This window comes from Tiliqua scincoides, chromosome 4 (genome assembly GCF_035046505.1).
Source record: "Tiliqua scincoides isolate rTilSci1 chromosome 4, rTilSci1.hap2, whole genome shotgun sequence".
Classification (NCBI taxonomy): domain Eukaryota; kingdom Metazoa; phylum Chordata; class Lepidosauria; order Squamata; family Scincidae; genus Tiliqua; species Tiliqua scincoides.
This window is the reverse complement of record NC_089824.1, coordinates 161,989,922-162,111,817: the sequence shown is the minus strand read 5'-3', so window position 1 is coordinate 162,111,817 and position 121,896 is coordinate 161,989,922. Positions and strand designations below refer to the sequence as shown.

The following is a 121,896-nucleotide window of genomic DNA, read 5'->3' as shown; positions in this document are numbered from 1 at the left end:
TCTAATGGAATAAATTTATAATTTCATTCCATAAGATTCCATTATTCCCCTATCTAGTGCTATAGCATCTGTACTAATGCATTCTGGGGCAACAATGGAGGAGCAAGAAACCTGAAAGTGGGTCTTTAAAGTTATTTTCACACTGATTTGGTATTCATTGATTTTTTTTTTTAACCTCAGCCGATAAAAAAGCACAACCTATATATTTCACTGGGCTAGATTTACTGGCAAGAAGTGGTTGATGAGTGCACTCTATTCCAAAGCCATTAAAAGAAGAAGGGCAAAAATTACTCTGAATGGAGACATGAAATGTAGCCAGTTCCACCACGTTTATTTTTGGAAAAACACAGCCAAGACAAACCCATACTTGGATTCCCACAGCAGCTAGCACTCCTACAAGCAGCCCCCTGCCCTCTTACTAGCTGCATGCAAGGAGAGTCTTCTGCTGAAGAGCCAAAAACATCCAACCTCCATTTAACTGCACCATTCTTTGCATAAGTTAGAAGAAGAATTCTAGGAAGGGGGAGAAAAAAAAAATTACAGAGAGGCAGATAAAACAGGAAATGAAAACCAAAAAGGCAGAAGAAACAATAAGTCAGTTCCAGACAGGAGCTTTCAAGAGGAAGGTTACAACAATTTGAATCTCCTGGCACTGCAGAGCCTTACAGATGTATGAAAATCCATGGCGAGACCATAGGGTAGGGCAGCTTTACATTCAGAAGTCAGGCATTGCAATGGATAGTTTGGTAACAGGGAAAGCATACACAGTAACCAGCTGGATAATATTATCCAAAGATGTTATAGTGTTCTAGGAATCCATGTGCCTGGAAAATGCTCCAAGACAGACCTTAGCAGGAACTAAATTATCTTCTTATTCCTTTAGGTTCAAAAGTACCTCCAGTTTGCTTTTAGCACTGCTTTGCCACAGGTTTAAACAATATCTGAAGTCAGCAGCTAGTCAAGGACTAAATTCTTCATGGGTTACCATTTCAGCCAGAAGGATTTCAGCTTAAATAAGGGGTTAATGAATTAAATATTCCACACTTAGAATGTCATTCTGCTTACTTTGCTGAGAAACAGAGCAGGGGAGTGTGATTCCTAGATTTGCGAAAAATACATAATAGGGTTTAATTTTTGTTTCTTACACACACACAGGAAATCATGGGTGTGAGGGAACAGCTATTTCATTTTGATCAGTTCACATTTGTTCCTATGCATGTTTACACAGAAGCCCCATTGAAGTCAATGGGGCTGAGAAGCATGACTGGGACTGCAGCTATTCAGGGTAATCCAGATAAATTTATGCCTGTGCCATTGAAATCCAGTCCCAATTATGTGCAGCAGGTCCAATGGTCTATTTCTGAAGTGTAGCTAAGAGTGCAATATACCCGCCATTAAAGTCAAAACTGCCATTTCTTTAAATTGAGTGGGTCTACGTATGTCCTGATTTAATTTTTCCAAAGTCTAATTTTTTTTATTTAGAAGCATCACAAGTTGCATATATGTTGTGAACCTTATGGAAGCCATACTTCTGATAAGAGAAAACTTATAAGGTTTCTAAAAATAGAAAGTGAGAAAAACTGAATTAGCCGTATTCAAAAATTCCTGTAGGATTCTGTTCTGTTCCCAAAAATGGCTTTTGTATTTTGGTGTTTGGCAAAGGAAAGTAGGTTTTTTCCCTAGAAAAACTTAGTCCCTGAACATCTGCTACATCTACCCTTTGACATATCAAGTCGAAGAAAGAAGGCAGGCAGTTGTAGGCTTGTACGTTCTCTGAAATCTGCATGGCAAAATGGATTTTCTTGACTGGGAAGCATTACACCAAACAATCTCCAACATTGTGGGTACTTGCCTCCCCACGAAGCAAAAAACAAAAGTCCAACCAAATCAAGTCAAAGTTTGCCTTCATACAGACATCCCTGGCAAAAATAAGCTGCTGTTTCCATAGTATCTTTGATGTCATAACCAAAGATGTTTTGCATTGGTCAAGCATGACAGATAACACAAGAGCAGACAGAACACACTATTTCCTTTCAGACAGTACTTCTATGTCTGCTCTTTGATCATTTTCTCAGCATAAATTGACCATGTAAAGTGACCGAATGTTTTGCAGGTTGACTTTCTAAATATGAAAAGCAACTATTCCACCCCCCCACCCCCGCAACTCTGTTTGGAAGGAGGAAGGGGCCTGTGATCTGGTTTTAAGAGACAAATGTTTTCAGTCTCAGGTGTGCTCTTGCTATACTCTCACTCTAGCTCCTGCTTGACTGCATCTGGAAACAACCCTTACACAGCATATTCACTACAAAGCTGGTAAGCAAGGCCAAAATAAGAATTGCATACCATTTGCATTTTCCTGAATTATCAGCTTGTTTTTTTATGGACTGTGAGCCACCTGACTTCCAACAGCAATTCATATTTGGAGATGGGATGTTAATCCCCTTTTCTTGTGGGCAGAAGCATTCACAAGACACCCCATTTCTTCCTTTAAGATACACCATTGAACAGACACAGGTCTGAGCTCATCTCTGTAAATATCAACTCATGTACAGGTGTGTAATAAATAATGCCACTGAAGGCACATCCAAAACTCTGCCATCTCTTCATTAGTCACAGAAACCCTGGAGCTCTAGTTTGGCAAACAGGAAGCCAGAGAGTTTAGGAGGTGTGCAGTCCCAATGATGTGAAGCAAGTTTCCTGATTCAAGAGGGATTCCCAGCATAGGTACAGAGAAAGCCAAGAATGAACAGCAGCTTTACAGACAGGTCAACATTGCTATCATTCAGGAATGCTGTGCTGCCCAGCCCTACCGCCTAACCTCCCGCTCCCATCCCACTTTGTCGTCTCATGTTCCCTCAAAGAGAGCATTAACTCTTCAATATATCCAGTTAGTTTGAGGTTTGGGGGGAGGATGGGGAAAAGAGAAGCAGAGAAGCCCCACTACCAACCCAAGGGAAGGTCAGATCTAAACTAGAATCTGCCCCTTACTGGGCAATTTTCCTCCCCTTTCAGTAAACAGCTAATCATTCTACTGAAACTTGCATTCTTGATCCTAGAACTCTCCTCACCCCATAAGGCACAGGAAGCAGAAAAGGAAGGACTTTTACCTCTATACCCTGAATTGATGCCCCTTTCCATCTCTTCCACTCAGTCAATCTGGAGTCCAGAAAAACCACCCATCCACTGCTTCTTTCTGAAGAATCCGCACTACCTCCCTGTTGGCTGATGAGTACCCCCAAATCTTCTCTCTGAACAACATGCTTCAGCAACCTGTACCTCAAATAACAAAACAAAAAACCCACCACCACCACAAGACTGACTAAGAAACAAGAAGAGACCCAAGTCCTATTAGCTCTACAGGGAGAACCTTCTCTCACAGGCACATGCCATTACTAATCCGGACAGCAGCCCATAGGCAGGTGGACTGCCGCTGCTCCAGCTCCTCTGCACATTAGGCCAATGAAGGGACAAATACGCCCCTTGGTTATGTTCCAGCCTATTAGAAGTCTTGTTAGATCCCTTCACTTTTACATTTAGGACACCAAGGCATTCTAGGCCAGCACTTGCTCGCTCAAGGCACTTTTGGAACCCACTGCCACTTGGTTCTTGTTCCAGACATAATACAATATTTGCTGCAGTGACACATAGCAACATCAGGCCCCCACATCTTCAGCCTCTGCATGCTGTAGCTAGTCTGACTCTTGATAAGGGTTTGAGCCAAGAGGAGTTGACTTAAGTTGAGTCAGCAGAATCCACTGGGTAGACAGAGGCCAGAACTTCAAAGTATACCTTCTTGCATGACCTGTTCTCTGCCCCCCCCCCCAACACACACACACAGGACAACAAAGGAATTCAGAGTCTGACAGTCCACAGCGCCGAGACATGCAGTTCCTTTGTGGTTTGCATCCTGAAGCTGCAGGTGGTGACCAAGCCTCCATCTCCAATGCCAAACCTGTGTGCAGGTGAACTGTCTGCTCTATAGCCACTGGGCTATGGTAGGGTGATCTCTGTTTGACAAATGATACCACCCACGTGCTTTCAAGGGGGTAGATTCTCAGTCATCCCCATCTTGTAAACCACTAGAAATACAAGCAGGACATCAGTCTAGAAAAGGATGCTGACCATCAAATGTACAGAGTTAATAAATAAAAAATACATATTCCAAAGCAGCAGTGTGGGAGGAGCTCCTAAAAAGGGAACCAATCCCTTTCAAACAGCTCCTTCTGGCCCAATCCCCAACCTGGGGGGAAAGGGTGGTTACAGTTAGTAAGCATCCATGTTAAAAATGAGGCAATCACATTGTTGCAGTGGCTTAGAAAAATACTAAAAGGGGCCTGCTACGACTTTCCCCCATGCAACTGAGCTGCACTCAGCAGCAGCCTCCGAGAAGGGGGAGCCTGCAGCCCATTTGTCTTGTCTTGCCCCAGTTCCCGAGTCCTTTGGAGAAAAGAGCACACAGATCCACAGAGCTCCATGGTTGCCTGTTCCCTCCTTGCCAGCAGACTGCAAAGATGATATGGACAAAGCTCCAAAGTCCTGCCTCACGTCTGCTCTGCACCTGCCCCCATGGCTCCTGCGACCTCATCCTTGGCTTGGGGTTCCATGTAGATTGGAATAACTGAAGCAGGCTTCTTAGATCTAGAGAGAAGTAAGGGATAGGTGTCAATAACCAGAGGCTTCAGATATTTGAAACCCACCCCCCCCCCGGGGTTTATGGATGAAGACACAATTTACGGTGACTGCCTGGGGAACAGGTCTGTTTTGTTGAAAGAGCTTCAAGCTACACAAAGCATATCTGCCCACCTATGCACTGCCAGGTCAGCCGTTTCCCTCACCATTACCTCATCTCAGCAGTTGTTTGCCATACTCTTAGATTTAGGTGCCACTACTCATCTCCTTTCTAGCTTAACTACCTCCACAATTCTAAGCCTCCATGCCCACAGACTCCTTCCAGCAGGGGGATTGCTTTCCAGTGGAACACTTTGAATTATGACTATTCAAATTCTTCATATGGTGTTCCATTGCATAGCACGACACATAACAATGGCATCTTGCCAAGTTCTCTGCAACCGTTGTTCTTTTAATGAGGAATGAAATGGGCACCAGGGGGCAGCAGAGAGTGGCTATGACAAGACCTTAGGCCAGGGGTCAGTTAGCACCTTGGGGACATTATTGTTCAGGTCAGACTGAGAGAGTTGGAGAGCCTCAAACTAAGCAGTCTGGCAGAGAATTGGTTGGAAAGAAACAAGATTTACATGGGGGGAGTTTTGCCCCATAGGGACACCAAATGCCCACTTACGAATATGGTGAGGCGGGGACTCCTACTACCAAGAAGTGGTTCTTCTTCCGGAAGAGCCGCCACAATCCTTTGTGGTTCCCACGAACATCCAGATCCCAGACATGGAGGCACTAAGGACAGTGGAAAGACACTCTGCAGGTAACAATTCTGGGGAATTAGGAACTACTCCTTACCTAGTGGCTTTTTGGCAAGGGCTCAAAACATACCTGTTTCGTCTGGTGTTTCACAGGTAGGTGGCTGTCTACTTCCCAACTGTGGTTTGACTACTTCCCCCAATGGTTCGACAATATGTATTGGGTTTTTGCTCTGTTTTAATGCTTTCTTTTTAATGTTTTAGTGTTTAACTGTTAAAATTAATGTTTAATGGCTTGTTATGATGTGTTTTTCCCCTCTCTTATTGTTATGATGCATTGTACATTTATTATGAGCTCTGTAAGCCTCCTTGGGTATTTGCTGCGGCATGGGAAAGGTGGAAAAACAACAAGTTGTTGTTTTCTAACAACAACAACTTGACTGAATCAACCATGAAATAGAATCTCCTGAATCTAAAAAGGCAGCATTTGCTTGGATTCAAGTACCATTCAGGATGAAAAACCACCAATGATACATCAACAAGGCTGGGTAAGAGGAAAGTTGGGAAGTTACCTTGGCAAGTTGAGTCCAGGTGGTGAAGTCTGCTTCCTGCTCCATTTTAATGTACATCACATAGATCTTTCCTTCAGTGTCTGGCACAAAGGAATCTTCACAGGGGTTCTTGCTGTGATCCAAAACTTCTGCCTCACTGAAGAAGAAAAAAAAAAGAAAAAGAAAGGACATGAGCAAGAGGAAAGTCAAACTCTCACAGGCACACACACATTAAAAGGAAATTTGCAATTCAAGAAATCCCAAATGGCTTCATGTGCATTTCAATTTATTAAAGTGCGGCAAAAATCTCATTTTACAAAAATTAAAAATGAGACATGAGCCATAACAGAATGCCTAGGGGAAAGGGGCTGATGTTCAAGGACATCAGGTGAAAATAATTTTTTTTTCATTTCAACAGTTTGCTCTGCCCTTCCCCCACACAAGGGATGAAATACTGCATAGCCTACCCACCAGGAGCTCAGCTTCCTAGTACAGGTTACCTGAGCAGTCGATGAATTTCCATCTCATATGCATCTTTTTTTAAACTGCATGGTGTAAAAAAAGAAAAGGTATGTCAGATAAAGGAGAAAGACTGCCATTTTACATCTTCTGGGTGCAACAGGGCTCTGCTAAAAGGCAGTCCACTCAAGGTCCAGAATCCAACTCCACTAATAAAATGTATTTAATAAATATGGTTAAGACACCGGCCTTTTAGCTCCACTGTAAGAGTGCCTAATCAGGTCATTGGTCCCTTCTCCTCCACTGTCTCTTCCTTCCTATTGACCAGCCTCACAAAATGCACATAAACAGGACCTTCCTTTCACCTCTACACCACCCCCCTCCAAATGCAAAAGGGATACAGAAGATGCAATAGTCCAGAGAATTCAACTTGCAAGTCAGAAAGAGGAATGGTTGGCAACCTTCAGTCTTGAAAGACTATGGTATAAGCCTACAGCACCCGGTATTCCTAGGCGGTCTCCCATCCAAGTACTAACCAGGCTTGAACCTGCTTAGCTTCTGAGATCAGATGAGATCAGGCATGTGCAGAAAGAGGAACGTGCCCCTTCTATTTCTATGCTGCCTTTTTTGCCCATAACCCTTTTTTGGGGAGGGAAGGTTCTGAAAATCATGGAAACACTAATATATTATGGTCACATTTAGGGGGCTGTGGTCAGCATACGTGGACAATTCATCGTTGCTACACTGGAGAGGTGCATCAACAAGAAGGTTATATCCCTGGATTAGAACAAGTCTGGCTCTTGGAATGAAATGCTGATTCTACGAAGTCTGCAAACACTCACCTCTCCACGTTTTTAAGTTGCACGTTGGGGACAGTGTTGAACTTGTGCTTTTTGAAATAAGCTTCCTGGGGGTGGGAAATAGAAAGAAGAACATATTTAGGACTCACTTACCTCTGCCAATATTAAACCTATGATCCCATGTACCCCTAAGGCACGGGGTTGGGAGGGCCCATGCACACACGAAAATTACAACAGCAGTAGAGAAGAGCCCAGTCCCCCCCCCAATGAGCAACATCACCTGAATGACTTACTGCATGAGCCTCCATATGGCTGCCATCATGTAGACCAGAAAAACTCTATTGAACACCAACAGTTTTTGTTCAGCAATCAAAGCACGAGTTGCCTGGTTGGACAAACCCAAAGCCCATCCAGCTTTGCTCTCTATTTCGAAAAGTGACCACTCAGATTATATCACAAGCTGTGCTTGAAGATGTACATGTGCATATGATTGTGAGGGGGCCATGGGATCAAGTCCTCAGAATCTGGTATTCATAGAGCAGTAACTCTGTGCGAGAAGGTTTCATTTAGTTCTCATGGCGCATGAATTCTTCTCTTGTTATAATAAATGGTCGATGAGGACCATGAACCACTTCTCTGAAAAATTGTGGTAGGTAAGCCATAGTTCTTCTGCTGAACAAGGAGCTGAAATGCTGGACCACGCTCTGCATCCAGTTAAAGTTTCAATAGTGTGTGCTAGAACCTCTGTGAAAAACTGAAATGGGGAAGGCAACAGAGGCCACAGCTAATGGATCCAGGAGCAGAAGACAGAAAGGCTCCTAGGTCAGCGCCTGCTTCACCTTTGTAGAAGTTAAACACAGGTACTCACATGGAAGTAGCCATTCATGTTGAGACCCACAATGCCAAAATGGTATGAACGCGATACATCAGGGATGATACATTCTCGGCCTTTGCGCTGCTCCGGCATTCGCATCCACATGTCCCAATCCCAAAGCTGAAGGGGGAAAGGACCAAACATGCAGGGCTGCATTGTACTCCACCAGAAAGATCAACAGACCCGAGAATACCCAACTTCCTCTAACCCACAGGGAGCACTCGTACTACTTGTATCCCTAGCAGAGTCTGAAGCCAAATGATCCAAGTTCAGATACAGAATTCCTTGGTATTTTCAAGAGTAAAAAAAAGGCCTCCAAAGCAGGTGCAGAACACAAATATATCACAAAGTAGTACGAAATATTATTGAAAAGCCAGTGGGGGCAGGAACATACCATTGCTGCTCAGACACTTCATCTCAATGTGTGAAGCAACAGATGTGTGGGTCAAGTCTAAAAATCTGTTACAAGAATCTCTTTCCTGCTACTTTGTCATTCACCACCAAACTGCTACACTGACAGCCCAATCCTCATCAAATTTCCAGTGCTGATGAAGCCTGAGGTAAGGGAACAAATGTTCTCTTACTTTGAGGAGACCTCCATGAACCCTTCCCCCAACTGCAGGATACAGCGCATGCCCAGTTGGCATGGCTGCATCAGTGCTGGAAATCTGGATAGGACTGGGCTGTGAGTTCATCTGTCGTGTGCTCCATCACACATATTTGATGACTAGGTGCTACTGTGCTTATTGGGGCTGGTAACAGTTTGCCTGAAGAATGATACAGGTATAACCTAATTATCCACTGATTTTTCACCCACAGTTTTATCTCAAGGCAATGAGAAGGACCCTTTTAAATTAAAGGAAAGAAGTCGTTTAACATTAGCATAACATAACATTAGCATAACAATCACTTTGCATTCTTTCCCAGCACTGCACTCTGGGTGAAGGGAGGGGTCACTGGCTTGGAGTGAAGCCTTTCTAAGCGCTTGGACAGAGACTGATAGATGGATTGTTTGTCTAATGACTCTGTCTTATTTAACTAATTAATTAGTTAAATTATATCACAAAGGTCAGCAAGGCTGTTATTAAAATCACCAGGGCAGAGAGACTTTGTTTTTTAAAATTGATTTACTATAGTGCATTTTTTGCCATCCATGTGAGTTCTGGGAATGGAACCCGTGTGAATAAGGAGACTCAACCTGTACAGTCAGCCATTGGCATCTGTGGGGGTTCTGTTCCTGGAACTCCAGCAGATGCTGAAACCCACAGATAACTGAAGCCATGGGTCAGGGCCCTCACCTGACCTCCAGCTATGACTGGAAGCACCTGGGGGTATTCTAAGGCCTGGAGAGATTGCATGCAATCTCCCTGGGCCTGAGAAAGCCCCTGTGGAGGTGTAAGAAAGGTACTTTCAGTTGCGTCCGGGAGGTTAGGTGGGGCCCTCTAGCATGGGTTCAGAACCTGCAATGAGCCAAACCCATGGCTTCCAAACCTGAGGATAAAAATGCCCCAGGCGTACTTTGAAGAAAAAGTTAGGCTATGATGCAGGTCAGATGTTATCTCAAAATAACTCACACCTTAAAATAAAATGCTTGTAAATTCAAAACTGAAAATTTCTAAGTGGTGTACTAAAGGTTACCCATAGCCCTAATGCTGCAAAAAGAATTGTAGTGCAGCATTCACAGTCACTGCATATGGTCTCCTACTCAATATTTGGCAATAGAAAAATAAATAAATCAGGCCTTGTTCCTTAAGTAGAGATAAAGAAACACTGACTTTTTCTGGCGTTGGCCATTTGGGCTCCAACTCATCCTTGTAGAGGGTCTTCCGCAGTACCCAACCCAGGCCTGGCATGGTCTCCACACGATAAAGGAGAGAAGGGTCTTCAGCTGTGTGCTCATAACCCTAAAGGCCCCAAAGAGAAACATTTAAGAAACCCTCCCCAACGGGGATACTTAAAAAAACATTGTCATCCCACCTGAAGTGTGTGTGGTGGTGGTGGGGGCAGGAAGGCTTCTACTGAGCATAGGAAAGGAGGGTGGGAAAGGAGAATAAGAAGAGGCAACCCAAAGGCAGAGAGGGGAATCAAGAGCCAAACTCTATGTACCTGGTCGTTCCAGGCAGAGATGCAGTACAAGCTGTCATCTTCTTCTAGCAGATAGATGGACTGGCTTAGGAAGCTGAATTTAAAAAAGAAACAGGTTTTTTTCCCCCCAGCAGCATGTAAGTCAACCTCAGTTACACCAATAAGAGTAAGTTCACAGTCAGCAATGGTCCTAAAATTGGTAACCTCATTTGAACAAAATCACATGGAACAAAGTCAACCCTGGCAAGTCCGTCAAGCAAGCGTGGACATTCAATGAAATCAATGCATCCAAAATTAAGTTGCGTACAAGTTAAAGTGGGTAGCCCAGACAACTTGAGTAATGATCAATTTGGCTATAAGGCTTGGTCCAGTTGATTTTTCTTCCCTTTTAGAACTCTAATGGGCTGCTTTGAGCAGGTCTTATGCACCATTCTCTTTATCTGAGCAATGCACAGCCAGTTCCATCTCACACTGTTTCCACTGACTTTGTTCTCACAGCTGAAAGTAGCAACCAAAAATCAGTTTGATCAGACTGAGCTAACACACACATCATGGTCCTGCTAATGCTCTTTGTTGACAAAATGGAATCAAGGAAAGGTAGAGCTTAAGTTACAGGCTCAGTCAATACCTGAAAAAGTCAATAGAAATGTCTAGGTCTTCTTCCAGCACCACAGCAAATTTGGCATCCTAGAAAGAGGGGGAAAGGGGAGAAAGAATGAGAACATGGCCAATGGGAGCCAGTATTCTCAGGGAGGGGGGAATATTATCATCCAATTGATGAGGACATTCAGCAAGTCCCAAAAACCTCATTATTGCCAGTACCCCATTGGCAAGAACCCAATGTGGCATTTTAAATAACCAAATGAACCTAACAAAACTGTATTTCAGTTCAAATACACATTACTTCATACAGGATGAACATGACTTTTTCCAGGCCATAAAAAAACCATACGTTTCCAAAAAACAGTTTGAGAGCCAGTGTCACTACCCATATCTATTTCTACTTGATGTACTTCAACAATGGCTCCTCAAAAGACGATTATGCTCTTGGCTACCAGAATATATTCCCCAGACTGCACAAGCAACCATTATCAGAAAGAGGATTCTCCAGACCCGAGTGAACAAGCCCACCACGACTGAGAAAAGACAAGTGACACATACTGGATGCAAGCTGAATGTTGCAGTCAAACTGGCTTTGTAGTGCTATGAAGAAAAAAGACATGGTCACATGTTACAAAGAATCTGAGCATCTCTTAGAACTTGTTCCATTCTCACTCAGTGAGCAACGATAAATTGCTATCAGTGTACTACTACAGTGAGCAAGTCATACATCTCTAACCTGACCACATGATTCTGGCCTATCTAGAATAATACACTGCAGGCAGAGTGCCATCAAGAATATTGACATAACATTTTTTAACCAAGAGTCATTCACAAAGCAACTTACATATTGAACAAACATTCATTCTCAAAGGGTTCATAATGAATAGCAAAATGTTCACTAGTTTTGGGTCTAGCGCTATAGTGTGTTGATGGTTCAAGCTGAGAGTCCTAGAAGTTTGTACATGATTAGCAAGCAAAGTCTTATATGCTTGAGGCAGGGTCTGCAGAGACCAGTGGCTTCAAAGCAAGGTCTTTCAGGGGAATTGGAACAGACTGTGGTTTTTGACAAGGTGCATAGTTCAACACAACAGGCAGCCAGTCAAGAAAGCTGTCACTACAAAGACAATTCCTGAGAACAAAGATGAAAGAAAACTTGCCTGAGAAACTCTGGCATTTTTAATACTGATTGGGGTGTGCTGAATTCCCTTCAGTCCAAATAATTCCACCACATCCATGGGCTCCTGTTAAGGAAAGGCGATATGAGAGGTTTACATATAACATTTTGATCCTCAGCAAACCATTAGTAGTCTCCAAAGAAGTCTCCATGACGACAATAAGCTTCTGATACTTAAAATGCCACCAACAAAGGTAATAGCTAACTATTCTTCACAGTTACTGAAGTTACAGAAAAGTTTGCAGAGTTTTAGTCATGGGGAACATGACTGTGTTTTAAAGGGACATTTCCTCGTTCTTTGGAAGAAAACTCTGACCGTTCTGCTGCACCCATCGCTGAAGCCACGTATCTAAACCAGGGGTGTCCAAACATTTTGGCAGGAGGGCCACATCATCTTTCTGATACTGCATCGGGGGTTGACAGTGTCGGCCTTAATCTTAAACTTAATCTTAATCAGGCAGTCAATTAATCAATCAATGCCAGACACACACAGCAGAACAACACTCACTTAGTTCTTCCAAAGTCTTTCCCTGCCTGGGGCCTTCAGTTTAGTTTCAAGATGAATCCTCACCAACACCAACACTGATGGCTGGGTTCCCTTGGAGAATAACAGCCCCTGGCTTGACTCTTCTTCTCCGAAACCATACACCATCTGTAGGATCGAATCTCTCCTGATCACAGATCCTCCTCAGACCCATGGTTTTTTGGGAGGAAATAGCATGCTTTCCCAAGAGCTTTCAAGAGCTCAGAAAAACACAGCCATTCAGTTGTCTCTGGCTCTGCCCCCCTCCCAAAGATCTTAAAGTGGGGGGAAGGGAAGGAAAATCTGTACACAAGACAGATTACACTGGCCTACAAAACTGAGGGTCAGAAAAGTTTTTTCCAAATTTTACATTGGTTTGATAAGAATTTGGGTTGCTGATTCAAAAAATGGCATCCTATCATGTCTAGTTTTGGAGATATAGTATAGCCTCATTAGTGAATGCTTTAAGCAGCTTCCTCATGAGGAAGCCATGGTGTAGGCTTCCTCATGAGGAAACTGCTTGAACCATTCACTAAAGAGGCTATGCTGTGTCTCCAAAACTAGACGTGATAGGGCAAAATGGATGCCATTTTTTGAATCATCACCCCAAATATACTCAGGAATTGGTGTAACGTTTAAGGAAGTAAAATGTGTGTTGGCCTGTGTTATTTAAAGCTCTAAAGACAACAACAACAAAAGATGGTCCAAACCCAGCACATGGCTCAGGACTAACTCGTAACCAGTATGGCTTGTACCAGATCTTGTGAAATACAGCTGCCACATTCTGTACCAGTCAAGGTTCTTGAACAAATTTCAGAGTAAGCACTGTCACCAATGGCAATTTCATGACATTTTGCTTTTATCAAGAAGGAATCCCTGCTCTTATGAAACAAAACAGGAAGGGAAGAAGGATGCATCATCATTACCCCAACAGAAGTGGATTTAACAGAAGCCAGGCACAAATGGTCCTTCAAGCACATATTCTGTGACCAGAAAGGTTGAGATTCATGAGCCAATGGGAAGAGTAGGCATGTAAGGAGAGGGAGTAATCAGCAAGCCACCTACTGCTACTCTCTTGCAAGAGTTCTTCTTGCAAAAATAGCCCTTGGAGCATATATAACATTGTAGTCTTAATGCATATGCCTTATCTAGTCCCTTACCTCATAATATCCATCAATGAAGACCATAATCATCTGTGGATTGACTCCTTGTGCCGATAGTAGGGACCGTAGCATCCTGCAGGAGGAAAGTTCAACAATGAACAATGAACTAATCCAATTTCAAGAATATGAATATTACCAAAAGTTATTGTCATTTAAAGTATCAAGCGTAGCATACATTTTGGGTGCTGCCATGTTTCCCTGAAAATAAGACACTGTCTTGTGTTTTTTTGAGCCAAAAGACACACTAGGTCTCATTTTCGGGGTAGGTCTTTTTTTTTTTTTTTAAATGTACAACAATCTACAGTCATTAATGTACAAAAATATACCGTACAAAAATATCCCCTCAGCACCCAGGAGGATCCCTGCCTGCCGGTCTACTCAGAAGTGAGTCCCTTTATAGTTAATGGGACTTACTCCCTGGAAAGTGTGGAGAGCCTCAGAGCCTGGTAGGCAGGGTTGCCTCACTTGCAGCTTCCCACCTCAGCTCCTCCTCAGCGTCCTCTGTCCAAGGCAGCACAGCAAGTGCTTTCTAGGTGGCACGCGCAGGAGTGCAGCGTTCCTGGTCACATTGTCCTCCTGTCCGAGGACCCCTTCCGCCCCCCCCCGTCCTGGCCCTGATCACAACTAGGTCTTATATTCGGGGCAGGTCTTATTTTTTGGGAAACATGGTATTAATGATCTTTGCCACACAGCTTCTCTAACTAGTGATTCTTAATGACAGTTTATCCAAGACAGCAGAATCAATAAAGTGACTTATATCACTTCAAGCTGCAGATGGGAAAAACCAAATATTAGAATGCATCCCATGAAAAGGTCTCTCTCTTCACACAGAAATTTGGCATGTCATGGAGAACTACAGCTTGAATTCTTCTTCCTGATCTAATAGCTTTCTACATGTAGGGCAGTATGCATGTGGGGAAGATTCAAATCCTTCAGTCTTAGAGTGGTAAAGCTCAGGAAACACTTTATCTCTGTATTCTGGACTGCATGAAATGGCCAGCATGCCCTTTAGAGAAGACATGATGGGGTTTCCTTAAAAAATAAAAGATAGGGTTCTACCTGTTCCATCAAAAGGCAACTTGCTGCAAACTGCTCCCTCCCCACCTGTGGTTGCATAGACATGTGCCCCAGGAAGCTAACCAAGCTGTGAAAGGCTTTCCTTGATGTATGCCAAAGAGAGTCCCAAAAGAAATTGTCATCGCATTTGGGAATCTAAACAGAATGCCTTCAAAAGCTCTTCTGCTTTGAACTTTGTTCCACCTAGCAATTTTGTAGGAGTTGAAGGGGGGTTTTCCATGTCTGACTGTTGTTATGCTTTTAGCATAAGCAAACCCAACACAGCATTGTGTCAATACAAACAAGCACAGCTGAACACCCACCTGTACAGGTAGTTGGGTCTGTTCCCTGCAATGACAGCAACTGGCACATCAAAAACCTTGTTGTCTTTGAGCTAAGACAGAGGAGAACATAAACCAGAATTTTAGGAGAAAAAAAAACAAAAACCCCTTTCTACTTGTCAATATTGCTTCTCCTTGCCGCAGAACTTCTATAAGGGACAGAACAGTAGCATTCACAGTGCAGAGATGCTCCTGAGCATGCCTATGCTAGGTAAACAAAGAAGCACTTCATCAGCCAACCACTATTCATCTATTTTAGGAACAAGGATCTTCCCAATGAATTAAGTGATTCATTTCGAAAGCTAGTGGACTAGAACTGATAAGAAACCTCTCTTTGGTCAATTATGAAAGGTAAGCAGTGTGGAGGCAGGAGGTGGAAGTCTCTCTCTTTGAGGACTGCAGCTAAGGCACAGGGAGGGAAAACAGATGAAAGAAGACCAAGTGAACTGGGGAAAGAAGAGTACTGCAAAGAGCTATGTCATCCAGACAGGCACAAAGGCATGTGCAAGAAGTTACCTCCCCAAAACGGAGCTCCCATGATGTATTTTGGAAACCGTCAGAGGTTACGTCTAGTGCTCACCAAAGGTTGCTTAGCTAGCTGGGGAATATCAGAGTAAAACTCTTGTGCAGTCTCATCAACAGCACTCCTGAAAGGAGAGAAGAAGGGCACTCTTGTTCAGATGTACTTACAGGGTCAGGATTGAACTCAATGGGCGTGGGGTCCTTGCAGCTGCAGACGCTACCGTAACCTTCCACCTTGCTACAGAAGCGCTTTCTCCGTCGGTTCAGCTCTGTGTCAGGCCAGTGGCATTCAGCATCTGTGAGCACAAGGGAATTCATGCAAAGTGTGGGGAAGTGTGAAACCAGTGAAGCCTCCCAACTGGCCATTGCTCCAGTAAGCCAGACTCTCACTACAGATGGTTTAGAACAGCCATTTTCAACCACTGTGCTGTGGCACACTGGTGTGCCTTGAATGGTCCGCAGGTGTGCCACGGGAATTTGGGAGAGGGTCATTTATCAATAGGACCATTAGGGGATGTGAGCCCCCATTGACAGCACAGTGTGCTTTGTCAATTGTCAAAACACTGATGGTGTGCCTTGCCAGTGTGCTGTGAGGTGAAAAAGGTTGAAAATCACTGGTTTAGAATGTCAAAGCATAGGTGGAGTAGAGAACCCATCCCCAAGAAGCCCTTTCAGTTTGTTGGATTTGGCTCAAGACAAGATGGAAGCAATAAGGAGAATGCTGAATGATGGAACTTCCGAACGTCCCAGCTCTGGATCTAGCAATCCCATGCCCAATGAGGAAATCAAGACAAATGACTTGGCCCAGAGTGTGCATCATAATAGATACAATGCATCCTGCTTTAAAATCCATGAAGTGGAGCAAAAGCAGTCTCTGGGTAGCAAACTCAGGGATCAGAGATGACCACCAATGTTGGGCAGAGACAAAAAAAGATAGGCCAGGTGTTTTGACTGGCTTTCAGGAACATACTCCAAATGCTGAGAGACTATGTTGATTTACAGTACTTTGAATATGGTACAAAAAGGGAGACTTTTGCCCCCCTTATTCCAGTCCTACTCTTGTTCTCCATTAAGCGAGTCCTTTCTTGGGATGAATCAGCATTCCATACCTTCCACAGAGGTCAGCTGGACTTCGGTTTTCAGCAAGACTGGCTCACCCCATGTGGAAAGTGCTGGTGACTTGGCATGTTTTTCACCGTAGACCTCACCTGTAGAGAAGATGTCCCATCAAGGACAAAAGGCACAAGTCACAAATGCCAAACTATTAGCAGAAGCTGCTCTATGAACTCTGCTAGATCTACCTAACTCAGCAAGGAATTCAAACCACATCTGACCTCTTGAACCCTTTCCTCATGTAACACCAGAAGGATTAACAAAGCACCCCTCTAGGCTGATCAGGCATCACAGCTGCCTATACTTTCAATTGTTTTGTAGATCAGAGACTGTTGGCAGGCAGAGCTTTTCCCTTCCTTGAAACAGGGATACAAAGGACTGTACTCATCAACTGTCCCTCTCCTACACAAGAGCCTGTCCCAGCTAGAGAGAACACATATCAAATTAGCCTTGGATCTTCCTTTCAACACATAATAGCCTCTACCACACTACCTATTCCCTCCATCTCTGCAGATTAATGCCAATGCCAGATTCTGACCTCCTTTCTTCCCCACAAATGTCCACATGTCCCTCCAGCTGAGGGAAGCTGCAATCTGGCTTCCCAAGCTCTTCAGAAGACTTTTTGCTGTATCCTTAAGGTGGAAGGAGCCCTCATCCTGAAAAAGGAAAAAGCATGCTAAAAGACAGCATTTTCTGGTTACCATCAACTTTTAGTAGCAGAGTTCACCTGCTGTCTTCTTTCTGAGTTAGCCACAAAAGGCACTACTGATAGTTTCATAGTATTTTTTTTTTTACTTGCAACTTCAGAAAAAGCTGGATTTGATCAATTACAGAGTTTTAGACTCTAGTCTGGGCATTGTTTTAACCAATTTTTTAAACATGGGAAATAAAAATTAAACAATTATCAAAAGGAAAAAAGTAAAGACTTCCAAACCAGGGAATTCTGACTGGCAAGTGCTAGCTTGGCTTACACTGTAAACACCGGAGAAAAAGGCCAAGGCCAATGCAGCTAGCCTTCAAGGATTCTGCCCTAGCTTCCAACTATTCATAGATAAAAAACTTGGACTACATCAGACACAGGAAGTGTAACTCACTAGCTTATTCCGATATTCTACTTAGAGTTTAGCAGATTTGGAAATGTGCTCCTGATCCAGGAGAAGTGCCACACATTCTTGGCTAAATAGGTGCTGAAGGTATTCAAAATGACTGGTGTAACAGCAGTAGTCAACTCCCTCCAGAGTGCTTAAATGCTTGTAAGTGTCACTAGGGAAGGTTATGCAGCAGAGATTATTTGGTTCAGCCAGCCAGGATAGAAGTGGGGGACTAGAACAATTCTTTTATCATCTCTTTTCCTCAGATGTTTCCTGCTTTTGAAGCAGGACAGGTGTGTAGCTATAAGGTGGAACCAGCTGCAGTAGTCATTTGGCACTGACTGACCATGGCTGCATCATTTTTGTGGTTCTGAGAACAGCTTGTTGGGAAACTTGGCATTACTTTTTATTAAAAAGTTGTTGGGCCACAGACATTTAGGTTTCACTGTCCTGTATTTGTCACAACTCCCCATCCACTATATCTTTAGGATAGCCATCAAAACATATCTGGTTACAAGCTGAGGAACATTCAGCATCATTAGTTTAGATTTTCCTAATAAGAAGTGTGTGTGTGGGGGGCAGGGGGAGAGTCGCAACTCCAAGCTACTTACCTTAATAGTGAAGATAAGGATGCGACCTCTGGCCACCATGTTGAGGAAGAGGACCATAGCTTCATCCTCGTGGGGAGAGTAGGTGTCAAAAACCCGCTTTGCCATCACATGGCCCTATTGGAAATTTTGAAGGCTGCATTACAACGCAGGCACATGGAATATAAACGCTGAAAATGGATGAGCCCTATTCAAGACAAGGGCACACTGGCAACATAGGCAGAGTTAAAACTGCATCTCCCCAGGGAAATAGTTGGCCGATTTGGCAACACCCTAAAGTAAGTGTAGACAATGTGCAAATTCCCTGAGAAACACTGTCCATCTTAGCAAGACTCACATCAACACACCTGTATCTTAGCAAGTAGTCTTATTTTTAAAAATAAAGGAATATGAAAGCAACTTTGAAATATCTAAAAATCTGCGGGGAAGACATGGGAGAACAAAACAGAACTAAACCCCAGTTTCCATTGCTGCAACCGTATCAGAATGCAAACAAAATGCTGGCCAACAGAATCAATGCCTCCCTGAAGGGGCATAAGCATCACCATTTCATATTTGTCAAGAACAGACTGGATAAGCATTTAAGTGTGTTATCAAAAGAATTTTGCCCCATGACTGCACTATATTGCCCCATTTTTCCATTAGGTTCTACAGTTAAGGACTGATAAATTCCCTAATTACTGGTCCAGAAACAATATGTGAACCCAATGCTTCCTATACCCTGGAAATTTCATGATAATTTCCAGACAAGGCTCCCTTCTTGGGTCTGGATACTATTTAGGCACATACTGGGCCAGCTCACAGTTCAAGTCTCACAAAGCCCCATGCAGCTATAAAGGCCTGGGAAACCCTTTTGGGAGTTCTCCAGTATTATGGTCACAAATTCAAAAGGATGGACTCCAAAGTACCCTACTGAAATCTGGTTATTTATATCTGGTTTAATCCCCCTTTTATGCAAAGACCCTCTGCACTATAAGCAAGTGGCTTCACATTTAGCTTCTGAAAAAGGAACACAGATGACCTCTTAAAAATACAGGAGTCATTTTCTGCCAAGTCACTTACAGTAGCCTGATTTAATACGATCACATGGATGCCTCTTCCTTGCTCCCGGGCTTCATCTTCCAAAACCTGTACTATGATAAAGGCAATTTCAAAAACATTCCCTTCTTTTAGTACTTACCACCACTCCCTGAAAACATTCTATCCAGTTCCCTTACTAGTTGCTAAAAGTTTCTGTAAACTGGGAATTGTCTTAGAAGCTGCTCTTTACTATTGCCTTTCCTGCCAAGGAAAACTTGTAGCTAAAACTTGTAGCTAAAAGGCACAATTCAATTCTACTCCAAAGAACTTGGAAAATAAAATACAACTCTACCAGACTGGTAGAGCTTAGCTATAACAATACTAGTTTAAATTTGGAAGACTCTCTCATTTGAATAAGGCATTTTGCTTTAGGGCAAACAGACAGGGAATTTCTAGTGCCAGGAGGACACCCAAATTGTTTATTCCATCTTCATTTATAGCTCTGGTTGAGGCCCTTACCGTTGTTCCATCCACTGCCACGTAGACCTTGGAGCGACTGGAGTACACCTCAATATCCAGAACTTTCCTACTACTGATGGGTCGTCGTGGGATCTCCAGATTCTGCAAGCCATCGTCTAGAGGAAGGTGCAGAAAAATCAGAAGGTCTTTCATCTCCAAATACAGAGGATCTAGACCAGGGGTGTCAAACATAAGGCCGGTGGACTGAACACAAGCCTTGGAAGCAATTTATCCACACACACACACACCCATTATAACAGGGCTCTCCCAGCTTGATAATTGGGCTCTCTCATATTTTGAAAATATGAACAAGATTTGCACATTTTCTCTTCTGTCATTCGCAGCTAATGAGTTTCTATGCAAGAAAAAAGTGCTTATTTCTGGCCATCATCTGCTTAATAATGTCACTTCTGATTATTGAAGTCACTTCTGACCCTCAGCCGGGACCATGAATGCTAACTTCAGCCCTCTGTATGAAATGAGTTTGACATCTCTGATCTAGACCTTTAATTAGTGACAATTCAATGCACCTTGAAGCCTCTTCCCTTCCATTTTGGAATTTTCATAACATTTAAGAAGACACTGTTCCTTCCTTTATCAAAGATTTAGGATTCCTGGATGGGTTCAAAGACCTGAAAGGTACCACTGTGCTCTTTCACCCACCTACCCACACTTTCCCTATGGAAGGTATTTTTCTCCTTCCAAGCCACCTGAAGATCATACCTAGAACCCTGCATTCTACAGACATATACAACGTAACTGTGGCTAAGAAGGTGTTGTGCGGCCCATTAGTCCAAAGATCTGAACATGATAGAAAATGTTTCTTGTCAGAAACACTGACAAGATCTCTGCTAGGAAACCTTCTACTGCTCTGTCCAGTCCCAATGTTTCATACTCACCATACTCCTGAGCAGACTCCTCCTCTTCACTGGCTGCTCTTCTGGTGTCTAAAATCAGCTTTATGTTCACTATGACTGTCACCAGCAAGAAAAGAACAGCCCCTGTCTGCAATGCAAAAGTTTCTACATTAGACCTTAAGAGGGAAAGTATCGGAAATCTGATGCGTAAGTTTGGAAAGACGTTGCAAGCAAAAACTCAAATCAGAGCAAGTTAGCCCCAGTGTAGAAGTTAGGCAAGGCACAGAGGCCAAGATGTAGGACTGGCTTTGGAAGAGCAAGGCACTTAAGAAAAAGGTGCAGCAAAGGAGAAAACCGTTCTCTGCCACTCCCATTCACACTCAGAGGTCATATCCTCCACTGCAATACTTGCGTGCTGAAGACACAACTGCAATCTTCCCTTGCCTTTGCAGAAGGTGCAGCAGAATGAACTAACTATTTCAGATGCCTCCAGTTTTCCCTGGCAAGTAGCCAGCCATTATTTAAATGCCTTAGAACTGAATGGCTGGCATTTGGAGATGGAAATCAGTTTGGGGTCAGTGGCATGTGACACAGGCACTACATGCCTTCCACCACTGGATAATGGGAATATTACCATGGCACACCATTCTTTAAATGAACTGCATTCAGAAGAGTCCAGTGGCACACAACTGGGTCCTAAGAGGATCTGAAGTGTTAGTTTTCCACGTATGCAGCATAAGAAGCCTGTTTTGACATTTGGATTTGGATGACATTTAGCAAAACATCTGCCATCTAGGCTTGATTTTATGAACAGGAGCCACCTTAGCAATCCCCAGTCTCTGTAACAGGATCCACCAGGAAAAACAACTATTCTGGTCAAGGATCTTAACCCAATTTAGTCCACAGCATTACAGGGACAAGCAACAAAACCCCAGGTAACAGTGAAGACTGGCTAATATTAATGCAGACTCTCTGTAAATACAGACAGCATTAGAGGTAACTGCCTTCTCCTGCCTCACCAATTCTGCACCTATTTGGCACTGCTGAAAATTATCTATATAGCTGTGACTACGGCAGCCAGCTTACAAAACAGCAATTTAGCATAGGATGCGAGGGCATTGTTGAATATGCATTAGTGTTCTATTGGAAAATGGCAGACTGATATTCAAGCTGACCTGTTGCTAACAGGATTAGACCGGCAAACCAAAGCTGATTCCAGTTCACTGAAAATTAGCTGCTTCACTCGAATCAATCAGCCTTTGGTCTGGTTCAGATGGTTTAAAAATACAATTGTTGGATCACAAACAAGCCCACACGTACCCTTCTTTCATTCCCTGTCATGTGCCTGACTGAAATGAAAACTTCCCAATTTTTTAAACCAGTTTCCCATGCAGTCCAGTCCAAGGAACTGTGGTTGAAGTTATCCAAACAAACCAGGATATCTCTGATTGGTTTGGCTATTGAGGGAAACTATAGTTTAAGAAACTGACAAGCACTCAATTTTGTAGGGTGTGCACAGAAAGAGGGCGACATGTGGTTATTCATTATTCAAAAAACTGTATTTTTGGGATTGTTTCAGCCAGGTCATTGTGTCTTCACAAACAGCTGAAGATAGCCAAAGGCTCAGGTAAAGGTAGGCAGAATAGAATAACCCTGCTGTCCCACAACTTTCAGCCCTTTTCTCCTACTTATGAGCTCCACCACTGGTATTCTTAAAAAAAATTGTCTACAATTGACTGGGTTGGAAGTACTGATTGCCAAGAAGTATAGGCAGGAAGAGTTGTAAAAGGGAACAGCCTTGGTTTAGACAAGGTTTCAGAACTACACTTTGTAATTTTCTTTGTCTCAGTAACCCGACAAAACCTTCCCCTCTCCTACAGCGCCTTGTCCCTCTAAAACATTTCAGTGCCGCAGCAGGAAAAGATGTAGGTTGAAATAAGCATCCTGCATGTGACCTCCCTTGCAAGACAAATTCCCACTCATTGAATCCGAGTCTTTTGGTGGTAGCAGTTGTAAGCCCCAGCACCTTCTAGAATCACGTCTTTTGTTATATCCTTGGTCATAGGCAAACCACTCCCAACTATCCCTAGTCATGTGACCTATAACACCAGCACTTAATAGGTTCTACTTTGTATAAAACATAAGATGCTTCTCAGAACAGAGCAACACAACCTTTTCCGCATGACCACTCAGATTGGCTTTTGACCAAGACATCCCACCTGTATGAACATGAGTTCCTGGTTCACCTTGGAAGGAGTGGCAGTCCTTCGTTTACATGCTGATAGCACTGTAGCTTGCAGGGAATGTCACATTGCCACAATAAGTACAATAGTGCTATAATGAACAATTCTACTGTGATGCAGGAATACAGGGCAATGTGGGTTTCTATGGGAACCTGAACTCGAAGAGCTCTGCCTGTGTGCAATTAAGGTGTCAGCTTTCTCCACAACAGTGACAGCTTTGTATTAAACTTGCTATTTTGAGACATGGGATCCAGACAAGATATTGAAATACATTTGTCATGCCTTTCTGCCTACTGCAATGTCAGGTTCTTGAAGGTAGCTGTATGGTTTCTGTCCTTGGTGGCATTGTGAAAAACAACACTTGAGAAATTCAGTATTAACAAGTACCTTCAGAGGTCAATGTGTATTTTTAAAAAGCTGAGGGTTGGCAGGTTTTGGGAACCAATTTTACCTTCCGTGCTGTACTGTAGTATTTTTGTGCCCTAGCCTTCGGCAAGTCATGTAGGGGCACCTTCAAATGGATGTGCCAAAAAATTATCTTAAAACTCTGTCTTGAAATCTCAAAACTACATTTGGTAATGAAGAAGCCAGTGATGGAGATGACAACTCTACTTTGCTCACAAATCAGTTCAGATTGTTTTCTGTTCCTCAGATGATTTCCTATAGGAGCAGATGTAAAGCCACCAATATGCTTACAGAGTCTACCCTTCATTGTAGGTACACTTTGCTACTAGGGCTACTGTGATCACAACAGTTATTGCAATCATACCACTCACAGAACCTGAATATACACCTCCAAGTGGACGCTACTCCACGCAATTCTGGGTGGGCTGCAAAATGGCCTCTGAGAGCACATGGAACCTCTGGCAAACAAATGGGGTCCAGAAACATTTGAACTGGGTTAAGTCATTTTCTTCATCAGGGGTTATAACCTTCATTTCTCTCCCAGCACTAGGTAGAGGTCTACAGACCAGGGCTGCAAGCTGTAAATAGGCAAATCAATCAACTAAAGCTGTAGTTAAATTGGTGGAAGCAAAGTTTAATCAGTAAGCTAATGTTTACTTTTAGCCACTTTGATGTCAGTGCAACAAGTAATGGAATGACAATGACATTAGCAATGACATTCACTGTTAATAATACATAGTAATGTTTACCTATTTAGTTACACATTCTTTTTTCAAATGTGAAAATGTACACTAACGGTTTGCCAAGACACACATCTAATTATTGAAATATATGATTTTGCTAAAAGGGGGATGATTAATCCACTAAAATTCTGACTCCCAAAATACGTTTTTGAAATGGTCATTCCAAAATGCTAGCTAATTTAAGCAAAACCAGCACATGCAGTTGTCCTACCAGTGCATTCTTGTAAGAACTGGATTTGTTTTTTGCAGAGATAACAATTGGTCCCCATCCCCATTGAACGCAGGATCACCATTATTACTCAGAATATCTCTTTAATAAATCTGAAGAGCCAACTAACTTAACACAATGTATGGGTATTAGAGAGAGGCCTCCCTGCCAAATTGCTGCCAGAGCATAGAAGCCAGAGGCAATAAAAAGGATTTTCTTTTGCAAAATTCTATTCACTGCTGCTCCACGCCGGGGGGGGGGGGGGGGGGGGGAGGACAACACAACACAGAAAACATACTTTTTCTGACTAGTGTCAAAGACAGGGGAAAAGAGAACTAAACTCTGGAAAAGGGATACTATTGTCTTAATGCTGCTTTCATGTTTCTGTACATTGCCTGGACTGGCAACACTAAAAGAGACAAGAACATGGGCTTCTTCCACCAAGAGCAAGACAGGATCAAGGAATTCAGGCAGCAGATATGGTGCTAGGCTCAAGCTGTAGTCCTTCAGGCAGCGTTTCAAGATCGATCTACACAGAGAGCTCATTGTGTGAGAAAACTTGTCTTGTACTGGTATCACTTCAGATTGCAAGTGGAAAATTTCATGACTCAGTGTTTCCCTATGAGGAGAAAACCCTACACAGAGAATTCCATATCAGAAAAGATTCTAGTATAGGCTTTCCCCAATACACTAATCTTCTAGTGAAACTCCCCCCCCCCATCTCAGAGGATCATTTACTAATTGTGCAATCTCCCAATCTACATTCTTAATTGTGCTCTTTGTCAACATTAGGCCTAAAATTTGTTTCTGGAGTGGACTCATTTGCTCCTCCACATTGGTTTGATTCAGATGTAGCTCCAGACCTCTGCTTATCTGCTCAGATTCCATCCCTTATTTCTGATGCAACAGCAAACCAGGGTGTGATGCTAGTGTTTCTGTTTCGGGCACGATGAAACCAAGAAGTGTTTCTTGGCACGACGTCAAGGAGTGGTGTGCCATTTTATGGATGCAAGAATATGCAAGGGGAGGAGAGAGCAGACAAGCCTAAGCCTTAGTCAGGTAGTGCCAATCCATGGCATCACACCCAAATCAGTTCATTGTGTGTTCCACAAACAAGAAGTAGGAGGGGTTGCCAGATGGAAGTAGAAAGGTTGCAACAAAGAGCATATGGCTGGGAATGGAGAGGTGGGACTTTCTGGGCTACAGCTCCGAAAAGGCCACTATTTTCATATTAGTCCTTAACAATATATTAACCCATTTCTGCCCAGCCCACAGGCGTGCACATTTGATCCCTGTTGTATATATGCAACATTGGGCAGAAATGGCTTAAGGACCAAAGATGGAGTCAAGTGTAACTAGCTTCCATCCTTTTTCATATCCAGGAAATATGCCTTGTTCCTACCTCCAGAAGCTCTGCATAGCCTTCACCTTATCCTTAAGGCTTGGATGCTTGCTTTATTCCCATGACTTCATGGGAATACACCCATGACTTCAATGTCTCCCAAGTCTAGTCAGCTACCTGAGGGTCACTTACTTGCCATTATTTGTCTATGAATCTCTAATACAGCATAGACACATGACACTGTACCATAAGCAATAAGTCTTTGGGCATAACAGGGCACATTTCCCTGACCTCTCAACCACAGCCCACCAGGGATTCATTGAGGCGTCCACCTGGGGCCTCAACACCTTTCTGGAAATCCTGTCCATTTCATCTTCCCCTGGCTGTACTTACACCACCTTTTGCTTCTGCACTCCCAACACACAGAACTATGAGAAGATGAATTACGCTTCCTTCTTGTGCACTTCCATGGGCTTCCACTCGTTTGCATTTTAAGAGCAAGCTCTGTTACATAAACAGATCTGTTCTACAAGCCATGCTGCAGGGAACATAGAGTCAATTAGAGCATCTAAAAATATATGGAACAAAGAAATAAACAGAAGAGGCATCACAGAGAAGCATGATCCAGCCTCTGGAGGCCAGTCTCCCCCTCCTCCTCCTGTTTCAGCTTTTAATTGAAACCCATTCAATGCCACAGGCAAAGGGAGAAACTGATGGTTTGAGAGAACTTGATATACAATGCTGCAAATCAATTGTTTTTTTTTTAAGTCACCTCCATTGCCACATTTGCTCACGATTATGTGAACTGCATTCATAATTAGCCATCTCTCTCACAACCGCACACCTGCTGGAAGGCAGCAGAGGCTCCCTCTGCTCAGAGAATGTGATAGTTCAGTTGCAATGGCTGCATTAATTTGGGTCTGCATTACTCAGTTGTACATTGAACCATATCAAGATTTAAATGGTATTTGGTCCAAGGAGAATCCTTCCTTAAGCAGACACTAGTAAATGGGTATGCTGCAACACAGGAAGTTTCAGTGAAACATGACAAGAAGTGCAGCCAGAAGGGGTATGTGGGGACAGGAAGTTTCACAAACTAGACTCCAATTGCTCAGTGTGAGAAAACACTAGCATTCAGGAGGTTACTCAATCCCTCTGAGATAAAGGGATAAGATTTTCCCCATTCAACAGCAGGACTTCTTTAGCAGATGACATTTTTCCTGGCTTGAGCAGATATGAAGAAAGTTACCAAGTGGAACTTTTTTCCCATTACTTAGCTCTTAAATGCATAGGAGCCCTGCCAAGAAAAGACAGTGGTAAGCCTAGAAGGATAGAGGTTTCTTCCTCTTCACTCAACGTTCAAAATCTGGCTCAGTGGACTGGAAGCTGACAGTGATTTTTTTTTCCTAGAAGGACAGCCAGCCTCTCTAGAAAGGCTCACAGGTAAGGTAAGCTCTACACTAACCTCCAGTTCCTCATACTGCCCAACTCCTCCTTTTTTGCCAGACAGCCTTTAATACTGCTTGGTCATGCTTTTGAGACATGGAGGGGCAAATCAGTTTCTAGCTTAGGTAAAGACTATTTCTGGGATCAAACTGAATCAGTGCATTCTGCCAGAGCAGCAGCTTTCAACACAAATGGCATGTGCTGATGTGCCATCAAGTTGCCATAATTTAGATTCAACATTTAGCCACTTAACTCTACCTACTTAGTAGACCCTATCTACTTACCAGAGTTATACAAATGGATCTGGGAGGGAACAATCCAGACTGCACCCTAGGCCAGTGTAAGTCTCTTACACCGGCCTCCGGGTGCTACAAAAGTGCCATGAGGCACTTCTGTGCCACTGTGGGAGGAGGTAGCCTTCAGAGGCTGAATCGGGCCCTGCTGTGCTGGCAGACAGGCAAGTATGCGCTGGCCTGTATCAGCTCGCATAAGAGTTCAGGGAGGGCAGGTGGAGAGCGGGATGAGAGTGTTCCGGGGTGAAGGGAGGGCAGGTGAGGCCCAAGACGGGGGTGGTGCCAGGATCCAGCACATAGGCCACATTTTCACCCCTTCCCAAGTGGCCTGGCCTACCACTAGGCCGCTTGGATCTATGCCACCTCTTTAGGTGGTGCAGATCTGAATAGTCCTATTTGGGCCACTGCTGTGCGACATGGGATAAGGGGAAGTGCTCCTTGCCCCATGCTGTGACACAGCCAGCCTCAATCCTGCACTGGATACATTGCAGGCCAACTGGCCTGCTTGTTCCAGTGCAGGATAGGATTGTGCTGTTAAAATGAAATTTGAGCCTACCTACCTACAGCTTCCAAGCAGCCTTGCTCAAGGCTGCAATCCTATCCATGCTTACCTGGGAGTAGATCCCATTTAATTCAATGGGACTTACTTCTGAATAGACATGCATTTGCTTTAACTGTAAATATTTACCCTCTACTCCCTTTGGCAAAAACATAACTGCAACTAGATGAAACAGTTGGAACCAACATGCTGCTACCAGAAGAATCCAAAACCTAAGATTTTCTCAGATGAGAACAGTGAAATAGCTCTTAGTAGGTGCTTTTCATCATATGGTTCTTCTGGAGCAAATGCAGCTGGTCTACTGCCAAGGTACTCGGCTAAATATAAAATTATCTCTAGTAATCAATTTTGAAAGAGAGAGACTTGTCTCTTGCCGCAAAAAGACAAAGAATTCCGTGGCCAATATTTACTACCACACAGACTCTCACAAGCAGTCACTAGATGCATCAAGTGAGCCCCTGCTACGCAAAAGAGCTTTTGCTACAACTAGCAAGTCAGCTAGCTTGCAAAATGTCACTGTTCTCAGGGCCCAATCCTATCCAATTTTCCAGTGCCGGTGCTGCTGTGCCAATGGGGTATGCACTGCTTCCTGTGGTGGAGAGGCAGTCACAGACACCTCTCAAGGTATGCGGACATTTGTTCCTTTACTTTGGGGCTGCACTGCAGCTACACCGGTGCTGGAAAGTTGGATAGGACTGGGCCCTCAGTCTTCATAATTAGAACAATGCAGAAGCTACTTTTTGCCTCCTTAAATAATCACTCTATACCACTTCTTCTTCTTTTCATTTGTAGAAGTTTTTACCTCTAAAGCAGGGGTCTCCAAACCCCGGCTACAGGTCACATCCAGCCCTTGATGCCATGTTAAGATATATGATGCAGCCTTGGGACTGAAAAGTTGCAAGACCCCAGTTCTTAAGCACAGAAATTTCACAATCTGGCAGCATTTAAAGGGAATCTTCTTTGAATCTTAGCCAAACATAATGCACACTGTACCTGCAGCAACCCAAGGAGAAGCCAGGATGGCAGGGCCCATTCTCACCTGACACAGCCTCCGTAGCACCCTCGGATTGGTTAGCTTGTACTTCCAGGCCAGATTCCAGCTGCGTTTCTTCCATGGCTTGGCTTGCAAATTGGGTTTCCACTCATCCATCGCCAAAGGGCAAAAGGGACAGAAGTGGGGAGCTACATGAGGTAGCTCTCAGCATCTGTTCTTCTCTGGGAGCATTCTACCATACAGACCTGCCAAGCACAGAAAGTGGCAATGAAGTTTAAGTCTGGCAACAGCCAAGGGCATTTGTCTCCACTTACCCTACTCATTCATAAGCATCCCTTGAGAACTTTGCTATATGTTAATGTCCAGCCAAGCAGTACTCTCCTTGAGGAATTTGCAGTTGGCTTTGCATCCCCATTACGATCCAGGTAAGTACAATCCAGGTAAGTATCTGCTAATGGCTACAAGTAAGACAAAACAATGCCCTTTCACAACTGCTTACAGTTTTTTCTTCCTGTGGTCAAACACAAGACAGATAACAGAATCCAAAATGATAAAGAATCAGTCAAGGTCTTCAGGGACGCAAGACAGCACCTGTAGAGGAAAAGGCTCAAGCAATTTAGATGCTGCAAAAACCAAGGATAAGGAAAGGAGATCTGAATCACTGAGAAAAAGAGATCGACAGAGAGGAGATCTTAGACCTCATTCCTGCTCAGTAGGCTTCATGCAAGAAGCATCTCCGACATATTTTTTAAGACTAGTTAGTCCAGCAAGAAGTCCCCCATAGACAGAGCTGCATTGCCCTTTCTGGAGCACTCCAATGCCTTTAGCATGGAGAAAGAAACCCTGTGTGTGGTACCTTGATCACTACAGATCTCATCAGATTATTCAACTCTGTTAATGCTGTAGCAGTTCTCTCATCACTCTAGTCAGCATCTGTGCACAAAAAGTCCCCTCCCCTTGACCTCACCGTGCTAGAAAAAGCTGAGAGATGGACACTGGCCACATGCTTGCCAAGACATAAACGGATTAGCTGTACTTATCCGGAGGGAGACGAAACAGAGAGTGCGTTCCCAGACAAATGGGGGGGGAGGTGAGAGCAGCAAAGAAACCTTTACCTGTTCTTCAGTAGCAGAGGCTGAAACCCCAAGCGTATTTACTTGGGAGCCAGTCGTTGTAAAGACTGGGCAAGTCGATTTCAAGCAGGCAGTGACAGAAACACCCTGTTCTTATATGCCACAAAAACCAAGCCACAAAAGTGTGTGCGGGGGGGGGGGGGAGGGATGTGCAGTACAACCAAACTGGCATCTTTCTCCAGCCACCTTCCCCACCGTGACTCATCTCCACCTCCTCGCCCAGGGCTGGGTGGAAGCCCAACTGCACTGGATTCAACAGATCTGATGACAAGGGGGAGAGGGGAAGGAGGAAGGCAACCCCAGAGTGCAGAGAAGGGGCTGCCAATGAGCCCCCAGGAGCCTGCCTGGGAAGGAAGATCTCCCTGGGCCCCGAGTGTCCGCAAGGGCAGGCTGAGCAGCAGGCGCACCGACTTGCAACAGTGTCTCAGCCGGAGCGACTGCGGCCAAAAAGAGACCCATTGGATGATGCAGAAGGGATCATAGAGTCTGTAGGGGGGGGGATCAGCAGATCTCCCCCGCTCGAGCTTCATCAGGCAACTCTAAAGGGACGGCGCTCCACTTACTGCCTCTGCAGGGGCTGCGACTGGAGCCCCGTCCATGGCCAGGCACCTTCAGGGCGCTCCAGCACCGCGTGCCACGGCTGGGCTCGCTCGCCTTCTCCGGCCAGCAGCAGGCACCTTCCCAGCGAGTCTGCAGTTGACGTGCCTGCCTGCTTCCGGCGCGGGATATACAGCTAGAAGCCTCCTCTTAAAGGAGAAGGCTCCGGCCAGGCGCACAGCCCGGGCGTGCGGAGGTGGCGAGCCGAGCCGAGCAGGGCTGCTGCAGAGGGCGATTGGCCGCGCACTGGGAAGGGAGAGGGAGCTGACCGTCTGCTTGCTCCGTCCAGCCCTGCTGTCGGTGCGCTCCGCTGCCGTAGCAGCGCTTGTAGGTGATCCCTGGGCTAGTGGCGTAGCTAGAGGGGGGTGCAAAGCGCTAAGTCTGGCAGGGAGCCTCCCCTTCGGAGCCATTCCAAGCATTCGCCTCCCCCGCCTGGAAGGGCTCGCAAGGGGAGGGGCCTCTTGCACGCTGCGGGGGTGCTCCCTGCAAAACGGAGTGCTTTGCTTTGTACCCCCTCCAGCGACATTTTTTCCCCAGCCCCACAGAACAAGAAACTGGCTGAAGAATCCAGAACTTGGCAGCCAGCAGTAGGTGGTCCAGATAAAAGGCAATAAAGGTCAAAAAAATGAAAAGAGCCACTGATTGAAAGGCTTCCTCCGAGTCTGCAGTTTTCAACCTTTTTCAGCTTATGGCACGCTGATAAGGTGCTAACAATTGTCATGGCACACCATCAGTTTTTTTTTTTTACTGTTGACAAGGCCCACCATGCTGCTGGTGGGTGGCCCACATCCCTCTCATGGGCCTACTGACCCTCCCCCAAATCCCACCACACATCTGAGGACTATTCATGGCACACCAGTGTGGCTCAGCACACTGGTTGAAAATAGCTGCTCGAGGTCAAGACAAGACCCTGATGGGATGTGGGAATGGAAGATAACTGAAACTCGCTGAGTAGCTGTTTAGGCTCTAATGGTACAATCCTATGCATGCTTACCTGACAGTAAGCACTATTGAACAACATTGGATCCAACAGTATTGGATCTGTGTAAACATGGTCTGTGATCACCTGCAGCTTCTGATCTTAGGAGGAAGCACTGCTCCTCTACAACCATTCAAAACTTCTGTTGGGTCCAGACTCCAGAGGGTGGATGGGATGCTAAAGACAGAACTTTAATTTGTCCTAATTATTATTTGAATTGTTATCCTATTCTGAACTGAAGGCTGAGGGCAGCCTCTTCCATGCATTCAGTGGACAAAACCCAACTAGCTAGGAGAGGACTAAAAACAAAAATATCTGCAATACCCAGGTTTGGGGTTCCATCAAAAGCAAAGGACTTCCTGCCTTGTTTTGATCCAAATCCCACTAGAACCAGGCAGTGAGAGGAGGTTGCCAAGTTTAGGGGTTGCTTGAAGTGATTTATAGTGAGTTTAGCTGAGCACTTGACTGACTGCTATTTTGGGAGGGGTGAGAGATCCCTGTGTAATGCTACAAGCAACTCTAAAGGAACAAAGATCTGATTACAGAAGGAATATCCTTGTGAGTATATGGTTTTGGAAGGGGAAGGGGAAGTGGGTACTGAGATGTGGGTGTGTCAAAAATGTTAATGTGCTGGTGATGGGTTTTCAATCTCATTTTGTTTGGTATTTTTTGAGGCACATCCCAATTGCTCCCATGCTCCCAGTTATCTTATGCTCCCAGTTGAGTGCTGTGGTGGTCAACCATGAGTGTGATGATCTTAGAGAAAGGCAGGCATGTAATCCTCTATAAATGGAGAGCACCCAAGAATTCTGGGCTGAGTCTGGGTAAGTGAGAAAACACCCAGAGGGCCCCCCCCTCCCGCAAAGCTTCTGTTTTGGGAGGAAGAAGACTGACAGCAGTGAAGTTCAATCTGATGTCTGATATATGAACTGAATTTTTTTGAGCTGAAATTAAGTTTTGCAAAATTTTAAAATTTTGTGCAGATTTCACAATCAGCTTTTTTTTGTTGAATCTGACCATTAAGTTTAAAATACAAGTTTTGGAATTGAAATTTGACATCCACATTCAAATGTTTTGAATGGTAATTTACAGTTACCAAATTCTGTTGCAAGACATCTGTCAAAAATGGTTGAATATTGACTGCTGCTGTATCCTAATTCTGGTAGACAATGGTGGCTGCATGTCAGAATGTGTCAATATGCCATGATCAGATGTTGTCAAATGCTGACTGCTACATGTCAGAGACTGAGGGCACAATCCTAACCAGGTCTACTCAGAAGTAAGTCCTACTTTGTTCAATGGGGCTTACTCTCAGGAAAGTGTGCTTAGGATTGCAGCCTAAGGGCACAATCCTAACCCCTTATGTCAGTGCTTTGCCAATGGGATGTGTGGGGCATCCTGCAGTTGAGTGTCACTCACGGAGACCTCTTCAAAGTAAGGGAATGTTTGTTCCCTTACCTCAGAGCTACAGAATACAAAGCAGAATTTGGGGAAGAATTACTTTGAGGCAAATTTGTTTCAGTACTATACAGTATGTCTGTATTGCTCTATGACTTCACTTGGACCCTCTAATGAGGAGCTATGGCTAATGGCCCAGTAGGCCAAAGAAACCACCAGTCAAAAAAGTTTGGGAATCATTGCCAGGGTGACCAGATACAATGGAGAACAGAGTGCCTATACCTTTAACCACTGTTTAGTAGAGGACATTTTGCCAGGTGCAGCTCAACATGGAAGGGTTTAAAAAGCTACACCTGCCAAAATCCCCTCTTCTATACACTGGTTAAAGGTATAGACACTTTGTCCTCCATTGTATCTGGTCACCCTGGTTCTAGCCCTTGGCAACCTTTTCTGTATATAGGAACCATAACCGCATCTTGATTTATCTTCCTGAAATCCCTATTCCCGCTGAAGCGGAATGCAGAAATACAGTATTTCCTTTCTCATTCTTGCTGGACTCATATATCCCTTTCCTTATTCATCATTCCTATCCTAGGTAGGACAATCCCTTTAGTATTGGTTTTTGGCTTCTGTGGTCAGGGTAGACTTGGTAAACTGACCACCCAGAGAAGGGGACAATGATGTAGAGCAGGGTTTTTTTGACATTAGGACTGCACTGTATATCTGACACAGTGTTGAGGGCTGGAAAATAAATAAATAATGCATACACAGAAAACTGATCTGCTGAGAATTTGATTGAATACAGTAAGTAGATGGGGTGAAAGAAAGAGGGAGCAGAGGGCAAAACTGATTTGCACAGGAAGAGGGGGAATGGATTTTGATAAAAGCATCAAGGAACCTACAACTTGAATCACAAACTTTTTTTGGTCTCAGTTTCTGCTCCATATAAGTTTAGACATGAACTTTACATTCCAGGTCTCCCAGCATCAGTATACTGTATATCTTATTCAGTCATTAGAGGTGCTGAATGTAATGCAATGTAATGGAATAACATTCTTTCCATTACATGACATTGCACTCAGCACCTCTAGTGACTGGGAAACCTGGAAGTGCACTTTTGAGCTACTTTAAGTTCCGAGACACTTGGGAACCTTGTGGGCTGGATAAAATCCTCTGGAGGGCTGGAAGTGGCCCACTAAGTAGGGTTTGGAGACCCCTGGCTTACAGCATCAGCCACCCTACTCTGCTCTAAAGACTCCCACGCACAGAACACCCAGCCTGTGACCACCAAGTGACCATTGGAGTCTGGAGCAGCAAACTGCTGAGGATAGGGATGCTCTTTGGGCAAATGAGAAGAGGGCTGTGGCAGCAGTGCTGTCCCATCTCCTTCTCTTCTGGCCCTGCCACAATCTTCCTGCATTTCTCTGCTTTCAAACAGGCTGGGTGTTCAGTGAGTGGGAGTCTGTAGTACAGAGTAGGGTGGATGAGGCTCTGCGCCACCCACTGTTCTCTACAGAGTTCCTCTTCCCATCCAGTCTTTTTGAAGCTGGAGTGAGCAGGATGACAATTGTGGAGGAAGTACAGAGGTGCTTGCCTGCTGAGTTCTATAAAGGTTGAGAATGCAAGCTTGCCACCCCCTGGAGAGATGGTAAAGAGGTGAAAACTGGGGGCAACCTGAGCCTGGTGGGCCAGTGCTCTATTTGCATCTTATAAAGGTGATGGCTATTCCTTGTTTTAATGCAGCATTTAATATTCAGAGGTCTGTTGCCCTCGAACAAAATGGAGGAAATAGTAGGGCAATATCTTTTTTAGGAATAAGTAATATCACAAAGTAGCAAGCACACTGTTGAATTCTCCAGAACTCTTTTTTAGGCTGGGTGTTCATCTGAACAAAAGGTGTGTGTGGTGTGTGTGTGCAGAAATAAAGTTAAGCATGATGGAAAAGCCTTAAAGTCTGCAGCTTGTAGCAGACCTAACAGTGAAAAATTAGGGGGGATGTATAATGGAGGTTGCATTACAGCACCACTAGGTGGCAGCGTAATAGCGTGGGTGGAATTAGCCTTCTCTGTCCAAGAAGTCATCCTTCAAAAAGCAAAGGCAATGATAAATTGTACTGTGGGCTAAGTTTCTATTCTAGTGCCCTATGGGTTGGCAACATTATTATTTCCTATGAAGAAATAATTTTTTTCCTCTAAGGTCTGTGAATGTGCTTTCATTTTTTCTCCAGGCATCAGAAAAGTGTATAGCTCAGTGATGGATATCGAATAGGATGAAGCTCATGCAAAAGTTAAGCAGACTTTATATTGAGAAGTGGCATTGCTTGCACACTTGGTTTTAACCAAGTGCCATATTTAGGAGCAGAAAGAAAATGTCCTGCAGGTCAGGTTGGCTGGTAACTGGTGGGTAGCAATGAGACAACCTTACTCTATAGGTGGCACTGCTTTTGGTCCTGATCCAAGAAGGGAAGGCATTTTCTGGATGGTGTGCGCCAATGTACTAAGAGCATTAGGGAAGTCCCACTCCACTGCAGGAGGTTGGAACAGATGGCCATCCTAAAGAGTTGGATTATTCTAGCTGCCAGAGCCACATCATTCAGAGTGCAATTCAAAGGATGTGCTCAGCTGGCGCAAGTCCCTTGTGCCAGCCTGAGAGGGTCACAAACTTGCCATAAAGCAAGTTTACGCCTCCGTGTGGGTTGGCTGGGCCAGCGCAGGGACTCATGCTGGCGCACAGAGGCCAGATCCAGCATCCATGCTGATTGAGCCCAGTAAGTTTTGTGCTGGCCAAAGACGGCCAGTGCAAGGGACTGGGGGGACGTGGGGAGGGGGGAGGAGGCATTTTGTGGTGGGAGGAGGGCAGCCGAGGAGCAGGAGGCAGGGCCAAGTTCCGGCAGTTATGTATCCTAGCCCCGCTCCCAGGCAGCACGGAGTGGCTCTGGCTACTCTGTTCTGCTTGGATCTGCACCACCTCTTCAGGTGGCACAGATCTGAGTAGACCCATTGGGGCCGCTGCAGCTTTCCCTGGGAAAAGGGGAATTTTTTCCCCTTGCCTCAGGCTGAACCTCAGCCAGCCCCAAATTTGCGCTGCATACAGCACAGCCTGCTTGTTTCAGCACAAGTTAGGATTGCACTGACAGTCTTGCTGTTGGGGGAGGGGTTGGAGCAGGTTTGTTATAGAGTGTAATATACAGGTTGTGTCTCATTATTCGTGAGGGTTACTTTCTCAGGACTCACGTGGATGGCAAAAAACACACTAAAGCAAATCGATTTAGAAAACAAAGTCCCTTTGCTCTGGTGATTTAAAAACAGCCTTGCTGACCTTTCGAAATGCACACAGTGGCAATCAGTCTCTCTCCAGGAACTTAGGCTTCACTAGGAGGCAGTAATTTCTCCCTTCACCAGGAGCCCTAGCAAGGGAGAAAGAATGCGTGATAATTACTGCCATTTAGCCTTCTTTCATATGCTCAGGGGGAAGGGAGGAGTGAAGTCTGGAGAATGATTGATGGATTGTCAGCCAGGTGCCCTCTCCTCCATTAAGGAGGCTATTGTTAAACAACTGTTTTCCTTTAATTTAAAGGGTACTTCTCATCAGCCTTGAGACAGAAAAAACTGTGAATTCCCCCCCCCCCAAATCCATGGATAACTAGGTTATACCTGTAATCACTTGCACAACTATCTCCCTACAACAGTAAAAAGCAGTTTTTTAAACTGTGATTTTAAAGGGATGCATTTCCCCCCTTTTTCAGGAATCAGCACATTCCTTTTCATTTGCAGTGGCCATTCGTGTTGAGCCAAATCCATGTATAAAAAAATCAGTGTATAACAAGTTTGGATCTGTATACATTTTATACATAACTCATTAAGAGTGTTCACAACAACAGAAAAAAATATTTGCTGGTGTGGGAATTGCTTGTTCCATCTCAGCCAGAGTGACCCAGTCAGCAGTCTCTTTAACCAGCAGGAAGATGAAGGTGCATGGAGGCAAGCAGTGCATTGGGGAAGCAGCGGGAAGAGCAGGAGGCACATAATTATAATGGCAGTGGGCTCAATGGGTTATTCAAAATGTTTTGGTTGGCTGGATGTGGCCCACTGTTCATACCTTGGGAACCCCTGAACTAGATAGTCCTTGCACACCCCAATCTCCATAGTTCTGTCATCTTTGAGTAACTGATGTGCATTACTGCGACTGACAAAACTCCACCTTCTCTCTCCGTCAACCATAAGGCCCATACAATGTGTCCACTTTCAGACTCCATCACCTGAACTTTGACCTGAGGGCCTCTTTTCATACTAAGTAGCCTCTGCATCCTCTGAATCACAGTCTGCCTAAACAAAACAGGTTGGGGCTCTGAGCATGGAGATGTACAGTGGCTACATAAACTAGTTTTATTTTTTTCAGTCCATACTTTTCAGTCAAGACCAGTCAATACTCTTCTGTCACTTTTAAATGCACCTTTGTACTGGTAATTGACAAACCCTTTCTGTTGCCAATACTCCACATTTATTTCAAGCTGAGAGTACTTGTACCAAAATAATCTAGATGTTGTTATGAGGAGCTATGAATGGTTCTTTCAGATTCACCTGTCAACTATGCGGCACACTCAGTTTGGATTACGGCACAATCCTATGCACATCTACTCAGAAGTGCCATTTATTTCAAGGGGTTTTACTCTCAGGCACAGGATTGCAGCCTTAGAGATTTGAAAGTGGTAGTGGTGGAGAGCAAGCTTTTCTTTTTTATTTATTAAGTGGGGAGGGGGTGCAAATCAGACAAAGATTGTTTTGGGGCGGGGAATAAAATCAGTGTTGATGTATAAATGAAAAAGTACAAACTTTAATTGTGGTGTCCTCATAGACACCACATCTGGTCAAATACAGCTTTTCAAAATGAACATATGTGGGGACAATGCCAGAATACATGTATATGAATAGCCGCAGAACCAGTGAAAATGCAGGGCTGTAATTTTTTTTAGTGGGATAAACCACTGTGCTATTTGTGAGGTTATTCATTGAATGCCTCTGAAGTGCAAATCAAAAGAAGACAATTTCACTGATCACAAAGGTAATTTAATGGCGCTACTGAGCACTTCCACCTATATTCCAGTTCACTGGAGATCTGCTTTATTCTTTATGTGTCACACAGTCCATGTAAGAGGAGTGGCAGAAGCTTTCTAACAGCCCAATCCTATTCCCCTCCCCACGGATGTAGCGGCACCAAAATGGCTACCACTACATCCTGAAGAGGGGTGGTTGCAGAGATCTCCTCTGGGTAAGGGAACAATTGTTCTTTTATCTGGGAGTAAGTGTCTGCAGCATAAGGGGGTCTACTCAGACCTGTGTTAGCTAAACAGCTGGTATAGGTCTGTGTGAACCCATGCTGAAGGATCAAAGAAGGGGGTTAGGATTTGGTGACTGCCTCTGCTGCCAAACCTGCCCCCTACCCAGACTCAATCCACCAATCCCCACCCCCCGTCACTGTCCAATCCTTCCCCCACCTCCAATGCCACTTTATGCCATCTTCTCTGCCCCCATTCTGCCCTCACCCCCACTTCCCCTGCAACCTTACTTCCTCAGCAGGTGGCTGCAGATCCACTGTCATGGGCGGGAAGGCTTCCACCTTCCTGCCAGTTCTCTTCCTGCCAGCTTCCCAGCAGTGCACTACTATGCTGCCGAAACACCTCTTACAACTGACTGAAGGCTTTATGGCTGTCAGTGTCAGCGGAAAAGGCATTCCAATGATGCCCGGCCCCTTTAGCATGGGATGTTACAGAGCAAGAGGTTGGAATTACCTTGTTCTGCTTCCAAGCAGAGACCAGAAGGAGGGTGACACAGATTTCCCAACATTTTAAATAGCTGTATACAGGGGGAGAGTTCAGCAAATGCAACTGTTCATGCAAAGGTAGGAAAGGCTGTACCTCAAATGTCCTCATAAACACCACAATTAACATACAGGTGCCCTGTCCTCCTTTGCATCTGGTCTTCCTAGGAATGGAGAGATATCTGCATTCTGTTCTAGCTTGGATCAATGCAAGGGAAAACAGACTATGCTTGTATCTTTGTACTGGAAGGGAGAAGGTTGGCAGGTACAAATGGTTGGCAACCTTCAGTCTCAAAAGACTATGGTATAAGCCTACAGCACCTGGTATTCCCAGGCAGTCTTCCATCGAAGTACTAACCAGGCCTGACCCTGCTTAGCTTCCAAGATCAGACGAGATCAGGCATGTGCAGGTACAGATTATCAGGCAATGGTGGGGAAAGCTACACTGACTGACATGTTTCCTTCTATAGCTATATTCAAAGTATCCAGCCAAGTTAGAGAGGCTGTGAAGGGCAAGGAAGCTTCCTTCCGTAAATGGAAGTCTTGCCCTAATGAGGAGAATAAAAAGGAACATAAACTGTGGCAAAAGAAATGTAAGAAGGTGATATGGGAGGCCAAGCGAGACTATGAGGAACGCATGGCCAGCAACATTAAGGGGAATAATAAAAGCTTCTTCAAATATGTTAGAAGCAGGAAACCCGCCAGAGAAGCGGTTGGCCCTCTGGATGGTGAGGGAGGGAAAGGGGAGATAAAAGGAGACTTAGAAATGGCAGAGAAATTAAATGAGTTCTTTGCATCTGTCTTCACGGCAGAAGACCTCGGGCAGATACCGCTGCCCGAACGGCCCCTCCTGACCGAGGAGTTAAGTCAGATAGAGGTTAAAAGAGAAGATGTTTCAGACCTCATTGATAAATTAAAGATCAATAAGTCACCGGGTCCTGATGGCATCCACCCAAGAGTTATTAAGGAATTGAAGAATGAAGTTGCTGATCTCTTGACTAAGGTATGCAACTTGTCCCTCAAAACGGCCATGGTGCCAGAAGATTGGAGGATAGCAAATGTCATGCCTATCTTTAAAAAGGGAAAGAGGGGGGACCCAGGAAACTATAGGCCGGTCAGCCTAACATCCATACCGGGTAAGATGGTGGAATGCCTCATCAAAATAGGATCTCAAAACACATAGACGAACAGGCCTTGCTGAGAGAGAGTCAGCATGGCTTCTGTAAGGGTAAGTCTTGCCTCACGAACCTTATAGAATTCTTTGAAAAGGTCAATAGGCATGTGGATTTGGGAGAACCCGTGGACATTATATATCTGGAGAAGGCGTTTCACACAGTCCCTCACCAAAGGCTACTGAAAAAACTCCACAGTCAGGGAATTAGAGGACAGGTCCTCTCGTGGATTGAGAACTGGTTGGAGGCCAGGAAGCAGAGAGTGGGTGTCAATGGGCAATTTTCACAATGGAGAGAGGTGAAAAGCGGTGTGCCCCAAGGATCTGTCCTGGGACCAGTGCTTTTCAATCTCTTCATAAATGACCTGGAGACAGGGTTGAGCAGTGAAGTGGCTAAGTTTGCAGACGACACCAAACTTTTCCGAGTGGTGAAGACCAGAAGTGATTGTGAGGAGCTCCAGAAGGATCTCTCCAGACTGGCAGAATGGGCAGCAAAATGGCAGATGCGCTTCAATGTCAGTAAGTGTAAAGTCATGCACATTGGGGCAAAAAATCAAAACTTTAGATATAGGCTGATGGGTTCTGAGCTGTCTGTGACAGATCAGGAGAGAGATCTTGGGATGCTGGTGGACAGGTCGATGAAAGTGTCGACCCAATGTGCGGCGGCAGTGAAGAAGGCCAATTCTATGCTTGGGATCATTAGGAAGGGTATTGAGAACAAAACAGCTAGTATTATAATGCCGTTGTACAAATCTATGGTAAGGCCACACCTGGAGTATTGTGTCCAGTTCTGGTCGCCGCATCTCAAAAAAGACATAGTGGAAATGGAAAAGGTGCAAAAGAGAGCGACTAAGATGATTACAGGGCTGGGGCACCTTCCTTATGAGGAAAGGCTACGGCGTTTGGGTCTCTTCAGCCTAGAAAAGAGACGCCTGAGGGGGGACATGTTTGAGACATACAAAATTATGCAGGCGATGGAAAGAGTGGATAGGGAGATGCTCTTTACACTCTCACATAATACCAGAACCAGGGGACATCCACTAAAATTGAGTGTTGGGAGGGTTAGGACAGACAAAAGAAAGTATTTCTTTACTCAGCGTGTGGTCAGTCTGTGGAACTCCTTGCCACAGGATGTGGTGCTGGCGTCTAGCCTAGACGCCTTTAAAAGGGGATTGGACAAGTTTCTGGAGGAAAAATCCATTATGGGGTACAAGCCATGATGTGTATGCGCAACCTCCTTATTTTAGAAATGGGTTATGTCAGAATGCCAGATGCAAGGGAGGGCACCAGGATGAGGTCTCTTGTTATCTGTTGTGCTCCCTGGGGCATTTGGTGGGCCGCTGTGAGATACAGGAAGCTGGACTAGATGGGCCTATGGCCTGATCCAGTGGGGCTGTTCTTATGTTCTTATGTTATCAGAGCCCTGCCATCTTGACCCTGTTTTGCACTCCCTGCTCCCTTCAGATGTGCATGGGTGGCCTGCAATCTCAGGGAGCTTTCGGAACCAGATTAATAATTAAATGGCTGACCAGCTCCTGCCCATTGTCTTATAGAAGCTGGCAAAATGATGCAGGCTGATCTCATTCTGGGGTCAGAAGGAAAGCCCTGTTGTGCTAATTGCATGCTGTTCTTCTGATTCATATAGCTGTCAGAAAAGAAGGTAGTGGTGGTGGTGGGGAGATCACACTATCAATGAACTGGCTCACCAGAATGAGTTGGCTCACCAGATCAGGTAAGCAGTCCTTTTGTCTCAGTGTCTTGGTAGTAGCCACAATTGAGTGTGTCAGATGCATACTTCTAGCAAAGTTGCCTTTCCAGTACTATTTATTATTATATTTTGTTTATTTTTAAATACACTTATCCCACTTCTTCCCTGAAGGTATGCAGTGGCTCACAAAAAATAAATTAGAAACCACTTTTAACAACAAATCAATAACTACAGTATAAGCGTTACAAGTCTCAGAGTAAGTGCAAGAGCAAATATCATAGCAGACCATTTGAAGCCAAATGAAAATATGGCAGCACCAGAAGTCTTCCCAAAGAGCCATGTCTTCACAGCATGCCTAAAGCTGTACCATGTGAGTGGTTGGATGGCCTCCATAGGGAGGACACCATCACCAAAAATGCCCTGCTGCCACCTGTGGTGCCTTTGTAGTAATATATGAAGGAAAATGAGTAGGACTGCATTTAATTGAGATGCTGCAGAAGACCATCTAGTTCTGTTTGTTTCCCTCCCAAACAATGATTTCAAAGGAGAAAGTAAATTCATCCAGTGCATGTCCATTTCCTATTGTGTGCTTGTGCTCTCTCCTGCCTTGCTGTCCCTCTCTTGCTATCCATGTGTGGAATGAGCCCAGGATGTGCTTTGTCCTGCATTCCTCACCTGACCAGCTGTTTAGCTTGAACTGGGTAGAGAGGGAATGGGATTATCTCTTACACCTGACCCTTGTCAGCTAAAGCAAGGGCCGAACACGGGGGGGGGGGGGTGTCTTTCTTTCCAGGTTCTGGAACCTGAGCTGACCAGAACTTGAGAACATTCCCTGGGCTTACTGTTTGCCTCTGCAGGCAAGAGCTGAAGGTGCTGAATGCACAGAGATCAGGGAGTGGGGCTACAGAGAGTCTTGATTGACACAGATCATGTGGCCAGTCAGCATGATCCATCTCCCCATCTCCCCTTCCACTGAGCTAAGGCTGAACATTCTGCTGTCAGCTGTCCTGCCTCAGGCACCCTCCACCCAACAGCATACAACACATTCTGAGCTCAAGTGTTTGGAGATTTTTTCAGAGCCTTCCCATTCAATAGGCGCAACTTTCCTGTCTCCTCAGCTCTTCTCCCCAAACATTCTTCCCTCTCTCCAGATTCCTTCCCATCACCCCAGGCGTGTACTGCCACCTTTTCACAGTCATGTGGCCTGTGGGCTCTCTGCTCCAGAGTGCCTGGACTTCTTGAAGGCTCTCCTCAGTTGCTAGCCATCCTTCTTCACAATGTTGCTCCAGGCTCTTCATAAGATTTAGCTGTTCTCATCCTTGCAATGGCCACCTCTTATTTAGACTCCTGACATGTGCTGTATTGGACTGCCCTTAAAATGTTTTGGAGGCTTTAGCTGGCGAAGAAAGGCAGCAGCCTTCCCATTACCTGGCCTGAACTGAAGAGTGTGTTCATTCCAGTTTTGGCATCATCTGCACTTGCTTCCAGTTAGCTTCTGGATCCAGTTCAAGGTGTTGCTTCTCACTTTTAAATCTCTTATCGACTTTGTTCCACATACTTATTGCAGTGCCTTCTTCTCTATATGTGTCCCCTCAGATCATGCATGTTCCATGTCATACTGCCCAATCCTATATAACACAGGCCTACAAAATTGAGGGTCAGAAAAGTTTTTCCTAAACTTTATGGTGGTTTGATATGAATTTGGGGTGCCGATTCCAAAAATGGCATCCATTTTGCCCTATCATGTCTAGTTTTGGAGATACAGTGTAGCCTCATTAGTGAATGGTTCATGCAGCGGCCTCATGAGGAAGCCATGGTGTTGGCTTCCTCATGAGGAAGCTGCTTGAACCATTCACTAAAGAAGCTATGCCGTGTCTCCAAAACTAGATGTGATAGAGCAAAACGGATGCCATTTTTGGAATCGGCACCCCAAATATACCTGGGAACTGGTGTAACGTTTAAGAAAGCAAAATGTGTGTTGGCCTGTGTAATCAGATTTATGGCTGCAGGATATTATCGCACTGCTGTAAATTGGCTGCAGAAGACTCACAGAGCATACCATTGGCACTGGTCCTTGGATACTGATTGCGGGTTGGGCGGGCTTTCAGAGGTGTAAAGGGATTTAGATGCCCTTTCACCTCTGAAGCCTCCTAATCTGCCCCCTCTTGCTGGATACAGCATGCCCATTTTTGGCATGGCTGCATCAGCAAGTGAGAGAAGGAGAATAGGATTGGGCTCTTTGTTTTCTTAACTTCTCAATGGTTGTGGATTTATTTATTTATTTATTTATTTATTTGATTTGGAATCTGAATCTCACCGAAGGGCATCCAAGGCAAGGTTATCAACAGCACATTTTGTTCCTCTGATGCTGCTTGTATTTATGGTTGTTTTATTAGGTTTATGTTCTTCAATGTAGGTGTGAATTCGATTGTTCTATTCTGTGGTATGTCTAAAGTACCCATTTCGGGTTGGATAAAATAACCCTGAAATGTTATAAATAAATAAATCTTATGCACAATTTAATCCCAGTCGAACAGACAATTTACCATCCTCTCACTATAGTTGGTTGCTGTGTTCTTTAAATAGTCAGAATGTTTTTGAACATTCCATGCCATTACATCAACTCAGCCATTCAGCATTAGAAACTTCACAGTGCCAGTTCAGTACAATAAAGTTGGTAGAGGGTCTAATCTTATACTGCATGGGCTGTGAACTTTGTAACAATGAGTAGAATGTCTCTAATAAAATGCTAGGATTTGGTGTGTCTGAGAATTTGGGAGATAGTACATGCAAAGGATGAAGAGTCTGGGGTGCAAACATATTTGATTATCATAAGGCTAGTTTCATATCCTCCTGACACTTTTGTTGTTACCTTGATTCCCCCTTTGCCAAGCTCAGCTTCAATTTTAATTCCTATAAATATGTACATTTACATATATTTACATACATTCACGCATGGGCTTTTCTTCCAATGAGAGCAGTAGCAACTTTGAAAAGTATTGGGAGGAGGGTGTATCTGCCTGATATCCATTGCTTCTTGGAAATCTTCCCAGGAGAGTTGCGTCAATGGAACGTTGCAGCCATCTGCTAGCTGCAGTGCTTGCCATGTGCCAGCTTGCTTCCTGGAGCATGAAGCCACAGAGTGCAGTGAACTGAGACTGATACATTATGGGATAGCTGCCACCTTCATACATTATATATTTTTTCTGCATCGGGCCTGGGATGAGGCAGAAAGAATGCCACCTACACCTTCCACTCAGTTTTGCTATTGAGCCTGTCAAGGGTGTTGTCTTACAGCCAATCTAGATGTGACATTAAATGCGTCATTGTCTAACTGGGGATTTGTTTTCCTTTTAACCCATTCCTGCCCAGCTCACAGGTGTACACAATTGATCCCTGGTGCGTTGCAGGGATCATATGCAACATTGGGCAGAAATGGCTTAAAATAGCAGCTCTTTGAGGCCATTGGTACTACCAAATGGAAGTTGTGCATGACTACCATGCGGTAACCTATTTTTCAGCACAATCCTATGCATGTCTACTCCCAGGAAAGTGTGTGTAGGATTGTAGCCTTAGACATGGTTTTCCTGCCATCACATGTAGTTCGGCCCTGGCATATGGATTCTAATGGATTTCCTAGATTGTATTCTTCTCAGACTCAGTAGTGTAGCTACAGAGGGGCATCCCACTAAGTTTTGCAGGGCACCTCAATGCGCCATGTAAACTCCCCCCCCCATCAGAGCCATTCCCAGCGGCGACAGCAAAGTGGAGGCATCTTCTCTGCATTGCTCTTGCCACCAGGAATGGCTCTAAGAGTAAGGGGGAGGGGCAGCTTATACGGCGCATTGAGGCGCCCTGCAAACTTAGTGTTGTGCCCCCTATAGCTATGCTACTGTTCAGACTCCATGTGCTTTGAAAAAAAGGGCATTCCATAGTTATTCTCCTGATGAAGAGGGTTTGCTCAAAACATATTGTGATGTGTTACCTCCAATAAACATTGCTTTCCTGTTTGGATTTCTTTTTCTCTTTCTTCACATATTTGACCACACGAAATGCTTAATACAGTCTCACTCTGTGGTCCTCCTGCCATCTTTCCCCTGTCAAAGGGATAATGAGAGCACTGCTGGAGCCCAAGTCTTCCTGCGAGGCGCATGCTGTGACCCAAGTTCTGTTCCTGAATCCAAAATGAGCACAGTGGGGTTAGGCTGCAGGAAACGCACATCTTCTGCACATGAAGCCCTCTGTTCTTTCCAAGAGGCATAAGGAGAAAAAAAACAAAAACACAGAGAGGAGGCAATTCTTCAAGGTCTACACTGCAGGATGTTGGCAGAGATGGGCACAAGTCAAGCTTTGTTTTTATGGCTAATGTACTAATAACACAGGCCTACAAAATTGAGGGTCAGAAAAGTTTTTCCCAAACTTTATGGGGGTTTGATATGAATTTGGGGTGCTGATTCAAAAAATGGCATCCGTTTTGCCCTAACTCGTCTAGTTTTGGAGATACAGTATAGCCTCATTAGTGAATGGTTCAAGCAGCTTCCTCATGAGGAAGCCTACACCATGGCTTCCTCATGAGGAAGCTGCTTGAACCATTCACTAAAGAGGCTATGCTGTGTCTCCAAAACTAGACGAGTTAGGGCAAAACGGATGCCATTTTTGGAATCAGCACCCCAAATATACCCAGGAATTGGTGTAACGTTTAAGGAAGCAAAATGTGTGTTGGCCTGTATAATGTACTAATTATTACTGATGGGCTAACACAGCTCCTGCCGCAGTACTTCATATGGTTGGCAACCTTCAGTCTTGAAAGACTATGGTATAAGCCTACAGCACCCAGTATTTCCAGGCGGTCTCCCATCCAAGTACTAACCAGGCCTGACCCTGCTTAGCTTCCAAGATCAGACGAGATTGGGCATGTACTTCATAGGTCTCATGCTATCGTGTGCCCTAAGACTTTCCCCATTACTAGTGGAGCAGTTCTTGTGACTTTGAGAGCCTCGTTCCAATGTCTTCTTTCTCACACAGGCTTAGATGTATAGTTCAATAGCCTGCTACAACAGCCATCTCTGCTGCAGATGTCCTCTGAGTTCAGTGGCCAGTTTCTTGCTGTTGGGTGAACCTATCTGCCTGGTGCTATCTCAGTCTAAGTTTAGACTCAATATCTCCAACTGGTGTTGGGAAAAATAATAAGACAAAGGTGTCTTCTGCCTCTCCAAAAGACATCTTTAATGCATATAAATCAAGAAGCCTGCTGGTGGGGCTTTGGCTGCAAATGGCTGAAATCCTTTCAAGCTATCACAGAGAGGCAGCAGAGTGATGCTTCAATTTGACAAATGAGATCTGTGACTGTAATACCAGCAGAGAAACTCACCCCTTTCGCAGCTGAGGATGGTTAATCCTAAGGCTTTATGCTGAGGCTTTTTCACATCTTTGGAAACAAGTTCCAGAGGGACATCAGTGTCATCCATAGTAGCAAAATCAACAAGGGGTCTTGTGGCACTTGAAAGACTAACTTCAGTGGACTGTAGTCCACAAAAGCCTATGCTATAATAAGGCTACAATCATATACAGCAATGTTTGTCCCCTGAAATACCACTTTGCATGGTCCACCTATTGGAAGTACCACTGGAAGTAACTGGCAATGATGTCAATGTCTATTCCTTCTGGATTGGGAGGCCAGACACAATGTGACAAACACTGATAAAAGGTTCAGGGCAGACTGGAGAGCTTTGTCAAGTGTGCAAAAAGTGCATGCTGGACTCTGCACACCAAGCTGAGGCCGCAATCCTATCCACACTTACCTGGGAGTAAGTCCTATTGACTGTAATGGGACTTGCTTCTGAGTAGACAGGCATAGGATTGAACTCTGCCCCCTACTGCTGCTTGTTGCATTGCATTGCATCTCACTGCCAGGTGGTGGAGGTCTGGGGGTTCTGCATGTACCACAGGACACCAATTCAAGTACCACCAGTGATACAAGCACCACTAGTTAAGAAATGCTGCTATACAGTACACACTTGGGAGTGAGTGCCATCCATTGAACTCAGTGGGACTTACTTTTCAGCATACATGTATGGGATTGTGGTGTCAATGTATTAGTCCTTAGGACGCCACAAAATGCTCTTTCACTTTCACCTCCTAGGAGCAGCCAGTGACAAGCATTCTGTTGTTTCAAACAAATGGTACATGAGTGCTGAAAAAAGTAAGGCTGGAGGAGCATGACTGAGCTTCAAAATACTCCCATAGAATACTCCCATAGAATACTCCTAAGAAATCCCACAGTGTTCATTGGGGCTTACTCCCAGATAGGATTGCAATTCAGGTCCATGGAAATTTTCTCCAGGATGGAAAAATGGTTGTATGGGAGCATCTGCTGGTTTCTGAAGGAAAGACTTATATCCACCTGCTGGTTAGTCCTAACTGGGAGAAAAGCCAGCACTGTGTGATGATCTCACATGGAGAGCTGCTGGCTATATTAAAACACTTGTTCACAGAACAAGTTTCCTGAACCACAAACTCATTCCATGGCTTCTTTGCACAAGCTCTTTTTGTCTTTAACAACAGCATGATTTGTGGGAATTTAGCTTGCACAGCTGTTTCCAGCAAGGAGTTGCAGCTGCAGAGGTGGTAGAAATTGAAGGTTCACCTGTTGGATTTCTGCCTGGCCTGGGAGTAAGCACACAGAGGCCTTGCAAGATACGGAGGAGAACCTATGCTACAATGTAATATACATGCTTAACTGGCATGTTTAACCTGCTGTTTATATGAAGTCTTAGGAGGTCAACAACTGCTAAGAAATCATTAACTTCAGTAGTCTGGAGCATAGGGGAGGCAGAATACAGATAATATACATCAGTGTTTCTCAAACTGTGGGTTGAGACCCACTAGGTGGGTCTCAAGCCAATTTCAAGTGGGTCCCCATTCATTCTAATATTTTATTTTTAATATATTAGACTTGATGCTGCCATGGGATGTGACTGGATTTGGGGAAATGATACAGATCTGTACTTTTAACAGACTACTATGCATATGCTTTTATCAATGATAGTAAATGGGACTTATTTCTGGGTAAGTGTGGGTAGGATTGCAGCCAAGGATTGTTAAAATTTTCCTGCTTGATGATGTCACTTCCAGTCATGACATCACTTGCAGTGGGTCCTGACAGATTCTCATTCTAAAAAGTGGGTCCCGGTACTAAAACATAAGTAGCAGATTCTGAGATGTGCAAAGTTCTGAACCAAGATTTCATAGCAGATAAAAGGGCCCCTCCTTCTGCAGCCCAAGGGCATGCCTCCCCCCCTCACATGCGCACACACACATCCTCTTCAGAACATATTCTGTTAGCAAATCCTTTCAGTATTATCTGCCCTAATAACAGTATCTAGGATTTTGGAGAACCTGCCCTGCTATTGTGTGTGGCACATTCCAATAGACTGCTAACGTGGTAGTGCATCTGATCACAGAGAAGTGAGAAAGAAAAAATGCTGGAGCCAAATGGCCAGACCTGGGGCTAGCCTAGAACTAGTGCTGGGCCCTGATGGTATGGAGAGAAGGCCTAGTGTCCTGCATTGTGATGCTGTTTGTGCACTTAAAAAGACTGTTCAGCTATTTGGGTGGAGACGGGGTGGGGGAAAGGGTGACCAGACATTCTCCTTTTCCAGGACATGTCCTCTTTTTTAGCCTCGTGTCCTGGAAAAGAATGGAAATGTCCTCCTTTTCCCTGTGAGTGGGTCCCTGCAGGCAATACATAGCCTTCTTGCAATGAATAAATTTTATGGTATATGGTTTTAAATTTAATCATAAGTTCTATAGAGTTTAAATTGACCACATGCAATCAATAGATGAGTGTGTTTAGCTTTTATTTTGTCATGTCCTACATTTTTCTTGGGTGTCCTACATTTTGGGGTGCCTTGTCCTCTTTGGCAGTTGGGTGGGGGGTGACTTGACACGGGCGAAGCGTGCGAAGTGATGCCAAGCGGGATTCCGTCCGCAGGGCCCAGAATGCAGGGCACTGCTGTGCTGACTCATTTGCTTGCGCTCCACTCCAGGAAATACGGGGACGCGCGTGCGTTTATATGCTGCCTTTGGCGGTAGCTGGCTTGTAGCAGTCCGTCTCTCTGCATTGTGCTCTCCTATCCCGGGCAGGTGGGTCGGGAGAGGAGCTCCGCGGGACGTCACCGGGATCGCCCTCTGATGGCTGCGCAGCGGAGACCCCCTTAAGGAGCAGACCTGCGCCTTGGGAGCTACGCGGGGCAGGGACAGCCTGGCCACTCCGGCTGCCTCGCTGTCCCCCCAGCCTGGCGTCGAGGCGGGCACCGGTGCCTGGTGCCAGCCCCCTGAGTGTCAGCCCACCGTCCTCCTGGAAGGAGACCTCAAGGGCGCCTCCTGCCCCGTGCCAGCCAAGGGGTTTTATGACAGGCAGCAGCAGGGAGCGGCGGAGCCTGCTGGCATCGGAGGGATGGGCGCGCGGTGGGCACTGCTGGGAGCCAGGACTCTCGCCCGGGCACAGCCTGCACCTCGGGGGCTGGAGGCCCTGACATCCCTGGCCCCCGCCTCCTGAACTGCCCCCAAGTGTGGGGTGCGGTGGGGCGCCCCTTGCTCTTCCAGCCCAGCCCCCTTTGCTGAGCGAGGAGACCCCCCGCGTCCATGTCCAGCCTGACTCCCTGCAGCGCCCCTGCGAGTCGAGAAGGCCTCTACCCCGAGGAGGATCCAGTCGCCCCCTGGGGATGGAGGCGCCGGGCGGATGCGCTGAGCTCCCCCTGCTGCCCCCCGACCTGAAGGATCTGGAGAGCAAAGTGGGGCTGAAGCCCCCCGACGGGCTGCTGCGCTGGCTGCGGGAAGACCCCACCGCTCATCTGCTCCGGGGCAGCCCAAGCCGGGGGCTGCGCAACGGGCTGGGGGAGAAGATCAGGGCGCTCAAGCTGGAGCTGGTGAGTCACGGGACCCCATCGCCGGTCCTCTTGGCCTTTCCGGAGGCGGCGGGGGTGGGACGGGAAGGCTCTCCTTGATCTCTCTCCTGCCCCTCCCCACTGCTCCCTGGGCAGAAAAGGGCTTTTCGATGAACAGTCAGCCTCTTGGGCGATCTGGCCAGTAGTGAGCCCAAGCCTAGGCATGTCTACTCGGAAGTAATTCCCATTACAATCAATGGGGCTTACTCCAAGGTAAGCGTGGACAGGATTGCAGCCTGTGGAGAGCTGTTCAGGTAGGACACTGTTCAGCTGTTCAGGTAGCCTCTTCCCACTTGATTTCCTTTTTGCTTGGAGATGCCAGGTTTTGAACCCTCCACCTTCTGCAGGCAAAGGATGTGCTTGACCCTCTGAGCTATGGCCTCCCTTTCTGAAGATTTGCTCCCAGTTCTTTTCCTGTTGTATCCACCAGCATCATCACTCTCCCATCAAGGGACAGCTTTCACCCCCTTTCACTTGTGTACATCCTTTGGATCCGCTCTTGATCACTTTTCTTTGGACACCCACCTCCCCACTTTTTGCTACTAGGCAACACCTCCTTATGCCCACCCCAACCTTTTCTCTGGTCCCCTTTCCTGGCCAACATAAGTGGTGTGCAGCTAGAGGACCTCAGTCCTAGTGCTGCCCCTCTCTTGCCTGTATGGGATAGATATCTGTATGGGATAGTTTTTGGTTCCAAATGTCAGGGGACAATAACCACACTCTAAGTATAGTTTCCCCAGGTTGTGGCCCTATAACAGAGCACATTTTGTGCAGAAATTCCCAGCATTTTCAGGTACAGCAGAGAAAAAATATTTTGTCTGAAAAGTGCCAGTTTGTGTCAGCAATACTGAGCCATAGATCAATGGCCTGACTCGGTATGGCACCTATGTTCACTTTTCTGATGATTAATCAGAAAGGGGGGCTTCACCTTTCCGATGAATAATAAAGCAGTTTATGTCTAAAGTGCCCAACACAGTTTTGTCTCTTGCAGGTTGCAGCTACAGATTAATAATGGTGGCTCAACTGAAATTTGCAGTCCTGGTTTTGTCCACTCTGTTTCTCCCTCTGCAGTTTTTCAACCTTTCCTGCCACGGCAGATTGGTTGTAGACTCTAAAACACTTCAGATCCTATGGTCAGAGGAAAAAAAAGTCCTAGACTGTGGTTTTTAGATTGGCATTCCAGTGTCCTGGGGGAAGGGGCTGTAGCCCTTTGCCTCTGCTGTGGTCTCAGTCTGGATGTTGCTTTAGAGGGGGGAAAATTGTCAAGGGCACTCAGATCTCTCTTAAAGTGCTTGGCTTTAAGATTGACTCTACTGTGTGCATGGGATGTAGTTGAGAGGGAGTGGTGGGGGTGTTGAGAATGGAGCTCTGGAACCTCTCTAACAGCAGGAACAGTGAAATTGCCAGCAGAGGTGCTCAGATGCTGCCTTCAAAACTTTTTCCAAAGATTCTCAAGCAAAAAGAAGCTTTGGGCTCAGAAGGAGACAAGCTGAGAAACTGCTTAGGGACATACTGTATGTCAATATCAGGCCATTGTGTTTCCAAAGGTTACCTGAAAGACAATATGTAGCTCATGTTACATTAACTGTGCAACCTTATGCTCTGCTGAATGCAATGGGATGTACAAATTTACCTGGGAGAAAGTCCTGCTGAATACTGTCAGACTTCAGAGCAAACATGCAGAGCACTCAAATTTATCTGTTTTCTATATATCTGGGTTATGTTTTTATCCCAATTTTTATATATTTTCCACCATTGCAACCCACTCCAAGAGTTTGGGACAATATCAGCTAGCTCTTTAAATGAAGTATAATACATTTTGAAATAGGAATAACTGGCAAAAGAATAAACATCAATGACAAACATTTAAAGTGTTAGTGAGTGAGGCTATGGGGGCATCAGGAGGAGCTCCTGCATGTCAGAATTTACCATTACACTAATGAGGGTGTAATCCTACAGTACTCATTGGAAGTACTGTATGTCCCATTGTGTCCAATGGGGCTTACTCCCAGGAAAAAGGGAGGGAAAGGTATGCAACTTGATTGTATGAAGTGCTTGCACTGAAGTAGTCAGTAGGACTCAATCGGTTTCAGTTCATCACATTCTTAACTTGGTTTGTCAGTTATGCAGGGCTGACATTTGATTAACCAACTGGTCTCTTCCCCTTCCTAGTTCCTTGCAGTTCCTACTGAACAGGTATAGCAGGACTGGAAAAGATGAACTCAGGGACATTTTATCAAGAGCAGCAGCTGGTTTCACTGCCCCGTGCATCACATGTCCAATTTGACCAATTCAGGCAGCTGCACCGGATTGTTGTGAATGTGGGTTGACTGGGGATCCATGCAGCTTGCTCAGCAGTTGCTGTAGTGATTGCTGTAGCATGTGCCCAGATTGTCTGGCAGTTGTATATTAAACTGCATTGAGTAGTGCACTGCTTATCTGCTGAACCATTTGGACATCAGTCTTGAAGCACGCTAGGTAGTTTGTGGATCTGCTCTACCCAAAATCCAAGGACAGCACATTTAATTGTGAAAATTGGCTCTTAGAGTAAGGGGGGTATAAAGGAAGGAATCTTTCTCCTTATCTCAGTGCTGCTTCCCCCAGTTTGTTTTCTTCAAGGTAATGTTTATGAATGGTTATCACATGGTTCACTGATACCAAAATGCTGAGAACACAACAGGGAGAGAACTAGGGAAAGAGAGGAGAGGCTGGTATAGTGAAATGACACCAGTTGTGAACTATGAGTTGAGAAGCTTGTTGTTCAAGCCTCACTACAACCATGATCTCACTAGGTGGCTTCAGGCAAGTTCCCAGATGAAGGGCTAAATTACATGGGAGGTTAAATGCATCACAGCAAAAGAAGGGGCTTGAGTTTACTTGGGAGTAGCAGCTACATGGGGGTGCAGTTTGGATCCTGACTGCAACACTTTGGTCAAGGGTCATTAACTCATTACTTCTATACTGTTTTCCCAGCAAAGATGCTCGCCTCTAAAGCAGTAATTTAATTCCCAAAATGCAATTTGCTTGTTATGGCATGTTGGGGGTGGGGGTTAAATAGTAACTTTTTAGGAAGAATTTTCAGCAGGGGAAACAGTGCATAAGTTAAACACTCTGTACCTGTGTGCTGTGACCCCAGTTTGAGATGTGGCTACTCATAAGTAAACTCATGCCACCAATGGTACAATGAGGCATTTAAAGACACATGCTGTTTAGTTCTCGGTCTCCCTGAAGCTGGGGCTCATAGTCCTGATCTATTTTTACAGGGGTGACGTAGGGATTATTGAGATAACATATACAAATTGCTTGAGACATGTGAAATGTACTTTATAAGTGTTGCGTACTTTATAAGTGTACTTTGTAAGTGTTGTTAAGTGTTGTGTCTGCAAACGCATAACTAAATCACTGCCATCTAGGAGGTGCGCTCCTGAAATTAGATTAAGTGGTGCCTTGGTGGTGGGGCACAGTTGACTTGCCTGTCTCATTTGGGTCTGTTTTACTCAACTTCTTTTTTTGTCCTGCAGGCACCTCTCCTATGGTGCATGTTGCTCACTACTGCTGTTTCCTTGCAGCACTCTATAATCCGGATATGAGTTTAATCCACTGGGAATATTTATAGAAATGGAAGATAACCACCATGGGAGAAGGTAGCCTTTAGGTCAGGCTTCCAGTTTGAGAATTCTATGAATATTCAGTGAATCCTTAGCTTTAATGTCTAAATATGATTATTAGCCAGCAGCCTTTCTCAAAATCCTTGCAAGTGTGAAAAAGGGACTAAAGATGAGGAACATGAACACCAATCTAGCTCATCAATACTGCCCATCCAATTCTGCCAAGTGTTTTTATTATCTCCCACCTGTCACTTGGCCTGCAAGTGGCACTATTCCAGAAGCCAACATAAAAAGAGCACAGTGGAGAAAGTGATTTATCTTTAGATTGTTTCTCCAGGCAGAAAAGACTAGACAAGGGAACAGCCTCTCTTGTGCCACATGTTGGCTGGCTCTTTGTCTCAGGCACACATCTGTTCCCCAGCATGACAAGGAAGCTCTTAAAGTCTCTGAGTCCATAGAGCAGCCATTTTCAACCACTGTGCCGTGGCACACTGGTGTGCCGTGGCAGTTTGGTGGAGGGTCGTTTATTAATAGGACCATTGGGGAAATGAGCCCCCCACCAACAGAAAGGTGTACCTTGGCAATTGTCCAAAAAATGATGGTGTGCCATGACAATTTTAGTACCTTGTCGGTGTGCCATGAGACGAAAAAGGTTGAAAATCACTGCCATAGAGTGACTGGAGGGGTTTGGAAGATGGTATTCAGCATTGCTGATCAACAGCTTAGTTTAGAATTCTTTATTTAAAAGGAAGCTGATATGGAAGGAAAGCGGTGGGGGTACATAAGCTCATAGCAATGACACACACAGTGATAATTTATTAGACTGCCAGCCCAGTCTATTTTCTTATCCCCCCCACCCCGCTGATGCAGTGAAAATGGGTGCACTGTATCTAGTGTGGAGGGCAGATTGGGAAGCTTCAGAGAGGAAAGGGGACTTATTTCCCCTTACCCCTCCGTAAGCCTCCAGGTCTGCCATTGGTCTCTTCAGACCTGCACCAGCTCTGTAGCTGGTGCAAGTCCAAGGAGAGAGATAGGAGGCAGGGAAGCTTTCAAAAGGGGATAGAATCTGATGTGTGCCAGATCCACCCCAGCCACAACCTCCCCGCCCCCATTCCTCCCCCCTGCCCTGTTTTGCCCCCTCCTTACCCACCCACCCCCGCTTCCGCTGCATAACCTTTTCTGATGCATGCAGCAAAGTCCAATGATGGCTGGGGAGCGCTGCTGCCTCTTTTGCTCTGCAGCCATTTTGCAATAATGGAATTCAGTGTTGCATACAATTGGGCTGCACAGCTGATCCTATGCACATTCCCTGGGAGCAAGCCCCACTGAAAACAATAGAACTTACTTCCAAGTAGACATGCATAGGATTGTGCTGTGAGCTCTGAATGGTTAATTACATTGATTTGGATTGCAGTCTTGCGGAGTCTTGGGCATTTGTTTTTACCAGCCTACCTGTATGTCACAGGATGAGTTGAGCAATGCATCTGGCAAAGTACTTGTCCAGAAGGAATTGTTGCTGCTGCAGACAAATGAGCAAGTGCTTAACTGCAAGGCTGCTACTTGTAATGTAATGGATTCTGGGAAATTTGCAGATTAGTTATAATTGCCCAGTGTAATTACCTTCTCATTCAGATGAAGAATGAGGCTTGATGATGTTCACTTAGGGCCCAATCCTATCCAATTTTCCAGTGCTGGTGCTGCAGTGCCAATGGGGCATGTACTGCTTCCTGTGGTGGAGAGGCAGTCACGGAGGCCTCCTCAAGGTAAAGGAATGTTTGTTCTGTTATCTTGGGGCTGCATTGTGGTTGCACCGGTGCTGGAAAGTTGGATAGGATTGGGCCCCAAGTGAGTTACAGCTGAAATGTGATCTGAACAGGGGAGTTGGCTCATAGCTTCTATCTTTCACAACTACATTCTACCAGCTGTGATGTGTTTGTAAATTCTGTTGAAGTCCATGGGATTATGTTCATTTAAATGTCTCTAGGTTCATGGTGTTCATTTCATAGATGCTAACTTAACTTTGATTCAAGTACTTTCCATAGCTCATGTTTGGATCGGATGACAGTCTTATATGACTGAAGGACCTATTTATACTACATTTACAAGGGAAAAGCTGAAATAGGAAGTTCGTGTCTGTTAATCCTGGGGAGGGAGGAACAAGAGATTTGGATTAAACAAGAAAATGTGCTGCCTGATCTCAATTAATGACTAATTAATATTAAACAGCCCCTGCAAAGTGCTCTTGGCACAAACTCTGTGTGTCACTGCAGTTTTACTGGAGAGACAACTTTTAAGAAGCAATGAAATCCCAGCATCATTTTTAGGATTTCAGTCTTAAATGCGATCTGGTGTGCTGCCTGACGCAGTCTTGGGTTTGCCACCACTGTGTTACAAAAAATCCCAAACCCTTACTATGGTCCTCATGTACTGTTATCAAACCCACACTTCCAGGCTTGGTGACAGCACATGGTTGGCAACCTTCAGTCCCAAAGACTATGGTAGAAGCCTACAGCACCCGGTATTCCCAGGCGGTCTCCCATCCAAATACCCAGCAAGGAGGGAAATCTTTTGCTTTTTGCTTGAGTGAGAGAGAAGCAGGCCATTGGACCTTGCACTGGTGGCAGGCGCTGTATACTTAGGTGAAAGGCAACCTGAAGCAGCTGCACCCTTGGATTCCTTGCAGTCTGCTACTGATGCAACACACATCAGCTGGCTCCATGGATGGGTTGACCCTGACCTTAAACACGTTGGGTCAAAACTGGCCTGTTCTATTATTATTTGGGTCCTGGGAAGCTCTTCATGGCAATCAGCTTTTCAGCAGTTAACCGGGCAGATGTGGAGCTTGTCAATCTAGGAAAGCAGGGGAATTTGACAAATCCACAAATATGGTATCCAGGAGGACTTGGCACATAGAACTCAGGGAGCTGCTAATTTGTTTTGGTTGTCTAGTCTTCCTGTTCGTTCCATAGCAAAATGGGGGCATACAGTGGTGGCCTGCTGAACCTCTGCCACCCTGTGCAGCTGCCAGTAAGTTGGTGGTGGAAATGGTGTGAGGAAGACTCATGGGTTGTTTGGGGTGGGGAGTGTCCTGGAGGTAGTTTTGTTTTGGTGGGGAGAAGTATCTCTTCAACAGTGATGTACACCAAGATCCTACCCCCTCTCCTTGGCCTGGACCCTCTCCCAGGAACCTCCTTGGATGTATGCCAGGAAAAGAGCTGATGTAGGCCACAGGAGACCCACTGGAGGCCAGGAAGTCTATGGGCTGGTAAGTAAAAATGATTTTTACTTATCTCCCATGGGCTGTCTGATTGCCCCATAGAATGCAGCACATGCTTTGTCAGTGGCTCTATGTGCTGTTGGCTGGCAGGGTGTTGGATTGGTCTGTTATTCTTCTGTAATGGAAGGGCCTTGCTTCCTGAGGATGTTGTTATTGTTCAGAATATTTATATATCATTTTTCAACAACAAAAAGTTCACAAAGAGGTTAAAAGTAGCAAAATAAATGCAGTAGTGGCTCCCTGGCCCCAAAGGGCTCGCAATCTAAAAACACTCCAGCAAGTAGCCATTGTAAAAGATGCTTAAGCTGGGTGAATAGGGACACTTGCTCTCCCCCTGCAATATATGAGAGGAAAATCACTTGAAAAAGAACCTTTTTGGCCAGTTAGCAGGGGTTTAAAAAAAAAAAATCTCCAAGATATGGATGCTGCATTTAATACATACCAAGTATATGTGATATACACTTGCATATACTTTCTGTAAGTTCTGGAATTTTGGTAATTTTTCAATGACTTGTCATTCTGTTAGAGAAGGTGTCAAAGAATTCTGCCACTTTATAATATATAATAATAATATAATATACAGTATTTATATACCGCCTTTCTTGGTCTTTATTCAAGACTTTATTCAAGGTACTTTATTGGCTACTAAAATCTTGGCAGCTGCTGGGAGATTCCAGCTTAATTATAAAACCTGGCACCTCTTTGGGGTAAGTAAGCAAAGAGCTTTTAGAAAGCAGAACTCATGATACTAGAAAGTGCACAACATTGATTGTCTTCCTTGCACAGAATACCCCGAAATGCAGTTCTAAGAGATAGAGTTTCTCACAAACTTTATTTTTTGCAGCAAGATTTTTACCTTGCCTTTTGTCTCACGTGCCTTTTGTCACACACAGAGATCAGGGATATTTGATTCTGGCACATAATTAATAATCTCTGTTTTTATTCAGTTTTTCAGTTCAGGTTCCCAGTTATTTATCTAGATCCTAATTCTGAGGGTTGATTCACACAACCACTGAACACATAATGAACACTGGAAAATCATATTTAAACTCATTTGTATGTTGACCTTGATCTGTCTATAAATGTGTGCAGCAGCCAGGGCTGTGTGCAGGTAGTTCCTTCAGCAATTGTACTAATCAGTTGTTTGTTAGGGAGTAGGCATGGATGAAAATGGGACCCCCCCCTCCAGCTACCCTTCCTGAACTGCTGATTGGCACAACTGGCATTTTTCTAATTGGAGCAATATGTGTAAAACTTTAGTTTCTAGATGGTAGGAAAGGGAAAAAACTGTGTCCCCAGTGCCTACTTCACATTGGGTTCCTCAGCCATCAAAGGCTGTTTGGGTGGCGGCCTGCTTCTCCCCATATGTGGTTGATAGCTGGCTCAGTGCAACTAGATCTCTGTCCATGTTACGCAAACACTGTCATGCATAAGGTTGGGCTTTCTGCACATCACAGCAAATGAACCCAAATATGTATATATTAGTAATAGAGTACGCAAAGTAGTTCTTTGTCTGATGTTGTAGCCTACACATGACTGATATATGAGGTCATGCAATCCAGCGCTTTTAGCAGTTTCAGGAAGCACCCAGATGCTTAATGAAATTGACTTTGAGTTGTCCTGAACTTTTTTATCACAGCTGTAGATCCATCCCCTGTCACATACCTTAACAGTGGACATTCAACCCAGTCCTATGTTTACTCAGAAATGAGTTTCATGTGTTTTAATAGGATTTAAATGTAATATATTTAGGATAGCAACATAGAAGCGTTTAGAGAGCAATCTGATGACAAAGGGATTTGTCTTCCTCATGGATTTGTGGATAATTTTTAGTCCTGATTATCCAACCAAGCACAACTAGTTATTTTGCCATCTCTGGTAAAAATGACATACCAGTGGTCCCCAGTTTTTAGCACTGGGACCCACTTTTTAAAACAACACTCTATCGGGACACACGTAGCTTTATGAGATTAAAAAAAAGTTTCACTTTCCCAGCTACTCAAGCCTCTGTTTCCATTGGAAGGACAGATGATGAAGCTGAAGCTTAAATACTTCGGTCATCTCATGAGAAGTGAGGACTCTTTAGGAAAGACCCTGATGCTGGGAAAAATTGAAGGCAGAAGGAGAAGGAGATGGCAGAGGATGAGATGGTTAGATAGTGTCACGGAGGCAATGAACATGAATTTGGACACACTCTGGAAGTTAGTGGAAGACGGGGGCCTTGAGTGTTGTGGTCCATGGGGTCACAAAGAGTCAAGCAACAACAAAGGTGAGGGGCGTGTGTAGGGGGAGCTCAACAAACGTTTCTGGTGCATTTGTTGAACTCCACATTCATCAGATTGGAACCATTAGGGTTGCATGGTGTTCCCCTTTGTCTTGCCTTTGGTAAGAGCTGAGGTACATTTGCCTCCTTGAGAGTAAACATGCTTGTGTGGCTCAGTTTAGCTTTAGTTTAGTTTTCCATAGGGCTCAATGCATTTTCCTTGTCAGCTATCAGCTTGTCAGTTTTGCAGCACACCCAAAATCAGGTCCCTACTCACAGTTTGGGAACCACTGTGTACCACTGAGCATGTCTTGTGAAAGCTGGTGAGCACATACGCCCTGAGGGCTTTATGCAGTCTATATGGGCATATCCTACACATCTCAGAAATTCCAGTTCCACCGTGACTTACCTGCACTGCAGACAAAGTCATTTCATCTAATTACAGCCCTGATGTATGCTCCTTCTATACATATTTTCTTTAAAATCCTAGCAATTGTAGTTTTAACATGTTTTTAATAGATCCAAATGAAGGATGGAAGTGAAGACTCTGGAAAGCAATTGTGAAGTCTAGCTTCATCCCTTGCACCAAGTTCTCCATCAGACAGCACACATTGATCCTTTGCACTGGGAAATCCTACTACAAAGCAGTCACAGCTCTTTAAAAGCACACCTGTGGTCTATTTGCTTCTCCCCCCCCCCCAAAAAAAAAACAACAAAAACAAAAACTATGACTTTGTGCATTAAGATCCATATCCTGTAGATCAAACATTTGTTCTCTGGTCACTTCCTGAATCATTTTTCACACACACACAAAAAAAACTTCCTGCTTAAATGTTTCCTTAGCCACAATTCCTCCATTTGTTCATTCAAACTTCCCTTGTCTGAATTCAAGACACACGATTGTGATGGAAGTACAAACATGCTGGAATGTCATTGTTCCTTTGCTCACTGCCCACCTTCCTTCCCACGCTGACAACAAGCCCTTGTATACGATACTGCCTTGAAATCTCAACCCTAAACCAATTTCAGGGAATGATCAGAGAGGGGGGAAAATGCTGTGATTCCTTTTCTCAGATTTTCTTTAAGAGAACATCCAGGCATCATGACAACTTCCCTCTCCTAAAACTGAGAATTTGTTTTGAGATCAGTTGCATGGGCAGACTTTGGCAGAGTGAGCGAAATGCATGTGGATCATTAATTTTCATTGGGATGTTGTTGTTAGTCACTTTGGTTGCATTTTCCTGGGAGTAAGCCCCATTGAACACAGTGGGACTTACTTCTGTGCAGACATGCATAGAATTTTGCTGTAAATTATATTAGAGCACCTTGGGGCAAACCCGCCATCTTAGAGCAGCTCAGCACATGACGATTGTTGCAAGAAACACTGGTGTTGCAACAGAGCGCTACTGGGGTACAGTGGTTAGAGTGTTAGACTCTGATCAGGAAGGCAGAAGGTCAATTCCTTATTGGGTGCTCAGGGGTTGGCCTGGTCAGGTGGGCTCTCTGACAGGCACAGCCCCTTGGCCAGTGCCCAACTGCTGATGTCACGTATGTGTCCTTTGCTGATGACTGTTCACACATCCCAGTGTTTGTTGGCTGTTGGTGGCTAACCTGGTCTCTAGGCAAATACATTTCTCAGGACTTTTTTTCCCCCCAGTTCCCTTGTCCATGGTGCTCAGATACCTCATCAATTTGTCCAATGGCATCTTGTCCAGCCGGAATCATTTTGCAATACTGCAGTCCTCGGATCAAGTCTAATAAATCAAACTTCTTTAAACAAATTGTTTTCTGACTTCTCCATGTACTTGCCTCTCTTCTGCCCAGTGTGATGGCTTCTTGCTGCAGTCTTGTGCTGGCAATGTACATGACCAAACACACATTACAAATATGAATGGTTTGGCAGGTCAGCTTTCCTGCCCTGGGGGTGGATTCATATAGCCAAACAGATGCTTTAAACCTAGAAATGCTGATGTTATGGAGTGGGGGCTATTTGGTTCTAGCCTCTCACCATGCAAAAACCCCCAGCCCTTCCAAGCTATTGTAAGGTGACCTCCAGGGAGAATGACCCATCCTGCAGAATGATCTTGCATCTTCCATGCTATCGTTCTAGGCTTTACAGTCGTAGGTTGCAAGATTGAGGTACTGTGGTAATAGGGTTCTGTAATCACACGTGCATGGAGAATACAAATGCAAATTAATATTTATAAGTGGGAGGGTCGGTGCTTTCATTGGACAAATGGAATATACATCCCAGGCACCAGCCTTGCCAGGAGCAGGAAGTTTGGGGCCTGTATCACTGCCCACCTCCTACTTCTGGGCCGTCACAGGATCCTGAAGCCCACTCTCCATGGTGGTGGTGGCCAATTCATCCAGCTGCTGCCTGGTCCAGGGCCCCAACCAACCCGTCCTCTCTGTTTCATTCCCCACAATAGTAGGGTGGGGTCCTACAGTCTAGTTGGACCTGGGAAGCCCTGGTCCTCTCAGTGATTGAGGGGCCTCCCAGTAACCAGGAAGTAGAATCCGAGTGGCTGCCACCCCCCTCTCGCTCTTCTGATCTCCTTCCCTCTACCCACGTGAGTGGCCCTTAAATCCTCCGCGGCTGCCTCTCTTGCCCATTTTATCTTTACGTGTCTCCAGTGTGACTGCACACACCCACACATTCATACACGATTGCATTTTTCAGAGCACTGACTCATTGTGTTGAGTGCTGTGCAAGTATAAAGTCACTTCAGTTCAGCTTCCAGAATTCAGCTTCCCCAATTCAGTACACCCCGCAGTGAATTGTCCTGACCACTATTCTATTTTTCTTTCTTCTCCCACAGGCCTACCTAAGAGCAATAGACATCAAGATCCTACAGCAGCTTGTGGCTGTGAATGAGGGCATTGAGGCAGTGAAATGGCTACTAGAAGAGAAAGGGATGCTGACCAGTCACTGCAGCAGCCTCACCAGCAGCCAGTACAGCCTGGTAGAGAGTCAAGAGACATCCCGACGGGGCAGCTGGAACAGCTTGCTGGATCCCAATGACAAGCTGGACAGTATCTCCATTGGAAGTTACTTGGACACGCTTGCTGATGACATGGATGAGTATGGACAGGGCTCTTCTGTAGAACCCATTATGTCATCAACACCTGGCAGGCCACTGACCAAAGCTGAACTGGAGAGATCAAAGGTTGACTTAGAGAGGGCTCTTTCTGCCAAGAGTGCCATCATAGAACAGGAAAAAAACAAAGCATATCATGAGAAGGTTCCTAGTTTGGTTAGAAGTCAAGGCTCCAGTGAGCAAAACAGAGCTGCCACACAGTCACCACCAGTGGCCAATGGGCTTTTGGGCAGACAGGTGTCAGGGATGGAGCAAAGCCTGGAGACTAAATTGGCCTCAGCAGTTGCTGAGAGATCAAGCAAAGGTAGTCCAGCAGCAAAGGCCTCTAGGAATAGCAAAGGTGACTCGGAAAACTGTAAGCTGAACAGCAGGCGACACCTGGAGTATGACGCCCACTGGCACTGGGTTCAGTCCCAAGATGATGTCACATTCTTGTAGCCTCTGAGATCTGGTATCTAGGTGATAGGCTCAGGGCCTCACACAGCTCGTCTTTTGCACTTTGGACTGCAAGCACTATTTCCATTGCCAAAGTGGCTGCTTTGGTTTGACCAAGTGTGTGGGCACACTTTATGGCAGGCAGAGCGCACATATACCGAGCATCGTTCCTCTTTAACCCCAATGACCAGTGTCATGTCGAGTCAAACCACGCCTCTGAAAGGCGTGCTTGGGATGCCCTTGGTCTGCTGTCCTTGAATCCTGCCTCAACCTGGTGCACTAGTGAAATTGTTTCCACTTTCAGTGGAGCTTTGTCATGAGTTGCACATAGCTGCTTCTGGACATATGCTTAGCTACCCAAGTTTCAGAAAAGCATGTACATCCTGATGGCAATTACGACTGACCCTCGTACTTCCAAACAGTCTCCTGCTTTCTGTGGGAAGCTCCTCTGTTTCTCTTAAAGTTTAAAAAAACAAACAAAAAAACTTGGGTTTTAAGGGATTTAAGTCAGACAGTTTTCCAATGTTGTAAAATGGCTGCTGATGGTACATGCAGCAATTCTCTGGCAGCCATTTTGCAAGCACCACCGCAAGAGGTAGTAGTGCCAAAGCAGAACAGGGGTGTCCAAACCCCAGCCCTGGGGCCACTTGCGGCCCTCGAGGCTTCTCAATGTGGCCCTCAGGGAGCCCCCAGTCTCCAATGAGCCTCTGGCCCTCCGGAGATTTGTTGGAGCCCACACTGGCCCAACACAACTGCTCTCAGCGTGAGGGCAACTGTTTGACCTCTCCCGTGAGCTGTGACATGAGGGCTCCCTCCACTCCTTGTTGTTTCATGTCTGTGATGCAGTAGCGGCAGCAAAGGAAAGGCCAGCCTTGCTTTGTGCCTTTTATAGGCCTTGAGCTATTGCAAGATCTTCATTCATTCATACAAGTTCATCTTAATATATTCATTTATGCAAACTTATGTAAATTTATTCAAATTTATATGTAAATTCTTTTTTTCCCCGGCCCCCGACACAGTGTCAGAGAGATGATGTGGCCCTCCTACCAAAAACTTTGGACACGCCTGCCTTAGAACATAAGAACAGCCCTGCTGGATCAGGCCATAGGCCCATCTAGTCCAGCTTCTGCAAACCCTTCCAACTGCCCCTGTCAGAGCTGGTAAGACAGCAGTGGGGTGGAACATGGGTGGGGAGAGGGAGGTGGGGAGAGTGTCTGGGAAGGGAGGGGGCAGAATAGTGGGCAGAATGGGATAGATATCAGGGGCAGCAACCCGTTTTGATATCCTCATCCCATATTTTTCCCCATTCCCTCTCCATTACTTACCTTGGCCTTGTCCCAGTAAAGTAGCTAGCACAGATCCAAGGTGACCCAGTGCGCTAATGGAGGCTTACAAATGCTCTCTTACCTGGAGGAGACCTCCATGAACCCCCCCCCCCCATAGGATGAAGTGTGCACTCTGGTGGCATGGCTGCATTGGTGGTTAGGATTTAGTTACGACTGTGTTATCAGACAAGTCCCTATGCCTGCCCTGGTGATCTCAAATGTTGGCTGGTTGCCATGGACAGCCAACATTTATGGAGCCCTGAGAAGAACAATTATGAGCATGCTCCATTTTAGGTGTCAGTCCTGCACAGAGTTGCAAACAAGCGTTCATCTTTTTTGGCATCAGCATCAGGTTTTGAAGAACCCAGGCAAATTGGCAGCCAGGAACTTGAGCAGTGTGTGCTTCGTTTCTGACATGAATCCAAATAAGCTGCTCGGCTGGTTTGCCCTCTCAGAAGAGAAGGTGAAATTTCCTGGCTTGCAGATGTGTGATGAGGCCAGCTCTTGCCTTATTAAGTGAGAGGAGGAAAAGGATTGAAGAGGTTCTGGGTCTGTTGAAAATAGCAGTCCCTTTAGGGCAGCTTTGGGTCAGACCCAAATATGACCTGTTTGAGACTTACGTAGATTCAAATCCTCAAAACTGTTCTCAGAAAGGTTTAATATTTATGTTCTATTATCCCTTCTACCTTTACCCTCATTGCTACTGTCAAATGCATAAATAGCAGAATTCCAAGTGACTATAGAGAGAGGTGCTTGAATATTACATTGAACATTACTCCTGAATATCTGGCAGCCATCTAATTTTGCGGTGATTCCGTTTAACCCCTTTGTGCAGATTCATCCTGGAAGTGTCAAATATTTTGCTCAAACTAGTTTGCTCAAACGACAGCTATTTCCTTCGATACCCTTATGAACCAAAGTTTCCCGTTCTGTATTTGTGCATTGTCACATCCTTGGTATATTTTATTTGAAAATGTTTTGTGCCAAATGCTGATCCAGTTGTACCATCTGTGTAGGTCCAGTTAATTTTTGCACATTTGTTGTTTGCCCATTAGTCGTAGAGACTTCAGATCCTATACTGCAGTGCAACTTACAGCAATATGCATCCCCAGCATGAAATATTGCATGTGCAATAACACATGCATGTGCAATAACTTCTGAGACTAATATGCAATGAAGACGAGAGAGATGGATCACATCCGAAAATTTCATCATGGGCTTCGATCTTCAGGTAGAAGCCTGCTCCAGGAAAAGAGAAGTGGGCATGGGAATTTTGAAATAGCATGGGCTTAGCAGGTTTACACACTGGCAATGAGCACAGTGCACCAGCTGAGACCAGATTATGCTTGATAGTCTCTTTTGTTGTGTTTTGCAGGTATCAAAATCAAATCCTTTCTGTGTAATTAATATAACTGGGGTTTGTAGCTCAGAGCAGGAAAATAATCAGTTCCTCAGGGTTATATAATACTGTAAATAATTCTACTGTATAAAAAAGTTTTTTTTTTTCCATTCTGAAAAAAGGGAAAAGAGGGGATCACAAAACAAAAACTAGGATCCTTACAGGCTTTTTACTAGCTACGAGGGAAACATCTGATAACATATTCTATTCCAGGTGATTAAGGACTGACTTTTCTATTTCTGAGTGGTTGTGGTTTGTTATGATTTGTGATACAAATACCACAAGGAAAGAGCCTTAGAAGCAAGAGGAGCAATGGCGGTTGCCTTCTGAGAAGAGACTTTGGCCATTTTATCTATCAGTGTTGCATCAACTATTAAAGTTTGTATAGTGGTTTTGTTTTTTTATGTCAATATACAGGCACTTTGGCTTAAGGAGCCAGCTGGTAAAAACGGTATGGGTCAGGGAATTAGAGGGTCTAACTCTTGCTTAGGAAGAGTCTATAGCAATATCTGAATTCAGAATTGTGATTTTTTTAATATATCAATGTTGAAAGCAAATTTCAATGTGAAGCTCAATTTTTTTTTAAATCCTGAATTGCACACTATAAAATCTTTGATTTCAAATCTCAAAAAAGAAATTTCATTCAATGAAAACAAAGCTTGGCATATTTCGTTTCATCCACAAGAATTTGCACTCAAAATCTGTGAAGTGACAGTTTCTTTGAATTTAGAATGGGCACAACATTTCCATTCAAAGTAGGACTTCCCCATCACAAAAATAAGCATTTCAGTTTGCACAGCACACATATGGGATGAATTCAAAGTGCATGTCTAACTTCCACTCCTACAAAGCCTGCGCTGTGTGTGCACAATAACAGAACCAGAGATTGGATAGGTCCAGATCATGTTAAGGGCCCAATCCAATCTCCCACCATGCTATAGCATGCAGCTGCACCAAAGCAGCATGTGCTGCATGCTATGGAGGGAGGGATGACCTGAAGGCAAATGGGAGCTAAGTACCTGTAAAAAACATATTTATTTATCTCAACCTCCATGTAAGCTCTCAGGCCGCCTATAGGTGTTCTTTGACATTCCCACCCATTTTGGTGGCATATATCTGAGGAGGGAAAAGAGGTGGGGAGTTTTTAAAAAGACAATAAGATCTGGTATGCGTTATCAGCCAGATCCACCCCTCCTCCTAACATGCCCCCTGGTTCCTCCTCCAACACACCCCATCACTCCCCCTCCCCACCCATGGCCCACCCCCACCACTGACTTACTCGTGCCAGGGGATTCAGGAGGGCCACTGTCCTGTGGCCAATACCACTTGCCGTTTCCAGTAGTGATCAGGTAACGCATGACAGTGTCTTGCATTTGTGACATCGTAAGTCAGGCTGTGCTGCTGAAACACAAGTTCCAGCTATACAACCCGATGATAGGATTGGGCTGCTAGTCTAACTTCCTGCTGAAGGTTTGGACAATCCACCAGGCTTTCCATCTGGATCACCCACTTGATTCAGAACATAGCAGAAAAATATCTGCCCAGCAAATAGTTCCAGATGATTCAAGCAAGAGAACCAAACCACATGCTGCAGGAAAGGCAAATAAAACAAAGCCTGGGTTCCCATTTTCCAGAAGGTTTATCTCCAACTTGTAAGAAATCAGCATATCATCATTTAACTGAATTACTGTCTTCTGTTCATCTGGAAATGAACAGAAGCATTGAATTGGTTTAGGATAGGCCTTCTTCACAGCTGTCACACACTGGGTCACTAAAGTGTCCTATCCTATCCACCCTTACCTGGGAATAAGCCCTATTGACTAGAATGGGGCTTACTTCTGAGTAGACATACATAGGATTGGGCTCACAGTTATCTACCACAACACCAAGATCCCTGTCCAAATTTGGCACCAACTGCTTAGATTCCATCACTGTAAATGTGAAGCACAATTTTTTTGCCTTAATGTGCATCACCTTACACTTACTGGTCCTGAACTGCATTTGCCATTTGTGTGTCTGCTCACCCAATCTAGAGAGGTCCTTTGGGAACACTTTACAATTTGCTTTGGATTTTACCACTCTAAATAGTTTGATGTCATCTGCAAACTTGGCTATCTTGCTGCTATTTACTCCTAACTCCAGATTATTGATGAACAAGTTGAAACACATTGTTTCCAATAGTGTTCATACTAGTCGGGCTTTGTAAAGAGAAGAGTTGTTTATAACACACAAAAATCTCCCTTGCGGAGTCTGGAATGATGTTAACCCCTTTTACAGTGATGATCGGTTTGGCCTCTTGAGGCTGATCCTTTAAAAACCTCAAGTACAATTGCTCATAAAACACAAGATGTTCTGAGGATAATGAAAATCATATTATCAAATAAAATCTTCCAGCCGTAACAGCCATGACATTTCCTTGCTTTCATACACACCCAATCATTTGCAGATGGAACTTCAAGTATGAATACTGGTGGAATTATCTGAGACTTCCTTTTTTCCTATTGGATAGGAAAACACGAAATCCTTAATAAAGTAGTTTCCAAGCCTTTTAGTACTGGGACCCACATTTTAAAACAACACCTTGTTGGAACCCATCTAGCTTTACTAGATTTTTTAAAAGTTTCACTTTACCAGCCACTCAAGTCACTGTTTTTATCCTTTGTACTATAATGGTGGGATTGCCTTCTGGAGTGTTTGTTGAGTTCCACTTTTTTGGATTGGGACCATTTTGGTGGCTTTGCATTCCCCTTTGCAATGGACTAAGCCCAATCCTGAGCTGCCTGGAGCATGGGGCTGCTGCGGCGCTAAAATGGCAGCCATGGCATCCAGCACACCCTGGATAATCACCACCACCTCCTTGGGAGAAGAGGACTTTTGTCCCCTTCCCCTGAGGAAGGGAAGTAGCATCAAATGAGTCTGCTTGATTCTGCAGCGGCTCTTGAGCCAGTGCAGAATTGAAGAGTCCCATGTTGGGCCATGCATCTAGTGGAGCCAAGCTCCATTGGTCCCACTCCCTCCTGCCCCGCTCTCTCCTCCCATCATGCCTCTTTGTCATCCTCCACCCACCCTCCATCCACCCCGGAACACCTCCTTCCTGCCTCCTCCACATCCCCACTTACCTCTCCTCCTCCAGGTGGTCTGGGCGACCATTGAGCAGTGGAATGCGGACCCAGCGCAGGCTTGCACTGGGTCAGCTGGTCCTGGGCCAGTAGTAAGGGCTCGCAAACCAGAGCTAAGGGCCTTATGGCACATTTGTGACAATGTGTGCCAGCGTGCCAGTGGATCGGGCCCTGAGGCATGGTTGCCTACTTGTGAGTAAACACGCACATATGGCTCAGTTTTGCTTTCCATAGCGTTCAATATAGTTTCCTTGTCTGCTATCAGCTTGTCAGTTTTGCGACCCAGCAAAAATTAGATTGCGGCCCATTGGTGCATCCTGACCCACATTCTAGGAAACACTGCCTTAATATACTAAGTAGTGCTGCACTGACTTCTCACAATGTTCAAGTTTCATGGTGAAAGCTACCATTTTGGGAGGTGGCATAAAATGTTTGCAGAAAAGTCCCAGCCTGCTGCTCTTTCACACATTTGTGGGGCATGACAGTTTACAGCCATCGTTCCCCAAACTTGCTGCAGTTTTGCAGGGGGCGAAGAAAGAATTCATCTCTGTCACCCAAGCAACTGGATCCACACTTCTCGCCTTGTCATGCTGTGCAGGGTTGTGTAGCAAGCAAAGCCTTTGTCCCAACGCAGCTCTCAGGCTTAGTTACTAATGAATAGTTACAGCAGAACAGGGACAGGGATGAACAGGGACATGAATCTAAATGTGTTATTACCTTAAGCCTGTGTTTGGGGGTCCTGTGCTTGCTTTTAATTCAATAAACAGCAACCAGATCAGGCCTCCCTGCAAATTGGGACGATGATGTTGGGGAAGGGGAGTATTTGTCTGTCTTTGCCACAGTCCCAGCCCAGATTGGCCCGTCCCTGCAGCTGCTGTTTTCCCTCAGAAAAAAAGCCCCAGTTGGTGCCAATGATCACTGCAGCAACAGTATGTGACCAGGGAAAAGAATGCCTCCAAATTGCCTGATGGAGATCCACGATCAGAAGTGGCCTTGAAAGTGGCCTTGTGAATCCTCTTCTTCAAAAGCAAAAGAAGAACCATCATTGTGAAGACTATATCCTTGTAAGCAGTCCATTCTTCTAATTTTGCCTTGCTTCGTTTTTTTTTTAAAGTTAAAAAAAAATTCCACCCACACATTCTTGGGAAGCTGAAATGCATTTACGTTTACAGTTAAATGAACACCAAAGCAGCCTCTGTTGTTTCTCTAAGTAGCAGTACAAGGGAAGAGTGTTCCTTCCACAGCGCAGTTCCTAAGCGGCTGGGGCCAAGGAAGTGTTCTCATGGCCTAGCTGGGAGGAAGAAGAGACAGTGTTCCCTATGGACCTATGACTGTCACTTGGATAGCCGGTAGAAAAATACGGGCTTCTCTGCCTCTCAGCTGGTGAAATTCCTAATGCAGCTGGACATGGGAGCATGGAGATGGGGTGAATGGGAGAGTTCACCTCATGGCTCACCAGTCACATTTCTTGGAAAGAAGAAACTAGGTTTTTCTTCAAAATACAGAAATAGGGATGAATGCATCCAGTGGAGTATCAACTTCAGCAATTACAACTTTCAGAGGCACTGGTGTCCAACCTTCCCCCCCCCCTTCATTATTCAATTTGCTTACAAATATAGAAGCATTCAAGCAATGTACTGTGTATTTTGACACACGTTTACTTCACTCCAGATACCACAAGCAAAATAGGAAGGTGCACAGGCAAAGAAACCTCCATCTGAGGAAAGCGCTATTTTCTCTGCAGTGCTCAGCTGGACTTCGGAGTGCCAGCTTCTCTCTCTAGTTGTAGCCATTGCCAGTCCAGAGAAATTTTGAGGGGCTTGTGACTCAAAAGAGAATGGAAAAGGCAAGAACTAGCTAAGTCAGACTATCTCTCACCAGACATCTTGATCACACAATCTTCCCCTCCCATGAGACAGGGTCCCATTTGCATGAGTCGGGCCAGGCTGGTGCCAGAGGGTGTAAAAAGCACAATTGTTTAGGTTATTAATGGAGGGGGCACATTTGGAAGCCCGTCTCTCCCTAATTTGCTGACAGTGGGGGCATTCCCCTAGCTGCCACACAGAAGCCCCTTGTCTCTGGCTAATTGGATGAAGAGGAAATGAAAGGACTCCTTTCAGCAAAAGAAAAGCAGAGGCTGGCATACTAAACACATCCACACTGCCTCCCCCCTACCTTCCACAATATTCCTTCTAAGCCGCCTCCCTTCATCTCCACTCAAATACTTCAGATTTCTTTTTTTCCCTTGGGGTTGTCCAACTGGCAGTTGACGAAAGCAGAGCCAAGCTCCTGTGCATTGCGTTTTACATGCCCACCCACATACCCGTGGATCGGTGCCACCGCTGTGTCTCGCCACCTGTCTCATGACTTAAGCAGTGGGAGAAAAAGGGACAGTTGTGTCTCATTTGAATACATCCCTTTCCTTCTTGGCCACATCCCTGGGGCTTGAGTCAGTGGGACAAGTGTACATGTAGACAACGTGCCAATAGAGGAAAGGCATACAAGCCTCAGACTTAAAGAGAGCAGAGGCTTGGGCATGAAGAGTATGAAGATAGTGAGCCATCTGGAGATGTGGAACTTGTTTTTCCTGGAGATTCACCAAAGCTCAACTCCAAGAATTTCTCAAGGGTGTTATATACATACATATAAGACTTTTATATTTGGGCTGACTTATAGCAATCAAGACCTGGGTTTGTATGAGAGTGGAATTTTAATTGCTGATGTAATCTAATTAACATTAAGCTGATAATAATCTGTGCCTTTTGGGGGTGTTTTCTGCCTCAAGCTAGGAATGTTAAGAAATAAGTAAATAAACAAATACTAGCAGGAGAAAGTACATACCGTATCCCCTGCTAAAAGCAAGATTTTGTGTTCTGGCATTATGCTTGCAAGGATGCTTCTTGCAAGGATGAAACTCTTTGCCATGCTCTGGCAACTGAGCCATCGCTTGCTAAGGCTCAGTTGGCAAGTACAGGAGGTACTGCCTTCTCTGTGATGGCCCCTCATGTGGGGACCTCCAGAATTCCCTTCCAAAAGGGGTTTATGGTTCTCCCTCTCCCCTGACTTTTAAAAAGTCCCTCCAGACTTAACAGCTTCAATTAGGTTTTGGTGGGTGAGCGAATGATGTTGTGGGGTTGGGTGGCGGCAGTGGTATGGCTGTTTGACAGGTTGTATTGCTTAGTATTTGTTTTTAGGCTGCCTTGGGTTTTGCTGCTTAGCTTTTCACTGTTTGAACTGTTTTTGTTTTGCTGGCCGCCTTGAACTCTTTAACTTGTTCAATTTGAATTTTATTGAGGTCGGCTTTGGCCTCTGACCCATCCGTGGTCATGACTTTGGTCTTATCAGTATTGATTTTTAGGCCATATGACTGGGCAATATTGGCAATGTGATAAAGGATGTTCGGGGCCTCTTCATCTGTATTGGCAAATATGGCACTATCATCAGCGAACATTAGGGGTCCAATCCTACCCAACTTTCTAGCACTGGTGCAGCCGCAATGCAGCCTCGAGGTAAGGGAACAAATGTCCCCAGACCTTGAGGAGGCCTCTGTGATTGCCTCCCCACCACAGGAAGGAGTGCATACCCCATTGGCACAGCAGCACCAGCACTAGAAAATTGGATAGGATTGGGCCCTAGGTCAGTAAGTAGATTATTCGTGTCATATTGAATTCTATGTTGGCCTTCAAAGACTCTTCTCATAATAGCATCAATGACAGTATTAAAGTACAGCGGAAAAATACATCATCCTGATGGACTCCAGTTTGAATAGGAAATTCTGCAGTTAGTTAATTTCAATTTGTTCAAATTGAGCAAGTTAACGCGTTCAAATACCTGGGCTCACTAGTGCAAGAACAAAAACTGTCATCCACTAATGAAATCCACAGTAGAATTGGTCAACTACCACAACTTTTGCTTCACTGAAATGGTTATGATCTTAGGAGAAAGACCAACATCTCCATTAAACTAAAATACACCTATTCTGGACATTAATTTTACTGATTCTCCTTTATGGCTTAGAAAAATGGACTATACTTAAACCTGACATCAACAAATTAGATGTATTCCAAATGTGCTGCTTGAGGCAGATACTTGAGATCTCCAACCGTGATTGCCATCAAAATGAAACAATTTGGACGCAATGTGACCATCAATCAACAATCATGGAACAGATTCAAAAACGCAGGCTCTGTTGGTTTGGCCGTGTTTGCAGAATGGATATCATCCAGATTTCAAATAGACTTCTTTGGTGACAGTGACCTGACAGCTGGAAAATCGAGCAAAAGGCGCCGAAGAAAAAATGGCTAAAGTATATAGAAGATCTAAATAACCAGCGATTGCCCATTGGTACAGCTAGCATCATTGCCATGGATCGCAATGAATGGAAGCGCGTCATGATTAATGCATCTAAATCTGCGGCACCAAGAGCAGCATATTGGCTGATTAGACGACCTGTTGTCCCAAACGCCAAAGGAATAAAGGAATAAAGCTAAAGGAATAAAGAAGAAAAGAAGAAGACACCTTGGTGCATAGTGATAAGATGGGACAAAAAATCCATGAACAAACCAACTCACCCACTTTCAGAGAAATGGGAGCTGCTAACAGTTAGAGAACTGATTTGCCAGAGCATGATCCCACTGTCCCAAATGTTTGGCAAAATGAATGCAGTACTATACATGAAAAGACCTACAGTAGCGGACAGTATAGTTTTTCTTCCCTTCAAGTTCCCAAAGCAATTCCACTTTGTCTTCTCCAAGGAACTTTCTTATTTACTGTTTAGCAAGGTGGACTCATACCCCAATCTTCAGCTTCTAGGGCCAGGCAGAACAAAGCTTGGATGTGGATGCAGGAGGGTGGAGAAAGCCAGGGAGGCGTTTTCTCTCTGTTTCTGGGTTGTCCACTTCCTGTAACACTGTTACATCTTCAGGTGTAAAGTGGGCAGTAACTACCTCATCATGTTTTCACCATTTTCCAGGTGAAGAGAAGAGCAAGGGAACCCATGATCTCCATGTGAGGACAGGATGAACAGATTTAATTCTAAACTGCTTCCCAGGGATCACATTTGCAATACATTTGGAAAGAAACAAAGTGAAAAAACTTTTACTGGGTTGTTCAACACTTTACTGGGGGGGGGGGGCGTGAGTTCCACCATCCACACAAAGAGTTATGTTGTAAATTGCCCTACTAAGCGTACCCGTGTCTTTCGTGCAAGGGGACGCTGCACATGTCTCCTTGTCTTCCCACCGAGGTCACCCAATCCATGAGGCCAATTGTAACAGTTGCATCAGGCAGCAACCATCGTTCATCTCAGTTGGTGTGTGGTGGGGTGGTTGTTCATCTCTGTATGCCTACTTATTTCCACTGCCTTTCCTTCCTCACTCTTTCTCTGGATTGGAAAAGGAAGAGGGGGAAGAGGGGAAGAGGAAATGTCGAGGAGAGGAGAGTACTGGGCTAGAACATTGGAGAGTGGGAACAAAGGCTGGCACACCATTTGGTCAGAGGGGGCAGCATTTGGCATACCGCCTCAAGTGTCAGGAGGTCTTGGGCTGACTCTGATTTCCACATTATGAGTTTAGATCAGTGCTTTTCAACTAGTGGCACTTCACAGTGCCCACCTGTTCAACGGTGGCACAGCCCTGCCTAGCCCAGCACTGCTAGAAGTGGTGGTTGCTTAGGAGGTGGCATACCAATGGACAAGATATGCGTGTACATCTGCCTGTCTCTTGAAAAGAGGCACAGTTTGGGGAAACGGGGTTGCAGGGCAAAACTCTGCACAGCTGGTGTCTCCAGGGGCAGAGATAGTGCTTGGAAAAGTGATAACCACCCAAGGTGGTTCTTAGAAAAATGGTATATGCAGAAAGAAAATAACAAGTTGAAAAGCCCTGGTTGAGACTTTCACAAAAGCCACAGATCACTACGTTGATCTATTAGAAAACCACACAAAAGTCAAAGTAGGGAAATACCTTTATTATAACCGACTACATTTTATGCTTGCAAGACCTTTATTACGACTGCATCACAAAGTGATGAGCATGCTTTTGAGGTTCTGGAGAGAATTGTGAAATTCACTCAGTATCCCATACAAAAATGCTTATAGGAAATGCACTTAGAAACTACTGATGAACAGGAAGCAGATTTTGACTCGTCTTGAACACACGGAAGAGGAGAAGGGGTGGGGATTGTTCAAGACTTTGGAAAGATATCTTCATCACAGACAAATTCCCATAACTGAGCCTTTTTCTCTGGGAACTGAAGTTCAAAGTGTGTGTGTGGGGGGGACGGGGACGACGACTACAGATTGCTAATATCCCTAGAGAACTTACAGCTCCCTGACCAAACTACATTTCTCAGGATGCATTGGGGGAAGAAGATACACTAGTTAAGCTGGCATAAGACTGCTAAACATTTGTAGTATTGATTGCTCCTCAGATTTAGTCTCATATACATAGTTGGGTAGTTGTGTGTGTAAATAAACAAGCAGCCCTATTCTAACTAAATCCCCCTGCTGCTGATACAGACATCCACTGAAGAACATGCTGCATCCTGCAGGGAAGAGCAGTCCTGGAGGTTTCCTCTGGGTAAGGGAATGTTTGTTCCCTTGCCTGAAGGTAAGCCTCCACTGCCTGAATGGATCTCCTTGGACCTACCTCAGCTATTTTGCTGGCACAAGTCTGAGTGGACCCAGGAATGCAGATCAAGGCTACAATGGGGATAGGATATTGGTGGTGCTAGTGCCACAGATACTGCTATCTTCCTGGCCTCAAGCTGCCTCCTCACCATTCCACCCAACCCCTGCCTCCCTCCCACCTGCTGTGCTGACTTACCAACACCAGGGCTCATTTGGAAGTCACTGGAGCACCGCTGTGGCCATTCACTGCTTGTGCAGGCAACCTGGCTTGTGCAACAGACATAAAGGATCTTGCACTGGCAGAACACTAGTTCAGGAACTTCAAGGCCCCCATGGGAGGGCCCCCATAGGCCATTTATCGTTTCTCTTATTTTTAACATGTTGCTCTAATAGCACTCTCAGAGCTTATTATTTGTCTGCTGTGGTTAAAGTTCCCAGCTGACTCATTATTTATTAGACAAACAGAATCTTAATCATCTTGGGAAGTTTTAAAATAGACACAGAGCAACCAAAGAGTCCATTCCTACTGCAGATGATGCGCTCCAGCCTCCCAGGCTGCATTGTCCTTATGCAGAGAAATAGTCTGGCTTGCCTGCCTGCTTCACTCTTCCCTCCTTTTTCAGTTGCTCCTCTCTGGAGCTCTTGTGAGAATGTAATTTTCAGGGGAGCAAAAAAATTCAAAGGGAAAAGCTTTTCCCAAGACTCTGAGGTTATTGTAGGCCTTATGCCAGGAAGGAAGGGATTAGCTCAGGGGATTCTCAAGGCATTATCCCAATAACTGTCTAGGAATGGGGTCTAGGATCATAAGTTTGGGTATGTGCTGACATTAGTCATTCTCTCTCTACTACATCAATGAGAATGTCAGGCCAAGTTTCAAAACAAACACTCCTTTTTCTTAATTAAAGACAACAAGTCTTCCCTGAAGTCTGACTTCCACATCTGGGGACTAGTTGAAGAAATTCAGAGTAGGCAAGCTTTGTCCCAGGGTGAATAGAGTGTGGATTTACATGCATCCCTATAAGAGAAAAGGCCACAGTGTGAATGGACTCTGTTTTGCAGATGGGAGTAGCCATTCATGTGGTGATGCAGGAGAAATGTGATGATCACTGTCTCAAGCTCCTAGTGGAACTTCCCTGTGGAGCATCATTTGTCAGAGGTAATATACCACTGAGTACCAACTTGTGGGGGGCAAAAGCAGGAGAAGGCTAATGCCTTCATGTCATGCTGGTGGACTTCCCAGAGGCATCTAGTTAGCCACTGTGTGGCTAACTAGAGTGCTGGACTTGATGGATTCCTGGGATCCAGCACGGTTCTTATCTTCTTACTCAGCAAAGCAGATCAGGTGTGTGTGAACTTACATAAATCTGAAACTGGTGGCACCAATAAAACCCTCAATGCAGTTATGACCTGATTGAGGAGCGGGGGGGGGGGGGGGGAGTAGATTGGCCCATCCAGTTTTCAACAGATTCTGGGGCAAATTCTCCATACTACCATGATGTAAGCTAGTAATTGCAAAGTGGTTCAAAAGAAATACACAGAAGTGTACTTTTTAAAAATTCCTTCCACGACTACTGTTATTTTATTACAAGTACTTTTATACCACTTTTCAACAAGGAAGTTTACAAAGCAGTTTACATGGCAAAAAGAATTTGTAAATATATATATATATATAGGTTGGGGCTTTTCCCATCCTGAGCAATGCTTTGCCTCTTTTTTTTTCTTTTCCTTTTTTTTCTTAACATACACCTTCAAAAGCATGCTCATTTCTTGGTGATATTTTAGTTGGTCCATAAAGGTATCCAGGGGGATACTTCTGTGCTTGGGAATTTTGGAGTTTTTTTCTAACTGGGTTGGGTTTTGGAGTTCTTTTCCTAACAGACCAACACAGTTACATACAATACTTGAGTTTAAGAAAAATGGAATTGCATTGCAATATATGATTAACAGTTCAAAAATGTACCTCAGCAGCTGCAGCCTGTGTAGAATGAAAGACGGCATGCTGCATAGTGCTTCAGTGCCGATATGCTTGCATTTGCATGGTTGTGCATGAAACAAGATGCATTCATTTCCCACCCAGAAATGTAATTTTTAGAGGCCGTAGGGAGGGAGCGGAATCCTGAAGAAGAATGATGCTAGCAGCTCCTGTTTGCAATACTTTAATAAGGCATTCACAGAAGACAAAAAGAAGAATATAGCAGGGACAGTGATTTACTAGGGGCCGGGAATAGTTAGTAGATAGGGACTATCCCTGGTAGATAGGGGCTGTTGGAGTATATGGAGGGAATGACTGAAATAGCACATGTGGAAGACTTTGGATGCTTGCAATGTGCTCTACAAATCCTACATACTGGCAGAGTGACAGTTCCCTTTTTGCTTTTGCTTTTTTAAAAGCTGGCTAATCATCATGTGGCACATATCTCTGTTGGCTCATCCACCTCTACTATCCTCTGTGTTTGAGTGAGTGAGAGCGAGAATCTTGGCAGCAGGGGAAAAGGAGGTATTTTTAAAGTTTGGACTTGGATTCCCTTTCAATGAGCTCACAACTGCCTGTTCCACTTAATCTCTGACCCACATACGCATATTGTCCCTCTGTACCGTGATGGGTTTATATGAGCTCTTGTATAACAGTGCAAGAACGCAGGGACTCTCAAAGCCAACAAACCTGCCTCCGGCTCTTTGTGGGCAATGGCGCAGGATGACTTCATAACACAGGCTGCAAACTGTACAGAGAGAACTAGCCATCCGCACCAAATGGTCTCTTTGGCAGAAATCAAAGCTGCTTCACTCAGAGCAAACATATTTTTGAGCTTGGGGGCAACTCACACTGTATAACCATTTGAATGATTGCTACTTCCAGAGAATCCCGGCCCTGAGGGCCATCTCTTACTCACATTTCATTTGTTTAAATATAGATAGTATTAACCTTTCTAAGGACAAAAATTGAATTGGAGTTTTCAGCTCAATCTGAGTTTAACCATGTTAATGGTTAAACCAGCCAACCAACTATGTTTGCAGTTTTATCATCACTTTCAAAATAAGATATATGCAAAAGCATAACCTTGCTTGAACTCTTGAAAAGAATGGGTTAAAGCACAGCTAACTGATTAGTCCAGACACCAAAGTACTGAACTAATGGATGGAAACACTTGCAATTAATTCAGAAGAATTTCTGAATGATGGCCAAGCTGAACAGCAGGATATATTTTATGTGACTTACAGCACAATCCTATACATCTTACTCAGAAGCAGGAAAGTGTTATAGCATTGCAGCTGGGCAGTCCAGTCCTGTGCTTCCCAGGGCTGCAGTGGTGCCAAAATGGCTACTGCTGCATCCCACAGGGCTGGGAAGCAGCACCAGGGCTATTTGGGGTAAGGGAGCTTATCCAGGTGGCTCCGATGGATCTGCACCCACTATTGAGTGAGTGCAGATTTGAAGAGACCTGTGTAAGGTCTCCAGGGCCGGGAGGGGGGTTAAGAAATGGTGGCAGGGCATCTCTGCCCACTTCCCACCCTGCCACACCTTACCCCTGCTTTCCCCTGATCCCAGAACACCTCCCCCACTCCTGACTTACCATTCCATTGCCTGGAGCTCCAGGTGGCAGTTCTCCATCCTTCGCCTGGCACTGAGCCAGCACAGACACTGGATTGGCACATAGTGTCACAGATGTGCCTCATGGCACATTTGCGACACTGAGTGCCAGGTGCTGGGCAGGCGAGGGCCCAATAGGATCAGGCCTAAGTTAGCAGGCAAAAGTCTTTTGCTGGCTGATGGCCAGATCATTAATTTGTCTTAATTAATCTGTAAAATCTGTCTGTCTGTCTGTCACTTTAAAAGCACATAGATATTTAATTTGATCAGTATCTCAAGAATTGCATAGCTCGAAGAAGCACTAAAGTGCCTGGGGTCTTTATTATTATTTTAGAAAGGCTAATTATTCATTCCGTGTCTAAGCACAGTTGCGCAATTCGTATTTGTGCAGCACGAAGCACATTACCAGCATGAGCCTACTGCTGCCTTGAGCCTGCCCAAGTCCTTTGTGCCAGCTCCCAAGTGTCACGAACATGCTGTAAAGCACAGGAGCAGGCTGGGCTAGCGCACGGACGTGTGCTGGCCCAGGGGAGCCGGAGGTGAGTTTCTGCCGGGCTGGGCAGGCCAGCACAGGGGGTGGGTGGAGGGAGGGAAGAACAGAGGCAGGGAGGGGGCATTTTAGGGTGGTGGGAGGATGGCCCAGGGAGGGAGGACTGGGCCCAGGAGGGGGATGGGGCCAACTGCAGTGGCACAGTCCACATTCCAACTCCTGTTCCTGGTCCAAGTGGCATTACTTGGGCCGCTGAGATTTGTGCCCGCAAAGTTGTGGATGCAGATCCAAGTAGCCCAAAAGGGCTGCCTGTGGCTTTGCTCAGGGTACTAAAATCCTCTTACTCCAAGTTGCACCCTGGGTTGCACCAAACCTGTGCTGGATACAGTGCAGGCCAGTAAGCCTGCCTGTTCCAGCACAGGATAGGATTGCCCTCTAATACTGATATATCAAAAATAACTGGAATGGAGCTTTACTCCTTGCTTCACTTTGATGCTGGGAAAATATTCACCAGTTGATTTCTTCCAGTTGTGATTAATGCACAGTCTCTGCCCATACAAACTCTGACAGCAAACCCTTCTCTTTCCCTATCTCCTGCCTTTTCCCACAAAGGTTGAAAAAGGGTGACTTGAAATGCTGTCCTTTGGTCTTCCAATTCATACCTGTGCCCAAACCTACTGGTGCCATGAACTTTTGTGTAGCCTGTTCAAGAGCAGGTGTTTGCTACCATGTTTGCATGGTGTTTCCCTATGTTTGCTTGCCAAAAACGGCAGAGGTTTATTTCGAGCTATTATGATATGCTCACTAGGCAAAAATCAAACAAATGGACAATGCTGAAAGGCAACTTGGGTAAACAGAGATGGATCTTTCTGGGATCCTTGGTCTCACCTGCTCTCATGTGGGTGTGCTTTTTATCTTGCTGCATTCTTGGCAAAACAGCTGCATGCCCAACTTGGCACAGGCACCCAAGCCCCTGGCAAAGAAGCAGACAGCTGGGGAATGAGGCAGCAGAGACAGTTCAAAATCAACTAATTAGTCCATGAGTTTGCCTTTGTTTACAACATTCCCGACTCTTTTAAATACTTTGCAGTTTTCTCTGCCAATGTTCCAGGGCCCAGCCAGGGGTAAAATCATGCCTGGACAGAGAAAGGAGAGTGGGTGGGAGAGGAAGTCTAGTAACAAAGCAAAGAAGAGAGGAGATGAAGGGCACATAGGATACTGTGAATGAAGTGTTAATTGAGGCAGGGGACTGTGGTCTCTTACTGCCCCAATAGCAAAGGACTTTGAGACTGTGTTCATCTCTGCCACTGCCTTTGAATCCAAGCCTATCTCTGTCTCTGTGAGTTTCCATCAGATTACAAGCCCTTCCTGAGCTTCTGGGGAACAGAGTGGGAGGAGGAAGAGACTGAATTAGGCAAGGACTAGCTCAGTAGCTCACTCTTGGCGATAGCATGCCAAGACAAATGGAGTTTGAAATGAATTTCGCACGCCTCTGGGATCATTCACTGTCCTGCTGAATTCCGTGGAGAGACATGCAGTCTGGTTTGAACCAGGCTCCTTGATAAACACATCCCTGCCAGAGACATCAAGGGGAATATGAATCTTAATCTGAGCCAGGGCTCAATGGTGGAATATGCCAGGGATCTGACATGGAATATGTGAAAGTCTAATAAAGAGGAGAGAGTGGCTGGGAGTATGTGCAGGCAATGGTGACTTTTCTTCATTGCAAAATCATTCTAGCAACCTCTTGTACATTTGGGATTAAGTAGGCATGGCCATTCCAACAAGGGGACCCTGTGGGTCCCTAACGTAGGTATCACTTTCAGGGGTGGAGGTGACAGAAGCCCTTGTTTCCACCCTGTTCCCTATTGTCTTTGTGCTGGTTACTCCATTCACTTCTATCTTCTTTTGCTTCTTGCCTAGGCTTGCTGCCTCCTCTGCTCCTGCTGTTTAAAAAGAGCAACAGGGTGATTTTCAGCAAAAGGCAGTGATGGAGAGAACTGCAGTAGTAGTTGCTCTACCTAGAGCAGCCTGCACTGCTTCTTCCCCTGCTTCCTTTCTCCTGTCATCTCTGCTGCTCTTTTCAAACAGCAGGAGTAGGGTAAGGAGGTGGTGGCTGTGATGACAGTGGAGGTGGTAGTGGAGGCATCCCAGCCTGACAGGGCAGCAGTAGCAGTGCTGGTGTCTTCTGTGACCAAATGAAGATGGCAGGGGATGGGGTGGGGTGCCACACTTGGCACACCAAAGGAATAGAAGGGGTGCTGTGGCCCCTGGACTCAGTCCCAGGCACTAGGCACTAGAAGGGCTTGAGCTAGGAGTCCCAGAGCAGAAGGTGTCCCAGAAGCAGGCTCTTCTCTTGCATTAGAAATTAAGCACCAAATTGACCACAGACAACAGTGACTGTAAATTTGGACTCCCAGAGAACTCTTACCATCACATCATGATTCTAGAGCAGGGATCTCCAAACTCCGGCCCGGGGGCCAGATGCGGCCCGCAGCAAGGCTCTTTCCGGCCCACGGCCAACCTCTTGTCCCCTGAAAGCCTCTGGCCCACTCAACCGAACATGACCAGAACTGTGCTCTGATTGTGTCTGGAGGGTGTTCTGAGGGCCAGAGAGGTTGAATGAATGAGCACATTCATTCATTCACTCATCTAAGTTCCATCTCTAATTTATTTATTTAAATTTTATATTTAATTTTTTTTTCTGGCCCTCCACACCACGCCAGATATTTGATGTGGCCCTCTGGCCAAAAAGTTTGGAGACCCCTGTTCTAGAGGAAGAAGAAGGGGCAGTGAAATGATTCATCTAAAGAACAAAAGTAAATCAATGGCAGTAGCAACAACAGAACTAGCGAGTTGCTCTAGAATAGGGCTGAATCTCAGGCTGCTTCTAGAAGGCTCACTCTACCAGGGCCAGCCTTGCCCTGCAGTAACTTGAAATGGTTGCATAGAAGGGGCACCCTTAAGTGAATAGACTGGCCCACAGCCCATCTGTCCACTGCCCTCTCCAGGCTGCCACTCAAATGGGGGCTCTGACACAACCTGCTGAGAGCACATCAGAAGGGAATCACAGCAGTGGCAGAAGGAATACCACAATGCTGCTGAAGGAATAAAAAAAAAAAGTTGTCATGGCTTTAGATTGCTTCTCCTTGCCTACTTTGGTCTACGAAAAAAGTCCCAAATTCCATTTCTGGCATCTCCAGGTTGGGGATTCCTGTCTCAAACCCTGCAGAGCTGGGCCAGTGTCGATCATACTAAGTTAGGTGGACCAAGGATTTAGGATATGACAATGTAACCTTTTATTCAAAGAATTGAGAAGTCTTTCATTTTGTAAGAATCTCTGGAAAAAGCAAAACACTAGCCACATATGTGAGAAGTGGCTTGAAAATTGTCACTGGTTCCTCTAGGCCATCAGGGAAAACATTCTCTTCAGGTGGTTGCCAGGAGACCAAAGAGAGAAACAAGCTCACAACTTCACTATATAAGAAATCTGGAAATTGTTGCTTTGCATATTTTCTGCCTCCACCTCCTAAAAGGGTTCAAACTAACACTCAAGTACAAAGTGATGTTGTCAATGGACATACCAAGGGTTACTATGATATTTCAGTGCTAAAGGAAGACACCACGTTACTGCATGTCTGACACCTTGCTTGAACTCCTTGAGTTGGACTTGGGGGTCAGACTTCAACAATGTAATATTGTCCTAATGTGCCCACCAATTCCCGGCCCAAGACTGCAGGCACCTAATGCAACTACCACATTGTGGAGTGTTCTATGTTGTTCTCAGCCTGCTTGATCATGAGTATGGGGATTGAGCTGGAATTCACGTGTGGAATGTAGAACTGTGCCTGTACACATAAACCCAATCTTGTTCCATATCTCAAATGAACAGCATGCTGAAAGGCGGCGTTGAACTAAAGGCCTCCCTTTACCCTTCAGTCACTCAAGTGGGAGACTGCCAGCTGGAGTGAGTCCTTGAAGATTTCCAGAAAACAGTGTGGAAAGGAGAGGGAGGAGAATCCTTGTTTTTTCCCCACGTCCTGGAAATGATTAGAGCAAGCCAGTGCTTAGATCTGCAAGTCTGCAAAATGTATGCAAGCAGCTCCCCACATACCCCAGCTTATTCACCAAGGAAGGTCTGATGAATCCTTTTCTAGTATCTGTCCCTGATAAATCACCTGTCCTGTCTGATCCCTCCCATATCATTAGGAGATATTTGGGAGATGCCATTACATTTCTTAGGCAGTGGTTCTCGAACATTTTAGAGGCCCTCGAGGCTGGTACCTGATTTATAAATGCCAAGGGGTATGGCGATAAAGGTGATTGGGCAGCAGTGTTCCCCCCCAAGTAGCAGCTTATAACTCTTTATTCACATAGCCTAATCTGCCCTGTCGGTTTCACGAACCACCGAAAATTGGAGTGTGACCTACTGGTGGGCCACATGCCCACAGTTTGAGAACCACTATTTTAGAGCATGCACTTTGTGTGCAAGAGCTGCCCTGAACGACTACTGTGTTTTTGCAATTCATAAATTCTTGCACAGATCTGTTAATTTAAGAAGCAGATTTCATGAGCCATCATGTTTCACATATGTAATGGCAGCAGTCCTTACAATAGTCCTGAGAATTGCAGGTGGGAAGCTGAAATTGGAATGACTTGTCCAAGGGTACACAGAGGGTTAGTGTCTGTTGAGATCTGAGCCAGGGTCGTCCTGCTCATACTCTTAGCTACTATGCTGCATCAGCTCTCCAGCATTTAACTTTCTGCTAGAGAATTGAACCTGCCTCCTCTGTGATTAGTGGGGATGTTTGGTTACCACAACTGCTGGAACAATGAAAAGTCCCATTCACCACTGCAGGTGTGGAGGGCAGGTGGATGGGAAGGCTGGGCAAGTACAGGCAGAGCAACAATGGCCAATTCATCTCTACCAGTATATTAAGTAAAGTCACATTCACTGGGGAAACTTGGCAAACTAACCTGGAAACTCTGCATATCATTTTAAGAAATCAGAGGTAGCAAGACAGCACCTAGCAGCAGGGCCTCCTGACTGCTGGGAGCAGCTGGCGTTTTGCAGGAAAGAGAGACAGCTGGCCAATGAGTCCCCTGGAACAACAAGGTGGGAAGTGCTGATGAGACCTACTTTTTGCCATTGAAAAGTGGTAGGAAGAATCTTTGTGTTGAACCCTGCAAACCGAACCAGGCTAACCAGTTAGTTGATGGTTGGAACATCTCTAAGCCCAATGCAATCCGTAGTCTGGGTCGCTTTTGCAGGAGTGACTTTCACAGTGGTACGCAGGTACCATCTAAGTTCAGAGACTGTGTACTGCAGAGTGAATACAATGCCCGGGGATCCTCCCGTATCCTAGTTTTCATGTCCATAGTTTTCATGACATACTTGAAGCACTGTTGCATCCTTTACCACTACAGTTCCGTAACTCTACCTTATAGTCTGTTGGTACTTTTGTGTACTCCTTTCTTATTAGCACATTCTACCATTTTCAGAAATGGTTCCTGCACATCTCAATCAGTGGCTTCAATAGGGTTTGGGAGGCCAGTGTGGGAGGCCAGCATGTCACCCCTACAATGGAAATCCTCCCATGCAGTGGGCAGGGCAACAACCTGAGTGCTGAGCGTAATGATACTCCCTGTTGGTTTTTTGGCCATACCTTTTGATAGAATATAGATGTTTCAAAGCGGTTCGTTTCATTGCATTCTGCTGTGAATTACGCATTGGATGGTATACAACATGATAGTATTATTCCTAAAAACCGTGATTTTAGCAATTTTGGTCACTAGTGGTGTCACCCCCCAGTGCACGTCACCCCCGTGTGTCACCTGATGCAGGCCACATCCCCCACACTGCCCTAGCAATGCCATGGCATCTCATTTCCCAGCTTTTTTATGTGCCTATCTTATGATAGGAAGGGCACCAGGATGCAGGTCTCTTGCTGTCTTGGCTGCTCTCTGGGGCATTTGGTGGGCCACTGTGAGATACAGGAAGCTGGACTAGATGGGCCTATGGCCTGATCCAGCGGGGCTGTTCTTATGATAAACACAACTGCTCAGCATGTGAGACATCAGGTATACCATTTACAATGATTCCATAATAGCAAGCCTTTATTGTCTCATCAAGAATTGTATTTAGCACTTTTTTTGGCATATACCTCCTCAAAATACCCATTTTGACTATGCCAGGACATGTTGGGTGCTGGCATTCTCTCTCCAGTCATATGATATTCCATGTTCATTTCAAAGGGGCAATTCAGATCTTTTTTGCAGAAAAGAACAGATCATCATGCTTTAGGATACTATCTGATCTCTAGATTGGCAAATTTTGCACTGTCAAATGCAATGTCAGCCAGACCTTGCAACACTTTATGCCACTATTCCTTCTGAATGTTTACTATTTTCAAGTACATTATCAATGGTTCTTTTCCCACTGAAGGCATTTGAAAGATACTACCATGCTGAAAGTATCCAGAATTAACCTCTGTTGTGTCTTGATTCTTCATTTTGTCAGGCAATTTCCTTCCGTTATTGTTGGCAGAATCTGGAAGAGTACAGTGGTTGATTTTTATTTTGAGTTCAGAAAAGGAAGCATAGAAACAGAACAGGCCAGTTGGTTTGTGACTCCAAACAAGCCAGTCCCTTTTCAGACTCTTGCCATTTTTGGAATCTTGCAGAAAGTGGGAGGAATCTTGTGAGAAACTTGCAAGCTTGGAGGATGAGCCCTTCCACATAATTAGATCTCCCTGCAACCTAATAAGATTAATATCTCCAGGTGTCTGGATCATTGGTTAACGTTTCCTGGAGAAGCTCAGAGCAGATCTGGAAACAAGATCAACTGTATTATTTTTCTCATCTGATGCTCTGCCCTATTTGCAGCTCTCACCACCAAACTTTACTCATTAATATATTCTCCAGCTACATCACTGCTTACTTCCTTAGTAAGATTTTCATAATCAGAGTATTCCTTATTTCCTGCAGACAATGTGCCACCTTCAACACCTGCTCCACTTCACACTTCCTTATTTCCTTTCATCACCACCCTGTGGTTACTGCCATAGAAAATTCCCCTCCAGTGCCACCTTGTCCGGAAATTTTACCAAGAGCTCATTCACTACTCTACCTCTTTACTCAAGCCTGGAGTTTTTCCTGTGACAATAGGTTGCCTGCTCTCCCACAGAATCCTTTTAAAGCCTTCCCTGTTCCTTCTCTCCTTACAACAAACCCTTAACCAGGGCACCTTAGCCATCATCATAAGCCTGCCTGACTTTATCTATGTTGCTGTAAAAGGTTTTACCTTACTGTGATTGGTTTCGACTGACTTACAATTGCAGCGCAGATCTAACTCATAAGCAGACCCTTCCTTCCAACCTCACAAGGACACCGTTTTACAGCCGGCTTAAGTCTGAGCAGAAGAACAAAAATAATTCATGTACATTATTCTTATCCATACTGTATGCACAGAAGTGTTTAAGCTGTGGTTTTGCTTTAGCCACAAATGAGCATTTACTCTGTTTCACACACAACAATGTATAATATTTACTTCACCATGCCTTCATTGTGACCAGTAGGTCACAATCACATGCTGAGAATCTGTGTCATCTTCCTTTCTCACACATTATTTCTTCTTTTTAATGAAACATTAAATAACATAACAAGAATTTGGGTGAGCAATGCAGCAGGGCCGCTGCAACAAAGTCAAAGAACATTTGCTTTGCAGAGGGCTGGGGCAAACTGCCCCTCTCCGGGAACTGTGGGTGGAGGAACTGATGTGTGTTCTCGCATAAGTCTGCTTGCCTGCATGTGTGCACGTAGTTGGTTGTGGGAGAAGGAATTGATGGGTGAAACCATTTCCAGATTTTTGGAACACCAGCTACAGAGGCTGGGAGAGGTCCCAACAAAAGTCCTACACGACTGGGTGTCTCTCATCTGTTCATCTCCTTATAAATTTAGCTTGGGTGCGTCAAGGAGCAGGATTTGTTTATATGCGTAAATTTTATCCTGCATGGACACTGAGTCCTCTTGGTGGCATCTTTCCAGATTGAAAACAGAAGGTGGATCTTTCATACTGAAGCCATTTCCATCCTGATGAGGATTAGGGTTTTTCTGCTTATGTCTTCTATGTGGAATTTCTGAGAAACTCTGCATCTCTTTCTCCTCAGAAAACCCCACATTTACAAACGTCATCCAGAAGTCGTATGTATACCTTTAAATGGTATGACGTGCTAATCAAGGATAAAGAGTGAGGTGGAAAGCCAGTGTGGTGTAGTGGTTAGAGTGTTGGACTTTGTCAGGGAGACCTGGATTCAGATCATCACTCAACTTTGCAGCTTATTGGGTGAACTTGGAGCAGTTATTATCAAAATAACCCTCATCACTGGGTTGTCTGGGAATCAAATGGAGAGAGGGCCAGCCCAAGACCACCTGGTGACTGAAGCAGCATCCCAAATGCTGCCTACCTTAACTGGTGATGTACCAGTTCTTCCAACACTCTAGCCCAGTGCTATTCAAACTGGGGGGGGGGGGTTGCGACGCCCCAGCCTGAGGGCCCTGGTCTCTGCCCCCTTAAGGGGCGGGGGCAGCCTAGAAGCAGGGGGAAGGCAGCGGTGCGATCCCGCGAGCCCGGCGTGACTTCTTCGCTCCGCATCCACTTTCCCTGCTGTGGGGAGCCCTGCCAGAAGTCGTGCCGGGCTCCCCGCACCCCAGGGAGGCTGCAGGAGGCTTGGGTAAGTGGACCCAAGCCCCTGCAGCCCCCTGAGTGGCGAGATCCTGGGGATCGCACCACTGCCTTCCCCCCACCCCTGCAAGGACTTACTGGCTCTCAAACGCTCCCAGAGAGTTTGAGAACAACTGCTGTAGCCCATTGCTTTCCTATTCTCCACACTTCTACTCTGTCCCTATCTTCCTTTTCCAATCCAGAGAGAGAAGGAGGACCAGTGGAAGCAAGGGGGTGGGCACCCCCACCAATTTGGTGCCCGAGGTGACTGCTTTAGTTGGCCTCATGGGTGGGCCGGCCCTGAATGGGGTATCCAGCTTCCTTGTACACTGGAGGAAGAATGGGATAAAATCTGAATTGTATTCACAGTTCCTACGTTGCTCATATTCAATATACTTGCTTTGAGGGGAAATTAGAGTCTTGCTGGCTATAATAGGCATGACAGGAGTGTGGGGTGAAGGAATGGGGCAATACAACAAGCTCTATCCTCATTGTTGTTCTGAAGTTTTTAAAGGAATTTGGGCCATCACTAGGCAAGGACCTGGCAATGAATCAAACAAAATGGGAATAACCTTGAGATGAGGAAAAACATGACAGGACAGCCTCCTCTCTACATGGTTTCCAGTGCAGTTTGAAGACCTACTGTTTTGCTTGGCTTTTAAGAAAGGGGGAACTTCCTAGGACCCCTTTTTAATTCCTGCTGCTGCGTTTATGTTATAGCTGTTTTACATTTTAATATAATCTTGTATCGTTTAATTTTTAACTGTTTTAATGGTTTTATTTTAATGTGTTTTTTTAATTCAGATGTTTAATTTCTGTATATTTTATTTCTATGTTCTGCACCGCTTTGAGTACCATAAAAGTGGTATATAAATCTTTTAAATAAAAAAAATGAAATGAAATGAAACTTTGTGGGTGCTAGTTTCTTACGCACCCTGAAATGGATATATTTTAAAGCACTGTATGTTTTGAATATTTGGTCCAGCTCTCAGCTCAGGAACCTTCCAAAGGATGGGGTCAGGATGCTTCGGGTCATTGTCTTTCAGGTTTGCCCGTCCTTCCCTCCCCATTTGATAGGCATTAGCCCACTTCACATGGCACTAACTTCAGGCTACAGTAATCCTCAGATTGCTGAAATAAAATGATAAGATTAGATCCCTGAACCAGGGTGCTTTAAGCAGATAAACAGCAGGACCTGACAAACCACATTAGCAAGCAAGCAGAAATCAAATAAACAAAGTTGTGCTGCTTGGTTTATGCTTATCGCTTGGAATGATTATTAATTCACTGTTAATGAATGATGTGTGTACACACAGTGGTGGTTTATTTCTGCAAATATAAGCCTGGATTTGCACATGCACTTTTGTTTTTGTCAGCAGGCTGCTCACTATCACTTAACTAGACAGTTCAGAAAAATTCATCTTATCCTGCTAACACCGTTTCGGTTATTGTGCCAGTAAAAAGCTGCCGGAGTTGGTTACCAGGTTTGCTACCAGAAGCAGAATTTTATATGCAATTTTCTTCCTAATTTGAACCTTCTGTGCAGTTGTGGTGGGAGGGGAGGATTCTAGATGAGCCTCAGCCTATTCTCATAATCATCGTCACCTGTCACCAAACTGTCTTCTCTTGATGGACAGAAAAAGCTGCTTTCCAAATTTGCACATCTGGCTTCTAAGGGCCACTTAAAACTATAGAATTCCTTTATGGAAAGCAAGTCTAAGCTGGGAATGCCTGTTTGCATTTAACGCCATGTATTTAAGTGCACATAAATAAGAAGCTGCAACCAATCATGACTTACAGAGCCAGGCATTGTCCACAAAGCAAAACACACACATGTGCATTTGTTTATACAGAATGACTAAGATGTGGGTTGCACGCAATTTCCCACACAAAATGATTAATTTATTTAAAAGATGCATATCCCACCTTCCTCCTTTACAAAAGGCAGCCAATAAGGAAGAATAAAATACAATAATAATCATAAAAATACAAAGCATAACAATAAAAGCAGCAATTAACTATACAGTAAAGAGGAAGCCATTTAAAACAAACAAGGCGTGAGCCCCCACCAGAAAGTCAACAGCAAGGGTTCAGATCTTAATTCCATCTTAATGTTCCAGAGAGTAACTTTGATCAACGGTGGAGCTGTAATTCTCTTGTTAAAGCTTCAGTGATATCATTCCTGCTCAGTGGGTAAGAGTCTGGCCCTGTTCTGGTGATCGGGGACAGTGGGCAAAAAACCCAGAGAACTGTGGCAAGACATGGGTGAAGAACTATGGAGGATATGAATAAGTCAGAGGGGTACGTCAGAAGAAGGGGGTCTAGAACAGAACACTCTGAGGCTAGGGATGGACTCAGAGATCCATGTTCACCATGCATTGTGAGACTGGTAGAGAGTCCCCCATCACTCAAAGTTAATTCAGTCACAGTTGGCTTAAAGACTTTATTGGTGTCCCAGAAAGGACACCAAGAATGGTCTCCTTTAACCAGTATGATACAGAAGGGAAAGATTGCAAGGGGATGGCGTTCTTTAGAGTATTGTTTCCAAATGACTCATGCAAACAAGCCAAGCCATAGACCCACAGAACTTAAAAGCATCCTCCTGCCAATCTCAGTGGACAGAAAAGTGGAGCAAGTGAGGCACCTGTAACTTGCAGCTGCAGGTGGCAACAAACCTTGTGCACTCCAAAGATGGCAAAGACAGCAAAGGTTGTATTCTTTATAGATCTTGTCCCGTTTCCTCCAACCTCCTCAGTAGGCCCTGCCAATTTCAGGATTCCAGCAATTCTTCCACCTTGCTCGAATTGGCCATGGGGAGAGGATCATTTTTTTGGTTTGTTTGTTTCTGTGGGGTTGTGCCAACCCTCTGTGTAGATGGGGACGTTGCAGCTGGTTTGTACAGGAACCTGGGAGGAAATGTTGTGGTGTTGGAATGGGAGACAGCAGGAGCATCAACCAGTTCCTCTGCACGTCTCCTCATCTCTGATGCTGTATGATTTGTTTTCTGAAGCCAGCTTTTTGGGTTTCATTTGCAATGTGATGTGTTTTCCAACTGCAAGACCACAGCCAGCATGCTTAAATCGCTCCGTCTGAGAAACATAATAGCTAAGTAAGACAGAAGGCTATTTTAAGGTGTTCCTAAACCCCTGAGATGCACAGGAATTTTTTTTTTTTTAAGGCCAATATTGTTGCAAGCCCCTGAGGTAATCTGCACGAAGAATCTTCCAGCAGGCCCTGGGTTTTGAAGCCATGGTGGCTTTAGCAAGAAGGAAAAATAAGCCTAAGGGCGTGGGTTTTTCTTCAAGATCAAAGAACTGCAAAGTACAAAACAGTTTTGAGTCTTCAAATGGAACTTTTGCAAAATGTTTCAAAATGGCAGTTTTGGAAGAGGTGGCATCAGGAACAATCACAAATGCCACTGCCTCTGGATTATACTTGTTTGATACTCATGGCTGGGCCAAAACAAACCCAGGGAGTTTCATCCATTTTGTTTTCAGAATAAGAAATCACCTCATCGCTAACTGCCTTACCTTTTTAAGTCTTTCCCGCTATTGTACTGTATGTCTGTGAAATTCATGTGTTGAATTTCAGTCTGCTTGCTGAAAGCATAGGAACTTCATCAGAGTTCCAGAGTTGCTTCACTGGTCAACCCCACAGCCCTCTGGACATGCTGTGAGTGACGGCAATCCTGGGAAGCCTTTCTCTAAGGTCACTTTTACTCAGAGAATTGTTTTGGAGCATTGATGGGAAGTTGCTGTCAGCTCAGGCTATTCAGTCCTCAGAACAGGCTCAATGCTTGGCAAACCCAGCAGAAACGCAACAAAATATGAAGCACCATCACAAGGGACAACTGGTGGCTTTGTTTTTAACACTGGTTAGCTCTCTAAATTTTTTGGTCCATTCAGACCAATTCAGTCCAATCCTATACTCCAGAAGTACCAGCATATCCCTATGTACACCAGTCTACCCACTAACAGTCCACCCACTAACAGACATGACATAGATAATGGCACAACAGTGTTAAAATTATGTGCTGACATGTCACATGTTCAGATGTCATTCAGATGATGGCTCAACTCCACCAGCGGAGAGGGCAAAATGGGATTGGGTGGGAGTGGGTGGGATGTAATAAGGGAGTTGTCAGGGTCAAGAGAGGTGATGCCAGTGACCACACACTAGAGCAGTAGTGTCTAGTGGGTAGCATGCTCACTCCCTTCCTGCTCCCTTCTCTCTCCCGTTTAGGCATGCAGCTTAGTTGGGAAAAGCTTAGGTCAACTGAAACCGCTGCCACCAGCACGGGAGATCAGGCTAGCCGGAGGGGCTCCCTGGACAGAACTCTGCTCCTAGAACAATATTGAATTTCAGGAGTCTCCATCAAAACCACTCTCACAGCAGTGCCTGCAGTTGCACTGATGACACATGGTGGTCACACTGATGACATTCTGACATTATGGTGATGACACATGGATGTCACACAGATCATGCACTGATGTTACTGCAAAGGGAGGGAAGGGGAAAGCACGGGGCGGACAGTGGGGTGGGAAGAGGGATGTGCGTGGCCAGGCTGTTTCAGCAGCAGCAGCAGCTCTGACTATATCCTATCCCCCTTTTCCACCTCAATTCACCTATACGGGTCCACTCTGACTTGTACCAGCAAGACAGCCGACCACCAAAGGGAACAAATGTTCCTTTACCTTGAGAAAGCCTTCATGGCTTGAAGCTCCCCTGTGGGATGCAGCATGTGCCATGTTGGCATGACTGCATCAGCCCCAGGGGAGCTGTGGTGGTTTGAACTGTTATTATTATTTTTTTTAAAAATTATACCCCCATCTTTCTTCCTTTTGTGCACTAAAGGCATCTTATAGTATCATTTCAAAACGTTATCCGTTCAAAAATACAGTAAACAACAGCAGCCATTAAAACAAAATTGTAATGAACAAATCAAGTGACTTTGGAAGACCTGTTTAGAGAGCCAGGCCTTCAGCCTTCAGTGCAAAGCCAATGGGGTGGGGCAGGGAGATGAACATAAGAACAGCCCCACTGGATCAGGCCATAGGCCCATCTAGTCCAGCTTCCTGTATCTCACAGCGGCCCACCAAATGCCCCAGGGAGCACACCAGATAACAAGAGACCTCATCCTGGTGCCCTCCCTTGCATCTGGCATTCTGACATAACCCATTTCTAAAATCAGGAGGTTGCGCATACACATCATGGCTTGTAACCCGTAATGGATTTTTCCTCCAGAAACTTGTCCAATCCCCTTTTAAAGGCGTCCAGGCCAGTCGCCATCACCACATCCTGTGGCAAAGAGTTCCACAGACCAACCATACACTGAGTAAAGAAATATTTTCTTTTGTCTGTTCTAACTCTCCCAACACTCAATTTTAGTGGATGTCCCCTGGTTCTGGTGTTATGTGAGAGTGTAAAGAGCATCTCCCTATCCACTCTGTCCATCCCCTGCATAATTTTGTATGTCTCAATCATGTCCCCCCTCAGGCGTATCTTTTCTAGGTTGAAGAGGCCCAAACGCCGTAGCCTTTCCTCATAAGGAAGGTGCCCCAGCCCCGTAATCATCTTAGTCGCTCTCTTTTGACCTTTTCCATTTCCACTATGTCTTTTTTGAGATGCGGCGACCAGAACTGGACACAATACTCCAAGTGTGGCCTTACCATAGATTTATACAATGGCATTATAATATGCCATTATACCGTTATATTCATATATTGGCAACCTTCAGTCTCGAAAGACTATGGTATCGCGCTCTGAAAGGTGGTTCTGGCACAGCGTCTAGTGTGGCTGAAAAGGCCAATCCGGGAGTGACAATCCCTTCCACACTGGGAGCAAGTGCAGTCTGTCCCTGGTCTGTCTTCCTGGCTATGGGCCTTCATTCTTTGCCTCTTTGCCTCAGACTGTTGGCAAAGTGTCTCTTCAAACTGGGAAAGGCCATGCTGCACAGCCTGCCTCCAAGCGGACCGCTCAGAGGCCAGGGTTTCCCACTTGTTGAGGTCCATCCCTAAGGCCTTCAGATCCCTCTTGCAGATGTCCTTGTATCGCAGCTGTGGTCTACCTGTAGGGCGCTTTCCTTGCACGAGTTCTCCATAGAGGAGATCCTTTGGGATCCGGCCATCATCCATTCTCACGACATGACCGAGCCAACGCAGGCGTCTCTGTTTCAGCAGTGCATACATGCTAGGGATTCTAGCACATTCCAGGACTCTGTTGTTAGGAACTTTGTCCTGCCAGGTGATGCCGAGAATGCGTCGGAGGCAGCGCATGTGGAAAGCATTCAGTTTTCTCTCCTGTTGTGAGCGAAGAGTCCATGACTCGCTGCAGTACAGAAGTGTACTCAGGATGCAAGCTCTGTAGACCTGGATCTTGGTATGTTCTGTCAGCTTCTTGTTGGACCAGACTCTCTTTGTGAGTCTGGAAAACGTGGTAGCTGCTTTACCGATGTGTTTGTTTAGCTCAGTATCGAGAGAAAGAGTGTCGGAGATCGTTGAGCCAAGGTACACAAAGTCATGGACAACCTCCAGTTCATGCGCAGAGATTGTAATGCAGGGAGGTGAGTCCACTTCCTGAACCATGACCTGTGTTTTCTTTAGGCTGATCGTCAGTCCAAAATCTTGGCAGGCCTTGCTAAAACGATCCATGAGCTGCTGGAGATCTTTGGAAGAGTGAGTAGTGACAGCTGCATCGTCGGCAAAGAGGAAGTCACGAAGACATTTCAGCTGGACTTTGGACTTTGCTCTCAGTCTGGAGAGGTTGAAGAGCTTTCCATCTGATCTGGTCCGGAGATAGATGCCTTCTGTTGCAGTTCCAAAGGCCTGCTTCAGCAGGACAGCGAAGAAAATCCCAAACAAGGTTGGTGCAAGAACACAGCCCTGCTTCACGCCGCTTCGGATGTCAAAGGGGTCTGATGTGGAGCCATCAAAGACAACAGTGCCCTTCATGTCCTTGTGGAAGGATCTGATGATGCTGAGGAGCCTGGGTGGACATCCGATCTTGGGGAGAATCTTGAAGAGGCCGTCCCTGCTGACCAGGTCGAAAGCCTTCGTGAGATCTATGAAGGCTATAAAGAGCCTATAATATATAGGCTATAATATAACCATTATATATATATATATATATATAGCTCAAGCAGCTAAGACAACTTGTTGAAGGTTTAAAACCCTTTCAATTACTGAACTGTTAAAATCCTAACATTTGCACTTCATCAGTGATCCCTCAGATAACATTTGTTTCCTCTGTTTTCTCTTGAACTGGATCATAGACATGGAGGTAAAAGGCCTGATGTTTTGCCTCCTTCAATTCATGCACACTGTGAAGCAACACAGTGCTTTTAAAGATGATAAATGCAACCTATTGACACACATGTTGAGGCTCTGCCCCATAACAACAGGCAGGTGCACACAACCACTCCAGGGAGGATGGAGTACAATGTGGGAGACAGGATAGGGGATGAAATGGAAACAGGCAAACCTAAATAATCTTAGCTCACACGTGTGCTGATGGGGAACCAGGCCCCTCACTTCCTTAGGATTCTGATTAAAGACTTGGAAGCAAAGTCAAGAAGCTTCCTTCTCAAGGTCACCAAACATTCTATCAGGGTCATGAGCAAAGAAGGGAACTTTCTTTCCCTCCCTTGTTTCAATCAAAAGCTCCCTGTTTATCTGTCACAGGCAGATCAGCTCCTTTGGGATTTGGAAGGAGGGAGCACACGGAGCAAGGAATCTGGATTAGGCTGTTAAAAATAACCGTGCGTTTCTCTTCCACATTCCTGTAAGACGCTTAGGGCAGGAAAGGCAGACTCAGAAAGCAATTGCTTGCATTTAATAACCACTTCGTAGAGAAGGTGGGACAATGACGGATGATCTGCAGCTGGGAAGTCAAGACTGAGTCCCCCTGTGACCCAGGTTCCCAAGAAGCTTTGCAAGCATCACTTCTTCATTCTCCTGGCCTCATTTGGATTGTGAGTGTGACCTGGGCTTGAGACCAGCAAAGCAGAAAGGGGCCAGTCACTTTCTCTTAGCCTCACCTACCTCACAGGGTTGTTGTGAGGACAAAAGGAGGGGATCAGCTGTGTACACTGCCCTGAGCTCCTTGGAGGAAGGAGCTCAATGTGAGGAGCTCAATGTATAAAAAAGTGAAAAATAAATAAATTAAATAAATAAATATTATGTCACAAAGTTCTCCCTGAAATCAGGGTTGGGAAATATGACTCAGGCAACCAATCTCTATTGAAAATCATTCCCACTTGAAAATCTGTGCCAGTTTTCTTGGATTGTCATAGCCTAGCTGGAGTTCCAGGCTGACTGTAAAAGTCACCTGCATCCGCAACCCTTCTTTGGGAAACTCCACATACTACACAGAATTTTGGATCACCTTTTTTTCCTCATTCCTCTGCCAGTCTCCAAGGAACTTTTCACAATTTTCAAGTATTTCATTCTGATTTTATACCATATTGCAAAAGTTCTTGAGTGGTTTATTTGAAAGGGAAACAGGCAAACATTTCCTTTATATTCTCCTAGAACACACTCTGTATTTCTTAAAAGAAAAATGGGAAACCTGTCGCAGTCGGTGAAATCTTTTCTGAAACAGCAGCCTTCGTGTGTGAACATTCTGGCATGCGATAGAACACAGTTGTAATTGCATCTCACCACTGATTCCGTTGAAACATGGATTGTTACATGAGGTGGGAAACTGTGAGCCCAACACTTGTCTGGGGTGGATCAGAGAATTCATCCAGTCACTGCACTAAAAAAAAAAATGAATAAAAATCATTCTCCCTGTAGAAGCTTCATGAGCACAACTGAATCCACATCTTGAAGTCTCCAAAGAGATGGAACCAGAAAAAGTATATTATATGGAGGGTACAGAAGCAACAGTGCATTTCTGGAGAGGAGGCAAATTTTGTCCCATAAGTTTCTGAAAGAAAAATAACAGTATATTTCACTTAATACTTCCATCCTAAACAGAACTGGAAGAGCTCCCATGAGGAACGGGCTCTCTCTCTCTCTCTCTCTCTCTCTCTCTCTCTCTCTCTCTCTCTCATGGCTCAATCCTATCCAGGCTTTGCACTGATTGAACTCGCATTCTATCAGTGCAAATCTTGGGCAGCTGGTATGGCACCAGGATCACCAACAGTCAGCTGACAGCCTCAGGTACATGCCAACAGACAGCCCAGTTTCCACTGGAGTAGGCAAGTTGTTCGAGGGGTCATTCTGGGGGAGGATAAAGTTGGGATCAGGTCTGACCAGGGGGACATCAAGGACAGGCTGGGTGTGGATATAGTGGCAGCAGCAATGCCAATATCCTATGACACACCCACTTGGACTTATGCCAGCTCCAAAGAGCTGGCACAGAACTGAGTAGGCCCATTGGAGACCATTGCAAAGGTTTTTACAGCCCAATCCTAACCAACTTTCCAGGACCAACATAGCTGCAATGCAGCCCTGAGGTAAGGGAACAAACATTCCCTTCCCTTGAGGAGGCGTCTGAGACTGCCTCCCCAATGTAAGACGTAGTATGCGCCGTGTCAGCATGGCTGCATCGGTGCTAGAAAATTAATTAGGATTGGGCTGCTAGTTATCCCTCCATTACTGCTTAGACCTTGGGTGGCCTATAATCTTCAAAAGAGGCTGCACCTGCACTGTTGGACACTCTTAGCCGGCCCAGAATAGGATTGCCAGATAAAGAGACTTTTTGTGTATTTGTTGATTGATGATGATAAAAACCCTCTTCCTATGTGAGTATGTGAAAAGGTGTCCAGCAACAGAGGTGATGTGGCAATTGTAAGATACTCACCGGAGGAGGAGACTTGCCCCTTCAACCCCCCTTTGGCACTGCCTATATCCCCTGCTTTACAATCCACTTTCCTGACTACAAAACAGGGAAGTCACCAGAGATTCTGTAATCCTGGGACATATACTGTACACACTTGCAAACTCTAGAGCAGGCTATATGCTGTTCTTCAATCTCTGTGCCCAATCCAGCTTTTAGACTGAATTTCTCCAAAGAGGACAATTATTCCTAGTGCAGGTCTGCCCCCTGCTGGAAAACACAAAGCCATTCAGCAGGAGATCCTTCAGCAGGAGATTCCTTCTTCTTATCACATTTACGCTTCCCAGGCAAAATGCCAGCAAAACTGACCTACAATACAACACATCACCAAAACACCAAGACAGGATTTGAATGAAAGATTCCCAAGCAGGTGTCCTCGTGCAGTCACCAGAACTAAACCATTATAGGCTCAAAATTATGGAGAAAGGGAATGTGGTTTTCTCACTGCTCTTCAACACAACTCTTCACCCAATGAAGACTGGAAAGTGATGCAAACAATATATAAATTCCTGCCCTTCAGGTCCCCAGCTTCTTGTTGCAGAAAACGTTACTCTGATTCACTGAAAGTCTGTGAGAAAGCAACTTTATTGTCTGAAGATGTGGTTGAAAATATTTGGAAATGAACTACTTCTGCCAGATGAGAGTTCCTGTATAATATATTGAAAAACAAAACAACTGTAGTCCATAATTACATTCAGAACAGATTTACCAGAGTGAGACAGCAGATTTTAGCTGTTGTTAACATGGTAGCCAGTTTCAGTAGGGCTGGGACAACACACATAATTAAAAGACCCCTAAATATACAAATCCTAAAAAACAGGAAATCCTGAACAGTGGCAGGACTACAATCTGCGTCACTCGGTACTAGAGCTCATAGTGTCACCCTCATGATGGACCTTCTCCCGTACCAGACTATCCAGAATAAATGACGATATCTTACGCACAACCTAAAGGCGGCAGCACCACTAGAGTTAGTGTCACCCTCATTTATTTAAATATATAACAGTACAGGTTACCCAACAAATCAGTAAGCAAACAAAAACAAACAACCCATGGCCAACTTGGTGACACTCACACAACTGAAGAAGAGTTCTAGTATTAGCTCTGATACTTGGAAATGAAAGCTGACTCATACTAATACCTGACTGGTTCCCTGCTGTGTCATGATAACACCTTATTGGCTTTTGGAACAATCAGTCACATTGGTCAGTCTTGAGTTAAGAAAAGCCACTTTTTGTTACATAAGGCTGTTGTGATTTCCTTTTCTGATTTTTTTGGGTAACATTTGATAGAATACAGATAATTTCAACACAGTTTGTTTCATTGCATTCTGAATTAAAATATGCAATATAAAACATGATGTAAAATTTTTGCCAGTAGTGATGTCACCTCCCTGAGTGTGTCACCCAGTGTAGTTTGCACCCCCCTACACCCACCTAGCAATTCCACTGAAACCAGCCTCATCGTAGCTGTCGATTTCTATACTTTCAGAAACAGGCTCTGTTTTTTTTAAGAAGTCAAGCACCTCAAAAACGTAATCTTTAATGGAGGGCCATTTGCCTTGCCTCAAAATGGGCAGTCCAGCATTGGTTGCGGCTGATTCCCATCTCAAAAAGGTTGAGCTGTGACAAGAATGGTCCTCTTTTTCTTTCACAGTGACAGGTGCTGAGGTCACAATTTTGCACAGCAGAGTTTCACCATCCCCATTCTGGAAGCGTATGGAAGTAGCAACTCCCACCTAAACTGTAAAGCGTGGGTGAGACAAAGCAGCAAGAGAGTGTGGGGGCAATTCAGCAGAGCAGAAATCAGCAACTGGCTGGTTTCTCCCCTGGGGCAGGGCCAGCCTATCCATGAGGCCAACTGAAACAGTTGCTCAGGCAGGAGGTTGGTGGGGACTGCCTCATCTCTGCCTACTTGCCTCCACACCCCTCCTTCTCCTTCTCCTGGGTGGCGGAGAGATGGAGAGATGGACAGATGGGGGGATGGACGATGGGGGAGGGATGGGGGAGGGATGGATGGATTGGGGGAGGGATGGCGAAGGGAGGGATTGATAGATGGGGAGACTCAGGGGAGGTGTGGATGGTGGATGGATGGATAAGGGGAGGGAGGGATGAATGAAGGGAGGGATGGGTGACCGAGTCATGCTGAAACGCATCCCAGCCCAAACCCCTCACCGGAGGAGCCGCACATGGTGCCTGCTTTGCTGGGAAGATGCGAGGGTGAGACTCTCCTGCACAAAGGGGGGTGGGCGGCTGACCTCCTGGGGACCAAGTCTTGTCCTTGACCAGTGCGCTGCTGCTGGAAAGTTGCCCCTTGTCTTCCCCCAGGTTGTGGTGTCACAGGGTTCTCCTGACATCACAGGATTCTCTTTCACCACCCCCCATGACATCACTGCTGCACAGCTCCAGCCCTGCCCCAGTGGCTCCTCCCCACCCTCCACCAGGTGCACCACTTGAGCTCTACTTGACCAGGCTCTTCAGAGCTCACCCTGCACATATGACGTCAGTGAAGGTTACGCCTGTCCAGCCCCTCAGTTCAGCCCCTCATCGCAGGCAGAGAGGAGGAAGACACTCCTTTGCCCCCCCCACCTCCTGGGTGCTGCTGCAGCGTCCCCACCTAGAGCCGGTTTTCTTTCCTGACCCCCCCTTCGGCTGGGTGATGCTCCTCCTCCTGGGAGAGGAGCCACCTGGAGGGAGGGAGCCAAGAGGCCTGTCTCTCTCTCTCCAACCACCCCCTCCACCTAAGCAGGACTGGTTCGACCCGTGCCTACTGGTGCAAGTGGGCAGCAGCCCCCACGGAGGCGTCCCTGCCTGCAGGAGTCCAGAGGGCTTTGCGCTCTTCGTCCCGGGTGCTTTCAGTCCACAAAATGATGGCACCTGGACAGACCTCCAGACACACAGGGAGACCCAGACTGGGTGCTTCACAGCTCCAGAGAGCTGGCCAAGAGAAGGCCCAACTGCAACACCCCCCAGACTCTGAGAGGGAGAGAGTCTGCCAGCAAGCCCCTGTGTCCAGCACCCCTGTCTGTCCAATCTCCTTTGAAAGACAGCTAGGTTGTCAGGTGCCATCACCATCACCTCTTGTGGCAAGGAGTTCTACAGACCAATCAGAGTCAGGCAGCCCCTGTCCAGCCTTCCCATCTAGCACCCCTTTCTATCCAACCCACTTTAAAAGGCATCTAGGCCTTCCTGATAGGTTAATGTATAAAGAGGTGAATATATTCTAAAGTATAAGATATAAAACCAGAAATACAATAATTTTATGAGAGGTCAGCAAACAAGAACAGTCGGCAAAATATTCTGCTTGAAAAAACCAGATTGAAGTTTAATACCATGCAAAATGAACCTGTTTTGCATAGTTCAAGAAGCTAATTAGGAAATCAGAGCAGAAGAAAACAAACTGCAAAAGTATCTGGAGATATTATGTACATAAACTATTATTTACTCCTATCAATGTGGAATAATTTATATTTTCACTGAGACCTACAGAGGACTATATTAAGAAATTAGGAAATACTGAAACTATTCAAGAGGGTCACTATTATAACTATTATATAAAATAACTATTCAATATTGGTCACTCTTGATGTGACTAGTATCTCATACTTGTCACATCAAGGCAATTATATTGAGAACACGCTAGATATGAAGCTACAAGGCAAAAACTCATGAACTCACCTTCATGTTTTATCCTCCATTCTCTTTCTCCAATCTATGCAACCACAATAGATGACTTTATAAGCTGTCTTCACTACTTAAATAACATGCAAGTTAAGCTATGCCTGACATTGCATGTCATGTGTGCAGCTTAAGTCATGGTTTAACATCCTCATGAAAGCAGACCTGGCTGGATGTAAAATATGATTGGAAAGGAAGGGTGCACTTAGGGAACATTGATGTGAGAACAAGACATGAGATAATGCATTTGTATTGCTTATATAGTACACAACTTAAACCATGCCTTAAGTTCCAATTTCCATACATTTTAAGGCTTGAGAGAATTTGTAATGTTATCTTAAACCAAAAGTTTTTTTTTAATTTTATGATCAAATATTGGCCAATGGTAGTATAGTGAATAACTGTAATGATAACAATTGACCACAAGGGACAGGTGTGATATATTGCAAGCATGACCTTTAATTGAAGAGCTTGCATGAATCTGAATTATTAAGCCTATACCTATGAAGAAGATTGACTGGATCCAAATTGAGATTAGCCTAAAACCTAAACCCAATTGTTTCCACCCTCAGTCATGTGAATCCAGGATGCCTCATTTATATAAAATGTCCCCTTTTAGGTTTAGAAAAATAAGCAATACTCCACAAAATCCAGATAGGATATTTCTGTTAAAATTAAAATAATTAGTTAAACTTTATTTGTTAATTAAGGCTAAATTAAAGCACAGAATCATCATGTGCCTTGCCCAGGAGAGTCTCTTTCTTGCCAGGATTTAATCACAGCTTGCTTGTCCATATGCAGTTCTTCACTGAATCAAGGCAGTGGTTATTCATGTCTTCTTCACCAGGGGATGCCAGAGAAATGTAAAGCTGGCCATTATCTGCATATCTATGACACCTTCTATCAAATCCCCAGATAATCTCCTCCAGTGGTTTCATTGTAGACATTAAACAGTATAGAGAACAGAATTGAACTCTGGGGAACACTTTCAGCCAAAAGTCAGAGCCTTCCCAACAACATGTTCTGGAACCTTCCTTCATCCAATAAAGCACTGGTTCCCAACCTGTGGTCCATGGACCATCTGTGGACCACAGGTAGTCTGTGAGGCCCTAGGAAGTGATCTGCAAGGTCTCAGGAAAAAAAAAAAAGAAATCACCATCTATTACTTTCAGCATCTCTTGAATGAATGCTCCCCCACAGACCATAAAAGAGGACAAAGAACAGACTGCCTGCAGGTGCAGGCGGCACTGAAGTGTTCCTTCTATGCCCTCTCTGGTAGTCTGTGAGGGGGTGCACTCACCCAGGAGTCACTTCCCCATGAGAGGGCAGAGATTGAACTTCCCACAGCCAGCAACAAAAGTAGCAACCCACAAAACTTCTCTCTAAATAATAAATCAAATAAATGTCTAATAAATCTTCTCAAATTATTACAAATTTAATTGTATTTTTTGCATGCAGGAGGGTGGGGGAGTTGCATGTGGTCCAGTGATTTCAATTTTTGCCTCAGTGATCCACAGGCTCCTAAAGGTTGAGAACCACTGCAGTAGAGTGACCAAAGCTGATTCAATTACAAAGCCAGGTTAAAACCCAGATTGAAATAGGTCACGAAAATCTTGGTATCTCATAAGAACATAAGAACATAAGAACAGCCCCACTGGATCAGGCCATAGGCCCATCTAGTCCAGCTTCCTGTATCTCACAGCGGCCCACCAAATGCCCCAGGGAGCACACCAGATAACAAGAGACCTCATCCTGGTGCTCTCCCCTACATCTGGCATTCTGACTTAACCCATTCCTAAAATCAGGAGGTTGCGCATACACATCATGGCTTGTACCCCATAATGGATTTTTCCTCCAGAAACTCGTCCAATCCCCTTTTAAAGGCGTCTAGGCTAGATGCCAGCACCACATCCTGTGGCAAGGAGTTCCACAGACCAACCACGCGCTGAGTAAAGAAATATTTTCTTTTGTCTGTCCTAACCCGCCCAACACTCAATTTTAGTGGATGTCCCCTGGTTCTGGTATTATGTGAGAGTGTGAAGAGCATCTCCCTATCCACTCTGTCCATCCCCTGCATAATTTTGTATGTCTCAATCATGTCCCCCCTCAAGCGTCTCTTTTCTAGGCTGAAGAGGCCCAAACGCCGTAGCCTTTCCTCATAAGAAAGGTGCCCCAGCCCCGTAATCATCTTAGTTGCTCTCTTTTGCTCTCTTTTGCATCTCCAGGTAGAGCTAGGAAAGACCCCATCTTTATCTATGGAGAGCCACTGCCAGTCAAGGTAGACAATAAGCTTGATGGACCAATGATATGATATACAGCTTCTTATGGTCATATAGTGTGAAAGCAAGCAAAAGGAATAAAATAAAGTGAGAAAGAATTGAGAAAGAAAGAAGGTGGGCCAGTAAATTTGCTTAACTGTCACTTGCTGAGATCTGCAAAGAACTGCCAAGAACTGCCAATGGCTATACTGTATATTATTCATTCAGAAAACAAGGAGAGCTCCGTGTTTGTTGTCCCACAAACCCTGGAATGTTATTCTGAAAAATAATATGTCCAAACTGACTTGGGTACAACAATTCAGCAAGAAGATATCCTATGCAAGTCTCATTGAAATTAATGGGAGCTGTATAAAAGTGCAGTAATTCTTGTGCAGATCCTGGTTCATTTCAGTCTGTGTGGGAGACAGGAATGTAGGCCTGCCCCAAGGTGAACCATATTTTCATGCCTACTTTCTTTTCCTTTTTTCCTACATGTACATTAACTTGCAATTTATCATTACCTCCTCTTTATCATCTTCTCCAGTGGTCCCAACGTGATTGTCTTCCTGGCTCTCTTTCAAACTGGCTGGACAACTAGAGCCTGGGGGGAGAACAGAAGACTTCTGTTCTCCCACTGGCTTCTGCCCATCCATCTGGTTTAGAAAGACAGCCAGGAAGAGGATCATAGTGATGGGACTAGATGACAAGAGTCCTGCCACCACGATCCTTTTCCAGGTTCTTCTTCTTCCAGCAAGGGAAGGGAAGTATGCAAGAAGAAGACTGCACTCAGTGTCAGTGCCAGGTTGCTTGGTTGGGGTCCTGGGGCAAAGCCCTGTAATGGCCCTCCCATTGCATTCTTAGCATGCCAGTTCAGGGATCAGCCTGGACAAGTGGACCCTCTGTTAAGCATAGGCTTGGAAAGTTATCCACCTGGCTGGCCTCAGAACTCACCCCTGATTTCAGTGACAGAGTCACCCCACCTCCTCCTCTAGTCCCACAGATACCTTCACTGCAATCCTCTGCTTGCTCACTTCCCTTCACCTGTCATACGTCATTTTTGAAAAGTTTGCATTCAGTCACAACCTTATTGAATTCCAAAATGGACAATTTCTCAGTGCTGTGAGAATGGCATTCTATTGAGTATATGCGAAGCTTTAAACATAAAGTGGCAGCCTTATGGATCTTGTCTGATCTTGGAAGCTAAGCAGGGTCAGGCCTGGTTAGTACTTGGATGGGAGACCACCTGGGAATACCGGGTGCTGTAGGCTTATACCATAGTCTTTCAAGACTGAAGGTTGCCAACCATATGGAAATCCTAGCCAGGACATTAAAGGATTAAATGGTAGAGAGGAAAAGTTCTAACAAAGCCTAGAATGCTTGAGGGCCCCATCCTATCCAATTTTCCAGTGCCGGTGCAGTTGTGCCAATGGGGCATATGCTGCATCCTGTGGTGGGGAGCCAGTCACAAAGGCCTCCTTAAGGTATGGAAACATTTGTTTCCTTGCCTCTGGACTGCATTGTGACTACACCGGTGCTAGAAAGTTGGATAGGATTGGGCCCTTAATCTCCAATACCAGTAGAAGAAAAGATTGATGTTTGTAAGAGCTCCGTCTTAAAGTGATGCCATTTTCTTTCCCAATGCATTGCAGCAAATAGGAAGAAAAATTAAATTCTCAGGGGTTTTAATGCTATAAAGCTGGAAACTTATCAGAAAGCTTCTCAAAGTCATACATTATTCTGGAAATGAAAAGTTCCTGTTCATTAGTCTCAGCTCCAACATCAAAATTTCTTCGCTCTGAATTGCCCGAGGCTTAAGCATGGCTACCTGATCTTGCCTCTCAGAATCCAGCTGTTTGGTGGGGTGGTTGCGATTAATGTGTCAAGGCTTCAGCGTCAACAGAAGCGTTTCAAAGGCATGTTTGAAAGTAATTCCAAGACTGATGCTTGGTTCTACTGCTGTGGGTTAACCTGATTTGCGTGACATTACCCAGCGTTCTCAGGGTTTTGCATCTCATCATGCAATAATTATGACGGGATCAGTTTTAAGGACAGACACATCTGAGTTATACGCTTGTGGCAGCTGCGACTGAGCAACTGAGACTACGTCTGGGATTATTGCATATTGAAGCAGATTCTGTGGGATATTTGTCATGACAACTTTATATTAGAGATGTGGATAGGCTTATTGCAGAATTCAGTCAACAAATATTAAAACACTTGTACATTCATAGTTTATTTTATACACTGAGTGTGGCATACAGCTGCTAATCCAAAGAGGGGATTAATGTTTGCTTTGAAGCTGCATTTTGTCTTGCAAAAATGGCAACACTACAAATTTTGATCAAAATCTATTTTCAAATAGAATATTGCCCTTGTTGATGTCATAGCACAATCTTCAGGATGTCTACTCAGAATTAGGCCTCGTTGTATTCAATGGGGCTTACGCCCAGGAAAGTGGAGCTACTTATTACTGCCAGGTACTAATTACTAGTACTGCTCATCAATGGCAGTGTTGTCGCTAGGGGGGTGCGGGCCACACCAGGTGACACGCATGGGGGGGTGACGCACAATGGGGGGGGTGACATGCTAAAATTGCGGTGGTTAGGAGTAATACCATCACGTTATATACTGTTGGATGTGGAATTTCCAGCAGAATGTAATGCAAAAAAACAGAGTAAAATATCTCCTTTCTATCAAAAGTTATGGCCAAAAAACTGGAGAACAAAAAATGCATGGAGCCCTATGGAAAGTGAAACTGAGCCGTGTTGCGTGTTTACTTGCAAATAGGTAAACTTGCCTTAGTCTGTCAGAAAGGGCAGGCTGAGAGGAATACAATGACACTGGAATGGAACTGATCCAATGAAAGCAGCCCCCAAAAACACCAGCGAAGGAAGTCCCTCCCTCCAAGCAGACGAATATATTGAGTCCTATGGAAAACATTTACTCGCGAGGAAGCAAATGTGCCTTGGCTGGTGGTCCGGCCATGTGAGGCAAAGGGGAATGTGAAGCCACCAGAATGGTCCTGATCCGATTGAACTGGAGCTCAACAAATGCTCCAGAAGACAGCCTCCCCCCCCCACTAAAAAGGATCAAAACAGAGGCTTCAGCTGAAAAGGTGAACTTTTTTGAGACTTGCAAAGCCAGGTGGATCCTGACAGTGATCTGGTTTAAACAGAAGTTCTTAAATTGAACTGGGCACTGGGTAGGGCTGAAAACCTTACTGATTTTGGAGGGTGGGGGGTATTATTGCAGGAAGGCTACAGAGGAAATTCACTTGGTGGAACAGGGCTGGCTTCTGCTTATTTAATTATTTGTTTTACTTTAATTATTTACACTTATTTATTTTAATTTGCCTGATGATGTCACTTCAACCATGACATCACTTCTGGTGGGTCTTGGACAGATTGTCATTCTAAAAAGTGGGTCCCAGTGCTAAAAGTTTGAGAACTGCTGCAATAACGTGTTAGTAAGTTGACACTCGGGGGGGGGGAGCATGGGGGGGGTGTAACACCACTAGTGACCAAAATCACTAAAATCACAGTTTGGAGGAATAATACCATCATGTTATATATCAATCAATGCATAATTTCATGCAGAATGTGTTCTATCTTTGTTCTATCAAACGGTACAGCCAAAACGCCCAAAATCTGGGGTGTTGCCCCGCCCACTGCATGGGGGGGTGATGTGCTGGCCTCCTGCACTGGGTGACACGAACTCTAGTGACGCCCCTGACCAATGGTGAAGGAATTAAGAGCTATGTCTGCCTTGGCCAATGAATGACTAAGGATGCAATTCTAACTTGCGCTGCAGCAGGCAGGCCAGTGGGCCTGCGCTCCATCTAGCACAAGTTTGGAGCCAGAATTGGCGCAACCTGAGGCAAGGGGAAAACTCTCCTCTTACCCCATGTTGCACTGGCTCCAATGGGTCTACTTGGACCAGTGCCACCTCAGGAGCTGGTGCAAATCCGAGTAGATTGGAGCAGCCAGAGGCTGCTCCGCACCACTCGGGAACAGGGTCAGGATCAGGCATAACTGTTTGTAAGCATAACTTGGTTGTGCCTCCCACTTACTGCCCACCCACCTGCCTGCCCAACCCCGGGAACGCCCACCCCCTCCCCTTGCCCCAAAATGCCTCCTCCCCGCCATCCTCAAGCCCCCCCAGACCCCTGCATTGGCCAAGCTCAGCTGATGCAAACTTACCCCACTGGACTTGGATCCAGCACAGGAAGGCCAGCGTAACTCCTTGCACTGGCCTCCCCGACTCAAATGTGACTATTTGCGACACCCCTGGTTTGGCACAAGTGACATGTGCCTGTCTAATCCAGGGGTTGGGATTCCGCTGTAAAACAAGTGCTTTGGGCAATGAATACAGGAGAAGATGAAATGCAGCAGGGGTCAACTTTAATAGAATAAACTCATTTCTTGAAGATGAACTACCATTGAAGACTAAAGTAGAACTTTGCAACTCAACCATTGTGCCTGCTCTGATCTGCAGTGCGGAGAGCTGCTGGTTGACAGCATAGCTGATGAAGAAAAATTAGGTTTTATGTAGAGCTACAGAAAGATGCATGTGCAAAGCTCTCTCCTGGTGACCAATTACCAAATGAAGAAATACAGTAGGGATGCAGACCATCTATGATGTCAAGAACAGATGCACTGGCCATGTGGTCCACTAGTATGATTGCTAAGAAATGCATGACTTTTCAAAATTTCATATTAATGGAGTTTGTTTGTAAGCCTTAAGAAATTTTTTTTTGTGCCCTTAAGGTATGTTAAGGTTGAAATGTGTTTGGCATACTGTCCTATTTAGTAAAAACCTTCTGTCCACAGCACCTATTTGAGACTTTGCCTCCTCTTTTTCCCCTCCATCTTTTGTTAGTGCTGTCTCCATTTTTCACTTCCATGGCAAAATGGAAGATTGGATTCCCCAGAACTGAAAATTTCCTCTTTGCAGACCTAAAATGCTCTGGGAAGATATAATATGAAACTATTAAGGACTCAATCCTATCCAACTGTCCAGGAAAATGGTTTGAGATATTATAGATACATGTTGGAGATGTCAAAACAATAGAGGTAATTTGGCAATGTGTGGTGGAACTTCCCAATAGCACAGGAATTTTGGAAGGGCATTGGGGCAGCTATTGGGGCAAAAACTGGTGATGAGCTGTTATGCCGCCTACAGTCCAATTCTCATGAAAAGTTCCCTCTCCCACACACCAATGTAGCAGCAGCAGAGACTTGTGCTGTATCTAGGGAATTATATGATGGGCTAGGAAAGTAAGGTGAAGTTTATTTACCCTGCTCTGCCATGCAATGGTCTCCTATGGGTCTACCCAGACCTGTGCTAGCTAGTGCAAGTCTGAGTGACGTGAGGAAGCATTGCGAGGCTGCGCAGAAAGCTCAGGTTATTGGGAGAGACTTTGTTGCCAATATCTGCCTCCTGGCCCACCCTTGACATGCCCCCTGGAGCTCTTGATTCCTGTCCAGTTCTGCCTACCCTTAACCCTGTTCTGCCCATCTCCTGCCCCCATCACCAGCCTACCTTCACTGGCAGATGCAGTGGAGTTCATTGGAGAGCCACCAAAACCACTGCTATTTGCAGCAGTGGTTCTAAAATGGCCACCAACAGCATGCTGTGCCCGCCTTCGAAGGCCAGTTTATGACAGCTGAATGCTCTTCCACTGTTAATCCCTTTGCTTGACAGGCCAATCCTGGTTAGGATTGGGTTGCTAATCACCTTTTTCTTGTTGAGATCAGTAGCCAATTAAACAGCTGATTAGCTCAAGAATGGAAACAGTCTCAGTTACCCGGTCTCAGTACCAACGTCAATATTGATATCAAAAACTTGGAACAGGGTTGAAGTAGAGACTGTGTAGCTTTTCAAAGGAAACAGAGTTTATTTACAACAGACTTTTTGGCAGTAGTCTTTCTCTCAAATAGTTCAGCCCTGTGATTCAGCTCAGTGTTTCAGTTCTGACCCCACACTGATTGGCTAGGTGCTTGCCCTTATATACATTCTGGGGCTGCTTAGCCCTTTCCCCTTTAATTTGACCATTTGCGAGGCATTTTCAAACCAAAGAGCCCTTCCTGCATTTTTTTTTTTACTTAAGTGGTTTGAAGGGAAACCTGAAGTCTGAATTTGAATTCAAAACAACTTCACATAAGCAGGAAACAGTTTCTAACTTCTGCTCTTGATAGTGGCCAAATCTCCTATGGATTTGGCCTTGTGAGAGAAGAGTGGCTGAGGACTCTGGGGGAGGGAGCCTGTGAAGCAGAAGGAGCAGCAGATTTGCGCTTTTAAACTCTTGTAATGGGGATCTGATGTGAACTTGGTGCTGTCTTGTGATTGGCTCTTGTGAAAGGGCTCTGTCCTCAGACAATGCTGTCCCTGCTTGCATTTCCTCTTGGTGCTTCTCCTGAGTTTCAATTCATTCTTTAATAAAGGGTCCCATTAGCAAACCAACTTCTAATCAGAGCTGATCAAGGCACAGTGCTTCTCTGTCAGTCTGGTGCATGCTGCTGCTCCGCTCCTATCAGTGAGGTGTGGATGAGCACCAATTGCTAGATGGGTTAGAAATTATAAATGCCCACGAAGGTTTATAAGCCTGAAGCCCTCTCCTAGCAGCTCCATTTCAAAGCTCTTAGCTACAGCTAAGGGATAGTCCATTTTCTCAATCCTGATACATTTGGAACCACCCACATGTTATCCCCCCTGGCTGGTCTACTCATCGTGTGCATAGCCTTAGTATCGCACCTGCCTTGTGACAGAGACAATCCCTGCAATGAGACATTGAAGGGCCACATTACATGTTACTACAAAATCAGACTCCTGCATTTCTGCTGTGAGTCAACTTCCCTTTCTTTCCTGTAGCACAAATGAATACTCTTGAGAATTATCAATTGCAGAGGTTTCCAGGTCCGTGTAGCTAGGCAGGTGAATCACCTTCACACAAAAAGCATGTGGTTGACCCAGAAGAAAATGCAGAGACCTCTCCCTTGTATAATCTGCAAAGCAAAATTCAGGCTTCCTCAACAAGGGGTAAAGCACAAGATGTACTTCTGTCAATAACAGAAGCATAAAATGCATTCAGTTATGCAATAACAGCAACATTTGACTGCTTATGTTTTTCATGCCTTAAAATCCGCAAACAACAATCTCAAGGACTGAAAATACAATTTTAAATCAATGAAAATAGAAATTTAAAAAGAAAAAGGTAGTTTCTTGTGCTGCTCAATATTTGCCCTACTGTCCTATACTAAAGACTGATTGTCTTTTGAGCAAAAAGATAAAGAGGAAGTCTCTGATCCAAATTTTGTCTGGTCCCTGAATTTCTTAAAGGAGCAGGACTGAAAGGATTTCTTCCAGAGAAGGATTAATTATTTTCAATCCCTGCTTCCCACCTAAGAGGCAGGCAGCTGGGGAAATTGTCTGCCTGTCTCCTTGCAGCTAGTGATTATTTTGCTCAGAATGTTCTTCCGATCCCCAAACCCCAAGAGTCTGACTCAGTCAAAGGAGGTCTTTCCATGTCTGCATGAAGAAATTGTTCTGGAGTCCCTCTATGACTTTTTATTGAATCAAGTAAGCAAGCAATTGATTATTTCAACTTCCAGGCCACTTATCTTCAAAATACAAAACAAAACAAACACCTGACAGTTTTTTTTTTTTTTAACTGACAGGCTTTCTAACAAATTTAAAAAAATCTGTAAAAGAATAATAGCACAATCTAAGTACAAAATTACTAGTGAAAAAAATACCAGTACAGGTACCAAGCAGCCCCCAAAGCTTAGCAGAATGAACAAGTCTTTGTTAGATGCCAGAAAGGATGGAGCTCTACAAACTTACCAAGGTAGAAAGCTCCAGGATTTAGAGTCTGGGCATTACTGCAAAGAAGGGTCTATCCTGCATTTTGTGCAGCAGCATCTCCACTTGTGCTGGGTCTGGCATGTGAGGCAGGATCTCCCCTGACAATCTGGGGGGAGGGGGGAGTCAGACTCATAAGGGACTAAGCAGTCCATCAGATATCATTTCAGACTGTAACTTCATCTGAACATGAACATAAAGTTTATATGAACATAAGTTTGCACCTAGTATTGATGGAGTAGATTATTTCCATGTCAAACCTTGATGCTTTCTGACAGAGTGTTCTAGTTTGGTTTCCATCTTCAGGCTGCAGACCATAGTGCTGCTGTAATAAGGCTGAGTGTGTTTGCATGGTCTGCTTTTTATTCTCCTTAGCTCTGCAAAGAGGCTGAGAATCTCTAGTCTGGAATGCTAAAAACCTGACTTTTAAGTGTCTGTTTTGGTGTAACCTGTCTGTACACTTGTGAGAACAGCATCTGGTAAACTTGAGGCCTACAGACAATGTGTTGAGAGATAAATACCTATGCACATAACCTTCCCCTTTCAATAGACTATGAGAAAATCTCTTCCACAAGATGCATTTCTCTTTCTTTCCTGCATGAGCCCCCAGCAGCCAAAAATCCCCTTCGAGATGTAGCATAGCATGTGCTGGCTCCGCTGTGGTGATCATAGATGGTCACCACATGGGGTTTAAGGGTTTAAGGTGGGATTGGGCTGTTGGTTTTTAAAAGGATAAGTGGCATATAAATCTTTTACATAAACAAAATACAGTATCATAATCCAATCCCACCTTTTCCTCCCTTCTGCATCACCATCCTCAATCTCCTTCATCCCTTTCTGTGTGCTGTTTTATAGTGAGACTTCAAAGTCAGAAGTTCAATACAAAGAAAAATTCAGGCTTGTATCCTCCCGTTCTGCACAGCAGAGAACAGCTCCGGGTCATGTGTGCTCCGGTGGAGCATGGATCTCCGCCCACTGCGACCTCTGGGTGCATGCACGCCCCTCCCAGGAGGGATGGGTGGGTGGCTGAGTGAGTGAGCCTGTATAACCCTGTCAACCATTCCTCATATCCTGTTCTTACAAAGACGGTGCTGTGCAGCCCCCTCCCCCCACCATTCCTTGCCTCTTCTGTTTGAACATCCCCTAACCGTGCTCATTGTAAACTGAAGTGGCATGGAGTGGGGAAGCTACATGTGGTGCAGTCTTTGTAAGTAAAGCAGAGAGGAGGAGGACTCCAAATGATTTGTCCCTGCCGCCTTGGTGTTTTGTAAGCACCACATCAGTGAGGTGAAGTGATTTGGCGCTGCAGAAGCTTGGTTGTTGTTTTTTAATTCTCCCTTGGCTGCCATTGCTGTGATCCAAATCACGCTTGCTCTCAAGGGAGCAGCAGGCTGGAGGGGGCAGTAGACAGGCAGGCAGGTGGTTTATCCATTCACAGTTCCACCAAGGGTGCGTAATGGTGCTGCTCCGGTGAACCAATCATGTGGCCTCTTGGTTGGGCTGCCCTGGAACAGCCTCATGTCTACAAAACTTCTGTGTATGTTCACAAGCAAATACGTTTTACTGAACAACTTTGAGAAACCCATGCTCCAGTCACCCTTCCTATCTTGCAATTCTATCTCTCTGGCATAACTCCAAACTGAGAAATCCCTTGATGTAAACTCAAGCATACTTGAGGACTAGGACCTTGGCTTTGGAAGGACAGTATCACACATTTGTTTGAAATAACTCCCTGTGAACGCAACCTATGTATGTCTGAATCATACAGTTTCAGTGATGGAAGTTATTCAGGATCAAAAGAGTAGAAGGACTCTTTTCTTTTTTGCTATAAAGTTCTACTTTCTCTGGATATTAACTTAGCTGAATCTTTTTAAAAAAAATCACAGCTATCACGATCAGTGTAATTACCCTGGCATTGTATATTTCAACAGAGGGCACAGGTGTTAAACCCTCCTTAATGAGCCTTAATACAACACATTGAAATTAAGTCATGTATTTTTCCTGTCTATTCATTTTTCACAACCACTTTTAAAAAGGAAAGTGGATGGTTGTCATTCCTGCAATTACAGGTGCTGATGATGAACTGGGTCCCATTTTCATGCTAACAAGTGCCAACTAAATCTTTCTTTGATGCATGTTCACCAGCAAGACCAGAATGACTTCTGTTAAAAATCCTTTCAACTGTTCAAAGTAAAATAAATGCCACTAATTTTGTGGTTCAAAAATAAAATATAAGGGTCTTTGTTTTGTAGAGTGCTTTTTCCCATAGGGCTTTCCCCCATCTCTGGCACCTCTAGATAGATTGATAAAAAAAAAAAAAAAATTCCTGGTCTGGAACTGCAAAGTGCTGCTGCCGCTGCCGCCACAGTATATATGGACGTATGAACTTTGGAGGACTTTAAAAGGCAGCACAAAATCTGGATGAATCTCATAGCCCAGAAACACATCATTTGAAAGCAAAGGAATCTGGAACAACTTTATTATTCATGTTCAACCATCACAGACACTCTCCAACTTAAAGGTTTCAGAGGTCTCTAACAGCCAATTAATTGCCAAGCTTTTTATTCTCCCTGGTCCTGTGCCTGACATGTCGAAATTAGGCAGGGGAAGTTTCCCCTCCTTGTTTGATCTCTAAGCCCGGAAAGCTTTATCTAAATGTCTCTGCCTGACTGATGACAGGGGCACAGGAGCAGGACCAATAAAATAAGCTAGAGATGCTAATACAGAGTACTAGTTCATTCTTTGGCTTTTGCCTCATGAAGACCAATCCTATACGTTTCTGCAATGTGAGTCATCACATTGCCTGAATATATTTCCTGTCCCCATTCCAAGGCTAACTTTAAATGAGAGATGGGTCACAACCTCCCTCCCTCCCTCCCTCCCTCCCTCCCTTCTCCAGATAGCTCCTCAATGCTCAGCTACTGTTCTTTGTGTGTTATGTGTTGCGTGTTGGAGGGTCTCCTTAGCAAAAACTTTGGAAACTGCAGCTCGGGCTGGACTAACCATTATGCAAAGTACACTGCAGAACAGGCTCCAACTATTATCAATTTAATTTTCTGATTTGTCCCAAGGTGACAATTTAAAAGTAATTTAATTTGTTGAAAGTAATTAAAACTCTCCAGAAACTCAAAACAAGATGATTGATATGACAAAAGAGAAGTAGTCGGTGCCCTGTTCCCAGCAGAGGTAAAATTGAGACTGTTGATGGCTTGTCTAGCAGGAGTATAGAAGTTGATAGTACTGTTGATAGGGGATAGTACTGTTGATAGTACTGTTGAAGTTGATAGGGGATTTGAGTGACTGGGCAGGCAAGAGTAAAAGACACCTTGTGGGGAAAGGGATTTTTCTTTGTTACTTTCCATTTGGAAATTACACCATAATATGGTCAGCTTAGGGTCCCCATATTCTTTCATTTGGTGTGATCCACTACTTCACCTTGTAAGAAGTCAGATGGGTTGGAAATGTGGATTAGAATAATCTCCCCAAACACCTGCAAAACAATTATTATAGACTCTCTTCCAACCATCTGCGGGGTACGAAAGAATAAAAAACTGGAGCTGGTCCATTTATGAAGCCACCTGAGGCGATAAATGGGTGGATGGTGGATGGAATTGTTCAGCTACCTGCCTCCCTGCCACTCCTCTTCCTCCTTTGGATCTTAAAAGGCTCTAGCCCACCACTTTACACTCTTCTTTTTGGAATGCAGGGAGCAGGAGTAAGTGTGGTAGCCTGCATGATTCTAAGGGGGCATTTGGCATGGCAAGGCTACATTCATGGAGGGTGGGGGGTGGCATGGGACACATGTCCTCAGGTTCTAGAAGGTTGTGGGCCAGTCCTACCAAGCACAGTGCAAGGACATCTTGCAATGCTCCAGTTGTCTCCTTGCAGGAAATCAGAAGTTAAGAGAAGCTGTGTCTGTTTCCTCAGCTCTGATCACAGTCTCATCTTATTCTCCCAAGCTGAGCACATAATGCTGGTGGAAAATGCTCTGTGTATGGCACACCCCTGCCCCTTTGTTCTGTATGCCCCTGGCTTTTGAGTTTTTGAAACACAAATATCAGTACAACAGGAAGAAGCTGCAATGAAAAAGAAAGGCTGGAAATGGGGAAAAAGGGTTTCCAATCTGTGCACACAATTCTTTTTTTTTTTTTTGTTTAAAGAACAACAGCACAAGAATAAGCCATCTCTGATAACAGACTCTGTTTAAAACTTTTTTACTATTGCACTAAAAATAGAAAGCAACAGAGATGGAAAATCAATAGGGACAATGAAAAACCAGTTCTTATTTCACACAGGAAAAGGTGTGAATGTGGCCATGTAGGCACATTCTATATCACTGAAAAGAAGGGCAGACATTAAACTACCCAGAAAGGAGAAGCAGAAATTAGAAGTGTGGTGCACACGTTGTTCTTTTGTACTTTGAGATGCTTCCGTCAGGATTGGCAATGCTTTCTATGAATGCAGCCAACAGCTCCTCTTCTGCAAGGTAATAGTTACTGTGCTTTTTGTATCCCACGTTTCTTCCTGTGTAGGTAAGCTCCAGACCAACACCAGATCCAAATCAGGCTCCTGTGCCTTAATTTCTGTGTGCCAGTAAGATGTTCAACTGGTGCAGTAGGATCAGCCATCACAGTACTGCAGTAAAAGAAGTGCATCAGTCAGTCACCTGCCTCTTAAATGTGGCCTCTTCCAGCACTGTGGCCATCTTCCAGCAAAAGACAAGATGTCACCCAGAAAGAAACAGCAGAGCTTACATGATGTTATGGAATCCCAGAGATCATGGAATGTCTTGCACAGTCATTCTGCTTATGTGTTCCAAGGGAATTTTGGAATTATTTGTGCAAAAAGTCTAACGAAATTGCAATGCCTGGTATTATACACATTGCAGTGGTCTCTGGGATAGAACATATAGAGGATTGGCTGTTTAGTGGCATCTGGATGCAGTGTGGGTTGGATGTCCACCCCCCCCAAATGGTACATTTACATCTCAAGATTGGTTCGAGTCTCCCAATGCTATAGACTTCATCAGAATTGCAAAGCCTTGCTAGAAAAATATCTTCTAAAAACGAGAGCCCTTCTATCTCCCCGCTCCCTCCACCTAGTATACTGTGTGTTTTCAGGGATCAGTTTGTTCATGTCTGCTGGGGTAGATGGCAAGAAGTTTCACTGATGGAAATGACCACATCCTGGGGTTGGTGCTCCCCGTGGTGTTGTGTCCCATGAATCTCACCCATCTCATTCATGTTATTGCTGATGCAGTTGACGTCACTCTTGTTGCTGTTGTCATCAGGGTTGGGGCCAAACACCCAGTCTGCAAGTAGGACAAAAGAAAGGTGAGTGACACAATGGGACAAGGTGTGGAATACCCATACGGTTGACCTGGTTATAACTATAGCACTTGTATATTGTATGACACTCCCTCAATGTTTGCTTTGTAAATAGTGATCTATCCAGAAGACGACTTGGGTCATGATATTGAAATCTCTTCTGCAGGAGGGTCTGGTCTAGAGGGTTGAGCCTCCATTTGCCTGAAGATAACATCTGAAGGTCGCCAGTTTGAGGCCACCGGCACTGTGCGACCTTGAAGCAGCTGACAAGCTGAGCCAAGCTATTCCATCTGCTCTGAGTGTGGGAGGATGGAGGCCAGAATGTGTGACCAGATCAAGAAAGAAACATCTGAATGTTGTGGTTCTTGAAAGATAGAAACCTTCTTTCAAATTGTAAAAAATCCCTATGGGAATTTAAATTGCCTGCCTATGTAAACCGCCTTGAATAAAGTCTAAGGAGAAATCTGAGGACCAAGAAAGGCGGTATAGAAATACCTGTATTATTATTATTATTCTGCACACAGAAATAGGCTTCTGTAGGTGGAGCAGATATTTTTCACACTCTGGCCTCCCACAAGGAACTTGAGGAACCCCCAACTTGAACTTGGGCAATCTGTTACACATACAGTCTTTCATTAATTTGTATCCTGTCCTTCTTCCAAACAGCTCAGGGCAGTGTATATGAGGTTTTTCTTTAATCCTCACGACAACCTATGAGGCAGGTCAGATTGAGAGAGAAGAACTGACTAGCCTAAGGGCGCAATCCAGAGATTTAGGTGGCTCGGATCCAAGTAGCCCCATTGGGCCTGCTGCAGTGTTACCTGGGGTAAGGGAAGTATTTCCCCTTGCCCTGAGCTGGCCTGCAGTCAGCCCCAAACTTGTGCTGGATACAGTGCAGGCCCGCCAGCCTGCCTGTTCCAGCACAAGTTAGGATTGCGCTGCCCAGCACTAAACTAGCTTCATGGTTGAGCAGGGACTTGAACCTGTGCGTCTGCAGTCCTGTTCTGACTCTGTGTGCTACACTGCATTGGTTTTCCACACACCTTCTGTTTCACATAGCTAAATTGTTTGCAAATTCTTCTAATGGCACATTAGTGCTTGCACATCTGTATGTAGACAAGCAGGAAGAGTTTATTGTTTTGCCACAGTCATGGTCAAGTGGTTTCCATGGGTGACTTTGGTGTTGCTATTGGATTTCTAAAAAACGTACAGTACTGGATAAATAAACATCCATCAGAGATGTGTGTTTTTTTTTTTAACCTGCCTGAGCACAGAGACTTGAACACAATGATCTCTTGAATGGAGACATTGAAGAACTGTACATTTCCATTCAAACCTTGAAATTTTTGGTCTTCCCGTGGGAGGCCCTGCTGTTCCATTTCTGTTCCCACAATCAACTGCCTAGGGCACCGGGCTTGTGGGGTGGTGGTGAGGCTGATGGGATATTCAGTTATTTTTAATAGTAAAGTCTATCTAGAAGGTTGGACAACAAGTTTGCTTTAAATTTGCTTATATGTAAGGCATGAATAAATACAAAAGTACAGATGCTTGCATACAAATGTTATCATATAATAAGGGTGAATCATGCATGCAGCCCATGCTTCATGAAAGAGAATACAAATGCAGTAGAAAAGAAGTTATTCAACAGTTGAATAAATGGAGGGGGCACTAAAAATGCTCCTTGCCTGGATCACCATCTGCTCTAAAGCTGTACCTGAAGTGTCTGCCTCATACAGATAAATGATCCGTCTAATTTCTAATGCAGTTCATGGAACACAGGAGATTTATAGCTTTGGCAGAAGATGCAACATCAGTAGAGTATATCAGTATCACTTACCTGGAAGTGAATTATGACCAAGAAGAACTGGTCACTACTATTCAATTGCAGTTACTCAGATGCATGGAGGTAGTTTTATGGGCACAGCATTATATTATGTACAGTACTGATGTTACTTTTCCTCTAATTAACAGCTGTAAGGGAGAATATCTGCACACCAAGCCTCTAATTATCATCAGTGATACATTCCTGGTGAATATCAATTGTCATACTCTGCATTAGATGAAGTTATAACTCCTGGCAGTGAACAGAAACGGCACCAATAGTATTCCCTGACCTCTGGAGGCAAAGAACGTCATCACACGTATGCAGCCTATAGACTAGACCATTCTGGAGATTGTAATCTGCCTGAGCTCACATATGTCCTCTCTCACTTTACTCCAGGGCTTACAGCTGTAAGTAAGAATGCACGGGAATCTCTTGCCTAATTAAACATCCCTGGGTAGTTTGAATCCCCTGGATCCCCAAACACCTTCCATCACTCAGTATTTTTTCAGCCTGCCAGCTAAAATACCTCTCAGTTTTACAACAAAGAAAATTGACTCTTCAATCACGGGGAGGGGGGGGAGGGGGAGAATGTAGAATGTAAATTAAATCGAACTGGTAATTCCCAAGATAAATGTAAACTAAATTAAGTCTGTCAGAAGAGACTTGCCACTCCAAGCAGTCTTTGCTGGGCCCTAATGCTGGAAAGCAGTATCTTCCATAGAGTGGAGTCATAGAGTGATAAAATGTTCAGTGGAGTGAATCTGTGGCCATTGCAGACACAAACACAATTCATGCTGTAGACATGCAGTAAAAGGCCTTTATTTTGTATTTAATTTGCTAGATGACCTTTGGTCAATACTGATCCAAAGAGGCAAACTAGGCACTCCTTAGTCTAGAGCAAGGTTGCTCCGTTTTTCTTTTGCTCATGGTCCTGTTCTCAGTCTCATTCACCTTCATGGCCCCCTTCCTAGCCACTGATATTTGGGGGGAAAAGGTCCTTTACCATCAGCCCTGTTTATTCTAGTAATTGGTACTTTATTTCTAAGTAACAAAGAAAGTTCTTAAAGACATTAAATGTATAACAGAGGCATGCAAACTGCATCTATAACCATCAGTGATATATTACCGGTGAATATCAGTCTTATTACTGATAAGTAATAAGTAGCCCTGCTAACAACAACAAATATTCTGATAATTGGCACTTTATCCGGGTGACAAATTCATTATACACCTGGCAGTTAAGTTTGGGTGGCCTCTTCAGAAACCTGCTGGAGCTCCAATCTTCTGTTTGTCCATGTGGCCCCTTAGAAGTATGGTGTAGCCCCGGGGGGGGGGGGGATGAGATGGTACATTGAGAAGCACTGGCCTAGAGGGTCATCATGTACTTGCCTACCTAAATTGTGTTGACATCTTGTACAGTTTGTTGCTATATACACTTTTGGAGAAGGCATCCAAAAACTGTTCATCAAATGCATGACGTCAGTTTATACACTTCATGCACGGAAGATCAGGGTGCTGTTTGTTTGAAGCAGAGCCTTAGGGGTAGGGCAGGATATAAATGAAGAAGCCAAGCAATCACCAACCAACCAGAATGTCTGTAGGTGGCTAGAACTGAATGAAACCTGGTCTTCAGAGGCACATTCTTCAAACTTACTAGAGGGCTTCCAGATAGACCCTGAGATATCCCATCCCATTATGCTTCTTTAATTGTGCAGACAGCTTGTTAACTGCATGGAATCCAGATTCTCGGGAATCCAGATGCTGCTGATCCTGGGAAAGTTCACATGAAAACGGAAGTGGCCAATTAAGCACATTCTGGATGACATTGCCAGAGTCAATGATAAAAGCAAAACAGGCGATGCTCTAGGGCAGGGGTGTCAAACTCATTTCATCCTGGGCGCCACATTGGATTCAGGGCACCTGCTGAGGACTGAACTCCAAATGTGGCACCCGGAAGTGACCTTAACACAGGAAGTGATGTCACTCAGTTTTTTAAAAATGGAGGTTTCCCCCTCACTCTGCTACTTCACCCCACCCCATCCCCCATTCTACCACAAAGCATCCCCTGCCCGCCAGCCAGCCAAGCCTCCAAGTCACCCCCAGCCCCCACCTACTTGCCACTAGTCAGGGCCAGGGAAGCCACGCACAGCGGGAGAGCTCTGGCCACGGCTGGAGGGAGGACCAAAGGCTGGGGACGCTGCACACGGCTGCTCCAGCCCTCGGAACTCTCTCCAGCTGCAGGTGAGCCCTGCTCATGCCCAGAGGAAGGACCAAGGGCCGGGCACTCCGTGCGCGGGTGCTCCAGCCTTCAGTCGCCCCTTCCAGCTGAGAGCGAGGCCGCTCACAGCCGGAGGGAGGGCCAGAGACGCCACATGCGGCTGCTCCAGCCCTCTCTCCGGCCGCAGAGCTCTGCTTGCTGTTGGAGCGAGCAGGGGTGGGGC

At 45.0% G+C, this 121,896-nt stretch overlaps 2 protein-coding genes across 2 annotated transcripts; one reads left to right on the top strand and one right to left on the bottom strand.

The window, feature by feature from the left end:
• Window positions 1-310: 310 nt before the first annotated feature.
• On the bottom strand, window positions 311-30,803 carry POMGNT1 (protein O-linked mannose N-acetylglucosaminyltransferase 1 (beta 1,2-)). Its single transcript, XM_066623938.1, has 22 exons — window positions 30,661-30,803; window positions 29,010-29,209; window positions 20,774-20,879; window positions 19,875-19,990; window positions 19,398-19,463; window positions 18,339-18,452; window positions 17,175-17,292; window positions 16,633-16,731; window positions 15,692-15,819; window positions 14,984-15,054; window positions 13,602-13,677; window positions 11,902-11,985; window positions 11,303-11,344; window positions 10,770-10,828; window positions 10,163-10,235; window positions 9,832-9,960; window positions 8,051-8,176; window positions 7,225-7,289; window positions 6,424-6,468; window positions 5,945-6,080; window positions 5,300-5,409; window positions 311-4,638 (listed from the first exon to the last, which is right to left on the bottom strand). The coding sequence occupies exons 2-22, from the start codon at window positions 29,118-29,120 to the stop codon at window positions 4,542-4,544; spliced, it is 1,971 nt and encodes a 656-aa protein (XP_066480035.1). The 5' UTR covers window positions 29,121-29,209; window positions 30,661-30,803; the 3' UTR covers window positions 311-4,541.
• Window positions 30,695-64,568, top strand: LURAP1 (leucine rich adaptor protein 1). The gene is made up of 3 exons (XM_066624625.1): window positions 30,695-31,021; window positions 50,314-50,697; window positions 62,686-64,568. Exons 1-3 carry the CDS (start codon window positions 30,695-30,697, stop codon window positions 63,400-63,402), a joined length of 1,428 nt encoding a protein of 475 aa, XP_066480722.1. The 3' UTR covers window positions 63,403-64,568.
• Window positions 64,569-121,896: the final 57,328 nt, after the last annotated feature.

Coding starts and splice junctions, on each gene's coding strand:
- POMGNT1 (XM_066623938.1), bottom strand. CDS start 29,120: ATGGATGAGTGGAAACCCAATTTGCAAGCCAAGCCATGGAAGAAACGC. Junction 17,293..18,338: donor TCCTTATCTTCACTATTAAG/GTAAGTAGCTTG, acceptor TTCCTTTTTCAG/GATGAGGGCTCCTTCCACCT. Junction 11,986..13,601: donor TCATTGATGGATATTATGAG/GTAAGGGACTAG, acceptor TTTCCTTAACAG/GAGCCCATGGATGTGGTGGA.
- LURAP1 (XM_066624625.1), top strand. CDS start 30,695: ATGGCCAGGCACCTTCAGGGCGCTCCAGCACCGCGTGCCACGGCTGGG. Junction 31,022..50,313: donor CCGCTGCCGTAGCAGCGCTT/GTAGGTGATCCC, acceptor TGACATCCCTGG/CCCCCGCCTCCTGAACTGCC. Junction 50,698..62,685: donor GGGCGCTCAAGCTGGAGCTG/GTGAGTCACGGG, acceptor CTTCTCCCACAG/GCCTACCTAAGAGCAATAGA.